Source organism: Porites lutea, chromosome 14, assembly GCF_958299795.1.
Source record: "Porites lutea chromosome 14, jaPorLute2.1, whole genome shotgun sequence".
In the NCBI taxonomy this organism is placed as follows: Eukaryota; Metazoa; Cnidaria; class Anthozoa; order Scleractinia; family Poritidae; genus Porites; species Porites lutea.
Window position 1 is genome coordinate 22153776 of NC_133214.1, and position 143065 is coordinate 22296840.

A 143065-nucleotide genomic window follows, 5' to 3' on the forward strand; every position below is an offset into this window, starting at 1 on the left:
GCGCTCCCTAGCAACAGTCCCACAAGTCATTGCGATAATTGACTTGGCCCAGTTCCCTTGGCGAATTATCCACAACGGAACGAAAATTAATATTAACATAATTATTATTAGTACACTAACATTATTCACGTGCATCCTTGAATGCCAATGGTTATGGAGGAAACAGATGATATAAAGTTGACTTACTCTAACCTAAAGCAACTACAAAGCTACAGGCTAATAGGTAAAAAAGGATGCCACTCACCGAGCCCAATTCTAATAAAAATTCAAAGAAATTTTCTTTGAAAAAACGTCTTGAAAATAATTCCATTATAAACTTGCAAATATCTATGAATAATAGTCTACTTCTGTAGCTCTTTCCTCTTCCACATTCTGAAAAAAAAAAGAATAAAACCTTATAATCAACAGATATTAGATATGTACATGGATCAAAAAAAAATTTAACAGTTTTAGTCTTTGAACTCAATATTTCAGTAAAGACAAATGTCCACTGCAGTCTACCAAAGTAATATTTTAGATTACCTAGAAAACATTAAGGGGGTGGGAAGGCACAGGAGAAAGGAAGGTTAAAGGTTTTTACACTCCCACCCCTCCCTCCTAATTACACCTGCTATGAAGTGCTACAGTAATATTGAGTTGACGCATGTACGGAAAAGTTGACAAGTGCTTCCTTGACGCGAATAAGACGCAAGTTATGACTACCGTGAAAAGTCAACTCAAAAGTGTAGATGTGAAGAAGTCAACAAAACAATGTACAATCGCCCCACGACACAACGTGTCAGGGAAGATTCACGCTATGAAGATACAGCTGACCAACCTTGTATTAGTCTACAACACAATTCTTGTCTTTGTTCATATCTTCTGTTATATCGGATGAACACACACAACGTGTGTGCTGCTGCCAATTTTACCGGTAAAACACGCTGGAGAAAAGGAGCAAAGGAAAATAATCAAACCACAGTCTTAGGTCAAAATTAATGTGATTGTCCACTGAAAACGGTCAATATACCAAACAAAAATTTCAAGAAATAATAATGTTACATTGTAACCAACAATAAACTGTAAAACACTTACATTTGAAGATAATAATCTGAAGAATAATGGAACAAACTTGTAGTAAATCTGATCTGAGGTCAGACATTTAGGAAAGCAGGAAAACTTTTCCAGTGATTCCACATGAAGACGCCAGTTGCTTGACGAGTCTACTGCTAGTTCACAGGCGATCAATGAAGGTATAAGGTTTGACAAATTATTAAGCTGAAACAAAACCACAACAGTTTATTGAAAATTCATTCTCATACACAGCTGTGAACCATGGTAAGCTGAACCATGCAACAAAAATCCGTTCACATCACTAAGAATGCTAGCCTGCGTAGCATGGCGGTTTTGGTTGGGCGCGCTAAGTAATAAAGGCGGGCGAGGGCAGAGAAACCGCGAGGAGATTGGGGCGGAAGCAACTTGAAAAACCGCCTGCACGGACGGGGGGCTTTTTTGAGTCGGTCCGTATGCCAGCGTACGGATCGTTCCGATTGGTTCGGAATGTTCGCCTGTCAATCAAATATTTTGGTAATCTCCCATGGGAGAGTTTCGAGGGACTGAACAAATCATCTCCGCAAAACAAAATCAAAATATCAAAGAAGCATTGACCGGAGCGTCGTCGATCTTGAATATTTGACGGGAAAACAGGGCAATTGTATTGAAGGACTTGAAGCCTAAAGAGGGGAGCCTTGAGGCCATTTACAGTCTTCTTCAAAGGAGAGATGTCATGGAAATTTTGTCAACAAGATTTGGCAAGAGCATGATCTTTACTGTCTTTGCTATGGCCAAAGAAGAAATATCCTCATCGAAAACCTGTATGATCACAATTTCCCCTCTAAAAAATACTATAGACGACCAGATTACTGAAATGTTGTCACTGAGCTGTAAAGCAATGGACCTTATGACGGAAACAGTAAATTTCAGTGCTTCGAGAAAGTTCACCTCAATTTTCTCTATTACTCGGTGTTACAGAATAACGCACTCCGGCGCAATACATCGAACGGTCTCCGCGATTGTGGTCGATGAATCGCATACAGTAGAAGAAAGACGCACAGCGTAATTCTCCATACTTTTTTGCTTGGTGTAGCTTAAGTTTAAGCTACAACTCAAATCTGAAGATCGCGCTATACGTAAAAATACAACATCCTGCAAACAACACTTAAAAAGCCGGGTCCAGCGTCAAAACATTCACGGACAAAGCAGTGACAAAGAAACTACAAACCAAGGCTCCTTGGTTTGTAGTTGTCCAGATCCAGGCATTTTAGTCGGAAAAGACCAAAGAAACTAAAATATTTATTTAGCCGTAATAAAAAGCTTTAGGCTTTAAGAGTGGTCAAAGAAATTAGTACTTTACAACTGCATCTGAGATCAACAAATTCTAATTAGCGAAAATAACATTAACCACAGGAAATAATTACTCAATACGGATTAAACATACCAACTTCATGACCTCTAAATAAATGTAAGACTTAGTGCAGCAGAAATAAGATCTACTCAGTCAAGTTTACAACGCAGTGTAGTCACCTATGCGCGAGATAGCCACAAAGAAAAAACCTGTGTTTGTTCAAGCAAACTCCAATTCCGGCCAAGGTCACGTTTTACACTATATCACGAGCTTTTGTGTCGTGTTTAGGCTGTCAACACTTTATTTCTGATTGACTGGGAAAACTGAAACCAAACAAGTTGTCAACAGGATGTCAAAATGAATTGAAGGGGGCGGCAGTTGAAAAGGCCACGAATCCGGGCAGGCGGTTTTTATTTTTCTCGCGGCTTCGCCGCTCGTTCTCGCGCGCTTCGCGCGCGAATTTCGCGGCTACGCCGCTCCTGCGCCCGGCTGGACAAAACCGCCATGCTACGCAGGCTATAAGAATGCTGGCAAGATAAAATTACTATGGAGAAAGTGCATGCTGTGGTCATAGTTTGTTAGATGACATAGATGATAATGATGATGATGATGAAGATGATAAGGTTGTTGATGATGATGATGGTGGAATAATGTAGATGATGGTGATGATGACAATGGCATTGATAATGATGATGATGATGATGGTGATGATGATGATGATGGTGATGATGACAATAGTGTTGATAATGATGATGATGGTGATGATGATGATGATGATGATGATGATGATGATGGTGATGATGATGATGATGATGATGATGATGATGATGAAAATGATGGTGAGGATGACAATGATATCGATAATGGTGAAGACAATATAGTACTTCATTACCTTGGTATCCGCCAGAGTTGAATGACCTCCACTAGCTAGACATTCTAAACTTTGTGGTAAATTTGGTATAAGACCTTCTAATACCTGAAAACAAAAACAAAACACATGGGCGAACCTTTGGTTAGTAATGACTAACAATGACAATGCTTACCATCATTTTACAAAACGAGCAGTTGAGTTGAGTACAACTCTGTAAGATTATGCTTCTGACTTGGTTGCTTGAAGCCAAAATCTACTGAAAGTCAACTGCAAATATGGGAATCCTGATTTCTGTGAAAGGAGAGAGCTTAGAACTAGTTACTCACCTCTATAGATTCATCCTTTAATAATAAACTTATATCTTGTTGAATTGTTCCAACATTTGTTCCTAAAAGTTTTGCCACCTAAAAAGCACAGTTAAAATAATGGAAATAAATATATAAAATTTTCACTACGCAAGGTTTCATCATGTAATTTATTATGTCCCACATGATGTACATGTAATACCATCACAGCAAAATATGACAGGGCATTATCCTCCACTAACAAGCACATAAATGACAGTCTTCACTAAATCTTATCCATGCTAAAAACATACACAAACCAGCAAGTACGTTTCTGTGCAGCTCAGGTTAGATCACAATAAACAAACAAACAAACTACACGACATAATTTTGTTCACACCTCATGAAATCCACACGCTATAGTTCTCCTGACTAGAGCATGGGGATCCTCTACAAGTGAGTGAAACGTGGCAGCGAGTTCAGCTTGAAATCCTGATGCACCACAAAACAATAGCATGGCCTACGAAAACAAAAGGGCAAAAATACAGAATACCACTGTGAGTACCGGTCAGTGAACTCTACTTAAACAAGTGTCAGAGGAGATGGGAAGGGGCTTTATCCATGGCACTCATTTTACTTAGTGGAACAGCATTACGCTAACAAGTGCGATATAATAGAAAACTGTATGTTCCTCAAACTAAAATAGAACCACATGTATATAATGCAGTAGGCTACTGAAAGTGCACGCTATGGGTTAGATCAATCACTTACTGGAAAGTTAAAAGCACAACATCTTCGACATTCTGCCTCAGGATCATCATCAATAGTCGCACCAGACAAAACAGAACTCTGAAAATAGCAAAGAGCAAAAGCTGCAAGAAGTCTACATGAGACAACAAAAAAATCAAAAGTACATTATAACATCACACAATCTTTAAGTTGTCACACTTTGGCAGAAATGTCCTTCTACCCTACCTTAAGGGCTAGTGTAACACTGCCCACTCGATTGTTTTTATTGGGATTGCCACAGAAGCACATCCTTTTGTAAAATTCCAAAAACCACTTCTTCTTAGTGTCATCAAGGTTAACTGTAATCAAGAAAGGTAACTTAGTCAGCAAGCACACAAAGAAGCACGTAAGCTGCAAGCCTACTACTCATAAGCTGAAAAGTCATTGCATAGATTGTACAGTGGAGCACTCCACTCAAGGATACAGGGCTGTGAATAAAATTTCAAGTTGCCGGGCTAGTGATACAAGTAGGCAGGGAATCCAACAGCTAGGGATTTTGTTTGGTTCTATTTTTCTTCTATTTTCCTATAAAAGTAGGCGGGGGTAACGTTCATTATAGCCGAGGAAACCCCCACCCCCAGCCGCTAATAAGAGCCCTGCAAGGACACCTCCTGTAAGGTGACACCCAGTCATGGATCCACTGATGTACACACACATGTCAATTTTAAATGCATTTAAGAGTAATTTTCCACTGGCTGAGTGTAACAAAATAAGTGGAAAATGTTTTTTCTCACACACCACTGGGAACTGGATATAGGTCACGTGACCGAAAGGGGTGTCCTCTTACTGAACGTTTGACCATATTTCAGTTTATTGACTTTGGCCAAAAAAGCAAGATAACAAGCCTCCTTAGATTTACCTGACAATCCATATGAAAGTTTTCCAAACAACTTTGCCACCATGAGAAGTGAATCTGAACACTGCTTAGGAATTTCATCACAGAATTTTTGAACCAACGGTATTATAACAGCAGTACAGGTATCTGTAAAGAAAAAAACAAAAATGAAACAGGTCAATTGTAAAAGGGAACCAGTGACACTTACATGCAACTCATTACAAAAGTGGATGCATGTTTACAACACACAGACCATAGTTTGTCATCACACAGGTTTGGTTTTTACTCTTTGAGAAGAAGAATACTGGGTGGAAAGCAGACAGTACAACTACATTGGTGAACCTCAACTAATTAATAATTACTGTTGGTGTAGACTAATATTGAAAACATTGATTTTTTTATCAATAATTATTATCAATAATATAACATTGATTCACAATGCAAGGAAAACAGGCACACAAAGGTTAAGAGTCGAAAGTTTGTACCACATAGATCTGTACATGTAGACAGGAGTCTATAGTATGGATATTAATATGGTATGGTTCAGCCACATTGGTTTGTATATTACAGGTTGTTAGTTTACTTCATTTCTCATCATTGGCCAGCTCACCATCATCAAGAAGACTCAGTAAGTTTGTGATGGTTTCCAGTCCTGCTAGTCTAACACTTGTCTCTTCATCATTTGTTAGCTCAACAAGCTCTGGGATTATTATACTTTGTGTACTTTCCAGCCTGTTAAAAAGAAATACAAATCAAATAAAAACAACATTTTCAATAAAAAACTAAAATAAAATAAAACTGTGTAAATTAGAAGGTCAGACTTTTTACAGGGTCTCTTTTCTAAATCCGATCAGGAAAGAAAACGACAAACAATAAGTGCCAAATGTAAGGGGCAGAGTTAATAATAATTTAATGATACTATTAAATACTTCTATGGCTTATTTTAACACAGGTATATGATCAAATGAGCACATAATAAAACTATAAAACAATTTAACTGTGTTGTCACATTATTGGTGATCAAAACTGCAGCTTAGCAAATCAAAATCTTACCCAAGAGCTCTTGCTATAGTTTCTAGCTGCTGACACATGCAAGCCCTGACTTCATAGTCCACGTCTTGACATAATGATGCCACCAGAGTCATTAGTTCCTTCTTTATCCTGCAGAGAAATCATAAAAATGCTATAATGGTGTACATGCATATATCTTCTAGTATTCTCATGGAATGCTTCTTCTTCTAAATTTTATAATTCTAAAAGAATTGCAATTACCTACCAACTGGTACTGAAATATAAATTTCTCTTTGACTGAGACATTTATTGGCCAACAGAGCTGTCCCTAAGAGCTGGGGGAGGGGGTAGGGATGTTGCCTGACTACATGCAACAGCTAGCACAGGATACCCACTAGATTAAAAGTCATCTACATACCAGTAAGTTTCAAACTTTGGAGCAATTTTTCCAAGGAGTTTGCAACTTGCAAGCCTACAGTTCACTGACTGTGACAGTTGTCCTTTGGAGATCGCGATTCCCAGGACCTGTCAAATGTTAATTCCAGTATACATATGTAATATGTTAAAAATACATTAATGATCATTATTGGCTTTCTGAATTGGAGCTTATTACAACCAAGTTAACATTTTTATCAAGACTAACTCCAAGACAGTTCAGGAAACATGTAACCAAAATAATGTAAACATGTCAAAGTTAGATGTGATCGATGGCTGGTTTGTGTAAATTTTGGTCCGATGACTGGATTTCACCCATCGGTTGCCATATGTAACAGCAATCACAATTTTTCTTTATTGAAAGCTAACCATGGAATCTAAGACAAACATCTCCAACATTTTACTATATGTTGGAATTAGCTACTTGCACCAAGGCAGACCAGAAAATACCTTACAGCATGCATCGACTGAATGGACTGACGCCATATTATTTCACCAACAGAACTGATTAGTCTAGCCAGTGAATTGTGACAAATAGGAAGCAATCCTTGTTTTACCTATTCTCTTATCATTAAGTTACTTTGCATTATTAACAATATTATTTAAGCAATTGTACAAGTATTGCAGACCTCTCTTTTAATGACATCTTTTGGAAGAAAATCAATTGAAGTCAGGAGAGTTTGAAGCCAGGCATTGGATACAACTGAAATTAAAGAAAGGATATTAAGCTGGGTTACAAATTTAACATGCATACTTCAAAGAACTAAGGAATAATTCATAAAGAGAGGCCATCATTGCAATGAGGCAGGTTTGGAACAAAGTTTTATGAACTTTGATGTCAAACATCACCAAGATTTATGGTTCGTCTACGAAGCTATATCAAGGCATTTCATCTGATACCCAGATACCCCAAAGTCGGTCTTATTTTTTTCCGACCCACTTCTTGGCATCTCGAACCAGATATAACAATACCTCATCTCATGTTTGATATACTAAGGAGTGGTGGCTGAGCAGTTAACATGTCAAACTTTTCATCTTGTAGATCTGGGTTAATATATGAGCATTGTTATAGTATTGTTTCTTTTAACTAAAACCTTGGCTTGACTCTTTTTACCTTCACCCAGGTGTAAAACCAGTACCAGCAACATACTACAGAGGTAACACTGTAAAGGACTAGCAGGTCCCATCCGATGGAGAGTACAGAAAACACTCTTAGGTGCTTCTTGCTAAGGTAACTACAGTACAAAAACCTCAAACTGGCTGTGTGAGCTCCATGACTAATAATGTCCTTTAACGATTATATCAACATGATTTATGAAATACTTTACAGACAAATAATTAAGGTACCTGTATCTCTGCTGTCCAGATTATGTAATATAATTGGTAAAAAAGATGAGGCAAACATATAGGCTTGTATTGTTCCATTTTCAATAATGCTTGAAAAAGACTTGGTAGCTTCCAGTTGGACATGAAGTGGAGCAATATATAGGTATTCCTAAAACACCACAATTTTCCAAGAGTTAAGAAGCAGTGTGGTTTTAAGGAATTATTGGAAACAGGAAAAAAGTGCATGTATTGTACATTCTCAATTAAATGCCCCAGCATTTAATTCAAACTGGGTCTTGAAGACCCAGGGTTCTTACAATTTACACAGGAAAACTGAAAACTCCACTTCGAAAGTCAAATGGTATGCATCATTCCACTTGGGATGCTTCAGAAAATATGGGCTGTGATTTGAGGAGAGGCAATTTTTCCACTCTTTTTCATCTGTTCAGTACATTTGGATATAGTTTGAGGCGGGTCATACTCCCACCATGTCAGATTTTATAATTTTATGTTTATGCACAAGATTTCCACACAGGTGGTTTCCCAGTGTTTGTTTGAATTTATAGTTTATTCTGGCCTGCTATTTCTAAAGAAAAGTTTTTGCTACAAATACAGTTACACGTAAAAGCTTCAAACAACTGTGAGGCTTAAGCCACAAGAAAAACATTAAATCTTTTGCACAATTATTATTCTATAAAGGCAACTTACCCTTAGAACAGGAAGTATCCTTCTATTGACATCACCACTGTTTTTCTCAAGTAATCTTGGTAAATTGTTTATTATACTTAGTTTTTGAATTTCCACTCCAGAACTGCAAAGATCAAAATTCATAATATGACCATCAAGATCACAGTAACTACAGCTGTTCATATTTTTTCTTTACCTCTAAGTATCTAAAACAGGCCATCACTTCCTGTATATTCAAGGAAACATGCACCAGATGACACAGTAAATGACCATGGCTAATACTAGAAACCCAGATGGCATTGCAAACATGTAACCCTAAACAAGACTGGCTTTCAGGTGAAAAAACCAATAATATCATTATCAATGCCTATTACGTCATGATGAAACTGCGAATAGTGTCTTATTTACAATGAAATACGAGATATTACATGGAGTGCTTACCATTTGTTTGGAAATTTTATTGAAAAATTTCTGTCAAATGGTACTGGTATTTTTTTTGGTGCTGAAAACACGAACAGGATTGAGTTGTACCATTTACAAAATACCGGTAAATTTTTCACTTTCTCTCGACATGAAGCCTAGCACTGGTAATCCAAACAAATGTTACAGAAAATTTTGGTCGTTTTGGTAAGAACAGGGAAAAGGAAATACCTCGAAAAGTATTACTTTTTCCAGAAAATTTCCACCTTCATGAACCGTTCCATTTGAATTCTTCCCGAAATTTCTGGGTTTTCCATACACATGGTAAGTGCTATGATGTAACAGAACAACATTTTTACATTGTACATCTGTTCTGGGAATTTGATAAATGTTCCCTGGTGTTAAACAAGATGTTACATTTTTTGAAAATATGCTTGCAATAAATATTTTATCAATTAATTTCAATAACAAGGATGTCTTTTCATATAAACTTATGTATATTCACAGACTACTAACTAAGAAATACAGTGGTCTTAGATATTAAATCTAGGCAACAAAGCATTTCCAGCAATAATCTAAACACATGATTACTGGTATTCACATGTGAATAGCAGGAGTAAGAAAGAAGCCATGGAAAAAATGTTGTGCACAAGTCCATGCAACACTGATTTTTTCCCACGCCACCTCTTTCCCAAATATTAGCACTGTTTTAATAAGTTTATTGTATCATTTTGCTTAGATACAATATTAAATTATGACCAAAAGTTAGGATGAATAGTTAATAGCAATGAGAGACAAACTATAAAATAATATTAATACAATAATAACAACTTCAAAATAATTTTATATGTATGCAAGATCTCTAAGTAAAATATCAGAGGTCAATATTTTCACAAAATGGTTCGGAACTGGCTGAGCTAAGAAAGAATAATTTGAATGGGCTGAAATTAAAAGCACTGCTTGACCTGACCTTTTATGGTCTAAAATAGCTAAACTTCCCCAGCCTCCTGCCTAAAGCCTTTTAATAAGACAAGCCAAGTTCTTTAATTATATGCATAAAGGAAGTTCTACAACACAACAACTGCATCCTATCTCTCTTCAAAACAACCCAAAATATATTTAAATATCATACCGATTTCAAAATGCAGAGAGCAGAAACACAGTCGATTTCTTTTGCATGTGAGTTGCTCAGCTGAATTTTAACCTGGGCCTCCTCAAAGTCACTAATCTCCACATTGTTTGTATTAAGCAAATACTACTTCACAACAGACATAGTCAGACGCCAAACAATTTCAGAAACTCTACAAATTTACACTTACATACCAAGTTAATTAATTCGTAGTGAACTTAACGGATCAGTCAAAAAGGTTGTAAAACGGGAAAAAATGAGACGGTGATACAAAAGCGATTAACGAAGGCTTTATGAGGCAACGTTTAGATTTTCAAAACGTTATGAGTACATAAATCTTGAATAAATACGAGAAGCAACTTCTGAAAAAGAAGTATAATACTGATGAAGTTAATAAAATCAAACAAAGTATTAAAAATCAGTTACTCCATGAGTCACAATAAATGGTCGTGACGGAAATATACAAACAAGAAATCTACACCAATTAAATTTCCGCCGTCTATCATAATTATTTAAACAATCTTACCAAAGGGTATGTATCTAACAAAAGCTCTGGCATTTCCAGAGAAATTTAATTACCAGGATTACTGTATATTAAAACATAATTATTTGAGGTTTTTTTCCATTCAGTTTGACTCACCTCAATAGTAACACTGCCCGCTCGATGTCATCTAGGTTCTCGTCAACTGTGAGTCTCTCGATTTCTTCTTGCGACTGTCGTAAGAAAGCAATATTTGCCAAACCGTTAGTACTTACCACATAACAAAGACCTATATCATACAGGTTTCTAGGAAAACTTTTAATATTGACCTTGAGTCCTCGTATGGAACGCTCGGAGCGTAACTCTTCTACATCTTCCTCTCCCAGGGGCCCACCAACTAACGCTCCAAGGCTGGCCATTTCAGGAATGATTTTGAAGGCAGCTCGACCAGTTCATACTGGAAAGCCTCCCAGCTCCACAGAATGTGTCTCTAAGTTTCATTTCGTATCACCCATAAGTAAAAATCCCTTAAATTGCTTAGTTAATCCATCTGTTTTTAGAATTCATTGACGATTCTTGGAGTAAACTTTCACACCGCCGTGTGTAACTTCCCGTCGTGCTACACGACGCGCTTGGACGAAGGAAAGTTCCGATTAAATATCGATTTGTTTACTTGCGAGCCGAATGTATGGCGATATTGTGGAAATATTCGAAAATAAACTTTATCTGATAAACTTGCAGCTTAATGCCTTGGTTATTTATGCATTTCTCTGAATTATTTGAGATTGTTTAGTTCATGATCAAGCACAATAACCTACAATAAAGAGAACGACAAGGTAGATTAATAATCAATTATTTATCGTTAATCAATTTCATAGTCCAACATGGCCGCCACAAGGCTTTCTGCAAGGCTGTTAAAAGTTCGTCCTGTGGTTGATTTAAGGCCTAGAAATTTTTCAAAGGTAAACTCAGAATATCTTTAAATATTTTTTAATGTGAAATTCACCAATAACTAATTTAGTTAAAGAAATCTGACGGACTGGGCGCAATTTTTTGGCCTTCTGTATTCCTAGACTCGTAGTTACTAAAACATGGAACGACCTAAAACCACCTAAAACCACCTAAAACCATCTAAAACCACCTAAAATCACCTACAACCACCTCAAAAAATTCAACAACCACCTACAACCATCTACAACCACCTCAAAAACATCTACAACCACTCGCAAACAATCTAAAACCATCAAAAACAAGGTATAAATGTCTGAAATAAGGCGAAACGACAACATGTCACGAACATGAAATACGAGAATCGAACAAAACATCCACTTCCCCCTAAAATCTTACTCTCCCTGGTCCCTTGTATCATCAACCATTGGCTTAAGTCACGAAATGAAATGCGAGATCATGGTAAGTATATTAAAAGACTTAAAGAACTTTACAAAATGAACTATCAAGTCACAAAAAATAATAAAATAAAATAACAAACTCGTAGTCAAAAGGCTGACTTGATTTGGCTTTTTCTGCCCTGGGTACCAGTGAGACGTTTTCGTTTATGTTTCATTTGTTTATGCAATGGCACAAGGTAGGGTTTCTCTCTCTCTCGGAGTCTGCTTCACTGCTGTTTTGTTCTGAGGTGGCAGATTACATTCCTAAGAACAATTTATTTTTTTTAGCATCTCATCCGTCAAACATGTTTATACATTCCAGGTGACTCCTTTAGATGAACCATAGTGTCTTTCACACCCGTTTCCTGTGTCATCACGTAAGGCTAAACTCCCTTGCGTCATGACACAGGAAACGGAGACTAGTAGGTGTAATCATTGTTAAAAATGTTATTTAAAAAAATCTATAATGCAATGGATTCAGAAGAAAACAAGTTAAGACAACCCGAAATTAATAAAAATGGGTTGAAAAATTTTAATAGTGAATGATTGTATTTAAAGTAATTTACCTGGATTTTTATATACCTTTATTATGTTTTGGAACCCAACTTTCACCCCGGCCCTCTTATTGGGAGTGATGGGATATGCGCGCTTCTTATTTTCGCTTTGCTCGTTGTAAATACGTCCCCACTATACTATCTGAGAGCCTGGCACAGGCTAGAGTAGCTGGAACTTTATGAGCTAAAACGGAACGAAAAATTTGGATCACATATTCGGGTCTTCCCTCCCCGCCAAGGGACGTTAGTGGTAAGAACGTTTTGATTCATTTTGCTGAAAACAATTATCAAATATCATTATATAATGTTTTCTAATTCTTGCCACTGTAAACGGGTTAATAGCTGTATAAAATCAGGCTCTACAAGTGAGACAAGTTCACACTAGACTAAAGGATTCTGCGGGACTACATACATTTGTGTGAAACTATTTTCAGACATTTATACCCTGTTTTAGGTTGTTTTAGATTGTTTCTGAGTGGTTGTAGATGTTTTTTGAGGTGGTTGTAGATGGTTGTAGGTGGTTGTTGAATTTTTTGAGGTGGTTGTAGGTGGTTTTAGGTGGTTGTATATGGTTTTAGGTGGTTTTAGGTCGTTCCATGTTTTAGTAACTACATTCCTAGACTACTGGCTAAAACCTCAGTGTTAAGCTTGTTTTGTTGAAGAATGCTAACTAAAAGCAGACAGTCGACATAAAATATTTTAAAAAAGTCCCTTTATAAACAGCTTTTACCTAAATTTGGTTTGATTCCGGGAACACATGTTTTCTTGAAATATGGATTTGTAAACATGAATTTTGTGAACCTTATCTAAATGGTCCAGCTGGGATATCCAAACTAAACATGTGCCCGATTTATAGAGAGATAGTTACAGCAAAACAAGAGAAGATTGATAAGAATCAGCAGCTGACCTCTGATTTCTGTAATATAGAAATGTCTGAAAATCAAACAACATCAACAAGGCCTTGAACCCGGGGGGGGGGGGGGGGGGGTTACTGCCATATATGGGCTATATAGGTATGTGCCACTTTGAGGGGTATAGTTTTCAAGCAGTTTACTCTAGGACAGGGTATATAAATCAGAGCGCTTAGGTCTAGAATAGGGTATCATTTTTCAGGAAACTGATCAGTTGGTTGAAGATTTTATCTGGACTAGGGATTGTGGTATAAGGTTTTGTTTTGGCTAGACTACTGTGCTAGTGACCTCAGTAGTTTCTAGAAAACAGCTACTCTAGGATAGGGGGGATTTGGGGAGTTTACTCTAGTATAGGGTAGCAAAATTCAGCTGAACTAGCTCTGGTATAGGTTAAGGGTTCCAGGGTCCCAGTGGCACATTCCCACCCAGAAATTCCTAAAGTACCCCCCCCCCCCAACAAAAACTAAAGGTCACTGTGTGTTGGTAAATAAACAACACTTGAAGTGTCTCCTAGCCCTTATCACAATCCAAAACAGTGGCAGATCTTGGGGGAGGGTGCAGGGGGTGCACACCCCCCCTCCCCCCGAGATGACCTGTGGTTTTCTAATACAGCTGGTATTCTGCAAAAAAAAAACTATGTGGTTTATTGGTGTTGAAGTAGAGCAAGAGACGAGTGCACTCCCTCCTAAAAAAAATCCCAGATCCTTCCCTGCAAAATAGAGTTTTAGCTTAAGGGGAAACTGCTTATCTCAGTTATTTATCAATAGAGTAGTGACCTGCACTATTGACCTGTGCCCTGTGAACTGTGTTTAGTACCTGCCAGGTCACAAGTGCAGGTTAGAGTACAGGTCATTGTGCTAAGGTAAACAAACAACACTAAAAGTGCCTCTTAGCCCTAATCGTAATCCAAAAGAGAGTCTTTGTTAGCTTAAGGCAAAATTTTTTCTCCGAGTTTTTTCACAAGAGCAGTAACCTGTACTTGTGACCAGCTGTGACCTCTGTTTTGTACCTGCCATTGTACAGGTCTCCAAATCTCCCGGGTAAAAAACAGCCTTTGAGCTTTTCTGTGCCTTAGTTTGAAATTAAGCCCATTTACCCCCCAAATTCAAAATTCTTTCAATGAAAAAGTATGGTTGCTGTGGCTTTTTTTTCACATATTTGATCATTATGTCATCACAACATTATTAAAAGATAATTTTGGTCTGTACCTCATGTTAGACTTGGTATAATTTGTAGAACCACATGCAGGTGTTATAATTTGGAGACTGGGTCAATTCGTATATATTGGCGGGGTGGGAAGGGGGTAATACAAGAGACAGAGTCTCTAAATTTTAGATCTCTAGAGCCTAGAAGTTGGCATCGTTGTAAAGGTCCTGTAATTTGAACCATTTGTCTACAGTCACACCCTCAACTGCTGCTACAAATTGAACCCCACATTAAAACTCTCATCTGAGATAATGTGGGTGCAAAAATTTATACCACTTAATTACAAGGCAGTAACTAATGAAATTTTGACATACTGTCTTTTCAACCTTATTAAATCATGCTTGTTTTTGTTGTAATTTTAGGAGTTGCGCCATGGTTTTGTAGGAATGGTTGGCAAGTAAGAATTTACGTTCCTTCATTCAATTGACCTAAAACAGTTCATGAAATTAGATATTATTGTCAGTGAATGGCTTCAGTTGACACTTTATCTTTTTTGGTTTTTATTAAACAGCACTCCTCTGATAAGATTTAACAAACTGAGTGAGCAAACAGGTAAGTAAGGAATTTAGCACACACTATAAACAAATAAATGGTGAGGTTAGTTTTTAAAAAACTGTGATTCTGCATTCGTTGAAGTTCAAAAATCTGGATTGATAAACTTAGTTGAATAAGTCAATTTATCATCTTAAAAACGTTTAAAAACTGACTTTTTGAGTACTAGCCACATTTATTATCCTAACAGTGCTAGCCTTTAGTCGGAGTGGGTCAAGGGTTTTTTGTGGGTTACTTGTGGTTTAACTCCAGGGGTGGCCATGGTCAGCCAGGGGTGTGGATACTTGGCCCAAGTTTGTAATAAAGGGTTTCACAAAGGGGATGAAACCCTCACTATGTCTAGGACAAAAAAATTAATGTATCCGCCCAGTATGGGGTAACAATCTCTTTTTCAGAACCCTGTTTAGTGCAATCATTGCTCACAGCTTTTGATTCTAGGTTGTGACATTACCGCAAAGGCAGAACACCTTAACCCTGGTGGCTCAGTGAAGGATCGTGCTGCTCTGTACCTTATTAAGGAGGCGGAAGAAAAAGGTTGGTATCAATTTTAAAAAGAAAATTGATACAGCTAATTCATAAAAGCTGCATTTTGATTGGTTGAGTTAGTAGTTTCAATAGCAAATCTGAAAGGTCTTTCATTTTACACTACAGTCAGGTCCATGTTACTCTAAACATGGATTGTAAATTTTAGTTGGGTTACCCTTAATTGGCATTTGAAGAACCAAGCCCTGAAAGGCTGTCTTTGTAAGCGGGCAAGGTGAAGTGAATGTTGTGTTCTGATTTGGCTATACCTGAGTGGGAATGATAGGCCTGTCTTACTTTGGTCCTGAAATAAAATTTTTTCTCAACCATATAATGAATCCACACAATTGTCATTTTTTCTGATGGCTGGGTATTGTCCTGGATTTCAATTTATTCAGTCCATAAAAACACCAAAAATAAGAACTTGGCCAATATCCAGCTATCTCAAATGAAGGAGATTGGTAAAATAACACACATAATATTTGCCTTCTAGTTCTGGCTCTGTTTTATTTTCAGGACTTATTAAACCTGGTGGGACAGTCATTGAAGGAACGGCTGGCAACACAGGTCTGTAAATTTTGAGTTTTTCATTTTTTTTATAATTCCTTAACCCTTAATGGATGTTTAACTGTTCAACTTAATTTCTTTAGGGATTGGACTTGCCCACATATGTCTTGCCAAAGGTTACAAATGTGTTATATTTATGCCAGACACACAATCACAGGTAAGAATTTTAATGAACAGTAAGGTTGCTCTGTACCTATGAATTAGATTGTGAAGTCCAGGTACATTTTTTGCACAAAAACTGCTAAGCAACTACCAAATCTTAGTGCTAAAGGGTTATTACTCATGGAAGAGCTGGCTGAATTAATAAACTAACCAAAGTTGCTCCATGAAGTGGATAAATAACGTGAGGGTTTCAGCAAATTTCTTTTGTTTTTGTTTTTAGGAAAAAATAGAAGTGCTTCAGACATTAGGTGCTGAGGTCCATGCTGTCCCTGCTGTGCCGTTTGATGATCAAATGAACTACAATCATCAGGTAATGACATTTCCACCCTAGCATTTCTAGCCTCCCACAAAGACATCCTTTTGGCTCGTCATGCAATCTCTAAGGAACCGCTAAGAACATCTGCGTGGGAGGCTATGGCATTTCACTAATGCAATGACCAGTAATGTTTCTGCCTTCTTTAATTTGGTAATATTAATAAAATAGCCAAGATCATAATAATAATTCTGACATGGATCTTTTCTAGTACACATCTAGCAGCCCTGTAAGGTTCATCCTTAAAAGTCTGCTATTGTACACACCCATTCTGGCTTAGGACTGTAAATTTATTGATGCACTTTATAGAAAAAGTCTGCTCTTGTTAAATCATCATCAAAATCATAAATTACAACAAGACGAAGACAAGTGGATTGAGATTATCACTTGCAAACATTTTATGATCAGTGGCACAAAGAAGGGCAAACTTTGGTTAAAATCTAAGTCGATTTTTATGTTTGTTTGTTTTTTACTTTTTTGAGGCAAGACGTTATGCTGAGAGCACTGAGAATGCAATCTGGACAAATCAGGTGATTCAACATAAACATAGTTTAGTAAATTCAGTCAACTTCCGATAACTTGAACCTTCTTATACGTTCATAACATGGTTTGAATTACTGAGGGTTTGAGTTACCGAGAGTAAAATTACGGTAAATGCATGAAGGAAATCCAGGGGAATTTAACTATTGGTTTGAGTTAGCGCAGTGTTCGAGTTAGAGAGGGTTCAAGTTATCGAGAGTCAACTGTACAATCAACCCTCTCTAAGTGGACACCTCTACCTGACAGTGTATAAACAGACTGTTAATTTGAAAATTGTAAAAGCAACACTGTTATTTTGAGAGTCTTAACCGATGTGTCGACAATGTTGCCTTCTTCAGGGTAAGACGGTTAAGACTCTTAAGATAACAGTGTCACTTTTACAATTTTCAAATTAACATTAAGTAAATACAGTCAACTCTTTCTAAGTCGGACACCTTTGGGGCCGGTACTAAGTGTCCGTCTAAGAGAGATGTCCGTCTTATAGAGAGTCAAATAAAGGGGTAAAGAAAGGCAGGGACTAACTTTAGGTGTCCGTTAAGAGAGAGTCGACTGTATGCTGCGCAGGATTTTCAATCTATGAGACAGACTGACCTCTCCAAAAAAGATGACAGGCAGACACTTGCTGCTGAAGCTGACAATGTTCATCTTGGTGAGAGTTGTTTGTCTTGTAGTCAAGAGAGCAACAATACTGGGTTAAGGTTGTCAAGAGAGAACTGTAGTGCATCAACAAGATACTATACTACATAAGGCCACACACTCTTGTAGCTCCTGTGTATGGTCACTTCTTTGATATATAAGTGAAGGACAGTATGACATTTTATGTCCAGTGATTAAAGCTCTTTATTTCCACTGGAATAAAGGGGAGATCCAGTGTGAGGCCTCCTGTTTTTGACCAAAATCATGCCTGTAGGTTTGAGGAGCAAAAGTATCCAAATAAAGGATCTGCCACTAGACTGGATTGCACTGAGTTATGACATGATCACTATTGATTTTAATTTCTTCCTCATCAGTTTGACAATATATCCAATAGAAGAGCACATTTTGAAACAACAGGACCAGAAATATGGCAGCAGACAGAGGGGAGAGTGGATGCTGTGACATTTTCTACGGGAACAGGGGGAACAATAGCAGGTAAACAACAAACACAGCGACCCCTCCTAATAACAACAGTGTTAAAGATAACAACCCTTTTCTTGCCTAAAAAAAAATCCCAGGTATTTACTTATTCAACTACAGTTGAAACTCTCTACAACGGCCACCTTGGGGACAGAAGAAAGTAGCCCTTGTAGAGAGGTTTAAACAAGAGTCAGTGAATGGACTGCACTGCTGTCAACTCTCCCGGATAATCCGGGAGAGTCCAGATTTTGGACCGTATCTCCCGGTCTCCAGCTTAGAGTCTGATATCGTCCGGATAATCGCCAAAGTTGCTATTTCTTGTAGACTCAACTTTCCGACCATAAAATTTCAAATATTTTGCGTTGTTTGAGCTAGTGTTAACATAGAACGTCTTGTCATAAATTCTAGTGTGCCACAGTGACTGTAATTTGAGCAATAATCTGATAATGTGGCTAAATATAAACTGTTTATGTGCTATATACGTCGATCGGAACCAACGAGCATTTTTGGCACAAATGACGTCATTTGTCGTGTGATATTACGTCATCTATCATTCCTTCCCTATAAATTCTCAATATTTGATGACGTGGGGGGTTGAAAGTCCTGGGACTGTGCGCCTAAAAATTGGCCGTTGTAGAGAGGTGGTCATTAGTGGAGATTTGACTATATCTCGTTAATACAAGCACCCAATTATCACTATCATCCGAAGTCCTGAGTCGTTATCTTCTTCACAATTTTACCTCATTAATACGACCAGCCGAATGCCTTGTGAGTGATCGATTAGTTGACAAGTGAGAGAAACTATCAGTCTGACACTAAAACAATAACGATGTGTATTTAAAGTCGTTAGAAGTCCGTAATTGAGCTTCCAAGTAATTAATATCCTGTCCAAGCAGATTGATAGTTAGAATTTGCAGGGCAAGGGCAGTACCTTCTTCCTGAGTTATTGTTAGACCCGGAATCAAGAGACGTCTTGCTCCACAGACTAGCACCTTTCCTTCCGAGTTACGCCTGCCATGGTTATCGCTCTCATTCCTTTGTTACACATTGGAAATATTACTCAATATTTTCATTTCAAAATGTTCCCCTTATTTTCTAAACTGTCAGGTCATTTTTCTTTTGTTGTTAGGTGTGGGATCATACCTTAAATCAAAGAACCCAAATATTAAGGTTGTTCTAGCAGATCCCGAGGTAATCCAGCAGTGCTGTTGTTGATGTAATACTTGCATCGTTTTATTTGAACAATGTTGAGTAATACAGCTCACTGGGAAATGTGTTACGTGAGCATGTAGAAATCCCATTAGGACTTTCGGAATCATGAATACACTTAAAATGAGAGAAGACATTGGTCAAGCATCACGGTTACCGCTAACGTGGTATCTTTGCCATTTGCTGTAAACGTGGTGCTTTTAGAAAATCTCTCTAACGTAACTCACGAGAAAAGCGATGATTTCATTGACTCAGGAAATCTTCCTGGACAAAAACTATACAGTACCTCTTCATCTTTGGCTTGCCAGTTTACTCAGCTACCAAGTTATTCTTTTTATATCTTCTAACGCCCTTAATTGAGACACTACCTAAATATTTTTTTTTGCACTGTTTTGACAATGCACCTTAAAGATTTTTATCATATGTTTTTATTCATAATAGGGGAGTGTTCTGTACAATTATTTCAAATATGGAGAGCTGAAAAGAAGTGATGGCAGCTCCATTACGGAAGGTAACCATTGTTGGAGTTGAGTCGTGGCTTCACCCTACCCTGGCTGTTTGATTATCGGAGAAGTAACAAAATTTAGGGGGTGTAATCCCTGAGGGTGGTGGGGTACGCCCTATCGTGGCCTATACGCTTGTCTTTGTCCTCTGTTTCCAAGCTCTCCGCTACAAAGGCGGGGTGGGAAAGGGAGGAGAGTGTTCATAGCTTCTGCTACCCCACTCCCCCCCCCCCCCCCCCCCTCCTCCGCTTGCAGTCGACTGGTTCGTGAGCAACCCGTCTTGGACTGACTGAGTCGCAAACACCTTTACTCACAAAGCAGGAAGAAATGTACCGTTCACTTCAATTTTCACCTTTATTTCAGGTATCGGTCAGGGTCGAGTCACAAGCAATTTACAAGGAGCTCCAATTGATAATGCTGTGTTTGTTTCTGATAGGGAAGCTGTAGAAATGGTAAAACTGTTATTTCTATTCCCGCGAACTTATGTTAAGCGTGTTCGTACGGTATAGAGAACGAATTGATATTTGGAAATGTTGCATTTTGGTGGAGAGTGGAAAACCGGAATACCGGGGGAAACTCTCGGAGAAAGGGCTAGAACCATTAACTTATTCATCCGGCCCACATATGTCACTGATCACCCTTGGATACGAACTAGGGCGGAGCGGCTAAAAGAGGTTGGAAGTGTGTGCTCTAACCACCAAGGTACCCACGCATGTACTTCCTTTTCAATTGGGAAATTACTGCAACAGCCCCAGTTTTGTTTCGCTGATGATATAAGTAACTTAAAGTTTAAAGAGGCCAAATGAAGTGAGAAAGTTTCTGTGAATTGAAGTACTTTTGTAAACGTACCTTACGTGTTATGTTTCTCCAAACAGAGTTCTTCTTTTCTTTCTGTTGAATACAGACATTCTTTTTACTTCATGAAGAGGGATTTTTCGTAGGAGCATCGTCTGGATTGAATGTTGCGGCTGCAGTCAAGGTATTCAATCACTGATTCTTCAACAATAATGAATAACAATTACAGAGAATTTTACAGAAAGAACAATACAGAACAAAGGAGGATAAGTGAACACGAGTGCGAGTGTTTCATCCGGATTTCTAACACGACACGAGAGTGATTAGCAATCCCGATATTGAGATGCATCTAGATTTTGGAATTGCCCCAATTCCACGCGCTTATGAACCAGAGCATCAGTTCATCAGCGCATGGTAGTTTGATTTTATAGTTTTATATACGTATTTTTTTTTCCCACAGGTTGCAGAGCTTCTAGGCCCTGGTCACGTGATTACCACATGCCTCTGTGACACGGGTCAGGTAGGTTGTAGGTGATTTCATCTCTTATTTTTAGTCACATCATCTTCTCGCCGTCTTAACTATTCCCTTTTGGTTCCTGGCAGAAATATTTCCGCCGTCTCTTCAATAGGAACTGGATGGAGTCTAAAGGTCAGTCAAGTTCCCCAAAAAAGTCGTTTCTATGCTGACTCGATTTTCTTCAATTCTTCAAGCATAACTTTGTAAGGATTTTAAAAAATCCTTTTTTAATTGCTTTTTTTCTTAATCCTGTTTTTCCGTGTGTTATTTCTTTATCTTCAACAGGCCTTATAGATGTTATTCCGGAAAAGTACCGCCATTCTTTACATTGATGATCAGTCAATTACCAGACGAACTTTAAAGATGTAAACGCAAATTGCTTGCTGCTAAGCGATCTCAATCATAAACAGAAGAGTAAAAACAGAATATGCAAATTAGCAACCACATGGACAGCGAAGGCCAACTTGATTTCTCCGTGATTTACCGTCCTGGTCAATGATAAAGTGATATCCACCTGAACACAACAATTGCGTGTACAACGAACACTAAAACTTTGCCAATGTTCCCGATCTTCGCCTCTCTGGATACGCGACATCTCTTCTTTGTATAAAATCTTTGTTTGATATCGTGGCCTTTCTGGGTTCATCTCTCTCAAATGAAGCTTCCACTGTCGAAACTTTACGGTCAATCTATTTCTAGGCGTTTTCCACGACAGCAATAGACAACTCATCCCAGCCTCGAAAATAGATAAGGACTTAGTCTTTACCTTTCAGGATTCTACGTTTTCACTTGTCATGCCAATAACGAGGCGGAAGTGGCAACTAATTAAGTTAGAGAACTTGACTTAAACAGAAGCTAGAAAACAAGCAAACCAATTCATCACTGTCTCCCTTATCCCGTTGGTTCTGTTGTCTCGAGCCCTGTGGTGACTTCAAGACTGAATTAGTACCCAATATAGAAATAAGTTCTGCAAATCAAACTTTAATTAAGAATGTCAGAGTTTGGGAAGTAGCAAAAAGCGTCATAGATAGGTATAAAAGTAGTACATTTTATTTAGTGCTTAGCGATATTCCAATTCGAACTTAAAATTAAGTGCTATTTAATTATCAAGACAAGAAAACTTAAGAGACATTTCTATTCTGAATCCTTGTACAACTGAAAATATTTTCGTCGCAAAGTTCAGTACAAGTCAAGTAACTGTTTTATAAACACAATCAAATGCAATAAATAGAGTTATATTTATTTAACTTCTGCTTGATGAATTACTGCTTGCAGTATAGTTGCACTAGCAACCCACGTGACCATGCATTACGTTCTCATCAAGGACTGTTTTTTCAAGTTTTTAAAAATATAAAATCTGATTCTGGACACTGGATTTAACAAAATTCAATGTCATTTATATCGCAATTTTTTAGGAACTGCACAAAAAATTTGCTACTAAGATAAAGCTTCCCGTGTGTAGATTTTTTTCTATCCCTGGTTCCATAAACTGTTGCAAATGTTGTATTCTTTGGAGTTGCTGTCATTCGAACAACCACTATAGGCAACGTAATCTCAAATAAATAATTTCTTAAGCTATTATCTGCATCTTTAATTTCCCAATATTTCTCTAACGTATTATTTATCTCTATTTTAACTTTTCTTTTGAATTTATCGCTTAAAAAACTTATTGTTTGTCTTGGAAAAAAATAAACTTTCCCAGGTTTTTCTTCTTATGGTAAATTATCGTATTATCATAAGAAGTTAGCTGAGAGAGCCTTTCAATTGTGTGTTTTAGTAAAAATATATTCTCTGTCGTTGCAAAAATTCTATATATCATCAAAAATTCATTACTGGTGAGTGAAACACTTCAATTTCAATGAATACTACGGAATAATCCTTTCGCATGACACTCGGTGAGTGTGCACTACGATATAGAAAGTGATGTTTACGTCTAAGTCTGTGGATAAAGAGTCTTCGAGTTCAAACGTCCGTGTTTGTGAATGAAATCTTGACTCTACCAAGCATGATTTTTAAGGTATTTACAAAAAATTATCAACTAAAAACAACTGAAAGATATTCTCGTATGGGGCTCTAATCCGCGTTGGATATTTACAGAATGACGGTCAAGGCACATGTAGGTAAGACTGACCAGCATCTAATTTCTCCTTAAAATAACAATACTTGGCCAGACGTAAAGGTTATGAGAAGAAAAGATATGATCACCAAGTAAAAACGGTTCAACATCAGTTCCATGGGAAATGTGTAGAGAAGAGTCTGGTGATCCTCAGAAGGTACACTAGTATTGCCTTCTTGGATAAATTGAAAGCATACATGTTTGACAGTAATGATGATCACTATCCTGATATCAGGGTTAAGGGTTTTGAGGACCTTTTGAAGTGCAGATGTGGAAAAGCGTTCTGATTCAATTCTGACTCGGTGCCACGCGCGATGTTTAATCGTGTACGGGTATGAAGCTAAGCAGGCTCTTTAATCAAGATCACTTCCAAGACCGGTCCATTTATCAGGGACCATAAGAAAGTATCTCTTCATGGCCTCAGTGAATCGTGTCCTGTACAACTCAGGTGACACCACAGTGGGCATCCTTCCTTGCCCTCCCAGAATCCCACTGGCCTTTACATACATTTCCAATTTCTTATCCCACGTGAAGGTTCGAATAAAATCTGCAAAAACGAAAACATAAAAAAACATCAGATGAAAATAGGCAGTTACACCAGAACACCCTTACTGAAAAGCTTCCATGTGATTGTGTACAATGGGCCATTTTACAGTTGTGCGCCCTGGTCTTTGAATAGAAGAAGGCTAGAGGCGACCTTGTTTTGTTATAAACTTTCCTGATCATGTTATTTGCATGCTAACAAGCCTATAAACGTAATCATTTACAAGTTTTATACAGGAAGGTTTGTAATAAAACAAGGTAACCTCCAGCCTCGCTTCTATTCAAAGGCCAGGGCACTTAGCACACGACTATGGTCTATTTTGAAATAATCCGTTCATTAATAGATTGTCATATTTACAATATTTAAATAAATAAATATTTAATAAATTAAACCAGCAATGATAATAACGATGACTTTATTTAACATTTTTAACACCCCAGTATGCGTTTGGAAATCGTGATTGACATGTTAAAATAAAAACTGATAAGGCTTTTAAGAGGACAACAATCAGTTTTTCCGCTCCGACTTACCAATAATTCCAATAATGAGTTCTGATCGGGCTTCGTCTATTCCAACTAAGAGAGAGTAATCCATGACCATCTGCTGGGCCAGGAACTCCGTGTCATTATGAATGGCGCGTGAAAGAATTGCTTTAGAGTGTGGCCGGAAAAATATCGGGCTCTCACGAATCACTAAAGATGAAGAAACACAAACTTCAAACAAAGGACTCAACAAACTCGTTGCCAGGTTCTCTTTCCTCAAAGAGCCCCAGGAACGAAACTTGTTTCGAACAATACTTATCAGGGGAGCTTTCCATTCATCCCCAAATTCCCGAAATTTCGGTTAGAAATCAAACTATGGAACGGACCATTTCGGTTCGGTCCAACCGCAATATCTGGGACCACCTTTGAAGGTGGTCTCCATTGAGACTGGCCAGGTCATTTCTGTCGATCGTACCGAAATGTCCCTTTCCATTTGACAAAATTGTTGTCCGCAGTACCGCTCCTCTGAGTCCTGCTGACAATTACAATAACCAAACGCGCGGATGGCTTGGGTCGGGTCTGTGCAACCAGAATGTACCGTTCCATCAGGCTCGTGAAATGTCCGAATTTTCAAAAGCGGAATTTTTGTTGAATGGAAATTGCCCCTGAATTTAAAGGTGCTCAGAGCAGCCACACAATCTGAGAGAGCGAAGCCTTCTACGCAGGCGTTTTTCATGCTTTGTCACGCATTCCTTCCCACGAACACGTGGAGGAAGAACGCGAGACGAAGATTTAAGAAAGTCTGGGTATGAGGCTAGATATTGCGTTACTTACTTTCAAGCAGGTTTTCGTCTAGAAGAACATCATTTTTCATCTCTGAAGTCTGAACGTAACGGCTACGCATGGATCCTTTTAAATCAAAAGTCTGGAAAGCAAGCACAAAAGTCAGAAGAAAAATGAGGAAATATATAGCGTATCAACCAATGTCAATGTGGCCGTTTTAATCCCATCCAAACCGAACTAACTCAGGAATAGAGTAGTTTCCCCTGGTTTAATTTTTGTAACATTGAAAGTCAGGGGGAGGGGTCAAACGATCTTCAATGCAAGCAACAATAGACAGTTTAGGCAAAGACAGTTAAGTTAACAATTATTACACTAAGAGCTGTAAGCCGACCGCCCATCCATACATAGCCTCTTTTTGTCCTGCACAGGACACCCAAGAGTTTACCTTGTCAATTTTGCGATCATAAAACAAGTTCTCCATGACCAGCACATCTTGTCTCAGGCTCGACTGAGGGTTCTTGAAACCTATTCTGTAAATACCCAAGATCTTTGCTAACAATGTCGGTCGCTAGTGACAAAACAATAAAAAGACGGCAAATCAGAACATTATAACAGAGAGTAAGAAGTCACTTATTTTCTACATAAATACTTCGCAAGTACAGTAATCGTCTTGGAAGCCCTCTACGCGGGGGACAATGGTTTGTTTTTAAAAACCCTGAACATCACCGACTTTGGTACTAAGACGTCACAGGAACTTCTTTGAGACAGCGGTTTGATAACCCCTACACCAGTGGAGGATCCAAACCTTCAGATAACGGGGTAGCCCGGTCATCCAGACCCTGAGATAAAAGGGGGAGGGGGGATCCGGCATCCAAAAAAAATACTTTTTCCGCCCTTCGGGCCTCAGTTTGGTAAAAAAATAAGGGGGGGCCCCAAGGCCCCTCCCCTGGATCCCCCACTGAAAACATCCCCGTCTTTGGTGCTGGGATCCCTCATATTTGATCCTATCCATTCCTTACCTTCTAGTTCTTGTGAAAAAGTTAAATGGTAAAGTTCAAATGCTTGCAAAAACGTTTTGAGCAACATGTCCATTAGATTGGGCATGAGGCCGTGTCGCTTTTCCAGAAAACTCCCCATGATCTTCAAAAAATTTGACAGGAGAAGACGAAGAGAGAATTTTGGAGCAAAAGGTTGCAAATTAAAACAAATGGGTTGGGGTGTAAGTGGGTAGGTATTTCAGGTATGGGCTTGGCATTTGTAATGACATCCGGTCACGTGATCACACACCTGCTCATCAAGCGCCTTATTGACATAGCGGAAGTAATGAGGAGCAAACTCCAGAAAACATTGTAACTCCTGTTTCGACATCTGCTTCATAACAAAACGGTCATCTGTAAATGAATACGATGAAAAAACAGTTTATAAAGACAACAGGTCTTGGCAACCTGAACATTCAGTGCAAAACCACATCATAAAAGTTTAAATGACCGCGGCACATCAGTCCTCATAGCGCTCGGACCTTGAAACTATAACAAGAAGAGACATGGGCCCAGTTGTTCGAAGGCCGATTAGCGCTTAATCCGGGGTTAAATTTAACCCGGGGTTCTTTCTCTTGTGTTCGAAAGCATTTTCTCGGATAATTTTCTCTGTTATTTTTAGAGCTTCCAATCGTCAACTTGTAAACAAAAAGAATTAAAACTGAAATGCTTTTTAAGCTTTCAAATCTGAATTCAAATCTCGCACTAACCCTGGGTTATCTTAACCCAGCTTTGAACAACTCGGCCATGGTGTTAGTTTACTTTGCTGTCATGGCTCTCGTTTTGATCATGCAACTTGCAACCTCAGTTAAACACAAAAAAAGTTTGACCAGGGTACGTGCTCTCAGCGTCTTATTTGTTCGTAGAAGCAGCTGTTACACCAGCGATTACTTTGACCGCATAACATTGTAGAACTGCTTAATGGAGACTCGTTATAGGAAACCGTACTCACCAAATGATTTGAAAAAAGCAGATCCTGACTTTCCTCCACGAGCTCCCCACGCCACTGAGTGTTGAAGCGAGCGAATGTATCTGAAACATCACAAAAGTTTGGGTATACAGTTGACTGTCTCTTCACCGACACCTCTATAAGACGGACACCTCTGTAAAACGGATACCTAAGGTTGGCCCCTGCTTTTCTTAGTCCCTTTATTTGACTCTCTATCAACTCTCTAAGATGGACACTGAGTGCCAGTTCCAAAGGGGTCCGTCTTAGAGAGACGGACGGAAACTGGGCCGAACTAACTTTCACAAAGACTTCTGGTACTGTGAAAGTTTTGAACCTAGGAGTCATTTCATTACTAGGTTGAGTATGATCGTCCGGCTGAACGTAGTCCTGAATAGGACTGTTGTTGTTGACAGTGACTGACGTTTCGACAACCTGTGTGGTAATCGTCTTCAGAGTCATAGTGAGTTGTATCACATCAGTTGATGGTATTTAACTCTGGTTATTGACCTGATTGGTCAATTAAGTCGCGATTCCAGAAACAATTGCGGGACACATTTAGGTTCCAGCCCCCTTCTCGTTTGTAAATTGGCGAATGGTTGCGCACCGTACGTATTGATCAGGTTTTGAACAGGGAAAAATACCGTGCAGCGTTTGAACTAACTTGGCGAAACAAAACGCGCACGGGTGCACTGCTGAAGACCGACTCAAACTGCATGACATATTGCATATCACACCCCTACTAAATGTCTTCCGGAGTATCCCCCCCCCCGGCCTTGGAATCGGAGGTCACGGAATTAGCGAGTACAGCAGTTTTCTAGTTCCCTGCTCATGTAATCTATCATGAAATGTACAGTTCATACTTCTCCTCTCCGTCAGCGAAGATTCTTTTCCTTAGCAGCCTAAATTGCTCAGCAAAGTAAATACTGCAGAAGAAACGGCAGGTGCTATCTGCAAACTCTAAAGGAAAACCAAACACACAAATTAACAAGAATCAGAGGAGAATGGGTTTAGGATTCTGTGGCATAATGTGTCTGAGTGAGTGCAAGAACGGCTCCTCATGCAATCAAGTAAAAATATGTATTTCATACGGTAGAGGATATAACAGATTGTAGGGAATGCTCTTTGTTCAAACCATCGTATAGCCTTTCCTCCCCAGGAAATCCAGGGCAAACAGAATGCAGGAGAAACAATCCCCTATTAAATAACAGTTGAATCAAGAAAAACCCTAAAACAAGAAATTATAACGTTAACGAGAAAACAGGCGCAAAAAGTTTAAACTGCAATTCTTACGATGTTTGAAGTGAAATTCAATTGGCGTCTTGGTGGCATCTTTTCTTTGAAAACCAAACTGCACAAGATCTACATGATAAAATATCAAGAGGTTAACCATGTGGTATTGTACAGAAGGCCTTGTGCTTTACGTTAATAAAATACCGTATCCACCCCCAACAGCAGCTCTTCTCGTGTTGATACATTAAAAAGTGTTTTCGAGAGCCATAATGGCTCTTAGTGTTTTGATATCGATTGAAACACTCCTTCTAGTGTTTGATATGTTAGTTCTCGGAGTTTGGATATCAGATCAAACACTCCTTTTCGTGTTTGAAAGATTATTTGAAATTTCGGTGTTCGGATATCAGATGCTTGATATAATAGGTAAGATAAAGTAAACAGTATCATAGCAATTTGCACTCCGCACCAGGGTAAGTTCTAAAGTTAACGATCGCAAGAACGATAAAGATATCACTCACCGATGTCATCCTGGAGTTGACTTTCTTGAGTTAAACTATTTTCTGTCTTCCTCGTATCATCTTTACCCGCAGCATGTTTAACTTTAGAGAATCTTACTCTATCCACTTTGCTGTGATGATCAGGTTCTAATTTAATCTCTACGCTATTGTTCATGAACTCGAGATTATCGGATGACTTCACATTTATGGTTTCGCCATCGTTTCCCGCCTCGTGAGCTGTCTCGGGATCGACTATATCAAGATGCACATAATCTGAAAATTTAATTGCAGAAAAAGAGAGTTTGTTTATGAGATCAAATTTCACACACAAGACAGTCGTGCAGCAACTTAAGACTCCTTTCTTTGGAAAAATCCTAGTTCCTTGTTGTTCACCCAACTTAGCCTGCTACGTGCTTTGTAACCTGTTTAGCCTGTTCCTTTATGTCTAACCGGTTTAGACTGTTCGTTCTGGTTTAACCAGCTGCTCTACTTCTACCTAGCTCCCCGTTGTTTACCCAACTTAGCCTACTACGTCCTTCGTAACCTGTTTAGCCTGTTCCTTCATGTCTAACCGGTTTAGACTGTTTGTTCTGGTTTAACCAGCTGCTATACTTTTACCTTCACCTGACTCAGGATTGGAGTTAACTCGGACAAATTTGTCAGAAGGAGCGTCTTGTTGTGTTCGTCCATTCACAGAAACCTCCACGGATTTACCAAATTCACTGAGAAGAGAATAAGGCCATTTGGTTAGCTACAACAAAACGCTCTTGAAAAGGAAAGTTAGTCCTGGATTGGTACTCTCAAGGGTGCGCGAGCAGCACCAACTTAAAATGCGGGGTGTTGAAATCTGGCGTAATAATTAACTATAAGAGATTATGGATGGTTTTGGTTAGAGGATATTACATTTGATTACAAATGACAAACTTGAAAAATTTTGGACACGGAACTGTGACGGACCTTCTTATGTTTGAAGGATCAACAGCCACTTAATCGAAAAAAAACGTTTAAAACATACGTAAAAAATTCATAGTTAGACTTGGTTCAGTTCAGCTTCTTTTATGAGTTCATTAATCTTTAAACCATATTTTACGCCAAACTCAACTATTGGATACTTGAAAAAATGTTTTTCTTCATAATAAAGCCGAATGTGGACGCGTTTATCCTTACTGCTCCTGGTGTCATCGCCAGGATTCGCACTGTGACCCCAGTACGCTTGGGATTGGCAACGCTGAATTATACTACACCCTCCCCCCCACCCCAACCGTACTTACGTTTTACTCATCTGCAGTTCTCGAGTCGCTTCATTCTTGATGTCTGACAGAGTCCGTTGAATCTGGTGGAGTCGTTCGTTATATTCTGTAGTGCTGCCAAAGACAAAATGTAACAGACATTTAATCTTGTAGGCAGACATTCTCTCTCTTCTGATGTAATCTCACAAAAACGTCAAAATTAAACTGTTCCAACTTGGCGCAAGGTCAATTAATTCAGAAAGAAACAGTACATCCGGGTATAATTCGCCAACAAAGAACCGAGAAAAAAACTGGGCCTAGGTAACTTTTGCATTGACTTCTGGGACTGTTACTTCGGGGACAGGAAATAAAAATTAACCAATAGCAGACCAGCGCGTCCCCTGTAACCATCCCAGAAACAATTGTGGGACACCTTTCGGCTCCAGTTCCCTTCTCGTTTCTTAAGCAGCGAATGCTTTTTAGTACCGTCCCTGTGTTAAACACTCACCTTAGTGTGTAAGCAATTATGGAACTGGTCTCCTTTTCGCTCACCACCACTAGAACTTTCTCCCCAGGGGGGAGGAGGTGGTGTTCATGGCTTGGACTGAAAAAAACAATCATAATGATGTTATTAACTGGAATAACTCTGGAAAACAAAATGTAGCAGTAAGCGAATGAGGGTATTCCAGTGAAATAACCAGCCGGGTATTTGATTTGTATACAGCTTTTTCGAGAACGGTTCTTGGAAAAAGTGCCTGCGACAATCCCGAAAGGTATTGTAGGTGGTTTTGATTTCACTGTTCTTCAACGAAATTTGAAAGAATGGCACGAGAGGCCATGGACGTATGTCTGGGAGTGCTAAAGGAAAGCAATAAAAGTAGATTCCACAGCTGCAGTAGTCAGGGACCGTGTATTGATCATATCCCATATTGCCTTTCGGGATTGTCGAGTGCTCATTTTGTCCGACAACCTTTCTCGAAATAGCTGTATCAGAACATCTACCGGCATAGTTCTTGCTTTACGCTGCGCGCGTGGTTTGCTGGGAAGGATGCACTGTCCATTCCTCTGCGTTTTCTATTTTTTTTTTGTTACTGTGGGGCCTGAGTACGAATCAGTTATGGCGTTGTCTACTCACAATGTTGAAGCAACTGGTTGGAAAACAGGAGAGGACATAAATGACGGCACCATTCTCTTCAGCTTAGCACGCTTGCTTACATTGGTTGAACCTTTAAAAACAAATTTAAAAACATGGTGAATGGTCGAGTTTATATTCAGCATCACATAAGACAAAAAACTCAATTCCCAGCTTTCCCGGATAAAGCGGCTGGTTTACACGTAGCGGAACAAAAAAGTTTAGTTTTATCAACCCAGTTGATAATGTAACTTTACCATCGTGAAGAGATCTAAACCGAAAGCTGTCCTTTCCACTTGAGTTCATGTTTACGCTTACGATGTATAGTACGAATTAACCAAAATTTGAACTTCACAATCTGTCTGCTGTTATAAAATATAATGCTCTCAAACGACACATACATGTTTGAGCTGTAAAGCTGTTAAAGGACTATTGATAAGCAATATACTGTATGTCCAAAATCTTTGGACATACAAATGTTTTGTGAAGGTTTTTCAAGGCTAAGCCTCGCATTTGACAAGTGACGGTTTCAAAACTTTTTAAAATTAGTTTACCATCTGCAAACACATCTGAGTCCGCATCCGTGAGAACTGTGGAAATTTAAAAGTATACAGATAAACAACAGGATAAAAAGAAGTTGACGAAAGTTCAATTTCTCAAAATTTCCAATTAAATACACAGTTTGTTAATCTTACTTGTTTTACCTTTTTTCACCGTTGTTTGCCACTGATTCACTGCCCAGGACTGGGAACGAGAGACAGCTAAAAAGAAAAAAATAAATGAATAAATAAACATAAAAATTAAAAGCTGAAATGACGGAGCTATTTTTGCAAGTACAACATGCTAATACCTTACAAACAATTCTTACACCCTAGTTAGATGCATATGAGCACGAGATAAGTATTTATAGTTTCATAATAACTGATGTGCTGGGAAACGTACAACACATACGCAGATTCTGTTAACACCAGTACTTAAATAGGCTCCCACGAAAACGTTCTTTTGGCTCATGACGCAATCCTCGGGAAGGAATGCGTGACGAAGTCCTGAGAACGTAAGTATTTAAACAATATATATGCTCATCAAAAAATCCTAAGATTCCAGAAATCACGTCTTGTTACCTACTTAAAATTTACATTCACAAGCAAGAGACAAGGTTTTTTTTTTCAGATCAAAAACAGGTTAACATGAAAAACAATGTTGAAAACCCATGACAAACGTCAAGGGGCACTGAAAATCAAAACTACTGAAGAAAGCATCAAAGAGCAGACTTGTGAATAAATTTGACATTTCTCATATTTCTAACGAGAGTGTGTCTAGCATCAAAAATCCAAATGGAGACCGGAGTTAAATAAATTTGCCCCAGCCGTACCCTTCTTATAGGAACTTGTCTTCTGTGGAGGCCCTACAGACCGGGTGCGAAACAAAACGGCTCCTTAAATGCAAAAATTGATAAAAAAAAAAATTGGTGAATTGAGTCCACAAATTCAGCAAATGGAGCACGAACGAAGACGTCAGATGAAAAAGATAAATTGGAAAGGATGGTTATCATATTAATCACTTTCCTTCATCATTAATTGACTGGCTGTTTGCTGTTATTCCATCAGCTCGTTAGATTTATGTTTAGCAATGTTTCCATTCATGCGCGGTGTAATATCGCTGTATAGATGTAAATCAACCAATCATTAACCATTGTTATCCAGTCCTTGCCCAAGTGGCTAGAGAGTAACCTAGATTAATTGTTAACCTAATGACCTAGATACATACTACATCATTAAACAGTGCGAGCATAAAGAGATTAACATATTAGCACCGTCAATGATAAATTTGGTAAAGTAACGAAGGAGTCAAGACGTACAAATAAAATAAAAACAGCGCTTCTTTATCAAGAGTTAAAAAGGTAAGACGAAGAAATAAGTTGACTGTTGAAGTAAAATATTAATGTATGAGGATGGCGCCATGGTAAAACATCATCTGCCATTAATGTAATAGGAAGCGCAAAAAAAGAAAATGGACAAACAACACTAAATCAAGTTAGAGGCGACAATTCCATAAGCGGAGACCCTCAGGAAACACAAAAAGTGTCAGTTACTGGAGTTGATACCTTAAGGGTAGTTGAAGAGGACGCCAAAGATGTGTAGAAAATGGTAAAACCCACAGGCAGAGGAATTGATTTGCTTATCACTCCTACTTTTTCTGGCGTTCTCGCTGACATCGCTATACTGGTTCCTAAAACTCCCCAAAATACCCTGGTGGCATGCCCAACCCTTAAACCGCTAACCCTCAGTTCTCAAGTGCAATGCACCAACCACTGCATGTAGAACTTTACCTTTACAGATTTCCCACCCATCGTTGTTTTTCTGAACTAAAAATTCTTTCAACTAGTGTAATATCAAACAATAACTGACTCACTCTTGGAAAATAACGATGGCAGCGTCTTTGCTTTCCGGAGCTCAGGTTCTTCGTTTGAGCCGCCATCCAGTTCATCAGCATCAGCCACAGTTTCGTTTTGGCGAGTTAAATCAACGCTGCCTTCACCGACACTTTCAAAGGTGGTTTCCATTAACATCTGGCAACACATACCAGCACACATTTTAGACGAATGAGATGTGTTAATCTGCGTAAGTTAAGCAACTGTGCTGCAATCCCTAATCCCTGAAAAGACTAGATCTCATACAATACCAGGGCCTTGATAGATGAAACAATTTGTCACTAATAACTACTGTTGAGTAAAAAACGTTATCAATAACGAAACGGCAAGTCTAGGAAGCAAGTTGCCAATAGAAAATTTGTAGAAAAAGTTTCGATAACAGTCAGGGCAGTTTGCTTTAACAACTCGTTTTTCCTAGTTTGTGATACGGTTATAGCCTAGTCCTTAGTTTTTGCATAACCTGTATTAAGGACTTATAGCTGACAATTCGTTAAAGGTATCAAACGCTAATAGTTATCCACATTCATTCTTTTGGTCTGTTGAGGTACTTTTGCCAACTACTTTGTCTGTATCTTCTACATCATTCTACATATATGTTATTAAGAAGTTATTTTTTACAAACCTGCGTCTCACGTTGCTTTACATGAGCACTTAACTCAGAGTCACTTCTACTTCGTTGCAGGTGGGCACCACCACTCACATCACTGACCACACCCAACAGATTGCTCTCAGCTGGCGAGACTGCAATCATTGAAGGGGATGAAACAATCCTTCGATGTCCAAGTGAAAAGGCATTTGCTTTTATCACAGTAGGAGCATCCTCTTGGGATTTTACAGCTGCTTCTTTTAATTTTGTTTCCGCTGAGGAGCAGAAATGATCCTGACTTACACTCTGCTGGCCTTTTGTGTCTCTGACATCATCCAAAATACTAGAATCTTGATTTTCTCCTTCAATGACGTACCAAGAAGACCTCTCCTCCTCTTTCGTCTTCACAATGTCCCGATCAGTGGTTTCCTTTGCACCATCCAACCTTAACTCAGGGGGCTCCTTCTCATCATCCATCTTTACCCCAGGGGAGTCCTTCTCACTATCCATCTTTACCCCGGGAGGTTCATTTGCACAATCCAAATTAACGCCAGTAGGATCCTTAGCACCATCCATCTTTACCTCAGGAGCATCCTTTGAGCCATCCATCTTTACCTCAGGAGGTCCCTTTGCATCACCTTCCTTAGGACCAGCAGACACCACTGCAATATCCACCCCAGCCCCATAAGGCTCCTTTTCACCATCCATTGTAACCCCAGAACATTCTTTATCTTTTTCAGTCACAAATGGCACTTCTTCACCGCAAGGCCCAGAGACAACAAAGGTTTTATAAGAGCCACCAGCATTTTTCTGAAGTTTTACCCTTGAAAAATGGTCACTTTTAAGACCTGGCAAGGAATAGCCACTGACCACTCCTCCGACAGGCAGAATTCCTTGTGTGGGGGAGTCAGAGGGTGTCGCCCCATTTATCGCTACATGTGTAATGGGTCGAAAACTGCTTGTAACTTGAAGTACTTCCATGTCTGAACCGCTAAATGCTTCACCTGCAGGTTCATTTGTGTCAGGGGTGGGGTAAGGAGATGCTGACCTTGATCCCCAGGGAGTAAGTGACGGGCTCCGATTTTCTGTAGAATTTATACTCACCCCTAATACCATGTCTGTGGATTTATTCAGTTGCTGCTGAAAGCAAAACGAAAAGAGAAAATTAATCTAAACATTACAGCCACAAAATGGGAGCGATATGGAAAATGGAGGGAAAGAACATTGCTCGCTTTTTTTTCCTCGCCATTTTTCTTTCCTCTCCTATATCTAAAAGAACCAAGCCATCTTTCGGTATGCCTTCAAAAAGGATAACAAAAGTCTACATTTTGATATTAAAAAAACAGTTTTTAACTTAGTTGTGACAAGAAAAAAGGAAGTCAGAACAAAAGAAAAGATGAGTTGATTACTATACCAATTCTACTTATCACCTGCTTGGAAGACATCGCAGAAAATATGCATGTTCAAGATTTAAAAAGAAGTTGTAAAAACCATTTCAAACAGAGAAAATCATTCGTCACCATTAAATTGACTTCAAACAAAATTATTTATTTAATTCTATAAAGCAAAAAAATCCACATACGTTAAGAGACTCCGTGGATTTTCCCTCAAGTTGCAGTGAAGAAGAAGAGAGTAACTTTCCTTCTTTGGTAGAAGAAGCTTTGCTGTTTTTCTTCTTTTCTGCTTGGACATATTCCTGTAGGCTTTTACAAATAATTCAGAGGTTTTCATATATATATAGAAAAATATAAAATGGCAGTTATCAAGTTAGAGTACAGGGAGTTAGAAAAAAGTTAAGTATACTGTGATAAAGAATGACTACCAGGTAAGCCTTTTTACATGCACCATTCAGCAGCCAGTTAGTCACTCTGTTAACAGAAAAGAAACTCTATTATTGAATGGCCAAATTATATTGAGTTGCCACTTGTCCTTTCCCGAAGGGTTGCCACTTCACAGAGCTTCAACTGTACATCAGTTGCTTTTCACATTTGAGAGATATCTATATCAAAGAAGTAGTATCACCTGTTATTCCAGCCCTCAACAACTTCGCAGAGAGTTTTCTTAAGACTGTTCAAGCTGTTTGCGATCACGTATTCCAACGCCTGCCTATCATCAGGACCTAAGGGCTCACAAGAGTTCTCAGTCTCCATGGCCAAAGGGTTTTGAGGAGTTTGCAGACTGTTTGCTTTCTTTTCCACAATTTCACACTGTTCTAAAAACCGAGAATGTTCGTCCTAGAATTGTTGAATAAGAACAAAGAGGAATATTATTAGAACAAAGATTATCAGCTTCTGAGGAAAGAAGAGAAAACAATAAAGATTCTGAAAACGTTTGCAATTAAAAAAGAAAACATGCAGTGACCTCATATAACTAACTGTCATTTTATATTTTCCACATAAGATTTCCTTAAAGCAGAGCCCTGTTAAAATTGACAATCTGTCTCCTCAGTAGGGCCATTTATACGAGGAAAAATAAGACGCGTCTTAAATGAGACGCGAACTGTACCACTTATACGAGCATGTCTTATCTAATAAGACGCGTCTTAGCTAAGCCGCGTCTTATTTTAGACGAAATGTGCCGTTTATACGGAAAGTTCGCGTCTTATTTTTCCTCGTATAAATGGCCCTACTGTCTCTCCACTTTTCATACCTGCTATAAGTAGACACCCCCTTCCCCTTTTTAATACTTGTCATGCAGGCTACGTTATAATTATGTTGATGTTTCTATCAATGATACTAACAACACAAAAGAACAATATATCTGAATATTAAGTTCTTACTCTCAGGGCCACATAAAACTGCTTCATTCTTGCTTGGTGATCAGGTTGGATGGAAAAATCCTTCAAGGACTCAAGGCGGTCATAAAATGCAGCAAACACTGTTTCTCCTCTGACAAAAAAATCCAGAGTTCACCATCACTTTACCTCTAAGCTCAAAGATAGTCACCACTGAATAACTAATAACACAGCACCTAAATGACATCAAAGTGACTGATAGCTATGTTGGTCTGATTTTTGCCATTAAATGATAAAATGTAAAGAAACACTGAAACACATGTGAAAGATCATTGATAATGTCATCTCCACCAATCAACATTTCGCATTGACTTTTTAAGTGCAGATATTCAAATTCCAGAGACGCAGTTCCAAGCTCTCCTTGCTCACAGGTTACTATTGAGTCTAAAAATGAATGTTTTACCTTGTTGCCATGGCCCTCAAATCATTTATCCAAAAGCTGGCATCTCTTGTCATATCTTTGACTGAGATCATGGGAGGAGGGATAGCTATTTCAAACAGTTTGATAGGTCGGTACCTGAAACCATCAAATAAGACAAATTTATTATTATCTAAGACTACAGATCTTTTATAAGGGGACATTTTTTATTTAAAAGTTTAAGACAACAGGTCTCAAAATACTGCATTTTACTCAAATTTTCTCCCCCAAAATTGTCTCTTTTTCAGCTGATCCAGCCCTCTGCCATTACCTCAATCTTACTCCTACTGCACCTCCAATTTTCAAGGTTGCTATTCTCACCCTAGGTCATCTCATTATTTATCACATCACTTAAGGTTTCTGGGTAACTGACCACCTACCCCTCCCATAGGTCACAATTTTGCACTAAACAAGAACTGTTAAAGTTGACTTTAAGGAAGGGGTACCTCCCATTTTCAGGGAAGTTATTCCGTTTCTCAGGGTTGATATTCTCCCCCTCCAGGCTTGTCAAAATGCGCCGACAACCAGCGCTATCACCGGCTACTTTAATTATTTAATTCCCACCTGGGAAACACATATCCCTAGTGATATCTGTTACCCTACCTGGGAAACACATATCCCTAGCGATATGTGTTCCCCCACCTAAGAAACACGTATCTCTAGTGATATGTGATATGTGTCCCCTACCTGGGAAACACATATCCCTAGTGATATGTGTTTCCCTACCTGGGAAACACATATCCCTAGCGATATGTGTTCCCCCACCTAAGAAACACGTATCTCTAGTGATATGTGATATGTGTCCCCTACCTGGGAAACACATATCCCTAGTGATAAGTGTTCCCCACCTGAAAAACACATATCCCTAGTGATATGTGTTCCCTCACCTGGGAAACACATATCCCTAGTGATATGTGTTTCCCATCTGAGAAACACATATCCCTAGTGATATGTGTTCCCCCACTTGGGAAACACATATCCCTAGTGATATGTGCTTCCCCACCTAAGAAACACATATCCCTACTGAAATGTGTTCCCCTACCTGCCAAACACATATCCCTAGTGAAATGTGTTCCCCTACCTGGCAAACAAATATCCCTAGTGATATGTGTTCCCCTACCTGGGAAACACATATCCCTAGTGATATGTGTTCCCCCACCTGGGAAACACATATCACTAGGGATATGTGTTCCCCTACCTGGGAAACACATATCCCTAGTGAAATGTGTTCCCCTACCTGGCAAACACATATCCCTAGTGATATGTGTTCCCCCACCTGGGAAACACATATCACTAGGGATATGTGTTCCCCCACCTGGGAAACACATATCACTAGGGATATGTGTTCCCCTACCTGGGAAACACATATCCCTAGTGATATGTGTTCCCCCATCTGGAAAACACATATCCCTAGTGATATGTGTTCCCCCACCTGGGAAACACATATCCCTGGTGATATGTGTTCCCCCACTTGGGAAACACATATCCCTAGTGATATGTGTTTCCCCACCTGGGAAACACATATCCCTAGTGATATGTGTTCCCCCACTTGGAAAACACATATCCCTAGTGATATGTGTTCCACAACCTGGGAAACACATATCCCTGGTGATATGTGTTCCCCCACTTGGGAAACACATATCCCTAGTGATATGTGTTCCCCACCTGAAAAACACATATCCCTAGTGATATGTGTTCCCTCACATGGGAAACACATATCCCTAGTGATATGTGTTTCCCATCTGAGAAACACATATCCCTAGTGATATGTGTTTCCCATCTGAGAAACACATATCCCTAGTGATATGTGTTCCCCCACTTGGGAAACACATATCCCTAGTGATATGTGCTTCCCCACCTGGGAAACACATATCCCTACTGAAATGTGTTCCCCTACCTGCCAAACACATATCCCTAGTGAAATGTGTTCCCCTACCTGGCAAACAAATATCCCTAGTGATATGTGTTCCCCTACCTGGGAAACACATATCCCTAGTGATATGTGTTCCCCCACCTGGGAAACACATATCACTAGGGATATGTGTTCCCCTACCTGGGAAACACATATCCCTAGTGAAATGTGTTCCCCTACCTGGCAAACACATATCCCTAGTGATATGTGTTCCCCCACCTGGGAAACACATATCACTAGGGATATGTGTTCCCCCACCTGGGAAACACATATCACTAGGGATATGTGTTCCCCTACCTGGGAAACACATATCCCTAGTGATATGTGTTCCCCCATCTGGAAAACACATATCCCTAGTGATATGTGTTCCCCCACCTGGGAAACACATATCCCTGGTGATATGTGTTCCCCCACTTGGGAAACACATATCCCTAGTGATATGTGTTTCCCCACCTGGGAAACACATATCCCTAGTGATATGTGTTCCCCCACTTGGAAAACACATATCCCTAGTGATATGTGTTCCACAACCTGGGAAACACATATCCCTGGTGATATGTGTTCCCCCACTTGGGAAACACATATCCCTAGTGATATGTGTTCCCCACCTGAAAAACACATATCCCTAGTGATATGTGTTCCCTCACCTGGGAAACACATATCCCTAGTGATATGTGTTTCCCATCTGAGAAACACATATCCCTAGTGATATGTGTTCCCCCACTTGGGAAACACATATCCCTAGTGATATGTGCTTCCCCACCTGGGAAACACATATCCCTACTGAAATGTGTTCCCCTACCTGCCAAACACATATCCCTAGTGAAATGTGTTCCCCTACCTGGCAAACAAATATCCCTAGTGATATGTGTTCCCCTACCTGGGAAACACATATCCCTAGTGATATGTGTTCCCCCACCTGGGAAACACATATCACTAGGGATATGTGTTCCCCTACCTGGGAAACACATATCCCTAGTGAAATGTGTTCCCCTACCTGGCAAACACATATCCCTAGTGATATGTGTTCCCCCACCTGGGAAACACATATCACTAGGGATATGTGTTCCCCCACCTGGGAAACACATATCACTAGGGATATGTGTTCCCCTACCTGGGAAACACATATCCCTAGTGATATGTGTTCCCCCATCTGGAAAACACATATCCCTAGTGATATGTGTTCCCCCACCTGGGAAACACATATCCCTGGTGATATGTGTTCCCCCACTTGGGAAACACATATCCCTAGTGATATGTGTTTCCCCACCTGGGAAACACATATCCCTAGTGATATGTGTTCCCCCACTTGGAAAACACATATCCCTAGTGATATGTGTTCCACAACCTGGGAAACACATATCCCTGGTGATATGTGTTCCCCCACTTGGGAAACACATATCCCTAGTGATAAGTGTTCACCCGCCTGGGAAACACATATCCCTAGTGATAAGTGTTTCTCCACCTAAGAAACACATATCCCTAGTGATATGTGTTCCCTCACCTGGAAAACACATATCCCTAGTGATATGTGTTTATCCCTAGTGATATGTGATCCCCCACCTGGGAAATACATATGCCTAGTGATATGTGTTTCCCCACCTGGGAAACACATATCCCTACTGATATGTGTTTCCCCACCTGGGAAACACATATCCCTACTGATATGTGTTCCCCCACCTGGGAAACACATATCCCTAGTGATATGTGTTCTCCCACTGGGGAAACACATATCCCTAGTGATATGTGTTTATCCCTAGTGATATGTGATCCCCCACCTGGGAAATACATATGCCTAGTGATATGTGTTTCCCCACCTGGGAAACACATATCCCTAGTGATATGTGTTTCCCCACCTGGGAAACACATATCCCTAGTGATATGTGTTCCCCCACCTGGGAAACACATATCCCTAGTGATATGTGTTCCCTCACCTAAGAAACACATATCCCTAGCGATATGTGTTTCCCAGGTGGGGAAACACATATCCCTAGTGTTATGTGTTCCCCACCTGGGAAACACATATCCCCAGTGATATGTGTTCCCCCACTTAGGAAACACATATCCCTAGTGATATGTGTTTCCCCACCTGGAAAACACATATCCCTAGTGATATGTGTTTATCCCTAGTGATATGTGATCCCCCACCTGGGAAATACATATGCCTAGTGATATGTGTTTCCCCACCTGGGAAACACATATCCCTAGTGATATGTGTTTCCCCACCTGGGAAACACATATCCCTAGTGATATGTGTTCCCCCACCTGGGAAACACATATCCCTAGTGATATGTGTTCCCCCAGTTGGGAAACACATATCCCTAGTGATATGTGTTTTCGCACCTGGGAAACACATATCCCTAGTGATATGTGTTCCCCCACTTGGGAAATACATATCCCTAGTGATATGTGTTCCCCCACTTGGGAAATACATATCCCTAGTGATATGTGTTCCCCCACCTGGGAAACACATACCGGTATCCCTAGTGATATGTAATCCCCCACCGGGAAAACACATATCCCTAATGATATGTGTTTATCCCTAGTGATATGTGATCCCCCACCTGGGAAACACATATGCCTAGTGATATGTGTTTCCCCACCTGGGAAACACATATCCCTAGTGATACGTGTTCCCCCACCTGGGAAACACATATCGCTAGTGATATGTGTCTCCCCACCTGGGAAACACATATCCCTAGTGATACGTGTTCCCCCACTTGGGAAACACATATGTGTTTCCCTACCTGGGAAACGCATATCCCTAGTGATATGTGTTCCCCCGCCTGGGAAACACATATCCCTAGTGATATGTGTTCCCCCATTCGGGAAACACATATCCCTAGTGATATGTGTTTCTTCACCTGGTAAACACATATCCCTAGTGATATGTGTTCCCCCACTGGGGAAACACATATACCTAGTGATATGTGTTTCCCCACCTGGGAAGCACATATCCCTAGTGATATGTGTTCCCCTACCTGGGAAACGCATATCCCTAGTGATATGTGTTACCCCACTTGGGAAACACATATCCCTAGTGATATGTGTTTCCACCTGGGAAACACATATCCCTAGTTATATGTGTTTCCCTAGCTGGGAAACACATATCCCTAGTGATATAGGTTCCTCCATCTGGGAAACACATGTGCCTAGTGATGTGTGTTCCCCTACCTGGGAAACATATATCCCTAGTGATATGTTCCTATGTCAACTCACTTTCTTTTTTCACACCATCTCTCATAACACCTCCTGTAGAGATCCTGCATCAGTTCCCTACCCTGTCCCTGTTGCATCCCATGTAGAGATTCATTTTCCTCCTCTCATCACCCTTGTTGTTAACACACCTCTGAAGCCACCCTGAAGCCTGTCACGTCCTTTTTCATCTCTTGCACAAACATTTTAATGATAAGCAGTCAAATGATGCCACATTGCAAAAGTGGTGTTTTAAAACCACACTACAGTGGCAGGAAAAGGTGATTGAAAATTACTGAGTTGGTGGAGGCAGAAATAAAACTAAAAAAGCAGAACAAGAAACCACAACTAACTTGAAGGAAGCGACCATATTGGCATAAGCAAAATACTGGTAATGATCTTTGTGTAGTGAGTGCCCACAGGGCTCCACACTTGCTCTGCGCTTGTAACTGCCAGCATAGAACCTTAACTCCAGATACTTAGCAAAGGAAAATGCCCACGCTTCCGGGGAGAGAGGAACAATGGGAGTAACCTAAAAAAAAAAATGAAAAAAAAATTTATGTCATTTCTTAGGATAAATGGTTAAAAAAATATGAATTGCCTATGGTTGAATCCCCTTGTCCCCTTGAGGCTTGTATCAAGGAAAATTGACAGAATAAGAGTAAGTGTTAATGTCAGAGCTTAAAGACTTAGGCCCATTTTTAACACGGCATTACTGCCATGATGAAGTGGGTGAATTAATTAAACTCAACTAAAAGACAGTAAATGAAGTAAAACAACATTTAAAACCAAGTTTGTTTCAGTGCCATGTACCACTAAAAGCTTTGTCACGCAACATGTATAAAGTAGTAGCATGACCTGGTTTCAAAAGTCGTACTACTGCTGAGTGAAACTCAATTTCATTAGAAAAATAACTAAGCAACTATTAAGAGTGAACAAAGATTCAATTCCCAGGATAGGAAAACTTATTATACACAAGCATTTGATTCCATTGTGGAATTTAATCGAGTGATGGAGAAACTAAACAACTGCTTTTTTTGAAAGGTGAACAGCACTCTCCTGAAACTAAATGGCATGACAGTTCTGCTTAAGTTGAGCAAGTTACACTTTACACTACAGGACCACAGCAAATAAAGCAAATTAAACTTGACAAACCTGTTTGCATTCCTTGCACCAACTCCAGGTGAGTATAGTGTGTTGGAATCCTGGGATAGGAGACTCCAGATTCCTCATGTGAATGTACACAGAGCCAGTGCCATGCGCAAAGTATCGCACATGGTCTACCATGGGAATATCACAATTTGGATTTGGACAGATGTACGATGGCCTAAAAAATAAGTTCCTGGGTCCATCAGTATACCATGGAATAAACTGAACTTAGGTATATAATAGTGGTTAAATTCAAACATTTTATTAGTATAAGTACCTAAAGCAGTATATTTCCAGAAAGCCACCAAGAGTGATATCATTTCGTCCATAAAACTCCATGAAGACAGCCCTGTAAAAAGTAACAACAGTTAAAATGGCTTTGTATCATTAAAACGTTAAGATGTTAACATGTAACTAGCTAGTATCAGGTAAATTTAAAATCTTTTTAAAACGTCAGGATACAGAGAGTCAGTCTGTAAATTACTCACCATGGACTTATGCAGGGGCGTGGTGAATTGTTTGACTCATTGGAGTAACTAATGAATAAAACAGCAATTCTTTGGTGAACATAAGGATCCAGGCAGTCCACTTGCTGCAAAACAAAATTTGGATCAAGTTTTGACTTTTTCATTTGTGATGACACAACATTAAGTATGTAGATCATGGCTGCTAAGTACATACCTCAAAACTTACTGGTAACGAGCATACAAACATTCACTCAATGAGTGTCTTCCGTTCCAAAAGATGATGGTCAATGATGATCAACAACATTTTTTTATTTGACATCAACAGAGGACTAACAAATTAATAAGGCCAATGAGTGTGATTTACCAGCAAAAAAATTTAAGTGCTGGCTGAGAAAAGGAAAAAAAAAACTATAGATGTAGGAATAGATCAAGTTCAGTGTCTTGGTATCATTTTAAAAAATTTGTTTGCAGAAGTCTTCATACAGAGTTTTAAATTCCATGAATTAGGTTTAAGGCTGTTACCATGGTTGAAGTGAACCTGCTATAATTTATGTAAGCAGATGGAACATGATATCCATGCGAGCATAGTCCTGAATAGGACTGTTGTTGGAAGTGACTGACATTTCGACAACCTGTGTGGCAGTCATCTTCAAAGTCAAAGTAAGTTGTATCACATCAGTTGATGGTCTTAAACTCTGATAGTTGACCTGATAGTTGCGATGTTATTGGTCATGAACAAAGCGTTATAGTTAAATGTAGCAGCCGTAAAGTAAATAGCCACACCCACCTTCCTGTTTAGGTGGAGCGGGCTGGTTGGTGCAGACTGATTCTGTTTTTCTTCCACTGCTTTGTTTGTTATTTTTGCAACATCTCTCTCAGCATGATAATTTTCTTGAGCATCCCTCCTGTCTCCCTTGGTCTGGTTTGCTGCTTTCTTAACCACACCATCAAGCCATCTACACCGAGCCCGTGATACTGTCTCACTGTTTCTGGCTAGTTGAATCTGTCCTCCTTGAGCACGAAAATCTGCAAGTAGCGCTTGGAATAAAGGATCCCCTCGATCCATTGTCAATGAAGCTGAAATTATTGGATGAGGCTCTACCATACAGACAAGTTTGCTTAGGCGTCGCTGATTAGGATTAGAGAATTCAAACTTTTCTAGATCCTCCTCTGTCAAGTGACTTGAGTTGTGTTCTACATCAATACGAGCTGACCAGTAAATATCTGGGGGCAGTGTGGATCTTAAAGCAAAGTTTCTACCTGCCTCTGTGAGCAAATATGGAAGAGGATAATCAAGAAATGGAGAACTTGATAAAACAGTGCTTTTTAATGCCGAAAGAAACACTTCTGATCCTTCACTAGAATCTTGTTGTAAAATGTCTGTTTTGTTCTTCTCTCCAGCAGTTGCTTCTGTCCCATTTGAGTCCCTGTCATTAAATTTAATTCTCTTTGCAAAATTGCGAGCTGCTATTTCTCTTTCCTCAATAAGTGTCTTTGCATCTGGGGGTAAACCAAACTCATCCATGAGGAAATGAAGCTCAAGTCTTAAACTGTAGGCGACATAAACCATATGTTGGAAGATTCGTTTCACTTTAGACAACACAAAACTATTTCCACCTCTGAGATTCACAGTGCAAGAGAGATCTGCTGGACAACCATCAAGAAACATCAGGGTCTTCGACTCTCCATTCTACATACAAAATAAAACATTGACACAGTGATTTTGTTTCAAATAGTTATGGTGAGCCCTGAGACTTGTGAAAAATCATGAGTCCCAGTCCAGATCCACTGAGTCCCAATTCAAAAACACAATAGGGCTATTTAGATGAGGAAAAATAAGACGCGTCTTACATAAGATGCGTCTTAAATAAGACGTGAACTGTACCATTTATACGAGCATGTCTTATCTAATAAGAAGCGTCTTAGCTCAGCCGCGTCTTATTTGAGACGAAATGTGCCGTTTATACGGAAAGTTCGCGTCTTATTTAAGACGCGTCTTATGTAACACGCGTCTTATTATATTTTTTCCTCGTATAAATGGCCCTAATGAGTCCTAAACTGAAAATGCTTGGTCCTTTATGCAACCAGACAGTTAATCTGAAGACGGACTCCAAAACTCTGTATTAAATTTTACTGAAATAAAAGTATACCCCTTCTATAGTAAAGCACAACAAAGACTAAAAGAAATTGTGTTGTTAAACAACAGCCACATGGACGGCTACAGAAATCATGCAAACAGGATATTCAACAAAAACATCTTCAGACCAATCTATTGATCTTTGCATCCTACAGGGCAAATGCAATGAATTATTTTGCGTCTTTGGGGGTTTTTATGCGTCAGGGACACAGGATGCAGAGGTAACAAAATCACTGTTGACATGTTAAAATATCTAGCATGAAGTACTATCAAGCAAACTAGGAACCATTTGATAAAGCTACAAGTAGTAGCACTGAGTAAAGGAGTTTTCAAACCTAAATTCTAAAAAAAGTTAAATGTTTCTAGAAAGGTAAAAATGGCATGCAATTTCAGTTCCAAAATAAAAGTGGGGATCACCGACTTGCTTTTGCTTCAGAACTGCATGAAGTTACAAGTGTCTTGACAGGTTATGGTTCTATCAATGGTAACTTGTAATGCCAAAAAAATTCAAGAACTTATGTACTAATATTTGGGCATTTGTTTCATACCCTTTTTTAAGAGCAAAATTATCCACAATAAATCATGAAAACCATTTTGAGCCACTTTAATTCATACGATGTTTTATTTTTAGTAAAGAGCATTATAGTGCCACCTTGAGTGTGTAGCTTTGAACCTTGAATGACTGGCATGACCCAAGTTGAGGTCGACTCAGCTGCTCCATGGAGTACAGCACATCTGCACGGGTACATCTAGCAATACGCTCAATCACTTTCTGCAAAATAAGCACTTGTTCAAAGAGTGGATGTTAACTGTATTATTAATCTTGGTAGAATTCTTCCATGTTTTCTAAGAAAAGCCTGTCAAATTTTTGCACGGCATCCATTGATTCGAGCTAAATTCAGCAATACACAGGAAAAAAATTCCAATAAAGTTCTCTAAGAACTCTCATGAAAATTTCATAGTAATCAAAAGGCATTACTTACTCTTTTAACATTGAGGACAAGTGTGACTCCATGTTTCAACAGCATATCCTGAGCCAGACGAGAAACAGTCTTTTCCACCAATAAAATGTTGGGTTTTAAAGAAACTACTCTGGCAACAAAGTTTTTGAGGAACTCATATTCTTGGCGAATAAGTGCATCAAGACAGGCAAGACGGTTTTCATTTCGCTGTGAAGAAACATTTGTATAATATTATTAAACTTGCAGATGAGTGTTGTCTACAAACTGCAGCTGTAAATATGATCACACCAAAAGTTCTAACAGGTAGAAATTTTACGAAATTTAGTGCTGTTTTTGTGTTCTTTCAAAGAGTATTAGTAGGGACGTGAAAGCTTTTGTAAATTAGTTTTAATGCTGTTTTTGATGCAAGCTAGATGAATCTGACTTGTGAAATGTGATGTATTGCCAGATCCAGCTCAATTATTCAAATGGAAGTGTTTAAGCTCTTGAAAGGATCTTACTTCAACCCTCTAAAACTATTGTCTTCTTAAGCCTTTTAGCCCCGATATCCACATATAAATTCTCCATACTGACCTTCATACATTTCCTCAAAATAGTTGAAAGAGTTTGATAACAGAGCAAAGCATTTTTCTTTGGTGATCATTTTATTAACTCTCATAATCATTTCTCTGGAACATATGGATATTGTTAGGAGAAAATTGATGTTGGTCACTATTGGGACTTAAAGGGTTAAAGGGAAATCAGATGCTGATCAGTTCTTGGGGTTTTAGGGTTTATAACCTGATATTACCTGATAGTCAATAGCGCAGCTCAGCACCAGTATCCTTGGGTGATGCAAAACACTTGACATCTTCTTGTTGGCAATGTTCTTAGTGAATACCACACCACTGATCATTTCACAGTCACTCTTGCTTCCACCTGGAATTTTTTTGAACTTCACATACTCACGAATGTCCATGTCATCATCTTTATGAACATCAGGGGTAACCTAAACAAATAAATGAATGAATGAATGAATGAACAAAGTTCATACTCGATCCTTTGAACTCTCCAAATTCCATGACTTTACATGACGTTTTCCATGACCTTTTCAAGTTTTCCAAGACCCCCGGATTTTGCTGTCAGTTTCAAAAATTTTAAAAACTTTCCTTGATTTAGGGTATTTTTCGACCTTAAACAATTCAATAGACAAAAACTCAAAATGCATGCCTTTTACTCCTCCCTATCTTACATTGTCCTTGCCTTGTCATCTGCAGTAACTAATTTATCATACAAAACTTTAATTTTCCATGACTTTCAAGGCCTGATAATTAAATTCCATGACTTTGCAGGCCTGGAAATGAAGTTCTTAAATTCCATGAATTTTCCAGGTTTTCCATGACCTGAACAAACCCTGATGAATGAATGCCACAATCACAAAACAAAAACATCGATTTTCAGTTTACACTCTCATCATAAACATTAATAGTCTTCACAGGTTGTGAGCACAGCCAATAAAAATGTACCATATTCAGGACTACGTTCACCCGGACGATCAAACTCAACCTACTTTTAAAAATGTACCAGTTACAATCAAACCCAGGAGTCCATAACACCAGAATGACCAACTATCATTATAACACCGGGTCCATAGCATGCCAGATTGTGATGCTACTTTTTATAGATTCACCATTCACCAAAAAACTCTCAACAATTTGGAACAGAGTAAGAAATCACTAAAAAAGAGAGATTTAAACTGATTGAAAAAAAAAACTGAGGAGTATAGGATCTAGACACCTCAGTCTAAAAAATCAAACTGCCAAGGACTAGGCAGATGAACTTATTAAATTTTCAGAGTTAAATTAATCAAGTTTACTACACTTTCTTGAGTATAAAATGTAACAAAGTACCTGCCCACTAATTTTCTTCACAAGTGGCAAAATAGTATCTTTCCAATCAACAGACAGGCCGGCATCCTTTAGCAACTGCTCCAACAGAGTGTTAAGGTGGTATGCATGTGCAGCCCTGAAAACAAAGACCCACAAAAATCTATGACACATTCTCCTCAGATACTCAAGTATATGACAAAATATTCTCAAGTCATAAAAACCCTAAAGTCATAAAAAAACTCTCAAAGAAAATTCTAAGCAGCTCAAAAGCCAGGAGTCCTGTCTATTGAGGACTGTTTTTATAGCTGATCTTGAAGGAACTATACCTGAAAACTTTTTTGAGTCAAAGATGTGAGATTTTTATTCATGAGAATACTAGGGGAGCTCTCCATCATGCCTATAAATATTATGTCCAAAGAGTTCTGAAGATGTTCTGACAAGTTCCACAGTGCTCTGTTCCATTACTTTTCCTCCTAAAATAGGAGATTTCTGGGAAAGTATCATCTCTCAAATGGACTTTTCTTTTCTTAAAATGAGTCAGTTAAGGTTGTAAAAACAAATTTTTATGCTAGGAATGAGAAACTGGTCTGCAGGGGTGAGCTGGTAAGAGATCAAAGCCTTTGATCTGCAGGTGTGAGAGTTAGCACATATGGGGCACAAGTACTGTTCAACTGCATGCTCAGTTAATACAAGTTGTATGTATTTGAAAGTATCAAAATTGAATGACTTTACTTTGGTGGATTGTCCAAGAAAATAAAACTGGCATCGTGGGAAGTAATTCACTCACCACAGTCGTTCCATGGCCAGTTTCTCCCCATTATCTTCCCTAAGTTCCTCCAGATCAGGACCAGAAGATGACCTATCAACTCCTATCTTTCGGGCCATCATAGCTCCACTGAAGATCTCATCAGGGGTATTGCTAGTACTAATGATTGCCACTGGTGGCCCCCCTTCATTAGTCTTCTTAGTGCTTGGCCTCAGGGGGGTGTGTGGGTATCCTTCATTGTACACATACTGTTCCAGTGGGGGTGGGGGTACATCTGTTATCAGTGACAATGTAGAGCTTGCTGCTTCACCATTTGCATCTGCTGCTGATACTCCAGGTTTTCCAGGCTGGAGTATAACAGAAAAAGTAATATCAAATGTACTGCTGTTACTATTCAACTTGAAACAATATTAACTTTCACAGCATCGACAAGAAAATGCCAAGCAAATTATCAACCTCACAAAAAATTAAAACTTGAGCCTCCAATCAACTGAAAAACAAAAATAGGAAAGGGGTGATACCCCGAGCCAGAAATACAGTCATGAGAAACTGGTCAGCATAGGCTTCATGACAGCAGTCAATTTTCAATGATAACAGCGTCATCTTAATAGGTTGTGTCATCTCATGGTTTCCCTGTAGTACAGGCAGCCACACAGACATTATGACAGTTGTGTGACAACCAAAACTTAGATGGACATGCAACACTGTTACTGTTGCCACAGTATACGATTGTCATTTCTCATGTTTTTAGGCTTGTCTCTACTACGTTTTACAAACAAAGTAATTTCTGACCTCTCCAAAATGCTGTAAATCCACCTTTAATAACAATTCACTGTCACCTTCCTCAGTTGCCACACCATTCATCAAATCTAGGTCCAGAAGCTTTGGTGCTTGAAGAAGAACAGAACAATAAAAGTGGCCAATAGTTGACAAGGCTAGCTGACACAGAACCATCCATACCCACCCCTTGTAGAGTGGTTTAAAAAAAAATTTCCAAGGGGAGGGGTTCTTAAAGGCCTAAATTTTTAAAAGAAATTATGAAACTAAACTGGAATCATTTCCTGGGTGAAGGTGGGGGAAGGGGGGTTACATCAAAACCCTCCATGGGGTACAGAGAACAAAATACAATGTGTTGCACATGCATTTCAGTTTAATGAAGCTCTCTCTCCTCGGTGTTTTAAGTCATTTTGTTGTGCCATCAATTCAATGCACACAATTCAGCCTTTCTTGGCCACAAATTCAATAACTGCAACTGAATTATCTTGTATTTTTGGGGGGTGATAGGATAAATTACCTGTTGTTTTATGGTTACTCAGTTTTCCAGAGACCTGAAAGGTAAAAATAAATGACAAGGAAAGAATGAGGATTAAACATGGCTCGAAAAGCAACTCATTTAACTAACACATACCAGTACATGACTTGTACTTTCCTTAGTGATGAACAAATATGAAACTAAGGCTCTAGTAAAACCAAAATCACCATGCTTACAATAAATCAGGTTTTTCAAGCAAATTATCTCCAAATTTTTCAAGATTCTGAATGTTCAAATTTGGCATAATCATTGCTATACATGTTATATATGAAATAAAACAATACACATTTAATAAATTGCACATGACTTGCATAATTCAGGTGAGCATGTGATATTGTCACATGTATATGTTACAGGTCAAAATTAAATTCAAGTTAAAATTTGATTCTCAACAATTTTCCTTTGCCTCCTAACCAGGGTTCATAAAAAAATTGCAGCCCTTTTTGAAGGACTTTTCAAGGACCACATTAGATTTTCAAGGACCACCTACTAAGAATATAATAATTTACTTCATGGACTGTACAAAAATGCACATTCTCAGTCTATTCTAATAAGACTTTAAGGCTTGAACTGTTTGTTTCTCCAACCTCTCTACATTTTTCAGTTCACCGGTCTGAAATTGATAGTTAATTATTGCATAAAACAAAGCACTTTAAGTAAATAACCTTTAATTCTCTGAGCTGTGATTTACATTCTGTCTTGAACAGCGATGTATAAGCGCTATATAAATTCCATTATTATTATTATTATTGGACAACAAAAAAGCATCAGAAAATTCTTTCCAGCTCACTACATTCAAATTTAAAGAAAATTCAAGGACTTTTCAAGGAAAAATGGAATTCAAGGACTTTTCAAGGACTTCCGCTAAAATGCAAGGACTTTTTAAGGACTTGCGCTAAAATTCAAGGACTTCCGCCAAAATTCAAGGACTTTTCAAGGACTTCCGCCAAAATTCAAGGACTTTTCAAGGACTTCCGCTAAAATTCAAGGACTTTTCAAGGACTTCCACTAAAATTCAAGGACTTTTCAAGACTGTCCGAACCCCACTAACGCTAATTATTCATGAGTTAGGGTTGGAAGACAAAGGAAATTCAGAATCAACCAAGGTTAAAAAAATTTAACCTGAAATTAAAACTGACCTGTAACATATACATGTTGTATATAAAATAAAATAATATACAGTGCATGTGTTACAGGTCAAAATTATATTCAGCTTAAAATTAATTTGATTTGACTCTTAATTCCCTTTGTCCCCTAGCCCTAATTCCTGAATAAAATTTTTATCGACATTGCTGTATGTAAAATAAAATAATATAATCACAAAATCAACTACAAATGATTTAAAAGCATGATCCATGCTTCACAAGAATGTGAACACGACCAGCTAAAACGCTTTAAGCAAGTTAGGTAATAAAGATTAGAGTTCAATGTATTTATTGTACTACTTTACACCCATACTGCCATATCGGTGATTTTACCTCTTGGGTATTGCTGGCCTCCAAGTCATCAGTCATAGGTTCAATTTCATGATGATCCAGCTGACGGAACCAATGAGGAACTGTTTCATCGTTATCATCATCAACGTGATCATTTTTCTCATAACTTTCATTCCACAAGCCACTTTTATCAGATGATTTGTCTGTATCTCCCCAGAAAGACCTCTTAGGTGTTGCTACTTCACGTGCAGTCTGTTATGAAATATACAATGTAAATGTTGTGGTTCCTTTTTTTATTTTTTATTTTTGGAATTTATATGTCTTTTATTATAAACTCATTTTCATACACTACTACACCCATAAACAAAAGACAATAACATTTAAACTAACAACAAAATTGAACCACAACAGTTTGACTTTAGAACCTAGTAGGCTAATCCCTTTCTCTACTATCTATTATGAAACTTTTTGACTTATTTCTAAGAACAAGGTAAGGTATTTTAAAGAGGGTAGCCATTTTTCCTCATGTAAGCAACCCCTTGATGCAATATTATTATTGTCTGATCTCTATGTTCGCTGTACTGTTATTGGTAAATCAGATTGCAAGAAAGACTTTGAGTGACATGTCACTGTCTGTTTCATAATGAAGAAATTAAGTGTAATTAATTCCCTTAGTCTATCAAGTAGATGTGACAGACTTGTTCCCAGAGGAGCCCTCATCTGGTTTGACTCTCATAAGTGACCACTTCCAGTGAGCAAAGACTGAATCTTGAGATTTTGGCTGATCACCCACTTATGGAAGGTTAAACTGTCTCAAAAATGGAAGCTGTTCCTCACCACTCCTGGTTGGTAGAGAATGTATTCATCTTTGAAGACAGCTCTGCCTTCACGAGTGTTCGGCACAGGCTCTAACCAACCAGAATCAAGTAAACCCTGTCCTATTGTCACTGCCTGATTCCTGTTGGGTGTTGGTAGAAAAGGAACAGATTAGAAACATGGCGTTGTACTTGCCAACTCAGATCTATCTAACATGCAGGAGATTATTATTTATGACTTAATAGGTGATCATGTAACAGCCATATATAAAGAAACTATACAGGGTATTAACTCAACGGCAGCTTTTGTGCAGAGGTTCAATACCACGATAGATATCAGGGAGCTTAAGCAACAACAACTGAAATGGCTATTAGAATGGCACTCAAAAAGTGAAGTCCCACTACTTCAAACTTTATCGCCCTTATTCCATCTCCTTTAATTTGTTAAATGTTAGCAATTTTTTCCGGAGTTGAATTCTAAAACACAGGATCAAAGGTCAGGAAAAGAAAACAAGTCGTTGTCTTGTGTTCACATCTTCAACAAAACGTGAAATGAGGCATTTTCACGTTGTAGTTGTGCCGTGATGGCAAAGAAATGTACAAAAAAGCATGATGCACGTGCAAATTTGTTGTTTTGTCTATCTAAACCTATTGCTTTTTTGCCGTTCTCATTGACATCGCCATCGTTGTTGCTTAAGCTCCTTAATTACCATTACTAATGAATCTATGGACTTTCTACTGTCAGTAGTAAGAGTAAAATTATCCGAGATAACGCAATATTTTGAGAAAGGTCCAGTAGTGGTACCGATAGCTTGTACTGTATAAGCAGTTCTACTACGATCTGAGAGAAAACTTATTTTGAGATTACCTTGTAGATGTTTTTTCATACGTAAGCAGCCAATCAACCAGCTCGCTGCCAACAAGACAATTCTGATATGTTCTCAAGCGAAAACGGTGGCTCTGAAGTTCCAATCCAGACTTGGGTGAGATCATTTGATTCCACAATTCACGAAAAGAATCCTTATTTGTAAAGAGTAACAAAATTTTATCACAAAAAAACAAAACAACACCAGGAAACATAACTAAAGAGCACCTCTAGTCTAGATTTCTGTGCAGAAAAGAGAAGTATGCAGTATCATTATCATCACCACCATTCAGGGTTGTCAAAAGTAACCGGCTGCCAGCGAAAATCACCACCTACTTGGTTAGTATTGGCCGGCTACTCTACTTGGCATTTCTTTACGGATGGCCTTTTTTAAATAAAATATCCGTGGACTGGTTGGTTACTTTAACAACTCAGCCATCTACTTCAAAACTTTCTGACAACCCTGCCATTATCATCATCACCACAAATTTTATTGTAATTCAGATTTTCAGAGCAACATGCATAAGATGTCTAATAGTTCCAATTGTTACTTATAATAATATTATTCAATATCATTATCAGCTTGTCCGTTTAAAACAATAATTATGACAAATCACCCATCACTGACTTGTTTCAACATGTCTGCTTCAGCTGCACATACTCCAAATGCATCAAATGGTCTCCGCCCTGGCATTGGTAAAGGCCGTTCCTTCTCACCATAAGAACTCAATGCAGTCAGGCTTGGACTATTGCTTAGTTTCCTGTGTGAAGGCTGAACATAGAAATTCTCCTCATCCTCAAAATCAAATGGATAGCTCCTAGGATTTGCCAGGTTCGTGTTGCCGCTGTTGTTGGTAGTGATATCAGTATCTGAGGTAAATGCGCTCAGATCAGCCTGTAGTTGTTCCAAGTTTCTAACCATCAAGTCAGCTGACTGTGTGTACCGCTGGACTACCTTGTGACAGTAAGTGCACACTCGCAAAAACCCTACCAATCAGAATATTATCATTAGTGTAAGCATGTATAAAACAGACCCTTGTGAGATGATAACTAAAAATTGGAAAGAAAATGTCAGATTTAAGGAAGGCAGAGCGGGTGAGAGGTTGAAGTGCTGGAATTGTAACCCAAAAGCTTAGAGTTCAAGTCCAACCCCTGACCGTAGCTAGATTTTTTCCCGATAGTTCCAAGTTCAAATCCTTCATGGCCATGCTTATAAAACACCCAATTGGTTCGCCTTGTACCTGCTGAGGTTCTTAGGCTTGTCTGTATTAACTGGTTTTCTCTGCACAATAATTTATATTTATTTTGTCTCTGACAAAAAGTAATGCTTGTCATTTATTTTAATATTTTTTTGTTCATTTTTCTTTACCTGCATACCCCATGATCTTCCCAGGAATTTCCAAGTAACAGCACCTGTAGCAAAATATTTGACCACAGAGGCGGCAATGGTGCCTGCGGCGGAAGGTGTTGAACTTTTCCCCACATTCATAACATTCCTTGCAGTTCTCATCTGGCATCCAATACTGCTTAAAATCACTCTTTTTGTATTCTTGTCGTAGCTGAAAAAAAAATCAAATCAACGACTATGGGTGATAAAATTATGTTTTCAAGCAATGGCCAATTATTGCTCTTGCATGGGTATTGAAAATAAAGGAGATGTACATCTTTGCAAGAACCATTGAAATCTGCAAAGAAAATTGGGCTTTCAGTGATTTATTGGGAAGAGATTATTTTAAAAGAGCTTTAACATATATGAACAATACAGGGCAATTTTACTTTGTGCAAAATTAAAGGTTATAAAATTATAATAAAAGTATGTGGTTAGCCCAATATTTTCCCCTTCCTAGAGGTAAAAAAAAAACAGAAATATTGAAAAATAGTTTGAGCATCTGAGGGAAAAGGAAAGGAAATATTTAGCAAAACAAAAAATTCTATTTGAATCTGAGGAGAAACTCTCCACAAAATTATGCGTCCAATACACTATGTTTAATACAAAGATGCACCTGGACATGAAGTTATATTCAAGAAGTTTTTCGAAGATTTGCTCAGTTAAGGGTCATAAAATGAATGACAGTGTGGTAAAAGTATCCATGAACAAATTTTATGTTACCTAAAATCTGAAATTTAAACAAAGAGATGCAAAAATTAAAACAGTTTACAGAGACACGGCATGCCAATGATGTAAAGGTAGCAGAACAGGGATATTAATTCTGAGCAGGCCAGATGGGTGCATTGTAAGATTTCTGTACAACCTCATATATTTATTATGCATGCAGCAATTTCAATACTTTTTGGCCCACTTGAAACGTAGATCTTTCCATTTAACAAATTTGATACCTATTTAGGTTAACCCAAATACTACAAGGTGGAGGGTTCATTTCGATGTCAAACCTAATTAGTCAGACGCAATTCATTTTCACGAAGCTCAATGGTCTAAGTGAAAATTATTTATACATTAGGTTGAGCACTACCCTGCGAGCAGAGGCCCTTCGATCTTCCTAGATAAGTCCACTTATCTAGGAAGATCGAAGGGCCTCTGCTCGCAGGGTAGTTGAGCACATGAGTGAGAAGATCAATGTTTGAAACAACGTCACTCCACAGTCAAAATTCCCAGATAAGCCACTCCATCTTAATTCATGGGCGCGATCCATTCAACCAAAGTTTCCCGAAATTTCGGTCCAAAACTCAATGGATCGGTTCGGTCCAACCGGAAAAGTTTCGAAAAAACAGGTCCACCTTTTTAGGTGGTCCTCTTTTCCCGGTCGGACCGGTCTGAATGTTGGTTGAATGGATCGCGCCCCATGGGTCGACCCAAATTAGACATGTTGGATTTAACTGATTCAAACGTCGATCTCTTCATGTATACTTAATTCAAGGGATTAAATTCGTTACAAGAAAAGATTGACGTTTGAACTGGGCCTTTCTCCCGAATAGTTTAACACGAATACAGTTGAAACATGTATGCATAATAAATGTATGGGGTTATAAGACAATCTTACCGGGGCCATTATTCCTGCTCATGAAACCAGTCAAAGCACAGAATTTGCCCCATCTCGCCCGCTTAATTGAGATCAATAAGTGGAATGTCCGTTGGGAATTTTCAACCCCAAACTAACCTGCCCTCGACCATCCGCAGCGGCGTTCAGGCGGCCCAAGACGGCATGAACGTTGCGGTAACCTGGAGAGTTACGCCTACTGCCGATCCCTACACTCCCCGGCGCGCTCGTCCTCCGTCTACCGATGAGAGGTGAGGCTGACCAGGAACGGGGCAGTTCAGGATTTTTTGTCGTCGACACTCGTTTCTGCAGCTGAGGTGAGCTTCTAGGACTAACTAATGGGCTCACAGGACGGTGTTTTTTTGTGCTATCAATTTTGACCTCCACTCGAGCCTCGGGTCTTTTTCTTTGAAATAATCGTGCCAAAGAAAAGCTCGATTGCGAAGTATCTGGACTGAGCGGACGAAACGACGTCAACCTAACATCATCTTCTGAATCCATCTGATTTTAGCCTGATTTACCGGAGCTCTAAGTGTTTTAACACGTTTTCCATTTTCCAGTAATAATAAGATGCGTTTCTAACATTTTAGGTAAAGAAATATAGGTGACAAAACACCTCCAGGACGAGAAATCTTCTACATATCGGATCTTTCTACCTTCTCTCATGAATACTCGAAAAAAGCACTGGACCGAGTCTGCAGACACGACCGCTATCGCAAAAGGGGAAAGTGCCTTCAAGTAATATCAATCAGAGTGTAACTTATTATAAAAAGATGGCGGCGACCAACCCAGCAGATTTAACGCAAATCCAGTTGCGTGAAAATTTAGAATTGCAGCTCTCTGAGGTTGAAATGCTTCGATCTATGTATCCAGAAGAAGAGGAGTTCAATTTGGATGAGCAAGCACTTCTAGATGTACAAGAATTTTGTTCTGGTAGGACAGATGAAAAACCACATAGTCTTCTTAACTTCACACTGACCATAAGCTTGCACGACTGTAATGGAGATGGTGGGAGAGAAAACTCTATAGATCTGTCTTGTTATTTCCCTCAAGAATATCCCAACAGTAAACCAGAGCTCTTTGTTAGATCGCAAAGTCTTAACAGAGAAACTCAGAGGGGGCTTAATGAGGAGTTAAACTCTCATATAACTGCAACAGTTGGCTCTGGAGAACTATGCACATTGCCAGCACTACAATGGATTCAGGAAAATGGGGAAATGTACATTGCTCGTAGCCAAGCTGAAATTAAATCTTCTACAACAATTACAAGCAAATCTCAAGAAAATGAGGTTAAAATAAAAAGAGATAGGATATTCTTACGAATGTGGTTATATATGCATCACATATATAGTAAAACAAAAAGGAAAGATATTCTTCAATGGGCCACTGACTATAACCTCACTGGTTTCTGTCTCCCGGGTAAGCCAGGGGTTGTTTGCTTGGAAGGTGATGAATACAATGTTGAAGAGTACTTCAGTCGTTTACGGAGGCTTAATTGGAAGAAAATTACTTGCAGACATCGAGAAAAGGGAGAAGAAAACAAGAGCATTGATGATCAGAGAAAGTTTCCTGGATTTGAAGAATTGTTCTTTGAAGTTCATGGCACAAGAGAAAACCATATGGATATGGGCCAGTTTCTTCATTATTTAGAACAACATAATTTAGGTTATATTTTTCAAATTTTATTTGGTATAGAAGGTAAATCTTCTTTTGACAAGTAAAAGTAACAATAAAGATACAGTATTATTTAAATACAAAATAACCAGTGTAAATATTTTATATTGGGAAATTTAATTAAAGATGGTAACTAAAATTTTGTTTTCTTTTCTTCTGAGAATGTACCATGAGTTTCCTTGACAGGATGCTTGTTAGCACCCAACCCCACCCCCATCCTCACTCCCAACCCTCCCCCACCACTACCACTGCTGCCAACACCTTTTCGTGAGAAAAATAACAGGAATTGTACCTAACAATATTAAGACAACAGGATGACTGTGGGAAAAAAATGATGTTGAGCATATCCAAAGGAGAATGCTGGCAGCTTATTCTACACCATGAAGTGTGTGATCATATGAAAAGGGGATGTTCCTTAGGCAGACGGGTCATTCCATCCTAAGCTACCTTCTGTACCAATCACACTAAACGACTATTGGGTCTATATTAGGCCATCAATTCCTTGTGTCACGCATGTCATATCAGTGTTGCCTGAGAATGAAAATTAGAGGTGTGCTCGGGGACTGGACACCACAGGAGAAACCATCATTGCTGCCGCTTTCGCTCCAGAGATCGAAGAATCAATCGGAAGGCTTCAAGCCTTAACCAAGCCACAGATATTGTGTAGAGTTCCTGGCAGTTGTACAGGTGGGCACAATTGTCATCTGTTATATATATAACACTTGCAAGGTTCTCCTTGTTTAAGAACGAAGAGCAAGATCAGTTTGACATATTTAAAGTTCGTCACAAAAACAAAATTTTCCTCTGCGTTCGGTCATGATGTCCGTTTCAGCTTGCTGCGTCGGAATGTCTTGTTCATTTTTTTTTACGTCCGCTGTGATCAGCCACTTTCATTTGTTTGATTCCAAAATGCAGTAAGAACCTCTCATGCATTGTTGTTAGGTAGTTTTGCTTTGTTTAAACATATGCGCAAGATTGCGATTTGTAGATTTTCAGTGAAGCTTCCGCTTGAGCATCTTCGATTCTCGGAGTCGAATTTTTGTTAATTTCTGCGCTCTTGCCTCAATCGAGTTGTGTGGGCGGAATTTATCAATCAGTAAGAACCGCTTATTTAACTTTTGCTGATTTTGAAGAGGTTTCTAACTTGTTAACGTACTCTATGGCTGTAAAGTTGAGCTAATATATTATCGATCGAGAGTGTATTGTGTTAGACCTACTGAGTGACTGTCCATTTTTAACAATTTAATACCTGAACATACCTGTGGTGAGTATTTTTTCAATCGCCTCTTTTTCTCCGGAGGAAGAAATTAGGCTCAACTGGAATTGAATTATCGCGATCAAGTCGCTAATATTCTTAACTTTTCATTTTTCCAGTGTGATGCTTTGCTCACATAGAGACATGGCTCGAGAACTTGTCAACGAATATAGTAATTAATTACACTTTGCTTGATTTTAAAATGAAAGTAAAATTGGTTATGAAGGGGAAAATGGAACATTTAAGCTAATTTTTGCACAACATAAATTGTTATTCATGTACACATACATAAGAATGCAGTTTTTAACAACGTGTGTGGTTCTAGAAAAGTGTATCTTGCAAGTTGTTCATTTCAGAATCAAAAATTCCGACCACTCTCTTCAAACCCTTACACATATATGTAAGTTTAACATATTAATGCGGATCAAACTTTAATTTATCGTTGATCTGTTCTTGAAGGTAAAAAAATCAGGATCATTTCCGCTAAAAAATAGATGTTTACTTGGCAGCTTTCATGCTTGTTCAATTCTGTCACTTTTCTGGTTTCCTACGTGGGTTTGGTGTTAGGCAAGTCATTTTATGTTTAACCAGCTGCTTTCCTTGTTTTTACTAACTTACTAGACAATTTTCTCTTTCATGTTATTTACTTCATGTAAATTTATTCATAATCATCAAGATTTGTGGTAACAAATATTGATCAAGAATTTATAATTGCCTTGCAGCATTTTACTTTGTATGATAATTGACTGTTTTTTTTACATTAAATATTGTCACTGTATAATCCCAACAAAATTATGTCTGAGGGTTGATCTTCGGCTGATTTTGTGGTTTCATATTCATGAAGGTAGCGTAAACATCTCATCAGTGGCATTCAATGTTCATCTGCAATATCTCACATTAAATAACAAGATATCGTGATTTGCATTGAACAATAATAGAGTACGCTCGCCTGATAAATACTGCAGCTGTTTCACTTGAATACTAGTACTCATAGAGCCATTGCATATCTTTTCTGTCACTTCCAGAAAATTACAAATTATCTTAAGTATTTTGAAGAATGTCTTTAAAGGTCTGAAAATTTCCAACCTTAAAGCAAAAAGAAAAATTTTCTTTTTAGTTAAAGAATCAGGTGATTCAAATTATACAGTTACAAAAAAAAGTTATGTGCAAATAATTAACAATTATTATTGGATGAGGTTGAGCAAAATATCATGATTTGTCAGTGGCGAGAGCGACGCTGACAAATCACAATATTTTGTGATAACCGAGGTCAGTAATTGTTTGATCATTTGATCACCGAGTTTGTTTTTTAAAGGAATATCTTCAGGAAGCAAAGCGATCGGCCATTTTCACACAAGAGCAATCACAAGATGGAGAGAAACGTGGTTTCATTTATGCATTCATGAACCGAATATTATTTGCAGCCAAACAAAGTTGGACGACATTGTGCATGAGCAGACCATTTTTTGTAGGCAGTTATTTGCAGGTCATGTGGTGGGCCAATAAAAAGGAAGAAAAATTTGCAACAAATGATTATTTAATTTTTTAGCCTGTGTGCAGATGTCTCCTTTTCCTACAGCAATTAAATTAAAAGGAAATACTACACAATTAAACCTCTCTACAGTAGCCACCTTGTGGATGGAAATAAGAGTAGCCTCAGAAGACATTCTTAAGCCTGGTTCTCATATGCTGGCGAAGTATGTGACATGGCTGCCGATACTGCCTGGGATACTACTCCGACATATGAGGACATTACACCGCCAGCAACAAGAAACATCGCAGGTCTTTACCACTTGCATTCCTGCGAAGTCAAACTTCAGTCAACTTCGGAGGCATGCCAACAGTGAAGACTGACATGGCCTCTGCTACCAGCACTTTCTGTTCTCACATTAGAACAGTGTCGCAGGCAGTACCGGCAGTTATGTCACAGGTAGCTTAGTGGCATATGAGAACCAGGCTTTACTTCAGAGTGAGCACAGGTCTGTCGGAGGCTGATCCTTTTTTGGTCACCACAGGACACCCAAGTAGAAATTGCAGATTACAATGGTATGATTGTAACATATTTCTCCTATTTTTTTCATGATCTTCACTGCAGGCTTGACAATGTCTGTATCATCTGTAAATGGTCCAAGCTCTGGATCAACTATTGTTAAAGTAGGCTGGCTTCAGAAACGAGGTAAGTAAACAGGTAAATTTGGCCAGGGTTATGGGAAGCATGCTGAACAACCCCAGCCTAATTCTCCAAAAGCACCTTTTAACCTTAGCAAGAGTCAGTCCCTTCACAGAGCACAGCCATTTTTCCACCATTTTTTCGCTGACCACCTTCCTCCTGATCATAATAGCCCTTTTTTTTATCCGATTCCCAGGGGAGTACATTAAGAATTGGAGACCTAGATATTTTCAGCTTTGGAGTGATGGTACTTTCATTGGGTACAAGGAGATTCCCAAGTCAAGAGAAACTGAACCTTTGAACAACTTCTCTGTTTCCAGTAAGTACACTGATAAATAACTTCAATACTAAACTTCAATAATTGAGTAAGTAACATTTATAACATCGGAAATCGCCAAAGTATCTTTATTATGTGCTAATGTTGATTTGCACATTTGTACATGTATACTGGATAATAACTCTTGCCAGTTCATCATCAAGTTGCCATGGTAATTGACCAATTCTAGGTTCTATTGCATTATTTCTCCCCTGACCCAGCAAAGCTTTGCTCTAGGAGCACTCATGTAGCCCTGCCCGGCACCTTTGTTATTATACACTCTACAGTGTGATATAATTTTGTGATCTAATGTATTTTTTTGTTATTTATTTTACCAGAGTGCCAAATTATGAGAACAGAAAAGCCGAAGTCAAATTCATTTATTATAAGGTATAGTGTGTGTTTATTTTGCAGTGGTTGAACCCTCTCAAGCTTTTGTAACAGGGGCGGATCTAGGGGGAGGGTGCAGGGGGTTGCACACCCCCCCCCCCCCTTAGATGACCTGCGGTTTTCTAATACAACTGGTATTCTGCAAAAAAAAAAACTATGTGGTTTATTGGTGTTGAAGTTGAGCAAGAGACAAGTGCACCCCCTCCAAAAAAAAAATCCTGGATCCGCCCCTGTGTACTCTAATATAAAACTGGTAACAGCAAGCTTTCTATTACCTATCTGAGATGTGTGATATGTATGAACTCATAACATGAGAAGAGCCACCTTTCTGTTACCTTGAAAAAAACAAACAAAACAAGTGGAAAGGAGACCAGGTTTATGGCTTAATGTCACCTCCCAAGATCATTGGCATTGAGACTAGATTACAATGCTGTGCTCTAAGGAACGTTGAAGGGAGCCCTGTGCTCTGAACCTGTGAAATCCAGGGTGCCCAGCATATGATTTGTATGCAAAAACTAAGATTTTCTGGTTACCGGAGAGCAAAAGTTAGGCGCTAGGGGACACCGGGACAGGGGCACAGCCTTGGATTATCACTTCACCCAGCATGAGCTTGTAGTCCAGCATTGGTTTGAGCACAGGCCTCCCACTCAGCAACCAGGGGTTAGCCTGCTGACTTAACTTGGTAGCAGTAAGTTTCCATGAACTTAGTGTTTGGTATTGTTAGTGATCAACATCAATTTTCTCCTAACAATATTAATACATAACCAAGAGAAAAGGTTATGAGAGTTAATCCAGTGATCACCAAAGAAAAACATTTTGATTTTTAACAAATTCTCTCAACAAAAATGTATGAAGATCTGTCTGGAGAATTTGTATGCAGGTATTGGAAAGAGAAATTGGATGATGGTGACCTTTTAGGGATAAAAGGTTACCATGGGTGAAATCTTGTGTAATTTACTATAAAAATAATACAACTTTCAGTACATAAAAAAATGTCTTGTGATGTTTTTCTTATCCACAGATGTTGGCAGTGGACTAACCTGATAGAGAGGACATTCCATTTAGACAACCTTGCTGAAAGGTTTGCTGTTCACTAAACTGCATCTGATTGCTTGTGGTTACAGTTTTTTTATTATTTTCTAAAGGTTTATGTCCAATTTTCCCCTTGCCTCTTCCCTTTTGAGTGCCTGGCATGGAGGAGGCTAAGGAAAGAGGCCCTGTGGTGGGTAGTAATGTCCTCTGGGGGGGTGGTAATGTATGTCCCTAGACTGATTTTCAAAACCTGTTGTTTTGCATTTTGAGAAGGTGGCCATGTCCCTGTTGGTATTTTACTATTGTATTTGGAATTTCAGTTTCAATACCATCTTCATGTCGCTGTTTCAAGGCCTGTGTTGCTTGTTGAAATGTTACCTTAGGGGCCTCAGGAAAGACCCGCTTGTCACATAGATTGGAATTGAATTGCAAGTCTTGGTTTTATTCAAAGCCTCTTAAGCTTTTAGCCTTAATATTATTTTGAAATGTTCATATGCACAGTAAATTTTGTTGTCAAATTTTTCAGAGAAGAATGGGTTTCTTCCATTCAAGAGGTAGCTGATAAATTGCGTGAAAGTGCAAAATATGAAAAAGAGGACTCAGTGACAGATGAAATCACCTTGAGAAGTCAAAAAATGGTTTGTTACTTAACTTTTTGTTTTAGAAGAAAACTGACTAACTGCCTCAATGTATGCTCTGTTTTACTGTGTCAGTTTGTTCTAATTAGCATTGTCCTTTAGCATTCCCCCAAAACATTCCAGTTTCAGAAAGCTCAGTGTTCTAAACAGGATTTACAAGTCTTCATAGCTAATAACATCACGGCTTAACTGACAGACGACCAATAACATCACGACATAATTGACCAATCAAATCAATAACCAGAGTATAATAACATCAACTGACGTGATACAACTCACTTTGACTCTGACGATGACTACAGAACAGGTTGTCGAAACATCAGTCACTGTCAACAATAACAGTCCTATTCAGGACTACGTTCACCCGGTCGATCAAACTCAACCTACTTTTGACAGGATTTTTAGTTGGGCAAACTTGAGGGCCCCCGATTGAAATATCAGGCCCACACTAAAGAGAAGTCATCTCTCATACTTATCAGCTGCATGTATTACTATTTTTCCTAAATTTTAAATATCTTTTTTTAGACCCTAGATGATTTCCATCTACTGAAAGTTCTTGGAAAAGGGACATTTGGTAAGGTCATGCTAGCAAAGTTTAAGACGACTGGTGAAGTTGTTGCGCTTAAGATTTTAAAGAAAGAAGTTATTGTTGCCAAGGTCAGTAAACACATTTTTTTTCAAGAACTCACAAGCAAGATGGAGTGGTAGTCACTTCTGATAGTCTCATTTACACAGGCAATTTCTTGTGATTTTCGTTGTGATTTGATATAGCCATAAACATTATCCAATAATATTTAAATCAAAATTTCATCCCACAGGATGAAGTTGCACATACATTAACAGAAAACAGAGTACTAAGAACAATGGTTCATCCTTTTCTCACGGTAAGTTGCTACATGTTTCATTTGGACCTAATCATTAACTTCAATAAAATATCAACAAATCAGAATTATAACGTCAACATTGTATGCGAGTATGGTATCACTGTGCATTGTCGTCAATTAGTCACCTCAAGTAAATTTTACCACATCAGAATTCATTAACTTTGTTGCCTTTGTGTTGTCACACAGGAGCTGAAGTACTCTTTTCAAACAAAAGAAAGACTAATATTTGTAATGGAATATGTCAATGGTGGTGAGGTTAGTAATAAACGTGCATTATCGTGCTGTTATTATTTAGTTGGTAATAAATAAAAACAAAACAAAGGGAAGTGGAGTGTAAAAAGAATGGGAAAAAAGGATGACAAATCTAGCTACAGCTGTAGCGGCCAGGGTGGGACTTGAACACAAGGCCAAAGGATTCCAAGGTGAATGCTCTACACATGGCCTCGCTGCCTCTTTAAGCTAAAAAAGGGAAATCAAAAACAGGAGGTGGGAAAGAAATATGAAGAGAACTTTGAATTGCTTAATGGCCGCAGGAATGTGAATGTAAATGCACATATAAATGATAGAATGTGGATTATCACTATACAGTGTATCTTCATTTTAATAGTACAGTATATATTCACTTTATTCTCTTTAGGTAGAAATAGAAAATTAATTCAAAGTGATAGCAGTTAAATCACAGCTTATATTGTTAATTTTGCTGTTTGCTATTTTGTTTCATCAGCTTTTTTTCCACCTATCTAAAGAACGTGTGTTCTCAGAGGACCGGTCAAGGTTTTATGCTTCTGAAATTGTTTTAGCCGTCAAGTATCTTCATGAGAAGAAAGTGATTTACAGAGATCTTAAGGTAAATTCCAACAGGTCAGATGTAAGTTCTTTTCCCTTATTCTTGGCTTGCAACCACTGTTTGAATTTAAAAGATGTTAAGTAGCATACTTTCATCATTCAGCTTTAAGATTTCTATGTTCCAGTAGATTAGTTTATAATTTTAGACTTTCTCTTTTTTGACAGCTTGAAAATTTGCTGCTTGACTCAGAGGGTCATATTAAAATTGCTGACTTTGGGCTTTGTAAAGAAGATGTTTCACATGGAGCAACAACAAAAACATTTTGTGGCACTCCTGAATACTTGGCACCTGAGGTTAGTTTTCCATATCTTCTCTCATGGCAACTGTATAAATAAGTAGTTTTTATAATCTGAAAATTTTGTTGATTACTTATGTCTGAAAATTAGGTGAAAACCTGACAAAATTTATACAAGTGATTGTCAAAGTACATGTACGTAAACATTGCTTGTAAAAGTAAGTTGAAGTTACCCAACAGATTATTGAACAGAAAATTTTCCTTAATTTATATGTTTTTATGAAGGTTGAAAGCCTAATAAGAATGGAATATATTTTAAATGAAGGACACGTTTTAAGTACAATCTAGTTTGCATAGCAGTTTTTTCCATTTCCTTTATTAGTTTAACCCCTTAAGTCCCAATAGTGACCAACATCAATTTTCTCCTAACGGTATCCATACAATGTCGAGAGATTAGGTTATGAGAATTTATTACATGATCACCAAAGAGAAATTGCTTTGATCTTTTCTCATTTTCTCTCAACTTATTCTTTAAAGAAATGTATAGAGATCAGTTTGGAGAATTTGCTTGTGGATATTGGGGCTTGAAGGGTAAAGCTAAACAGGGTACTCATGGCATTGGGCAAAAGGGGCAAAAAATTTAAGAGAAGTTGGAGGGACGAAGAAGGCACTGACACTTTTTTTCTAGTTTCAGAGGTGTTGGTGATCATGAGTGTCAACCATAGCAATCCTTGGTGTGAATTAGAGCCACGATCTTGGTTAAACCAAACGTCCTGTTTTTTTCAGGTTCTTGAGGATAGTGATTATGGGCCTGCTGTTGACTGGTGGGGAGTAGGTGTAGTCATGTACGAGATGTTATGTGGCCGACTTCCATTCTACAACAGGGATCATGAAGTTCTATTTGAACTGATTTTAACGGTCTGTAATAATTATCATGGCGGTTAACATGATCCACAAATTACCGGTATAGATGTTATTAATGATTAATTGTTTTAACCATTTATCATTGTGAAAGCCAATACTGCCTTTCGAAAAACTCTAGTCAATGGTAAATTAATTAACTTATTTGAAGCCATGTGAATAGTCAAGCTTGGAAGTTATTTGCATCATAAATAATAATTCAAACAAGTAAATACAGCATATCTGATTTTAAACTTGCCATTGAACAGCAAAATATCTAGAAAGATTCTTCTTAAAGCAAGTAAGAAACAAAGCAGCAAATGTTTTGCTTGTTCACAGTCGTATTGATTATGATGTCAGTTTTTTTATTATTATTATTATTTTTTTACTTAATTTTTATATATATTTGTTACAGGAAGATGTGAAATTCCCTTCAAGACTTACTAACCACGCAACGAGTATCCTTTCTGGACTTCTACAGAAAAACCCTTCCAAACGGTACATGCAAAAAATACTATCCACATCTCAATTCAACAATCAAATTTTCTTACAGGAAAGGTGTAAAATTAAAGTTGTATAAAGTATTTAGGAAGAAAACTAGTAAATTTTATTTTTCCTTAAAATTTTATACTGTATAAAGCTTGTTTCTCTGTAAATATACTTTGACAATTTTTGTAAGTAAAGGTTTCTCTTACATTAACTACCCCAACCCAAACAAAGTATAGTGGAATGTCATAGATGTGTGTTCACTTTGCTTTAAGATCATTTCTACTCTAAGGGTCATCCATACATCCATACATCCCTAAAAGGGTTTTCCAGTTACAAGACAACTTTGCCCCAAAAAAATTAATACGAATTAAAAGGAAAAAGAATAATAACAGGAATGTATGAAAAAGTTAAATACAAAAACAAAATAATGCATTGGGTAGGACTATTACAAATTCAATTATTGATGTAGCTTGACTATATGTTTTTCAAAAATGCTAACTGAATCAGTTGATTTAACACCAACGTTTTGCCCCTCGGTAGGAGAGGGACCACTGACTGACAGCTTGATGGCATCTCGGAATGTTTAGCTGACTACTTAATCTAGTACTTTTTTGCGTGAATTTCACTACATCAGATAAATTTCTCAGCCAAGAAGTTAGGGACAAGATTGTTTATACATTTAAACATCACTACAGTATTGTTCGTTAAAGTTTTCACTAACAGGTAGCCAGATAAGGAATTTAGTACCTTGTGAGATGTGATAGAACTTTTTGAGATCAAGTATGATTCGTGCTGCAAAGTTCTGGACTAGCTGTAGTTTCTTGATGTTGCACTTACTGGTATTTGACCAGACAGATAAGCCATAATAAAGTGTGCTGAAAACAAGTGAACTTAAGAGGAGAAGTATATCGAGTAAATGATTTGTTACAGTGAAAATATACATATCATAATCTTTACAGCCTTGGCGGAAGCACAGATGATGCTAAAGAGGTCATGAGACATCAATTCTTTTACAATGTCAACTGGGATGACATGCTTCACAAGAAGGTAAGAGGCAGACCTTCCAACTCTCACAGTTTGACTCAACTCACAGTCTCACGATATAGCTTCCAAGTGTCGTGGTGAATCTGAAAATCATAAAATTGCCAGACAATTCCGGTAGGAATCGCATAATTTAAAAAACCTGTCTTCGTGATGGACAAATTGTATCAATCTCATTTTGGGGGGAAACCTGAATCCAATTTGAACCTCATTCCTGTAAAATGTAGGTTCAGTAAGGTCTGGGGGAAAGCTCTCACTTTGCAAACCGCTGTCCTATCGACCTGGAGATTAAAACAGAATCTTCTCTTTGCTGCCAAAAGAGCAACAAGAGAGTACAACAGAAACCAGTTACAGGGTAAAAAATACCATGACAAATAAAAATATTCGGCCTTTTTGGTTTTATTTGACATATATTCTCCAGGTTTGAGGTGCCAATCTCCAGGTTTTTGGGAGCTTTTTTTCAAACACTTCAGGTTTGCATGGTTTAGGGGTTGGAAGGTCTGAAGAGGCAATATCGAATTTCACTGATAGTTGCTATAAGTATCTTAAGATGTCTTCATTTTCTTTGGGAAATCAAAACTAACAGCACAGGACTTAAACTTAACAGGGAATTAGGGCAATTTCCCTTGCTGATTTCTGTGTCAAATCTGCACTGTTAGGACAAGTTTGCAGGAAAACAAGCCTGGATTCAACAGAATCTTATAAAACTACATTGAACCACTGTGCAGCACAAATAAAAATTTTCATGTGAACGGTGATGCTAAGTTGAGGGATTTCTAAATGTGATGTTGATACCGCAGGTTAAGCCCCCTTTCAAGCCAGTGGTAAAGTCTGACACCGATGTTTCTAATTTTGATGAAGACTTCACCAGCGAACCAGTCAAACTGTCACCCCCTGAAGGTAAGGCAACCGATCATGAAAGATTAAGCTCCCAATATCCATATATTAATTCTCCATACTGATCTTCATACCTTTCTTTAAAGAATCAGTCAAGAGAATTTGACAAAAGATCAAAGCGTTTTCCCTTTAATGGTCATGATATTCTTTCTCATAATGATGCATAGATGTTGTTAGGAGAAAACTGATGTTGGTCACTCTTGGAAGAACAACTCTTCATGACCAGCTGTCTGTTGACTGCTGCCCAAATTATCAAAGATAATTGATCAGTTGTCAGGTGATTGGCAAACAATGGTTTTCTGAGTGTGCTTAATAATACCTAAACCAACTGTTGGTTAAACTTGGTGATCTGTAAATGTAGTGCACCTTAATACTTCCATCATTCTTTTTCTGCTACGGGATTACAGCTGTTTTTTACACACTTTGATCTTTTTTCGCTTGGTTTAAAAGTCATAATGACATTAACCTTTCGTGGCAAGCATGTGAAAGTGCGGCCCATTTTATGGCCATTTATGGCAAATATCAGTGTTTGAATCTGAGTCATGCAGTATTTTAGGCTTTTTGTTCTGCAATTGCATAAATTGACATCCGATCTGAGATTCATCTGTATAAACTGGTTTGCAGGTAACCTGGCTGAGATTGCTGAAGAGGATGAAGCTAATTTTAATCAGTTTTCATACACGCCTGAGAATGGAGAAAGCTTGAAGTCATAACAGAGACATTACACTTTGCAGTTAGCACAAAAACTTTGGTACAAGCAAGATTAGTTTGTTGCAGTACAGTACATGCCTTCCCTTTGTTGCTATAAAAAAGGCAGATGTGAGAATATGTTAAAAACAAAACAAAAAGAGTAAAAAACCAAAATCAAGGATGAAGCTTAGCAGAAAGGTTCTCAGTTTCTCAGTATCGATCACAGTTTTTCATTTCTTGAGTGTTAGATCCTATTTATACAGCATACCAATGACTGGCATAAATTTACTGTAGGTTTTTTCTTTTTCTGAGAGCTAACTCTCAAGGCATGAAAGAAGATATTTTTTGCTTTCTTTATAGCTAGATGCACTTTTTTCATGAAAAAAAAGTTTAAATCAGCCAGCAGTGGAGCTTCATAGTTAACATCAATGTTGCTACCCTGCTCCCTTTGTTTGAATTCTGGTTTAACGCTTGCTCACTTCAAACAATGGAAGGAGACTGTAGCCTGCATTCTTAAATCACAGTTTTGACGCTCTACATAGCAGTACAAGTCAGAAGAATAGGTTTCAGTTGGTTAAAAATTCCATGAATTTTCTATGAAAAATTTTATTAGACTATTATATTACTATGTCATTGTCACTTATCTATAATTAAGTAAAAATGGCCTGCACTGTTTTTTATAAATTATAAGAAAAAGTAATGATTAAAATATTACTTCATATTTAGGTAGTCAATGTAACATAGAGGAGTGTTTGTATTTACAAATTTGCAATGATTACAGACAGTAGGATGATTTAACTTGAAATTATTATTAATTTTCCTGTCACTTTTGTTAGTGTTAACAAATCACAAAACAAACACAGGCAACACAAGTGATTTATTTTTACTACATGTAGCTACCAGGAAATAAGAAGTTTTGGTTTCTGTTCTGATTTTTCAATAATAAATGGCATGATCCAATCCAGAAATAACTTTGACACTAGATGAAGAACTCTCTTATCACAGGTTAATAATTAACATTCCACATCACTGAATAATTACAATAATTGGGCTTGAACATCAATTTTAAAGTGACAGTTATTTAACTGGACTTTTAGCTTGAGTCATTAAACTGTCCAATAAAGTTGAGTTAGTGATTATAACTTGTGAAATGATCTTTCTAATATCCATGATTTATTTCAGGAATCAGCTCAAACTTTTTTATACAGTACTACTACAGTCTTGATGACAATAGTTGACTGTATTTTCTACAAAAAAATACCGTTCATGTAAATAATTTTTTGATTTACAAACTAGGAATTTTGTTGTTACGCTCTAGTTTTCATTAGTGTTTTTGAAGTAATAAAATGCAACAGTGTGATCAAAATTATGTTGTTGTTTTTTTAATATATTCAAATAAACAACTGCCTTGTAAAAAAGAGTCTTTTTACTGTAGGTGACAGCTCTTGTACAACCAGCCATTAATAATACTGCTTAATAAGGACACCCATATATAACAGACACTCTTCGTTTCTCCCAAAGAAAAGGTGATATATTTTCTCTAAAATTAACCCACTTAATGCAGACTCCAGACACTTTTCTATATCTCAAGTCACATAATTGCCGTTTTCACACTAGAGACAGATTATCCATCTGAGATGGTTTTATCCATTGGATAGTTCACGTCAGACAGATAATAAGTCTTAATGCAAAAATGTAACAGTTTCAATTTTGGATGACATCTGACTTTATAAATCTGTTTATCCACCAAGGAGGAGGCTGGAATGAGAATCTTTCAACAGATGGCTTAGGGTAGTTGTGATTCGAGCGACACTGAAAAACCAATTTATGTAAAGGATACATTCATACACCCATACATTACAAATAATTTGGAATGTATCAGCTACCGGAGTCAAAAAAGGCAGAACTACAGTTCTACATGTGTGTGTAATACTCCATTTTAGAGTAATTATTACTCGTCAATGGAGTATTACACACACAAGTAGAATATATTATTACAGTTCTGCCTTTTTTGACTTCAGTAGCTGATTCTTGATGTTTTTTAAGGCAATTATTTTGGAACCATGGGCTGGTCTTCCTGCCTATCTCTAAGAACCTTGGTGTCTCATCTACACAAGGAACTGAGGGATGCCTTAGGATTGTTCATATGATCTGTTTACTTGTTTGGTGTGTTTAAACTTGATAAGTCACCAAAACTTGCTGTTGCAGATCCACGTTTTGCTGCCTTTTGCTGAAAATAAAGTAAGTCAAAACATTGGGACCCCTCTCAATCTTACTTTCCACTGTATCTCGCCAAATATGAGCTTAGAAAGCAACTACTAGGAACATTGATTTTGTCAAAACTAGATTATGCTGATCTGGTTTTTTACGTTCTACGTTTTACTTCACTGTTTGCAACAAGTTCAGTTTACGGCCACAAGTTTTATACTCGGTCACTATGTTAAGAACTTTTGGGATGTACTTAAAATCGGATGGCTTCCAATCAATGAGAGAAGAGACTTGAATCTCATGACTTTGCATAACACTGAGACTTGGCCAGATTGTCTTAAAATAAAAAAAAGGAAGGAACTGTGCTCAAGCAATAAGATAAGTGGTACCGACCGAAAACGGCACTTTCCAAAATAATGCATCAAAGCTATTGAACAATCTACCAGAAACTATTAGAAACTGTAAAGATTGCAGAACCTTTTTAAGACTTTCAAGGAATTTTTTATGTAACAGAGTACAGAGTGATTAGTAAGTTTTAGTTTAATTTCAATTCTGTTAATCCTGCTTCTACTGTTAATTGTATATTGCATAATTTGTAAATAACTTAATTTGATTTACTTCTAATTGTAATTGATGTACTTTAACAGGAAAGAGCCACATAGTGGATCTGTTAACAGAACCATTATTATTATTATTATTACTGTACGGCTATTCTTTGACTTGTAATCAAACACTTAAAATGCCATCAAATGTTCAAGTCAGACTTACTTGCGAGTCATGGGGCTTCCATCCAATCATGTAATGCACAAAGAAAGTGGCTGGAATACCACCATCTTCCAGACCATACATCTCTGCAAAATGTGAGTAAGGACAATGAAAAAAATTAACTTTACAGTAATTTACATGTAATCTGCACCTGGGCACAGGAAAAAATTCAGACAATAATGAAAGAACTAATAACAGTTTTCTTAACCAATCAGTTTTACATGTATTGATTCACATAAAGGTGTAGAAATTTCGTACATTAAACAACCATTAAGAACAAAACACATAAGCATAAAAATGTACCATGGAAAATTCTTGTCAAATTTTAAAAGGATTAAATATACAAACGTATATTTTTTATTTGGCTCTGTGGGTAGCCTGTGAACAATGGTTTCTCTGCCACATGCTATGCTAAAATATCATTTTGCATAATAGCATGGTGTTTATCAAACAAACCACTCCTCAAGGTTAACTTTGAGTAGCTGATCACTGGTGACAGTGAATAAATACAGAAGACAAATACACAAGACAAATCCCAAGAAGTTTTATTACTCCTGTGGACCGTCAGGAGTAGAGAGACATGATAATGATGAGAATGACAATTACACACAGAAGGTCTTAAAAACTTCAGTTTAAATATACCCTGATATATTGAAGATGCAGCAAGAATGGTGTCCCTGTGCAATAGTGTCTTTCTTCTCCAGGCAGCATTATTTTCGCCCATTCCTTTAAGATCTTGCATTAGTTCAACCATTCCAGGATATCCTATTGTTATCTCATCAAAATCCTTACAAAAAACAGAGGCTTACAAATCAGACACAGAAAACTCACAGTTATCTCTCGTGACTAGACACGTGTATGTTTTGTAAATGAAATAATTGCCCAGAAAGACACAATATCATTTTATTATTTTCATTCCAGTTTGGGGTTCCATAAAAGGTTTCAATGTTCATAGTGAAGCTAAGTGCAGTGTAGGCTGCTTAACCCTTCTAACATTCAATTCATCTTAAACTTACAACAGTTGTTAGAGAGAATCCACTTCTGGTCAAAAGATTTCCAAGATCTCTGACTTCTGCAAATGGTGATATATGAGGAGCAAATCCCTGAAAGTTAATTTAGCAACAGTTTTTGTGACTAAAGTGTAGCAAGCATTAAAAGACACTAAGCTAAGACCATGCCAGAACAAAAAATTTCAACTACCACTTATCAGTCTAGTTGACATAATGATAGAATGTAAATGGCAAATGCAAGACTTGCAAAGACCCTTGCTTAAAAACCTGAGACCTTAGAGCAAAAACATTAAGTCTCAAGGATGAAAAAAAAACAAAAAAACAAACAGAAAAAGACTTGAAAAAGTGTTGAAACTTCAGTGTTTGACAGCATTACAAATGTATTTGCTTTTATAGGTGAGAATTAGGGCTACAAGAAAGTTTGTGATGTCTATCATAAATAGCCTGAATCTCATGTGCATTTCTGGACAACAGGCTTGGAATAACTCCAGCAAGAAAGATGAACATCAAACCAATTCCCAGTCTGTTATATTTACCACCCATTTACCAAAAATCTCCTAGGAGAAATATACCTTCAGAGCCTTTCCTCATAACACCCCATAAGCCATCCACGGCAACACTCAACTTTGTTGGAACTAGACTTCCCCTCCACCTCACATTCAAAAATAATATTTTCCACACCCAACCTCACCTTCTTATAAATGTACAAAAACTTACCCTCTATCTCCTTTAAAAAACTGACTTACAGTGTACCCCTTACTACCCCGCAGGATTGTGTTTGTACTGTACTTACCCCCTCCCTCTCAATTTCAGCCAACTGTAAGGCAGATCGGAGCTGATAAAGGGTTTCTCCTCCAAACATGGCTCCTATGAAAACACCATCCTCTTTTAGGCAGTGAATGATCTAATTTGATAAAAGTTTCATTAACATGTTTGACATTTGTCAGTATAAAAGATACTTGTTATATTTTATTTGCATGATGAAGTCATTTTACTACTATGACCAGAATTTTCGAGTTTTCCTTCCTTAATTGTGCAAACTAGGGCTTTTGATATTTAAACCTCACTGGGAGCACCAAGTTAAAATATGAAAGGAAAAACAAAAAGGATTTTGGTCATAGAAGTAAAACGATGCCTTTGTGCAAATGGCTGTTGGTGTTCTCAAGAAAGGTACCAATCCACAAATTAAACCTTCTAAGCCAAATAATTTGTAATAGCTTGTTTGGCGCATTTAGTAAATAAAATGGTTAATTTTAAAATAGAAAGGAAAATCAAAAAATTTCAAAATAATTTTTACCTAGAATTCAATTTAAAATGCTCCAATATTTTTTAACACCACTTTGATTCACTGGTTTGTTTTGTTCCTGCTGTTGTTCAGTGGTCAATAATTTTAGAAGTTGGTGAGAAAATGAATAAAGGAGTCAGGGATTAGAGATTTTCTTGTATTTTCAAGTATTGTGTATCTACCAAAGTTACCAGGACTCATTTTTAATGGTTTAGGCAAGATCCCCCATCAACCTGCATTTGCAACAAAAATTATTACAAATAAAAAAAGATATGATTTACAAGTTTCAAATCAACTAACCTGTCTAAATGTTCCTGGTAAATCATTAACCCAATGAAGGCTGCAGTGAGAAAGTAAAAATAATCATAATTTATAAAGCAGTTGCAGCATAATAAGAAGAAATATCCAGATTTGCAGTAAATAAAATTAATACTCAACCAAAAATTTAACAGCCCTCTGATAGAGTGCAAAATATGAACAATGCACCATTTTAAATAAAACTGCATTACTGTAACCATTTTCAAAGATACAACTTAACTTTGAAATCTGACATAAAAAATGGAACAATACTCATTGTATGGTGTTCTAAGAGCTAAAGGTCTTATTAAAAACACTAAGCTTAAAAGCAGACTTCCAGTAATTCTGCACATAATTAACATGATTATTCTGTCTCAGAAAAGTATTACAAAAATCCCTAGATACATATTGAGTTGGGGAGTCACCCAACAGGGATATAGTAAGGATTTTGCTGCCACTAAGAATGCTTCTCTTTAAAAGCACTTTTATTATAAGGAAAAAAAGTCAGTATTATCAGAAAAAAGTCATATTGGAAGCAACTTTATTCAACTTCTGACGAGCCGAACTCATCAAGGAGTTTTCTATTTGTTTCGAGTAAAAATTATTGTCCCTTTCCGAAAAACAAGTTGCACAAAGAGCACTTTAATGTTACTCAAATGTAAGTACACCATTATAGTTGTGGGCTTAGTGCTTACCCTTGCCTTCAAATGAATGTGAGGCTGAAATTGACTATGTTTTGATAAAAACCTCCTTTGTTTTCTAATGGAAATTATGCTTGAAAATACTAGTTAACATAACAACAACATGATAAACATGAGAAAGCAGGAAGCAAAGGTTGTATCAAAACATAGTCAAATCCAGCCTCGTTTAAATTCATCTATAGCTGTAAAGTGACCTATTTCACTTCCGAGAACACACCTTAAACTGCTGACAACAAGATCAAATGAATTTTGAGCAAATGGTAAAAATTCTTCATCTACCATAAGTCTAAGCGTCTGAACCTCACAGGGCTGGCACTGAGCCTAGCGAGAAAAAATATCATAATATTGTTTAAATCTTCAACAGCCTGAAAAAGCCTGTTGAGGTGATCTAATACAGAGCAATGCTGCAATACAGAGTAGTAACCAGTGAGCTGTTTACCATTTGTTTTACAACATAATCAGAATAGATAAACTTTTAAATCTGCTAACAGAAAGTAGGAGAATGACATGAGTGCTGTCATCTGTGAACCCTACGGCCTGCAGATTGCAAATAAGCACTAAAAAAGTCTTTTCGTTCAAAACAAATCTCTTTGCTAAAGAAGTAGTTTTTGTGTCAATGTAGATTGTAAAACCTTTTTAGTACTTAATGCAACTTTTGCAAACTTTCTCTCAGAGGATACCTGGCTATTGAAATTTTGTAAAAAAATATTTTCCCAGATTATTTGCTTGAAGACACCATTTACAGAAGTTACATATGTCTCTGAGGTGGGGACAGTCTATAACCCAGCCTCAGTTGCCATAAAATTAGGAAAGCCTAATCTCTGGATAATAGTAAAGAACTCAAACTAACCAGCATATTCTCTGCCATATCAGACACGACCAAAGTTCCAACTTGTTCCTGAAAACAAATAAGATAAAAAGAAAAGAGTTGGTCATCACAATTTTTCAATCATTTTCTTTACCCTCTATATGCTGGACATCACACCCTCAATGCATAAAATGGTACCACTTATTTCCATCTTAGTATGCAATCAGAGTAGTTTGTACTGGTATGTGTACATACATGTACCAACCTTTGTTAGGAATTTTGAGATGTGTCCTCGCCCACAACCAAGATCCAATGCCAGAGGGAAGAATCTGAAATAAGAAGGAGAAACGTAAAGATAGTATAGATCTAATCAAAAAATGTTCTTCATGGAAATTTCCATATTTTCTCCTTGGAAGGTTCTTTGTTTTGAAACCACACCCAGCCAATTTTGCAGTCCTTTCAGCACTTTGTTATGTCAGAGTTTCACTGTGCCCGAAAAGTCTTTGATTTTTGTGCCTATCAACTCTTTTAGAAAATAAAATCATTTAATAAACTGATTATTTCACCTAGCAATGTCTCCTATTCTGTCAACCATTCTCTCTGCAACCTACAACAGGAAAAAAGCAACAAATTATTAACATCACTTTCTTAACAGCCCTTATTACATAGTAATCTAGTGGTTATCACATTGAGTTTCAAATCCGTAGGTCTGGGTTTCAGACTGTTGTTGGTATTGTTTCCTTAAACAAGAAACGTAGCCCCACTTTCTCTCAACATAGGTATAAAAATGGGCACCAGCAACATACTGCTGATTAAACTGCAATCAGGCATTCTTCTTTTATTTTTGGGGGAAAGCACAACCTTTTCTTCTTGTCTCACCAAGAAAAAACGAAGAGGGACTGCCTGATCGCCAATTAACATCTAATGGACCAGCATAATTCCATTATGACGAGGAACTGCAAGACTCATTGGTGCTTCATGCTACTGAAACCATCATAAGCTGATGTCCCATGCATGTTATTAGCCCCAAACACTGCTTCACCTTGTTAGCTATTACCTGGAAAATTAATTCTAGGCCCTCCATGCAACAGGCCATTTCTGAGTTCCAAAAACTCTCTCTTTCAAAATGAGGCTAAGTGCAAAAACTTTCTTGTGAAAATTAGTTTTACAAGCATGAGATTAAAATATCAGTTTTATATCAATGGCTTTGCTCAAACGGGGGCTTAGCCTGGGTAATCAGTGCTATCAACTCTCCCGAATAATCCGGGAGACTCCAGATTTTGGACCGTATCTCCCAGTCTCCAGATTAGAGTATGAAATCTCGCGGATAATCGCCCAAGTTTGCCATATTTTCTGATAGACTCGACTTTTGCGTTGTTTGAGCTATTTTACTCTTAACAGTGCATCCAACGCTTCCTCATACAACTCCGTTGTGCCATTGTTACGTAAGCTTAAGCAACAGTGTGATTGGTGGGAAGTAAACCAATCAGGTCAAATGTTACAATGTTATTAACATCTTTTTCGCGCATTTTGTGTTATCGCAAACTCGTGATGATGGCGTCAACAAGTATTCTTTGCACAAATGACGCTATGTGTGCTGTGCGTTATGACGTCATCTATCATCCCTTCCCTATCACTTCTCAATATTTGAAAACGTCGGGGGTTGACAGCCCTGGGTAATGGCCTATTGAGCTTGGTTTTCCTGTGCATTAGCATTGTTCAGTCTTGCATGCATGATGAAAACTCCTTCTGTGTGCACAATTGTTATTCTTACCTCATCTTTGAGATAGTCGTATACGCCGACATTTTCAGCAAGTGCGGCCCTGTTTTTTTGCCTTCTCTTGGCGTTTCTATCAAACACATTCATTACTTCTTCATCTGTTCTCCTCGTACTATAGCATCTCCAAACACTTGGCTGCCTTAACAACGGAACAACCCTGCGATAAGACATTGTAAAGAGGACTTAAACGTGAGTAAAATCAAGAGAAATAAAGGCCATTTCGTTTATGAGAAGGCCCATGTTTTTTAAAAGTTCACTGTGCCGCCATGATGGACGGGATCAATTGAAAAGACTAAGACGAGTAGCTTTGTAACCATTCCAGGATACAAGTGGCTACTAAGCTTTGGCGGGAACGCGGGAAAATGGGAAAATTGTTATGAGGAAGGATAACATTGTTTGCAACAAGATTCCAGTTCTTTAGTCATGTTTGAGCAATGCGTTACTTCGCTTAGGAACTACATACGGGATCGCACAAATGGAAAATGTTTTCCTCCATGGACCTGGCTCTTCGTTAAGCTTGCGTCGCTTCTTTCACGCTATCCTTCTGGTATTACAAAAGCCATCATTTTAGCAGAGATTCAACAATCTTGGAATCAATTTAGTCAGTTTCAAGGACGTTTAGAAGGACAGAAAGCTCGTAAGGTCTCCGTCGATTCAGTGTTTGAAAGCCGACACATCGGATACGAGTCAATTCTGGAAGCCAAAGTTGAAAGTATTAATACAGTCCCGGGAACACACACAAATATTGCTATCTTACGGGACCCCAAAGGAAAGAATTCGCTTGGGATGTATATGCATCAAAAGCTCTACCAGTTACCAGCAACATTGATCAAAAAACACACTCTCCGATTCACTAGCTGTCGATTAATTCAAGGGAAAGGTCTGTCGTTTGCTGGTCATAAAGTTCACCTCCTACCATCGGAAAACGTGCTGATTCTTTGTGGGGAAGACGTCGACGACCTTGCACGCTTTGAAAAGTTTGGCAATTTCCAAAGCTTTGATAGAAGCCCTTATCCCCGTTATGGCTGTGATATAAAGGCTGAAGTTGCAGATTTGGGATTTGAAGAAACAATTCATTTTCCAAATGGAAAAACAAGCATCAAAAGATGTATTAAAGTAGTGGACTCAGAGGGAATTCATGTCAATTTCTGTTTGTGGGATGAGCAGCTTCCAATGGCTAACTTATTTCAAGAAGGTGATACTCTTGCAATTCAACAACCCTTTGTGGTCCCAAATCAAGATGAAATGTTTGTGTTGGAATATGGTCCTGCAACAGTTATTTTTTGTACATCACGTGACCCAGTCAGGGAACTGGTCCCAAGTCAGACAGCTAGTACTCAAGGGACCCCTGTGAGTGTAATTAAAGACAGTCAAGGGATGCTGGACTATTCCACATTTCCTGAACAAATTTTTTTTAATGATATAAGGTATGTGTCAACTGCTGGCCAACCAACATGAGAAAACAGCCAAAATTTGGTGATCCCGCCACTACTAGTTTCCCATGAAATGACATCTAAGAAACAAGCGCAGAAATTCCATTCTAATGACATGTCACTACCCAGTGCCAGATCCAGACCTCGAGATAAGGGGGCACCAGTCTTCCAGTCCCTGAGGTTACTGGCCAACTAGTATTTAGTTATCTTTTAGACAGCTATAGGTGGAGGGTGAGGGCTAGCTATGTTGATGTTGATCATTAAAAGCTGACAGACAAATAATCTCTCAATTTGTTATGTTGTGGGCTCTGCAGCTATGTACATGTACGGTACTTCTGCAACCAGTAAACCCCTCTTATTGTTTTACTGGTCCTGGTTTAAAAGTTATCAAGACCTTTCAGAAACTGTATCAGGGCTGTGCTCTAGCAGGGTCTGGTGGCCCCTTGCGCCTAACTTTTGCCCTAGGGCGACTAGAAAATCTCAGATTTTTCATACAAATCATATGCCGGGCACCCTAGATTTTACAGTTTCAGAGCACTGGGCTCCCTTCAATTTTCCTTAGAGCACAGCCTTGCTGTATAATTTACAAATTGAATTATGTGAGTTTTAAAATAATTTCCTGATCTTTTTGTAGGTCAAACATGACCCGGATTACAATTTTCTGCACCATAACTAATGTCGGTATAGTGGAAGCCTTCACTCAGTACAAAGTCTCTGGACACAAGTTTGTTCTCACTGCAAAAGATGATACAGGAAGCGAAACTATTACCATCTTTGATCACACCAGAGATTATTTTTATACACTATATGCAGGCCAAAGCATTGTGCTGGAGAATGTTCACACTTCTGGTATGCTTAAGGTTTTGTCATAATCGTATCAATGATAAGTCCAACATTTGGGGCAAGTAGGCAGGCCTGATATAAATTCGACATCTTTTACTGCTTTACCATGCTTGGGAGAAGACATTAAATTGTAAAGTGAGGAGGACATTCATTGAAGTAACTCATGCAAAATGTAGAAGATAATCTAGCCAGACTTGGCTAGATTATGATCAAATGGCACTTTGATCACTTATGTATTTTGTACAGGTGCGGTAAACTCACACCAAAACTGGAATCAAAGTCAAACATACTCTTCTTCTCCCTGTGACAGTGTTACAGACTGCTTTTATAAAATATACTTTGCTTAAGGTGCTATGAATATCAAGGCAAAATTTCTTCCTTTTAGTGCCTTTCATCTAATTTCTAATTATCATTGTTTTAGGGTCTAGTTCACTGAGCTCAGCTCTTGTCCTGGAAACAAGTTCTGGTGGAAGAATTTGGAATCTCAGCACAATGACAGGTTGGCTTTCTACTAAGTGTCTGTTATCTGCAGTCTCCATAAAAGATGCAATCAGCAGTGATAAGTGCATTTGTCAAGCTGTCATCACACAAGTCAACAGCACTAACAACAGTTATGTTGTTAGGGTTCACATGTCATGCCGCAGCAAAGTGGATTGTAACGCTGGTCATTTTTGTTGTCAGAGATGCAGCATTGATCATTTAAATGAGATGCTTAACAAACCTGGCCAGCTGGTAAGATTCTCATGATAATTATTATTTACCAAGGTGTCAATCATTATTTTACCATAACTGAGTGAGTTTTCACACAATGATTGGTTGAGAGCTATGTTCGATAAGAGTACAGGCCATGGCAAAGATGAGATGGCATTGTTTTTATCTTTCTTGTGAGTGCATGATTTTCCAAGAAACTTCAACAGAAATGGACGTCAAAACTGCTCATTTTGACATTATTTCTATGGCCGATAAGAGTACAGACCATGGAAAATTGATGTCAATTTACTAATTTTAACGTTATTATATTTTACTACTACAGAAATCCCCCTCAATGTACTGGAAGTGGCAGTATAACATGAGCCTTAAATTGCACGACTCAGACAGCAGCATGACAGCACATTTGACAGATCAAACAGCAGAACAGTTGCTACAGATGACAGCATCACAGTTTGCAGAACATGTCAAGGCCATGCAAGAACAAGTTCTTGAGTCTGTTTTAGCACAAGAATGTCTGTTTGGTCTTTCATTATTTAGAGGAAGACATCAGATTGATGCTGTTTGTGTCACAAATTAAAGTGTCTAATATCTTACCTGAAGACACTTTTAATCTAATTCCATTTATGATGCAAATGAAAGTGTATGTTTTTTTTTATAAGGTAAAATCTGTTCTGAGGTTGAACCTTCATTCAACCCAGTTTTATTCAGAATTTCCCAGGAGACAAAAGAAAATCTGTTGAACCCTGAGAATAGACTTTACACACAACATAAACAGAGCTCAATACTTACTGGACAAACTTAAATGTACAATTTCATTAAATTTAATTCAATAATACAAAAGCATATTCAAAGTAATATTATTGTGTAACCAAATGTCACAGAAATGCTGTGAACCCACTTTTAACTAATTCAAATCATGGGAAGAAACAAACTTGATTAAAAGTTCATGCACAGCCCAGTTTTCTTGGTCTTGGTTTAGTATTATTCCAGCGGACTTGATCAGCCTGTAAGAAGAGTGTGAGCCAAGTGCTGGTTGCAGGTCACATTGACTGAAATGCAGTTCTGAGCATCCAATCAATAGTTTTATCAGAGGTTATTAAATAACCTCTGATAAAACTAAATCTTTCAGTATAAATTTTATACTGAAAGATTTCATCGTATATTAAGTCGTTTCTCCCAAACTTTGTCCCAGTTTTAGGGAAGCTTGCAGAAGAGCTACTTAGTTTCCATTTACCAGTCTTTTGACTCTATATATCACTGGAAAATGTATTTTAAAAGCTCCAAGAATATGCTGATTGTCATTCACTACACTCTTGCTTTAACTTGCTTATTAATATATTCATCAGGTCAGAAAATGCCAAAGACTGAAAGTGTCCTTTGTCAGAAAACTTGTGGAACTCCGAAGCTGTTCCTTTAGCAACTTGTTCCTGTTCACTGAAGGGAATAAATGGATCATCTGTTGATCCAAACTGAACAATCCATTGAGTGTTTTGTTTTATTTGTTCCCATTCCCAGGGACGATTATAATACCCTGAAAATTTGTGACGAAAAAGACAAGTCATTAATAAATTTTGACTGGGCAACATTGTAATGTCTTCAGGATATGAACTTTGTGTCATTTTTTTCTTTGTGTCATTTTTTTCTTTGCACCCTGCTTTCCTGTATGTATTTCAATATTGTTTTTGTGTCTATAATTTCACTGACACAGTTTCAATCTCACTTCATGACATTTGCCACAATTTTACATTCTGCCCTGTGGCTGCTTCAAAGCCATGTTCCTTGAATTCACTCCAACAGCCTGAAGAGTATCATTATACCCCGACAAGATCTACAGCTTAACCCGTTAAGCCCCAGTATCCACATACAAATTCTCCAAACTGATCTCCATACATTTCCTTTAAGAATGAGTCAAGAGAATTTGATAAAAGATCATGGCATTTTTACTTGAGTGATCATTTTAATAATTCTCATAACTTATCTGTTGACAATGTATGGATATTGTTAGGAGAAAATTGATGTTGGTCACTATTGGGACTTAAAGGGTTAATGAAGACAATAGAGTTTCTACGATATTTTCTCACCACTAGCTTTCTCATTAGGATCATCCAAATCAGTGACACAAGGCGACACCAGGATCAATCCAAGGACAGAATGCTTCTCTGCATACCTGGAAAATTTACAACGACTAACTTTTAACCATGCACAGCAAAAGTTGTAGCTTCCTAATGATCAGAACAATAACCATCACTGTGTCAAGGAATATTTTTGAGGGACTTGCATTTGCTCCCTACACAACTTATGTTTTACCTCAGTGCAGCTTGAGCTCCAGAGCTATGCCCAACAATCACTGTGTGCTCATCACAATTAAGCTGTTTTTCCATGAATGGAATCCATATTTCTTCACGTGCCAACACTGTTTTATGATAATGGTTCTGTCAATTCTAAGCATGCACAACCTCCAGCAAGGGGGGGGGGACGGTTGGTGGTTCGAGTTTGGGCAGAGGGGGACGGGTAGTCCAGATTTCAAGTGACGGGGATGATCAAAGGATCTTTTGGGTGTGAAATTTTTGATTCCAGGAATTTTTTTAGGTAAGAAAATTTGGCAAGTATTTTTTGGGGTGGCTTGATTTAAGTTGGGATTTTTTAGGTATTCAAAACAATACGAAGAAACATTCAATGTCTAATGTTTTTATTTTTCGTGATATATCATTTAATACATTCTGGAAATTTTTAAGGCTTGGAAATTCGGCATGATATTTTTTGGGGTTACTTTTTGGTCCAGGGATTTTTGGCGGTTTTGTTGGAAGCCCTAAGGCTTTTTTGGGGTTTTGATTTTTGCCCCCATTTGATCATCCCTGTCACTTGAAATCCAAAGTACCCCCTTAGGGCACTATCCCCTTTCCCCATACCATATTAATGTATTTATACTACTACATGAGAAATTTCTGCAATTTGATTGGCTTAGAGCAGTGGTATTTCAGCTTAATTTCAAATACCTACATGTGAAAATTACAAACCTTCTGAAGGTAGTAGTATAAACAAATAATAGCATGATTTGTACGTGATATTTGGCATAAATAGCACTAGTGATATTTGAAAATTGTTTCAAATTTCACTCGCCTAACGGCTCGTGAAATTACGTATACTAATTTCGAAATATCACTCGTGGTATTTATGCCAAATATCACTACAAATCATGCTATTACCTATACATATTACAGGTTAATTTTGATTTTACCTAGATTGATTCTAACTTCCTTTGTCTCCTAGGCCTCATTGACAATTAACCTAGGTTAAAAAGTTTAAACCCGAAATCAAATTTAACCTGTAATATATATGTACTGTTTATACTATGTGTATCATATATTTTTCTTTTTAAGAGAACAGTGAAAATATATATATAAAAAACAAATGCCTCACCTCTGGGCAGACCTTTGATGACAAAGGCCCCAGCGCAGGGAGTGGCACCCTGATAAAAGCCAAAGGAACAAAGATGTGCACAACAGACCTTTTAAGCTTGTATGTTTTGTTTTCTCATTTCAGACCACATGATGATACACCTAGAGAACTGTTTCTTTCAGATGTCATCTTAAGCATGTGCATATGTATGTATAATTTATGAAAAGACAAAAGGCAAATTCCGTGGAGAACATCATATGGTCTGAATTGGGGTAAAAAAAGCTTATAAGGTCTATTGGAATTTCCTGGACCGTAAAGTGTCAAGCTTTACTGGCGCATAATTACTCAGAATTTAAAAAAATGCCATTTGTAACCTTAGTAGTGCATCTAGGAAGATTGGAAATTGATTTCAATGGGCCTTAAGTGCCGAGGCCCTCATTTTCTGCGGCTGCATGTTGCGCACACTAATATAATACCCTATACCCTTTTTACTAATGGGGAAGAGTTGGTCTGCGTGGGGAATTCCCCTTCTCTGTTTATTTCACTGACCAATTACCTGGATCAGGCATATTCCTCAGCAGACAGTCAATGTTTTTCTAGGAACAAAAGAGCAACAGTTAGTCCTTTAGCTTCTAGTAGTTTATTAACGAATAAAAACATAAGTTTGTAATCCAAATTCTTCAGGCAAGCTTACCTCCAAAAGTTTGTTTTTAAGCCATCCATACCAGTTGCTATGTTCAACATCGCCCCTACCATTTCCGGGAACGATTACAACCCGTTCTTTAGTCATGTGGATTAGGAATTTCCACTGAAAATCATGTAAAACGTCGTAAAACATAACATTGACAAGGCGTCTCTCTCTCGCCGGTGATTTCTACCGAGTGGGAGTGGGACTGTTTTACTTTGATCTCATACCCAGTTCTCCGGCGGTAAATCTTTATTAACTCATTCCTTATAGAACGCAATGATCCTAGGGCAATATCGAAAAGGGTGCTTCATTTTTTTAGTATTTCCTTCCCGAAAATAATCTTTAATGCATTACGTCACCTCCAAAAATAGCATTTTCATTTTCCTGTATCCCCCCGCAAAAAAGGCCAATATTGCCGCCCGCCATGATTGCTCTTCAGTCCCCCTTCTTTTGGGAAGATCCCAGTTGTCAAGGACGCCGCGACTTATTTTAAATTTTTTCTGGTATAAACGGTTAACGTTTTAGCAGTTTTCTAGATTAATTGTTTGGATAAACATAAAGGCATTAATCAAATCTCCCTTTTTAAACCTTCTTTTTATATTTAAAATATTAATCGGTAACACCTGTACAAAATGGTAATACTGAATAAACTTGTTGTTGTTGTTAATTCTTGTGAAAATAGAAGTGGATTAATTTACAGATCAATACTGCTCTAAAGGAACGGAGTAAGGTTTTTACTCGCTCTACAATGCCAACAATTATTGAATGAAACGAAGTATGTAAAGCAGCTAAGCTGTAATAATTCTTAAACAACTCCAAACCATGGGCTCCTGCCAAACCAGACTGTCCAAACTTAATAATTTATAGCTTAACACTGTCCCGGGGGGGGGGGGGGGGGGAACTCCGGATTTCAAGTGATGGGGATGATCGAATGGAGGCAAAAATCAAAACCCAAAAAAATCTCTAGGGCTTCCAACAAAACCCCCTAAAAAAAACCCTAGAATTTTCGAGCATTAAAAATTTCCAGAAAGCATTAAATTATATAACATGTACTTTATTTGCAGAACTAAGCATTCAGGATAAGTGGGCACTACCAAAAATCGTCAGATTGCTTTGAATACCCAAAAATCCCTACTTAAATCAAGCCACCCGAAAAAATACTTGCCAAGTTTTCTGGCCCAAACAAATCCCCGAATCAAAAATTTCAAACCTCAAAATATTCTTCGATAATCCGGCCCGTCACTTGAAATCCGGAGTACCCCCTGGGAACACTACATTTATACACTCGCTGTGGTTGATACTCCAATTCTTTTGTTACGAATATAAGCTCCTTGCTGTTAAGCGAGTTAAATATAGCCAATAATTTATATAACAAACTTGAACAAGGTCACCCAAATCAAGAACAACTTGAATAATTGTTTTCAATAAAATATCGAAATTCTTTGGAAATCTGAGTTTAACGAAAATTCTGATATGAGGGAATATATGAACCAATTATGGTAAACCACTTATTTTAAAAATACTGCACACTTGCATAAAATATTTCGTTTGAAGTTCATTTTTTGTGTGTGAAATTTTTACACTACTTATATCCGAGAATGCTGCGGAGAATACAGAAATATTATTTTGGGGACAAACATAAAAAGAAAAACGAAAGACAATGGCCAAGTCCTGGCCACTTTCAGATTATGATTTCATGCAAACACTTTAACGGTTAAACACAATATTTTTTCGCCGTAATCGATGATGCAGGATAAAGAACAAAGCTTTTATTCAATGGACTTAGTTAATTATTCTGATTTGGATCTTGAAAAGTACGGGAATATAACGACCCAAAACAATTAAGATTTTTACGACTCGGTCAGCATCGATACTTTTTCCCTTTGCTCTTCTTTCGTTTATCTTTTACGGACGAGAGCAAGTCTAAAAACTGTGTTTGAACATGTTCGTTGAAAAAATCTTGTTCTTTATCTTTCGTTTTAAACGTTTTAGCTTTAGACTTCACTTCTCCCTCTAAGTTTAATTGAGCATCTTCAAATTTCTGCATCGCCTCTTGAAAATCTCGATAGCTTCTGCTTTTTACAGCAGCTTCGGAAGTTTTCATCTTGTGCTTTTTGCTACGTTTATCCTCTTTCAGATCTATAACTTTTCCGTTATCGATTATAATAAGGCCGTCCTCAATTTTTATTTCTGATACGCCCTTAGAAATCTCTCTTTCCTTGCCCTGCATTTGGCTTTCAATAGCTGTTTTCTTTGGTCTTTCGATTACAAGGCCGACGCTTTCCGCCCGCAGTCGACGTGTACTTTCTTTCGGCGCAGACGAGGGCTTCGGCCTCGAAGGTATGTGTGACTGTGTAGGCCGACTGACAAGTGGCAGCGATTGAGCTTGGACCATAATTGATGACAACATAGGAATTTCAACGCGAAGAAAATCGTTCATCGGAGTACTTGGACAACTGTGTAATCGTTCACGAAAGAGTCGACTCCGAGGTTTTATTTCCCAACTTGGTTCGCCATCTGCGCTCTTAGAACCACGACATGGTGTCTGCAAAATCCTCGTTCCCCATCTCGAATTACTTGAAGAATCCAAACAAGGAGAATTCCTCCACTTTCCGGTTCTGGAATCTGGCTTTTCGGAAAAAATGTTATCGTTAGTTTCAGCGCCAATGGTGTCCTTAAGGTCATATTCACTCACAATCCCGTAAGGAAATACAGATCTTTGTCGCCCGTAGGGTAAATTTTCTGAGCTCGACCTTCTGGACCGGCCAATATCTTCTTGATCGGAATTAACAGTCTGGTTGGAAGTGTCTGAGGCGTTTGCCGGGCTGTAATGTGTTGAATAGAAGTTCCAATTCCTCGTTTTACTCGAAGAACGTGCCATGACTTTCTGGTTCTATCCGCAGAGATCGGACTTGAGTTTTTATAACACACAGAGGCAGAGAGCTTTTGTTATGGTTCCTTCTTTCCTGCAAATCATTCTTAACTGCTGCGATTCAAGCGCACGTCTTAATACTGTACACAAATTGTTTAACCAACCGCCTACCGATTTTCAGTTGAAAGATAAAACCCAACAGCTCAAAAACCGCTAGAAGCCACTTTGTAGCACAGTGGATGCACCTAAAATTGCATACGACGTCACCGAGTTTTCATAAGCCAGCAAGTCTCCAATCGACAACTACTTAAAAGAAAGGTAGAAAGCAACATATCTATTAGATATAACAGGTGGATAATTTATTCATCGCCGCTTTACTTTAATTCGTCTCAAGTTTCAAAATCCGTCGAGGACTTTCTAACTAAAAAGAAAGAAGATAAAAGAAACTAAAGATCTATAGTACCCTGTGCTGTAACTGTTCCAAATAATCAACACATCAAATTCGAATACAAATTTCCAAATTAAGACAATCTCAACTAAGCGACTCGATTTAATATTCACAGTGTAAGCTCCTATTGACGGGTGAAGATTGTGTGAGGCAGTGATATTCATTGCAATAACTTAGCGTATAAAGCAACCAATTAGTAAGAAACGTTTCAGCCATGATTGCGATTAGAGAAAGAAAACATCAAGAACCATGCGATAGAGGTATTTAGGGACCTCTTGTGGTGGATACCGGTTAATATTTCATAACTCAAGTAGTAAGTCACATATACTGTGCAATAATGACACGTACACTAAGATTATTAATCTTTTTTCAGCTTATATCAGTTTAAGTACGTTTCAAATAAAGGAAAAAAGCTTAACTTTCATACAGCTAGGATTGCGACTCTTTCTGACTTTTACCGTCGCTAATTCATTTTTTCAATATAATTATTTTTTTACACTCCTGTAAAAGAGCACGGTAATATTTGACGATGTTATTTGTACATTCACACCAAAACAACAAAAAGACAAAATGAACTTTTCAAATATCTTCAATTTGAAATTTTACTGACGTTTAATTGAGACGTTAAAATAATACAACCTTATCCGAGACGTTTTACAGGTTAAGGTTTTTTTCAGATACTACAGGGTTGGGCTAGCTTTTACAATTATCTCGTATCCTTACTTACAAGGAACTCTGTGAAATATGACCAAACTCTTTTCCGCTCTTTAAAAATTAAAATTCCTGTTTTAACCCTAACAGTTATTTTGATAAACAGATATATTTAATTAAATACCTAAAACATTGAGGCAAATTTCTCTAGTTTGACTGTCGCACCTTGGACTTGCTATCGAAAACTAGTTATGGTGCGTCTCGTTCTTTCTCTTATCTAAAGAAAATAGGCATAATTGAAATTTCGAAAAAACATTTTCCAGCTACACGGGGTACTCTATATAATACCTGTTAGTAATTCATAATATATTATCTCGCTTTTGAGTAAACACCGGGATATCCTACAAATAAGCTTTTTGCTCAGCCTCGTTTCCAGCTGAGCGTCCTCCAACGTCACTCGATCCTCGTATGACGTTGGATAACGTAAGATAACGAAAGAAAACCTGAGAACGAGGGTGCCTTTCAGCTGATATGACGTGTCGCATATGTGGAGGTGGATTCAATACCACGCAATGTAATATCTATCACAGGTCCCTTGTGGTACACAGTTCCATTGCTTTTCAAAACTACGGTTAGTTTCATTTTAAAGGTTCTTTATTGTTTTATGATGAATCTCTTGAAGAACTACACGACACTCCCGAAAACTTTTCCTCTCGTTCCCACAAGAATTAGACACCACGATACGTGAAGAAAATTACCACGTCGTGGGTAGTAATTCTCGATGTGAAGCGTCTCTCATTTACCGTGTACCTCGAATCTTCGTCCCATATTGCGCGTGCTGAGTTGAAGAAACAAGTGTTTCCCGACCGCTGGTCATGGGGAACGAAGACGCTGGCTACGAGGGTGGTCTACCACTTTCCATAACGACATGCCACCCTGAAAAATGAAGAAAACTTCATCGACGAGTCTCTAATCCAATGGCTTATTCCTGCTCTGCTGCAATCTTCTGAGCCTTAATCCTTGTCAGAATAATCAAAGCTCTTTTCTTAACGTTTAAATTTTCGTGAGTCGTGAGATCATCCAGCGCCTGATTGAGTCCGGCTATTTCTAAGTCCCGACGGAAATAATCTGCAAAGAAAAGCGTTTGTAAGTATCCACCTGTGTTAGTGTAACACCTAAAATCTTTTTCTCGAAAGCGCAGGTTCTCATTGGCTACTTCGATGTCACATGATAACTAAAGAGGGAAGAGATTCCCGCCAAAGAGTCAACAACTGCGTACATGACGTCAGAAGGTACCAGTGAAATAACCGCCAATATTAACCTCTAATTTTTTTTCAGACCCCTTCCTTACAACAACCCATGACTGATCTCTCAGATAACTGTTTAGTTTTGTTTCTCAACAATTTCTGAACAAAACTCGCTGTTTTCCTCGGATAAGTCATTTAATGTTCATTTTGCGTGGTCGAATTGAACGACAGCTACATGTACAGGCAGAATGGGATACATAATTGAATATCCAGTCCTTCCATTAGAAACTACGATAAATCCTCGGAAGGCCTTCGGTAATGTTCGGAATTAATGGCAACAACAAGGACTACCCCACCGACGCTAAACAAAAACTCTTTTCTTTGTTTCCTTTTCGGTGTAAAAGACGAGAAACTAAAATAATAGATATTATAAACACATAGTTATGTAAATATAACTGAAGGAATTGGAGGAATAAATTAAATAAAAATAAATAAAAATAAAAAATAAAATATTATAAACACAACAAACCTCTGAGCGAAAATGATTCCAAGACAGCCATCGCATTGTAACAGGTCTGGGGATTGACGCCTTGTTTTTTAATAATCTTAATGAGTGTTTGAATGATTCCACTTTCTCTGAATTTAGGATAGAAGTCGGCTGTTGAAAAAATAAACAAAGCAAAATCATAGCGATAACCATATCATTATCATATCAAACATATAGTACGTTCTAGTATCCAGGCGTCCTCCTTCTTTCACAGACGAGCGCCAAACGTACGCAAGAGCTTGGGCATGAAGACTCGTGTCTACTGCACCACAAGTCTTAGATTACAACTCATTCCCAATCTTACTTGTTTTAGCGCGAATTTGTGACTTAAGTTTTCTAGTCTAGTTTCTACTCGTTAACGATCGAGGACGATTCAACGACTGTTCATACGTAACTAAGTGGTACGTGTAGCGATGGAGTTTTAAACTGAGTTTGTAATTTCTTTGAGGGCTGAGCTTGATTACACAGGAGTCAGACAAGTTTTCAATACTTTCGTTTGAACTGGTGCAGAAGCCTATTACCCGCCCCTGACTGGTGGTAGAGTACGGCGTGAACTTTTCATATATTTTATTCAGGAATTGGTCTATTTCTTTGCCTGCGAACATGTCCTCCCTTAAATTTTTCTTTAAGTCTCTCTCCCAAGAAAGTTCTTCCCCTCCCTTCAAAATAAACGCCTGATAGCATGTCATAAATCCCTTGGGATTTCTTTCTTGTGAGGGTCGTCCAATACTCAGACAAATTTATGCGTGGCATTGCATTGTATTGTCTTCACATTACTACACTGTAAAAAAGCATAACAATGAAGAACGAAGCAACAGTGAAAACAAAGAGAAATTTAACAAAGCCATGCATAAAATTGTCGGAGTATTGGACAAGTATGTTTTTTTTCACAAATACAGTTACTTCCACAGCCTTGTACTTCCGGCTCCACACATCACATTCACACACACACACACACACACAAATGGAACTACAAATTCAACCTTTAACTGTGGACGAAATTATTGTCAAAGCTATCAAGGCTTCATTCTGCATGACGTCATGTTCCGACGATACCATGGCAACGATGGGCGCAAGTCCTCCGCATTTTATAATTTGTTCTGCGACTTCTGCACGTGACAACGAAGAGTAATGCGTCAGCATAAAAACAAGATATTAATCATTTAAATCTGATGATAATATTAATGATTTCTCATAAACGGTAAAACACAAACGGTATAAACATTCTGCGTTTACTAAACAATCAGGAAATACCCTATACTAGTCGACGTAAAATAAGACGAAGTAGATCAAACAGCCATTGGAAAATAGTCATTCTTTATTTTTTTGCCTGAGCTTCTGCTTCCATGAACATCCCCTCCCCCACCCTCACGAAACTTATTTTCCCTCTGTACTACAAATCTGTTACTAACCTGCAGTTTTTGACTCCTTGACAATCAATGCTAACATTCTGCTAGCCTCAGCTTTAACCCCTTCATGACCGCTGGACTCACAGCACCGAACTAACGTCTTTATGTGCTCGTTACTCGCAGCAATCCTGTTGGCTACAGCAGCTATGACGTAATACAGTAAAAATGATTACTGTGAAGAAAGACCTTGATTCCTGCACACGTTAACGAGGATGTTTCCCCCCCCCCCCCCCTCTTCAAAAGGTGCCCACAGATCTGATGATAAAAAGTTTTCACGAGAACGTTGCTCTAATGGAATTAAAAACTAAAGAACTGTAGTGCGTGTTCTAACGTTGCTTTAATAGTAAGTAGGTAATTTATTTATACACGTAACACCTAAGAGTTAACATTATAACACTCATTCAAACGTACAAGCGATATATAAGACTACACTGAAAACCTAAGTAAACTAACAGTGAAAACTTGAATCTTAAATGTAAAAAGAGCTTTCTGGATACAAAAAGGTTACCGGCACATTGGCGAAACGGGCACCAAAAATTGAGAAAAAAATTGAGTAACCTCTTTATCACACAACTCACTGCCTTAAATATGGTCACAATCATTCCTTCTTTAAAAGGTTGAGTGTATCAGTCATCATATATGAGGTGGTATATCAGGTACTGCTAAGGTTATAAAGTGTAAACTTACGTTGACCCATCAGGAGCATGCGCAGTGTACCAAGGACTTTGAACTGAACAAAGGGAGACTGGGTGGACAAAAGAGGAAGAATGACATCCAAACATCCACTCTCTACAAGCTTTACCTTGTTGACAGCTAAAAAAATTTAAAATCTGGAGTGAGATCAAAATTACTCTGGAGTGAATTCAAAATTAGCGACCTGAAAACGTGGTGCAAATTTTACTTTCGAGTTCTCTACAAGCTTCACCTTGTTGACAGCTATAAAAATAAAAAGCCTTTAGTGAAGTCAAAATTAGTCTTGAATTAATTCAAAGTTAGAGCCTTTTATGTTGTGCAAATTTCACTTTCGAGTAGTGCATGTGATTATTACTAAGCTCATGTGACTGTGTGACTAGTAGATGTACATAAGATGAACAGCTGCTTGAGCGCAAAAAATCTTGTTGCCAGTGCTTCTACTCTTTCAGCTCACGACAAGAGACACTGGAAATGAGGCTGATCATGTGTCAAACGTCCAACCCATTGATGACAACCAAACCAGTGCCAAAAGCACATTAAACCTTATGAAGCTAATGTCACTTATTGTGTACTTTTATCAGCAACATGGCCAACTCACCTGGCATGGAAAGATTCTTCAGTGCACTAAAAACGGCCTGTTGATGTCTACCAGGGTTCTGAGGACAGAGACAAAAATACCACTATTGTTGTCATTTCATTAGCATCCGAATTTATGTGGGAAAAGATTCAATTTATATTACTTTTGTCAGCGCAATGTTCAAAGTGGCAAAAGAGATATGGAGTTTAATAAATATGGCTTCTCTAGTGCCTCCTCCTGGAATCTTCTAAGATCACGGATAATAGTGCCACGCCCTTTCAAAATTTGGAGTTGACTTTCTTTTGCAGTCCAGGAAAGGAACAAGCACAAAAAGAAAGACAACAATTCAAAATAAGATAGATATACCACAGTTGTTTAATATTCCATCCCTGTTACCTCGCTGTTTGAAGTTCGTGCAAGTAGTTGCAGCAAATATTTATGAGCCCCCTGCTCCACAAGCTTGATACAGTTTTCATCTATGGAGAGACAAGAGTAGAGCTTAGTATGTCAAAATAACAGAACAGATGCCCTCTTAAGGGGAGGGGGGTAGGTACGTCCCTCATCTGAATTTCAAAACTTGTCATTTTGAGTACTGAAGAGGAAGTCATGTCTGTGTTGGTATAATTTTAGGGAGTGGCCATTAATTTCATGGGGGGAGAGCTGGCAAATTTGGGGGCAAGGGTTAAGATTTCTTGGGTACTGTTTTGTGGAAGGTCAAATTTCCTTTCACCCTGTTGGTATATGTCTTCACCACCGTCCCAGATTCAACCCTATGATCTTTGTGTCATTCATCACCATTGATAATGTCCTCTGATGCCCTTTCAAGGCTATGCTGTTTGTCCAAATTTTACCCTAACAGAGCTTCAACATACCCTGTTGGATAGAAAACCCTCATATACACTTAACTTATGGTGACATCCCCTGAATGATAATAGTGGTATAAGTAATATATCAAACATGAGATGCAGTGTTTCATCACCAGATGAAACACCGAGAAGAGAGTTGAAAATACGACCTGCAGCGGAGTATTTTTGACGAACTTAGAGGTGTTTCATCTGGTGATGAAACACTGTGTCGAATGTTTGATATTTCTTCTCAAACAAAATCATTTTTGAAGGAGAAATTAAGGATGCAAAAATGAGCAGTTTTTCATCTGATATCCAAACACTCATTAAACATTAATTTCCTTTGAATTTTCTTTATGAATTATTAATGAGTTTGAGAAGTTTGCTTCTTACCTGACCTACCAAAGTTTCCAAGAGCAAGACAACCAGAAATCTCAAGATGTTGATCTCCAGATGACAACCAAGATAAACATGTTTTTAAAACAGGACCATTGCCTTCACTGAACAACATTTTCATGCTTTCATCTGCATTGCAGAACAAAATACAAAATAATATTATTATTTTGTTACAGGTCAAAATTAAGTTCAGGTTAATATTTTTTAACCTAGTTTGTTTCTCAATTTTCTCTGTCTCTTAGACTTAATAATTCATTAATAAGGGCTACGGGACGTAGGAAATTGAGAGGAGACCTAGTTTACATAATTTCAACCTGGATTTAATTTTGACCTGTAGGATACCGGTAATTTGTTCTTTGAAAAGCCATTCAAAAACTGCTTTTCTCAAGGAGTCTTGCTAGGAAAAGGGAGAGTTGCAAATCACAGTCAGACATTGGACAAATCCCTTTAAAATCTGCAAACATCCAGCAAAATCCTACATGCAGTCAAACATAATAAACAAACAGATCAAATGTCAATGGCAATCATTTTGGAGCTGAAGACTAACTTGGTACTTAAAGGAAGTGAAATTCAATATATGGTACATCAAACACCTTGTCTGGTTTATGCCTGACTAAATGAATTCATTGGTAAATTTTGTTTGACATACATGTATGTCCTTTCTAAAAGACAAAGTTATTATTCACATCCCTGGCAGAGGGAGGCTTACAGATGGGAGGTACAACAGATTAAGAATACAAACAATCTTATAACCTTCAATAAGCAGCATTACAATGAAGTCAGCTGATGACTGCACTCTTTGCTGTAAATATTCATCCTTTTCATTTTGTAATGAAGATACAACATTTGCCAGATGTTCAGCAAACCCATGCTGAGCAAGTGCTTTCTTCACATTATCTGATGAGGAAAAAATAACAATAATTTTGCACAAAAGAATCAAACAGCATTATGATGTTCCATGGAAAGTTTGATCAGTGGAAATTTCGGGAGTTTACTGAAATACCCATTTTAAAAACATTTTGATTTTGGTTTCAGCCAACTGTCTCTAAGAAGGATACCTTTAAGTGTCCATGCGTCAAAGAGTGATGACTGTTTCATAGATAGTCAGCTAAAAGGGGTAAAAAAAGGCAGGGACCAACTCTAGGTGTTTGTTTTACCGAGGCATCTGTCTTATAGAAATGTCTGTAATTACTCACACACACAAATCACTAATTCAATCTTGCTTGTGGGTGTAACTATTAGCTGATCACTCAGGTCCGTTTTTCAATCCGAAAGAGAGTTGCAACAAAAAAAAACACATTTACCATCAATAATAATAGACGACAGAATCTCAAACACCAAGTCAATCAGTTCATTGTCATCTGATTCCTGTGCAACCTTCTTTAAAATGGCCACACCTTCACTCTCCAAAAAACTTGCCTTTCCCTTATCTGTGAAGGCAGGCAAATCATCTACTCAGCAACAACAACAACAATCTTTATTTGCGCTCACTTTTGCTTAAAAATAAATTACAAAAATGAAAATATTGAAAGTAAAATTAGAGTACTGGCTGCCTAGAATAACCAACGCTGCTAGCCGATCCAGCAGCTAGTTGACAACAGCATTAAATAGTAAAAAAGGCCTCCATCTTTTGGGCTACGAAAACTTTTATGTTCCTCTATTACTCTCTCTCACTTTAACCATTCCTATAGAAACAAAATACAATGGTCCTCATAAAATATACTGACAACAACATAAGTATCCAATCACAAAAGTTTAGGGAAATGAAATCAATCTTTTTAAGTACTTTTTGATTAAAATTAATTTGTCATAATTTTGGGAAAATAAATACAGAAAACAATTTTTTCTTCCTTTATAGCTCCTGTCCTCAAATATGCAATTAAATATTGTACTCCCTCTTAATAGAGTCCATATCTGTTCTGGAGGCCCTGTTAGGGTATTCTGACAAGCAACATTGCCTTGAAACAGTGGCATAGGATAGCAGAAATGGCGACAAACCACACAAAGATGGCTTGAAAATGTGGCAGCAACAGAGAAAAGCGCAAATACCATAAAACGACAGGTTTGAAATTCAGACTAAGGGCATATGTAACCCCCTAGGAGAGTTTCATTCTAAAATTGACTTATTTTTTACAGGGTCCTTCAAAACGTTATCATTTACCTGACAAGACCAGCACAGATAATGCTGACAAAGCCATCCTACAGAGACACGGATTGCAGTGAAGACTTTGCTTAACAAAGCCAAACAGAAATGAAACTGCTCCAAAAGATACTGCCTCATCAGCTAGAGCCTCTGTAAGAATAAAAACGAAGCATTAGGCATCAAAATATAATCTTGTGATCAGAGTGTTTGTGGGCAAGTGGTGAAAAATGGGACAGGAATAAGAGGAGAGTGGTGAATAGGGGTATGCAAATCCGCCGATTCGTTATGATTTATTAAGCAAATCCGCCGTTAAAATTTCACCTGAATCCAAAATCCGGGCAAAAATACTTCTATTACACGCAAAGTCCAAAATCCGGGCCCAAAAAAAGGACGAATCCACACTCCACTGCAATTGCAGGATCCAGAAACCCCTTAAAATCTCGCCTTGAATCCAAAATCCGGGCAAAAATATTTTCAAAATCTGCCAATCCGTTCGCCTATTCACTCCCCTCTAAGAGGGATATGAAAGAAAACCTGAAAAGGGGTGAAAAATGGGAAAAAGTGGCAAAAGCCCAAACCAACATGCTTACTGATGCCATCTCATCTATGAGCTCTACGATGACAATGAGCAAACTCTCACACTTTCAAAAAGCCTTTTTCTTACACTTTTCCATGATTTGAGGGAAGGAATCGGCCAGAAGGCCCAGGCATGAGCTAGAAATGCAAGTGTTCCCATAAAAGGATGGTAGCCATGACGTTACAGTTTGTACATAACCCTTGACAATATTTAACCTCTCCTTAAACTTGGATTGTTGGCCACCCTTTTTTTGTTCATTGGATATAGTTAACCATCTTTCCACACTTCCCAAAAATATCTGCAAAATAAAATATTGAAAACTGAATTTTTTTTCCATACCATCATCACTTGCCACATTCAGCATGGAGCCACAGGCAGCTAGCTCTACTCTGTTATCACTTTTTTCATCAAAGCTCTTCTCCAGAACTCCAAGAGTCTTTACAATCTTCTCAGCTCCTTTGTTCTCTAATAACACTGATTTTGCTTGCTCTACAACAAAAAATATCACTTGATTGCCACTGCACTTACACTGATATTCCACACTCATAAACCCTTGACCATCTGATGGTTTTGCAGAAATATAATGATATCATATCCCCAAGGAAAACAACATACACTTGAAGATAAAGTAATGGACTTCTGAGGCAAAACTGTACTGGGAGAGGTTGATGATCACAAATGTTTAGTGCTACATGTAATTTTTTGGGAAATTAACGTTCATGTGATAAAAATCTTTTCCGATGAAGGATGAAATTACTCACTGGGTTAACCTGAGTATGGATTTAACCGCAAAATGTACACTTACCATTTTCATAGCTGATATTTCCAATGGCTCTTAAAGCTTGCAAAACAACATTTGAATCCTCACTTTCAAGGAGGGATAAGATCGTAATAATAAGCCCTGCCTCTACACATGGAACTCTGCTCTCCTCTGAAATGAAATCACAAATTTCTACCCAAAGAGAAGTTATTTGTTGACATTTAGCATTAATAAGTGCTGTAAAATACTCTGTATGATTAATTATGGGGGATGAGGGAACACAAAAATTTGGGTCCGTCAGACAACACTAAGGGAGAAAAAAAGAGGGTAGCCTGATCGTATTTGAGCTGAGGGGTGAAAAAAAATAAGCCCTACTGTAAGCTGTCTATTAGGAAGCACTTGCTGCTTTCCAGTCAACTCTGCTGCAGATGAACAATGTAGGGACTCACACTTATTGTCCATGTTGAAGGTCAAACTTGATTTCAGGTTAATTTGAATTTAACTTAGGTTAAATCTCAATTTCCAATGTCTCCTAGCCCTAGAAGGCAAAGGAAATTGAGAATCAACCTAGGTTGAAAAATTTTAACCTGAGATCAAATTTGTATAGGTAATAGCATGATTTGTAGTGATATTTGGCATAAATACCACGAGTGATATTTTGAAATTGTTATACGTAATTTCACGAGCCATTAGGCGAGTGAAATTTGAGACAATTTTCAAATATTACTCGTGGTATTTATGCCAAATATCACGTACAAATCATGCTATTATTTGTTTATACTACTAGCCGCAAAAGGTTTGTAATTTTCACACGTAGGTATTTCAAATTAAGCTGAAATACCACTGCTCTAAGCCAATCAAATTGCAGTAATTTTCCATGTAGTAGTATAAACCCTGTAACATTGATCCATCTTATAGAGGTTTCTACCTAAAAGAGAGTTCAAAAATTGACCCACAAACAGCAGGGACCAACTTGAGCTTTTCATTTTAAAGAGACGCACATTAAAGAGAGTTGACCATAAACATTGATTTGACTGAGTTTCAACCTAAGCATGGATACAACATCAATATATTTGTTTGCAAATTATTTCCTTGGACACATTGCTTGAACTCATGATTATTGCCCTCTAAACCAATAGGCTCTTTGCAGCTATGGTCATTCACATGGTACAAAAACGCCATTCAGGAGAGCAAGAGAGCAAGTGACGCACTAAGACAAACAAAAGGCTTACATTATTCAAAAATGGTTATTTCCTGTTTTTCCTATCCCAGTGCATCTGTTGCTCTCCAGCATGGCAGTTTTGTGCCATGTGAGGGATCAGCTACAAGGGACTTTAGTACATGAATCTGCGCACCCTTGCACGTTCTTGCGCAACAAAAGAACTCGCCTACCCCCACAACTTTTTCTGACCTGCTTTTGCAAGCTCTGCAATCAGCATTAACACTTTAGCTTTGCTCTCAGGTACATCTATTTGCATCAACAACTGGATGGCCTCAAGAATTTTCTGGATTGTTGCTTCATCAAATTGTCCTAAAATAACGATACAAAAAGATAAAACAAATTTATATACCAACAACTCCTCTCAAAAGATCAACAACATGCAGCAGAGTATTGTGGGGTTTAACTAAAAAAAATGGGGATTCATAGAGCTTAGGGGCAGGGTGCCATGTCCTGTTGGGTCCAAATAAGAGAGTTCCCCTTTCCCCTGCGCCCCCCCCCACCCCCCACCCCCAGATTATAAAGGACGTTCAGTGTGATTTGAATGAAATAAATGAAAATATTATAATAAAAATAATAATAAAACAGAGGACATTCTTGGACTTGGTATCTAAGGAAGAAGAACATGGTTGCTTCCAGGAATGTTTACTCAGACATAACAACGTCATGTATAGTTCTCTATACAATAAAATAATGATCTGAGTTAAGTATGTTATTTCATCTCAATACTGAATTTTCACCACAAAAAACTATGTAAATGTTTAAGCTGAGATGAATAATCAGTAAGCCTCAAAATAAAGAAATAATACATAAAAGTAACTAAACGTTTACATTTTCGGTGACAAGTACGAGCACTTACCGAAAGTAAATAATCTTAGACTTACTTGATACCGCCCCACCCCGTATATTACTTATACCCCACCCCAAAGTGGCTACAAAGATTTAAGAACTCTACATTACCCCCCAACTTAAATTTCTCAACAGAACTGCTTGTCTCTAAATGTTGTCAAATTCAAGCATAAAAACTCCAAACTTCTGCTTATTATGGCAAAAATGGTAAAACAAAAACGTCATAGAAACAATGTCGAAAATTAGGTTTCCCTGAGCCAAATCAATCCCGGAATCAATTCTCGATTTTTATCACCTTTTTCGATTCAACCCACTAAATGCTTTTCTATGAAAAGGAATCAAAAGGAATATACTTTAAGGTCCTTGAAACTTTCAATAATTTGTCCTAAACAATTTTAAGTTTTATAGATAAGAAATTTAGGCTTACCTTCTTTTCTTTGCAGGGCAGTTATGATTGAATCAGCGCTTCCTAAGTCAACTTCTTTCGTCTGCTCGAAGTTGAGCTTCAACTTCTCGAATAATTCGGACAGTTCTTCCATATTTCGGCCTTTCCTATTTTTTAGCGTAAATTTTCCATATTCAGAGCTCAAATCAAATCAACATATAGTAATATTTAGTAAGCTATTTACAGAATATTTGTCACACAGATTGTTAGACGGCATACTCCGGCAATCAGAATTGTGAAAACTTGAGCCAGCAATCACGCACGGGCGAGTGCTGTATCCCGCTGTCACAGTGATATGTTTCCCCTGGTGTATCCCCATACACATATCCCTAGTGATATGTGTATCCCGGGTGGGGATACAATAAACACTGATGCTCATCCACGACACAATAAGGAAATATCTTCTCTTGCTAAAGGAAATGTCGTCGATATCATCTAACATAACTAGTAACACAACTAGGGTTAAGACAGGAATCAAACAACATGCAAAGGTAGAATATTGTGGAGCTCGCAGAAGGGATACACATATCACTGACCCGGCGCAGGGATATGTGTATCACCTGTTTTTTCTTCTCTTGCTAAAGGAAATTTCGTCCATATAATCTATCAGAACAACTAGTAATACAACTAGGTTTACAAGAATCAAACAACTTAAAAGGTGGATTATTATGGTGCCTGCACGGGGGGATACACATATCACTGGACCAGCGCAGAGATATGTGTATCACTATCCCCTCTCTATTTTTTGACTTTTCGAGTTATCCCTTGCTGAATCAAATTTTGTCAGTCATACTTATTTAACGCGACTAGTGACATATGAATTATAATCACGTTGGATAAGGAGAGGAGCGAGAACGAATCAGTTACATAAACATTTCGGCCTACGAAGAAGTAAACTCGCCAGAGACAGCTTTGCGATTATTTTGTTTCGAATCGTTGCTCTTTTGTCGATTATGTTGCTCGTAATCTTGAATCATTTGTAGTCCCTTTGACGATGATTTGCAAAATTCACAAAAACAACAGAAATAAAGCCGACACTTGTTTGGAGGGGTGGGGGGTAGGGGATACACATTTCACTGGCAGCCATATTGGAGGGATACACATATCACGGGGATACACATATCACTGTGACACCGGGCCGGAACTTAAGCAAAGACGACAGTCAGCAAAGACGTTTTTGAGCGACGAATCTCAACCGGAAGTGAGGCATTTTTTCTCTCAATATGCCTTGACGCTACTAAATGTATATCGTCAAGTCCTCTTAACAACTGCCCAAGAATGCAAAGAGTCCACTTCCGGTTGAAGTGCGTCGTTCAAAAACGTCTTTCCTTAAGGCAAACTTTCCCGGAGTTGAATTTAGAGAGAGAAAGAGAAATTTGTCGTCTTATGTTCACGTGGTCGATGAAACGTAAAATTTGGCAATTCACCCGGTGGTCGTGCAGTGACGGCAAAGAAATTAGTTTTGTGACGTTTTAGTTGCCGTGGCCGTAGTGACATCTTAACCTCCCTAATCACGCTAGCTACGCAGGCTACTTCGGGAGCAAGTTGAAATTCTGATCCTCCAACGCGAGACATTTAATAAGAAAAGTTCAATGGCAAGAATCTCCAGGCAAAGTCAGGGCCCGCGCAGAGGGAGGGGCTGGGGAAGGGCCAGGACCCCCTGACTTTTTGAAAATAAATAAATGGAATTAAGTACAGTCAGAAACCCATAAGGGGTTGAAACGTGTAACTCGCGTTCAATGCTCGTGAATATTCACTTTTACCATATTTGGAAACCTTAGTAACGGATATCCATTTTCAACAAAATGGCTGCTGCGCTATCACCATGCAGATGTTTTAAGACAAGAGTTCTGCATTTCAAGGTTAAAAATACATCGTTAAAAGACAAAAAATGGAAAGAGAAAGTTCAAAAGAATGCTCAGCTTTCTTTTTGTTGAGAAAGGGAAGCTTTTCATCAAGAAATTGTCTTTCGAGGAATTCAACCTTGTTTTCTTCACGGCGGAGCCCATGGTCTGTTTTGAAATGCAACCAAGTCAGCGAAGTTTTTGCTAAATTTTCAGGTACATTTTGCACTCTATGGCCAAGACAATTACGTTTTTGAAAGGGAATTTATGTATTTTTAAATGTTTCATAGACGTTTTATAAATTTTTCTCTTCGGCACTAAAGAAAAATTACAAAATGTGCCCTGATTTGAGATGGATTTTGTGTTGAATTTTGCCATGTGCTCAGCCGATTTCACTTGCGTGAACGGATCCACGATCCAGATAGTGTTTTCCGAATTGCTTTAAAGGATTAACTTTTTGGACTTTGAATTAAAAATTTTCAAGAAACGGCTTCTCTGTCTATTGTTTTGAGTTTGTTCATTCATAAAATTAGCTCAAAACACGATCGTGACAACAACATCCAAGTTTAATTTAAGCTTTTAAAATGCTTCTCACATTCATTACAAGAATCACTTTTTGCGAAGGTGTCAGGTACAGGTTTTGGACACTTTTCGATACGCAGCTAACGAATTTTATTAGAAAATATTTTTCACTGTTTATTCTAGACTTTTAACATAAGAATTTTAAAAGCCTATTTGCAGTATAAGTTTACTGTGCAGAGGGTCAACGAGGCATCGTTTTTTGAAGTGACAACTTCAAGAAGTTGCGTGGCCGAAAATGGGTTTCATAATGTTACGTTTGGCCCGGGTGGTAAGGCAATAATATCCTGCTCAGTGTTTTGGTAATATTCCTGGTTTCAACCTTTGAAAGCTTTCTCGGCTTTTGGGAGTTTTTCCCCCGTTTGTCGGCCATTTTTTTAAGCGGGCACGGGAACCTGAAGGAAAATTACGTCACGTTGTTTACAAAGTTTGATTGGTCAGTTATCTCTTTTTCTCGTTCCAAATATGGTACTTTCAAAAATGAATAATCACAAGCATCGGACAAAGCAAACATATGGGAGTTACACGTTTCGACCCCTTATGAGTTTCTGGTACAGTGCTACGGTGCAACCTTGATATAACGAAGAGCCGAGGGATTGGCAAAATATGTTTGTTGTAACGAGGTTTGTTAACTTATATCGAGGTTCTTTTTCATATTGCCTTATATTTTACTATTACTGGAGTTAAAAAAATAGTTTGTTAGACCGAGGACTTTGTTATAGAAGTTCTAGTTTCCATTGTAATATACATTATTATTCATTCAAAATATTTCTCCAATCCTGGTTGGCTAAAAGCACACGCATAATTCACCATAACCAGTTACTGATGCCCAAATTTGGAAGAATTTTGTGGTTAACGAGGAAATGACGTCAAAACTGCAACCCTCTACAGGTTGATGCACCGTCAACCGAGAAGACCTGGGGACGAGTGTCGGTCCCGCACTTTAAAAACTGCTCCGTGGGCCCCGAAAATAGTCTCCCTTGTACACGATGAGACAAAAAGGGCTGCCTGGGAATCCACGGGAAAAGGATCAAACAAAAAACATAGAGCTCTGAGTAGCATGTTACACAGACTACTCCAAAACAAAACAGATTTCTAAAGAATGATTACACTAAGGCTTCAAGTCGGAAGACGGAAAACCAATATTTTTACCCATAACAGACCGGGTCACAACCACTGAGAACTAAATATGTAGTTTCCTGTAATCTCCTTTTATTATTATTTTTTTAAAATTTTTTGCACTTAACTAACTAGTGAGCAGCACTTAGTGAACTGTAGCTGTAAAACTTGTTTACTCCCTACGCGTTTCGTCTAACTTGAACGTAGGCTTCTTCAGGGAGTTTTACATTCAACACTAAACGCCTTATGACTAAAAATAATGATGATTGCAAATATCGAAGGTTTGGCCCGATTTACGAAAGGGAACAGGCGCAGCTGTGAAATTTTTAAGCAAAGCGTGAGAAAATTTTGGGGCCGCGGATTTAGCTTAGGCGTACACTATGTCAAGTCAGAAGACATCCGGCCTCTTCTAGGCCTTCTAGGGGCTTTTTGGCTAAAATAGGAAACCCGATATTCCCTTCGGTTTTCCCATCTGATATTGTAGGTTAGTCTGTTTTGCCGCAACCAAGGATGGGTCAAGCGAGGGGAAGATTGTGAAACGCCGGATTCTGAGCATAAAACTAAGAAATAAAATTAAGTATCACTCAAGCTAAAATGATCAATGTAATTGTTTCTTGTTAAAAATGACTATAAATAGCCTTTTTAAATGAGGTTACACATGTTCCTTTCCAAAGGTTAATGGGCACAGAGTTCCAGAGCCTGGTCGCGGACACACTAAAAGTTTTCCTTCCGTCAGATTCACGAACTAACTAAGCCCTAACTAGCGAACACTTATTAACTTTAGCTTCGTCATAAAATGGAAGCCACCCTAATTTGTTAAAGAGATTTACGCTATTTGATCTTGTGTCAGCTCCCAAAATCCCTCGGGTAATAAAACTTCAAGAATCGTGCTGTAACTTTTTTAGGATCTGAATCAAACGAAGTTTGAGATGATGCGTTATAGTCTATTCACTATGAATATGGCTGTAAAAGCTGAAGAACTCGGCCTACAAAAAAAATAATCACACATAAAGAGACAGCAAGGCTATAACCTGCGATTTTTTTTTTAACTTACGCTTACATTATTAATGGTGAAAGGACTAACAGTCAGTTTACCTGCAAGAATTAGTACATAACTTTCTTCAAACAAAGATGGATCTTCACACTCAAGAATGTCTTCTGGTGGGTTTGATTACGAGTAAGGGTCTTCAAAGATGATTCGTTTACCGGAATGATTAATAAGCATTTTACATATTTCCGAGATGTCCATTCGTCTCCTCTGAAGCAGAAAATGCCATCAGTGTCAGTTCAAGCGCGTCTTCGTAACATGGAGGTGGAGTTGTAGGCGCGTGTTCTGTGCAAAATGCTTCGTTAAAATATGTTTCCCCAGCATTTGAGTCACTTTGTAGAGCAGTAAAATAATCAGGCAACTCTCTCCAAGAAAGATCTTCAGCGGCCTGGTTCATTTGCTGAGAACTATCCCAATTTGTTAAATTATCTAGAGAGTTTACAACAGACAGCAGACGATGTGACATGCGATGAGAAGCAAGTATTGGTGGTGAATTTTCCAAGACTTCCGCGGCAACTTCAGAAGTGAGAACCCGAGCTGGAGGAGTGTTTTGCCTTCCTCTGCTGAATATTATCGTCAACAATGTCTTCATTCCAATGGCGAATAACAGAAAGGCACCTACCAAATGTACCCACAGTAAAAGCGTGTTTCGAAATGCACAATCTGGACAAAACATCATAAATGCAATAGTAAAAGTTGCTGCACTTGCCATGAAACAGAACAGCGATAAGACTGCATATAAAAGCCTTCTTCCACACTTGGGCCATTTCCCAGCGACCACTGCTGCAATACATTCTAACATTGTCCAAAGATTCAGGGGGATGGGTATCCAGCTAAGGTTGAACCTTCTTTATGAAAATTTTAAAAGGAATGCGCTTGCCTTGCATTTTTTCTTCCCCACCGTGTGAGGTCAAGCGGAACTTACGAGTCATAGCCTGTTGAAACCCGGAATTTTTATGGCATAAACTGATGTAAACAACTGCGTTTTAGAATATTTGTCTTCAAGATCCTTTCATTAAGGACAGTTTTGAAAGGAACTTGATCGCACTTCTATTTTGTACCGGTGAAATTTAAGTATATTTCTAAGTCCTTTTTGCCTTCTTCTTCGATTGGCCGAGACAAGACGAAGTATTATATTTTGACGAAAAAGCTGATAGTCAGTTCCCTTGTTTTATGACTTCCTGTAATATCAGAATTATCATTACAATTACGTAGGCTGTGACCCTTAGGAAGGCTAACATCACACATCACACGTAATATTGTAAACCAACTGATCATGAAATATTGGCCTAATAAATAAAGTCAGCCCATTACCGCAGTCACGCGAGCCTTCTATTCAGTTTTGTTTCACATTTAACGATATTTCTCGTTAACGACACTTCTCGCTTTGACTCTGAAGGTGACTACCACACAGGTTGTCGAAACGTCAGTCACGGTGTCAACAGCAACAGTCCTATTCAGGACTACGTTCACCCGGACGATCAAACTCAACCTACTTTTGAAATTTCTCGTCATTTCATCACTTTGGTCCCTAGTTTGAACCGGCCTATTGTCAAGGATTTTTAGGCTGATGAAATTTAATGAATACAGTACTTGCTGCGTGATACTAAAACTGGCCGTTTTTATAATGAGGACGCATTATCCGTCCGGACGAACCTGGGCAAACATTTTGTAGTTCGTCTGGTTATGCGTCTCTAGTATAGTAAAAGACGGGCACAAGTTATGCTTCCAGGCGAACTACCTCCATAGTGCGTCTTTCAAGACGTATTTCAAACTGGAAACTTCGTACAGACACATAATGCGTCTTTTGTTCGTCTTTATACTTGAGACGCATAACCAGACGAACTACAGAATGTTTGCCCGAGTTCGTCCAGACGGATAATGCTAGCCTGCGTAGCAGGCGCTTGGAAGTAGTGTGCGAAAGAGAGAACGGGCGCGCGCGAGGGAGACACGCGACAACCTCGCGTCGTCATGCATTCCTGGCCAAGGACTTGGGCACTCTAATGTTTTGATTACGTCACCGCTCTGTAACCGCAAAGTTGTGAATATATTTCGTGTTTGCCCACTACTTCCAAGCGCCTGCTATGCAGGCTAGATAGTGCGTCCTCAGTATAAAAACGGCCACTGACAAAATACTGAAATCCTGCTCTTCATGTAATTTTTAGGATCTGAATAAACGAATTTTTGTATGAGATGATTAGACTAATATTCACCATAAATATGGCTGTCAATAAAGCAGCAGTACTCCCGCAAAAATATAAATATTTCCACACTGAAATGCTTTCTTGATTGATGTTGAAAAGACTAAGACTTTTACCTTCAAAGATCAGTAGATAATTTTCTTCAAACGAAGATCTACACATTCAAACATGTCTTCTGATGCGTTCAAGTCTGTCAAGTGTAGGTAAAAGTCTACAAAGATGATTCGTGTACCGAAATAACAACGTGAAGTAAGCTTTTTTAATGAAATTTTATAGCTCTCCAAGATGCGCATTCTCTTCATTTGAAGCAGGACGTGCAATCAATTTCATTTCAAGCGCTTCTTCATAACACGGAGCTGGAGTCATAGGCGCGTCTTCTGTGCAAAATGCTTCGTTGCAGTATGTGTCGCCTGCAGCACGTGTGTCACTCATGTTTTGTAGAGCAGTAAAATAGTCCGGCAAATCTCTCCAAGAAAGATCTTCAGTGACCTGGTTTTGCTGAGATCTATCGCAAGTTGCTAAACTGTGTAAAGAGTTTACAATGAACAGTAGACGAAGAGGCATTCGATGGGTATCAAGTGTCGCTGCTGAATTTTCCAAGACTTCCGTGGCAACTTCAGAAATGAGAACCCGAGCAGGTGGAGCATTTTGCCTTCCTCTGCTAAATATTACCGTCACATATGTCTTCATTCCAATGGCGAATAACAGAAAGGCAACTACCAAATGTACCCACAGTAAAAGCGTGTTTGGAAATGCACAATCTGGACAAAACATCATAAAGCCAATGATAAAAGCCGTCGCACTTGTAATGAGACAGAACAGAGATAACACTGTGTATAGTAGCTTTCTTCCACACTTGGGCCATTTTCCTGCGACCTCTGCGTCAATGCAAGCCTGCATTGTTCTCTAAGTTTTTGCGGGAACGGTACCCACAGCTATGCTTGAAGCTTCTTTGATGGCAATTTTGAAGAGAACGTATAACCAACGTACCCTTTAACTTTCGTACCGTGGGAAGTCAAGTGGAACTTAAAAGATTTTGCAAGCCCTAACCTGTAAAAAGCCTAAAATCCTTATGGTATAAATGTCAACAACAGCGTTCCCAGCTTTCTGTATGAGGATGTATTTGAACATTAAAAAACTGTAGGGAAAAGCTTATTTTCATCTCCTCTTTGCCTTCTTGTCCATGGCTAAGACAAATCATTCATTTTGATGAAGAAGCTGATTTCTAGCCCACATCGGTCTTGCTTAGTTTGTGTTTAAAGTAAAAGGAAAAGTTCTCTGATCTTATGACTTCCTGAAATATCACATTTAATTAGACTTTTACTGACATGTAACGGGATATCTCGTGAGTTTTGCCTGCACTATTTTTAAGTGCCGTTTTAAACAAACAAATCCTTCATCCTTCAAGAATCATTCTCTCGAAAGAAGCAAGCTGTACTCTAGTCAAAAATAGGCAGCAAGGCGCGGGAAGATTCCCACCCAAAGTAAGTGAGTAAGCATTATCAGGTCAGCGGATAAACATGATAAACGCCGAGAGGTTAGTTTAGTTTAGTGATCTAGAAATTTTTAGCCTTCCTCAGATAAAAGAAAATTCTAGGCAATATTTGCTTCTCCGAACAGATATTTTCCCGAAAACAGTAGTTGGGTGCCCCTTATCTGTGTTAGTATTGTCGTCTATACAATTTCACGGACGAGTCTTACTCGAGTGAAATGATCCGCGGAGACCCAGGTTTGACCTGTATTTCGGTAAAGCCAAAGAATTATTGAAGAAAGATCGAGTATTATAGCTATAGGTATTTATTACATTAGTTCTATAGATTGTGAAATAATCTGGACATTTCCCGTTTACAACTTTGAACATCATGCGAAGTTTCTTCACACGTGCTGTATATTAGAAGGAATTCCGTAGCTTGGCTTTAGGCCATCCTCTTATTTTTCTCCGTTTAGCGTCGTCCGACTGACCCAAATTTTTGTCATTTTCAGAAAAAAAAAAACAAAGAAGTAACGACGTAGTTAAACCATTTTTCACTTGAAATAATTTTTCTAATCTGAAAAATGAGTATAAAATATTGAACATAGGATAAGAGCGCTATAGAAATAAATAAATAAATAAATAAATAAAGTTATTATTATTAAAATAGTGTGGAAAAAAACATGAAAAACAACAGGAACATTTTTTACAGTATATCGTGCATTTCGTTAATCCAAATATGTAAATGTTAACTTTTAACGTCATCCCGGGGTACCAGGGCCTCCTATTCCGAGACTTCTTGTTTTGTTTTTGTTTTAGGTTTTTTTTTTTTCAATCCGACCGACCGACCCAACATCTGGAAACGCATTCGACGCTAAACGAAAAAAAAGGGGGAGATGGCCTCACACACAAAAACAAGCTCTATTTATGACTCATAATTTTATTCGAAACCTGTGTCAGCTCATAAGGGTTCCTTCTTGTCTCCAAATGGACTGAATTGATTTTGAAAAAAATCTTCAAGGCTTTTTTTATAACTTCTGATATCTTAATCAAATAAAACCCGGTTCTCACTTTTTTTTAAGTTATATTGAGTCTTCGGTTCTGCTTCGCAATCAAGTGTTTCCTTCACTTTCAATTTCTGGCAATGACGCATTTTTCCGTCGAGGGAACAAACGAGTTCGCCTCAGTTAATATTGTGATGGAGTTTAGGTTAATCTAATGAAATGCTTGGCGATACTATCACTGCTCTTGCACTGACAAAATAGTCATTATCAAACTTAAAGAATGGTGCTCTTACTGAGTCTAACTTTAAGGATCAGAATAAACGACTTTTTTGAATGAGATGATTAGAGTTATATTCACTATGAAATGGCGGTCAAGGCGGCTGCAAAACTCTCGCAAAAAAGGACAAACAAAGATAGTGGACTATAATCATACGATTTTACTCACTCACTTTACTGTTTGACTGTGAAAAAGATCAAGTTTTTCAAGTCAGCAAAACTCAGTACAACAACTTTCTTCAAACGAAGAACTATACTCCAAACAGTCTTCTGCTGGGTTCTAGTTCAAATCAAAAGTACAAGGAAGATTGTTTACTGAAATAATAGCGTGATATAGGTTTTTTCGTAGATTTGTCGCCTACCGGAATAATGATACTATCATAAACGTTCTCACAACTCTTCGAAATGCGCATCCTTCTCCTCATTTGAAACGGGTATTGCCATCAGTGTCATTTCAAGCGCTTCTTCGTAACATGGAGGTGGAGTTGTGGGCACGTATTCTGTGCAAAATGCTTCGTTGAAATGCGTTTCCCCAGCACGTGCGTCGTTACTGTTCTGTAGAACAGTGAAATAATCCGGCAAATCTCTCCAAGAACGATCTTCAGCGGCCTGGTTTTGCCGAGGTACTAGATTATGAAGTGGGTTTACAACAAACAGTAAACGACGAGGCATGCGATGAGTAGCACGAATGGCGGGTGAATCCTCCAAATCTCCCGTACGAGCGTCAGAAATGAGAACCCGAGATGGAGGAGTGTTTTGCCTTCCTCTGCTGAATATTATTGTCATCAATGTCTTTATTCCAAAGGCGAATAACAGAAAGGTACCTACCAGATGTACCCACAGTAAAAGCGTGTTTGGAGATGCACAATCTGGACAAAACATCATAAATCCAATGATAAAAGCCGCTGCACTTGCCATGAAACAGAACAGCGATAAGACTACATATAAAAGCCTTCTTCCACACTTGGGCCATTTCCATGACAGGTCTGCCTCAATATATTGTGACATTTTTTAAAGATTTAGTGGGAACGGTACCAAACTATAATTTGAAGCTTCTTATGACAGTTTGAAAGGAACATGATGGCCCTTTCATTTTCGTAACTGCGGTAACCTGAGATCAGGCCCACTTTTAGCGGTGCTTGTACATTCTCTCTAACGGCTACCGTTTCGTTTCGCCTTGCCCCCCGGAATGTAATTTTCAAAGCGAAACGAAAATAGAGCTTGATCTCAGGTTACACTCACCTTACCCTATTAGCCTAGGCCTGTTAAATGCCTGAATTTTTGTCAGCATAAATTTCAACGACAACGTTTTCGCCTCTTAGGATGAGAATAAATTCGAGCATAAGAGAATCGAAGGACTAAGTTTATTTTATCTCCTTTTTGGCTCCTTGGCTGTTGGCTAAGACAAGTATCGTGAGTTTCATTTTCATCACGGTACAGTATAGCTCCGGCGGGCCATAAGAAAGGCTCACCATATAGTTAGCCAAATGTTGGCCTAAAAAAAATTAGCCCATTGCCACACAGTGCCGATAGCTTCCCACGAAGGCTCTTGCCTTGTCCCTAGGCCTCATTATTGCGCGCGGCCTATGCGTTTCGGATCACGTGATCCGAGCGAGTGTTTGTTTCGTATTGAATCGCCACTGAAATGCACAACCTCGTCCCCAGGGCGTTTTTTCTTGGCTTCTTTCGCTGGGTAGCCCAACAATTCCATCTCCAGCAACTGGTCTTCGATAATACTTTTCAGTGGCGAAATGAAGAGAATCGCCGCATTACCATTTAGCTCGTAGTTCTTCGCGCGTACAATCATTTGGTTAATTAAACTCTTGCCGTATCCGGTCCGCAAAACCGCCAGAACATCTCTGTCGGCTAAAAGAGCCCTTACTGCTGATTCTTGCTCTGGTTTTAAAACAGTTTCTCTACGACTAGATAAATTCACATCTCTCAAAGCACTCTCTACGACATCCACGTCTACGGCTGCCATCTCGACTGTTTGTTGATTTGTGAAACGCGCATTTCAATACGTTACTCATTACGGCTCAGCCAATCCGGAATTTGCGGACGCCAGCGTCCGCAGATATGAACAAAAGGGGGTTCTTAGAGCAGGCGTCCCCTCCCCCTCTCCCCAATCCCCCTCCCCTTTTTCCCTTCCTCCCTATCCCCTACCCCCTACCCCTTTCGACGCCTGCTACGCAGGCTAGTGATAAATAAAAGAAACGGCAATCTCGTTTTCAGGGTTCCTCATCCTTCATCCCCCTTGAGTCCTGGGAACTAGGTTCTGAAAAGAGCAGTGGTTGTCATGCATCTATTGTTTTACAGATGAAAGAAAGTGTCATGAAAAGATTAAATTCTTTTAAAACCGGACCAGCTATTTTCTTTCTCAGTTTCTCTCAACGCGCATCAGAAATCCTGATGAACTCACGGTGGACTGTTTTGGTTTCCAAAGTGAACTCCGCTTGTTCTTCCTGTCTGTCAGGCTGTCAGGTGTTCACGCAATACTGGACAACTTTTGCGCAGGCGCGAAAATCACACCAGACAGATAGGGCTTCTGTTTACACATAAGAACGGTGATTAGCCTGCGAGCAAGCTCTCCATTTGGGGATATCGTGAAAAGTACACGCGCGAGAGGCACGCGAGAGGAGACGCTCGCTCGAGCGCGAAAAGAGCGTTCGCGCGCTGCTCGCTTCGCTCGCCCCAAATAGGAGAGCTTGCTCTCAGGCTAAACGGTGATATGCTGCGCCTCGCCGATCTCTTAAGAGGAGAGTCACATATCGGATTGGTGTTATTGGATAGCTTTTCCTGTCGGCACGAGAAGCTATCCAGTACCCGTGGGGGTGAGCATAGACTAAGCGTATGAAGGACCACAGACTACGAGTAGTCCCCACTTTTCCTCAGGGATAGTGGAGTGAGCGAAACGCGAGCGCGTGAAAATCACCCCACGCGAGACGAGAGACGTAGTGATTTTACTCTCTCTCACCGCGTCTCTTCTTTCTCGCATGGCGTTATTTTCACACGCGCTCGCATTTTGCGCGTTCTACTATCCCTGAGGAAAAATGGGGACTACCCGTAGTCTAGTAGGACCGTGGTACAAGAAACCGAAATTTGTCAAAGTAATGGGTTATTGACTTGATGTCTGCGGCAACTATCTGACATGTGCCAAGATACATAATACAAAGAGCCATAATGGTCCCATTCTGGCTCATGATACTGAATACCTTTTCCTCAAACAAAAGGTCATACACTGTTGCTAGATCGTACGTCGACACATGCCGTTCCAGAACGAGTCATTTCAAGCGCTTTCTCGTAACATGGTGGTGAAGTATCTCCTGAGATTTCAGCGTCCGCGAAAAGCTGAGCTCCGTTGCCATTTTGAAGAATACTATAATAATCCGGTAAATCCCCTCCATTGCTGTTTTGCATTGTGGTAAAATAATCTGGCAAATCTCTTGAAGAGGGTTGTACAAACGGTGAATAATGAGGTATGTGATTGTAGGGAATTACAGGAGCTGGCGATTTTTCCACGTCTTCGGCGGGAATTTCGGAGATGACAACGTCAGCATCATTTTCAGTGTTATCTCCTTCTCTACAGCCAAATATTACAAAATATAAGATAGTTATTCCAATGGCGGATAGACTTACAGCAGCAGGCCTTGAACAGTGAGAACAAAAAACAACAAATATTGCCGTAAAGGTTGCTGAACTTTCCGCGAAGCAAAGAAATGCGGCTACCACACCAATGACACACAAAACTCGTCTGGTAACCTTGGATACTCTCCAAATGGCTGGTCCTTCGTTGTATTCAGTCATTTTCACTGGAGTTAAAATGATTTTGTTTAGCCTTCGTCTAGCTGTTTCTGACGGAGGCAGATCAAATATGCTGTATTTATATAATGGTATCGGCTCCCTCGAACGTGCAGTTTTTTCGTAATCTTCTGATCCCCGGAAAACAAGGATCACTTCTAGGCCTTCTAGGGGCTCTTTGGCTAAAATAGGAAACCCGATATTCACTTCAGTTTTCCCATCTGATATTGGATGTTAGTTTTTTTTGCCGCAACCAAAAATACAAATCGTTAAAGAAAAAGAACTATAAGTTTATATATGAATAAGACTAAAAAGAGTAAAAACTATATTGCAATTATAAAATATCCTCACAATGAACATCTACAAACTATAATTACAATAAGAATACAACTAGGATGGGTCAAGCGAGGGGAAGATTGTGAAATGCCGGATTCTGAGCATAAAACTAAGAAATAAAATTAAGTATCACTCAAGCTAAAATGATCAACGCAATTAAAAATGACTATAAATAGCCTTTTTAAATGAGGTTACACATGTTCCTTTCCAAAGGTTAATGGGCACAGAGTTCCAGAGCCTGGTCGCGGACACACTAAAAGTTTTCGCTCCGTCAGATTCACGATTATATGGGGCAGTTTCCTTTTAGGTGCTTAAGAACTAGCGAACACTTATTAACTTTAGCTTCGTCATAAAATGGAAGCCGCCCTAATTTGTTAAAGAGATTTACGCTATTTGATCTTGTGTCAGCTCCCAAAATCCCTCGGGTAATAAAACTTCAAGAATGGTGCTGTAACTTTTTTAGGATCTGAATCATACGAAGTTTGAGATGATGAGTTATAGTCTATTCACTATTAATATGGCTGTCAAAGCTGAAGAACTCGGCCTACAAAAAAAATAATCACACATAAAGAGACAGCAAGGCTATAACCTGCGATTTTTTTTTTTAACTTACGCTTACATTATTAATGGTGAAAGGACTAACAGTCAGTTTACCTGCAAGAATTAGTACATAACTTTCTTCAAACAAAGATAGATCTTCACACTCAAGAATGTCTTCTGGTGGGTTTGATTACGAGTAAGGGTCTTCAAAGATGATTCGTTTACCGGAATAATTAATAAGCATTTTACACATTTCCGAGATGTCCATTCGTCTCCTCTGAAGCAGAAAATGCCATCAGTGTCAGTTCAAGCGCGTCTTCGTAACATGGAGGTGGAGTTGTAGGCGCGTATTCTGTGCAAAATGCTTCGTTAAAATATGTTTCCCCAACATTTGAGTCATTTTGTAGAGCAGTAAAATAATCAGGCAACTCTCTCCAAGAAAGATCTTCAGCGGCCTGGTTCATTTGCTGAGAACTATCCCAATTTGTTAAATTATCTAGAGAGTTTACAACAAACAATAGACGAAGAGGCATTCGATGGGTATCAAGTGTCGCTGTTGAATTTTCCAAGACTTCCGTGGCAACTTCAGAAGTGAGAACCCGAGATGGAGGAGTGTTTTGCCTTCCTCTGCTGAATATTATCGTCAACAATGTCTTCATTCCAATGGCGAATAACAGAAAGGCACCTACCAAATGTACCCACAGTAAAATCGTGTTTCGAAATGCACAATCTGGACAAAACATCATAAATGCAATAGTAAAAGCTGCTGCACTTGCCATGAAACAGAACAGCGATAAGACTGCATATAAAAGCCTTCTTCCACACTTGAGCCACTTCCCAGCGACCACTGCTGCAATACATTCTAACATTGTCCAAAGATTCAGGGGGATGGGTATCCAGCTAAGGTTGATGCTTCTTTATGAAAATTTTAAAAGGAATGTGTTTGCCTTGCCTTTTTTCTTTCCCACCGTATAAAGTCAAGCGGAACTTACAAGTCCTAGCCTGTTGAAACCCGGAATTTTTATGGCATAAACTGATATAAACAGCTGCGTTTCTAATGTTCTGTATTAGAATATTTGTCTTGAAGATCCTTTCATTAAGGAACAGTTTTGAAAGGAACTTGATCGCACTTCTATTTTGTACCGGTGAAATTTAAGTATATTTCTAAGTCCTTTTTGCCTTCTTCTTCGATTGGCTGAGACAAGACGAAGTATTATATTTTGACGAAAAAGCTGATAGTCAGTTCCCTTGTTTTATGACTTCCTGTAATATCAGAATTATCATTACAATTACGTAGGCTGTGACCCTTAGGAAGGCTAACATCACACATCACACGTAATATTGTAAACCAACTGATCATGAAATATTGGCCTAATAAATAAAGTCAGCCCATTACCGCAGTCACGCGAGCCTTCTATTCAGTTTTGTTTCACATTTAACGATATTTCTCGTTAACGACACTTCTCGCTTTGACTCTGAAGATGACTACCACACAGGTTGTCGAAACGTCAGTCACAGTGTCAACAGCAACAGTCCTATTCAGGACTACGTTCACCCGGACGATCAAACTCAACCTACTTTTGAAATTTCTCCTCATTTCACCACTTTGGTCCCTAGTTTGAACCGGCCTATTGTCAAGGATTTTTAGGCTGATGAAATTTAATGAATACTTGCTAAGTGATACTAAAACTGGCCGTTTTTATAATGAGGACGCATTATCCGTCCGGACGAACCTGGACAAACATTTTGTAGTTCGTCTGGTTATGCGTCTCTAGTATAGTAAAAGAAGGGCACAAGTAATGCTTCCAGGCGAACTACCTCCATAGTGCGTCGTTCAAGACGTATTTCAAACTGGAAACTTTGTACAGACACATAATGCGTCTTTTGCCTGTCTTTATACTCGAGACGCATAACCAGACGAACTACAGAATGTTTGCCCGAGTTCGTCCAGACGGATAATGCTAGCCTGCGTAGCAGGCGCTTGGAAGTAGTGGGCGAAAGAGAGAACGGGCGCGCGCGTGGGAGACACGCGACAACCTCGCGTCGTCATGCATTCCTGGCCAAGGACCTGGGCACTCTAATGTTTTGATTTCGTCACCGCTCTGTAACCGCAAAGTTGTGAATATATTTCGTGTTTGCCCACAACTTCCAAGCGCCTGCTATGCAGGCTAGATAGTGCGTCCTCTGTATAAAAACGGCCACTGACAAAATACTGAAATCCTGCTCTTCATGTAATTTTTAGGATCTGAATAAACGAATTTTTGTATGAGATGATTAGACTAATATTCACCATAAATATGGCTGTCAAAAAAGCAGCAGTACTCCCGCAGAAATATAAATATTTCCACACTGAGATGCTTTCTTGATTGATGTTGAAAAGACTAAGACTTTTACCTTCAAAGATCAGTAGATAATTTTCTTCAAACGAAGATTTACACATTCAAACATGTCTTCTGATGCGTTCAAGTCTGTCAAGTGTATGTAAAAGTCTACAAAGATGATTCGTGTACCGAAATAACAATGTGAAGTAAGCTTTTTTAATGAAATTTTAAAGCTCTCCAAGATGCGCATTCTCTTCATTTGAAGCAGGACGTGCAATCAATTTCATTTCAAGCGCTTCTTCATAACACGGAGCTGGAGTCATAGGCGCGTCTTCTGTGCAAAATGCTTCGTTGCAGTATGTGTCGCCTGCAGCACGTGTGTCACTCATGTTTCGTAGAGCAGTAAAATAGTCCGGCAAATCTCTCCAAGAAAGATCTTCAGTGACCTGGTTTTGCTGAGATCTATCGCAAGTTGCTAAACTGTGTAAAGAGTTTACAATGAACAGTAGACGAGGAGGCATTCGATGGGTATCAAGTGTCGCTGTTGAATTTTCCAAGACTTCCGAGGCAATTTCACAAATGAGAACCCGAGCAGGTGGAGTATTTTGCCTTCCTCTGCTAAATATTACCGTCACAAATGTCTTCATTCCAATGGCGAATAACAGAAAGGCAACTACCAAATGCACCCACAGTAAAAACATGTTTGGAAATGCACAATCTGGACAAAACATCATAAATCCAATGATAAAAGCCGTCGCACTTGTAATGAAACAGAACAGAGATAACGCTGTGTATAGTAGCTTTCTTCCACACTTGGGCCATTTTCCTGCGACCTCTGCGTCAATGCAAGCCTGCATTGTTCTCTAAGGTTTTGCGGGAACGGTACCCACGGCTATGCTTGAAGCTTCTTTGATGGCAATTTTGAAGAGAACGTGCCAACGTACCCTTTAACTTTCGTACCGTGGGAAGTCAAGTGGAACTTAAAAGATTTTGCAAGCCCTAACCTGTAAAAAGCCTAAAATCCTTATGGTACAAATGTCAACAACAGCGTTCCCAGCTTTCTGTTTGAGGATGTATTTGAACATTAAAAAACTGTAGGGAGAAGCTTATTTTCATCTCCTCTTTGCCTTCTTGTCCATGGCTAAGACAAATCATTCATTTTGATGAAGAAGCTGCTTTCTAGCCCACATCGGTCTTGCTTAGTTTGTGTTTAAAGTAAAAGGAAAAGTTCTCTGATCTTATGACTTCCTGAAATATCACATTTAATTAGACTTTTACTGACATGTAACGGGATATCTCGTGAGTTTTGCCTGCACTATTTTTAAGTGCGGTTTTAAACAAACAAATCCTTCATCCTTCAAGAATCATTCTCTCGAAAGAAGCAAGCTGTACTCTAGTCAAAAATAGGCAGCAAGGCGCGGGAAGATTCCCAGCCAAAGTAAGTGAGTAAGCATCATCTGGTCAGCGGATAAACATGATAAAAGCCGAGAGGTTAGTTTAGTTTAGTGATCTAGAAATTTTTAGCCTTCCTCAGATAAAAGAAAATTCTAGGCAATATTTGCTTCTCCGAACAGATATTTTCCCGAAAACAGTAGTTGGGTGCCCCTTGTCTGTGTTAGTATTGTCGTCTATACAATTTCACGGGCGAGTCTTACTCGAGTGAAATGATCCGCGGAGACCCAGGTTTGACCTGTATTTCGGTAAAGCCAAAGAATTATTGAAGAAAGATCGAGTATTATAGCTATAGGTATTTATTACATTAGTTCTATAGATTGTGAAATAATCTGGACATTTCCCGTTTACAACTTTGAACATCATGCGAAGTTTCTTCACACGTGCTGTATATTAGAAGGAATTCCGTAGCTTGGCTTTAGGCCATCCTCTTATTTTTCTCCGTTTAGCGTCGTCCGACTGACCCAAATTTTTGTCATTTTCAGAAAAAAAAAAACAAAGAAGTAACGACGTAGTTAAACCATTTTTCACTTGAAATAATTTTTCTAATCTGAAAAATGAGTATAAAATATTGAACATAGGATAAGAGCGCTATAGAAATAAATAAATAAAATAAATAAATAAAGTTATTATTATTAAAATAGTGTGGAAAAAAACATGAAAAACAACAGGAACATTTTTTACAGTATATCGTGCATTTCGTTAATCCAAATATGTAAATGTTAACTTTTAACGTCATCCCGGGGTACCAGGGCCTCCTATTCCGAGACTTCTTGTTTTGTTTTTGTTTTAGGTTTTTTTTTTTTCAATCCGACCGACCGACCCAACATCAGGAAACGCATTCGACGCTAAACGAAAAAAAAGGGGGAGATGGCCTCACACACAAAAACAAGCTCTATTTATGACTCATAATTTTACTCGAAACCTGTGTCAGCTCATAAGGGTTCCTTCTTGTCTCCAAATGGACTGAATTGATTTTGAAAAAAATCTTCAAGGCTTTTTTTATAACTTCTGATATCTTAATCAAATAAAACCCGGTTCTCACTTTTTTTTAAGTTATATTGAGTCTTCGGTTCTGCTTCGCAATCAAGTGTTTCCTTCACTTTCAATTTCTGGCAATGACGCATTTTTCCGTCGAGGGAACAAACGAGTTCGCCTCAGTTAATATTGTGATGGAGTTTAGGTTAATCTAATGAAATGCTTGGCGATACTATCACTGCTCTTGCACTGACAAAATAGTCATTATCAAACTTAAAGAATGGTGCTCTTACTGAGTCTAACTTTAAGGATCAGAATAAACGACTTTTTTGAATGAGATGATTAGAGTTATATTCACTATGAAATGGCGGTCAAGGCGGCTGCAAAACTCTCGCAAAAAAGGACAAACAAAGATAGTGGACTATAATCATACGATTTTACTCACTCACTTTACTGTTTGACTGTGAAAAAGATCAAGTTTTTCAAGTCAGCAAAACTCAGTACAACAACTTTCTTCAAACGAAGAACTACACTCCAAACAGTCTTCTGCTGGGTTCTAGTTCAAATCAAAAGTCAAGGAGGATTGTTTACTAAAATAATAGCGTGATATAGGTTTTTTCGTAGATTTGTCGCCTACCGGAATAATGATACTATCATATACGTTTTCACAACTCTTCGAAATGCGCATCCTTCTCCTCATTTGATACAGGTATTACCATCAGTGTCATTTCAAGCGCTTCTTCGTAACATGGAGGTGGAGTTGTGGGCACGTATTCTGTGCAAAATACATCGTTGAAATGCTTTTCCCCAGCACCTGCGTCATTACTGTTCTGTAGAGCAGTGAAATAATCCGGCAAATATCTCCAAGATAGATCTTCAGCGACCTGGTTTTGCCGAGGTACTAGATTACGTAGTGGGTTTACAACAAACAGTAAACGACGAGGCATGCGATGGGTAGCACTAATGGCGGGTGAATCCTCCAAATCTCCCGTACGAGCGTCAGAAATGAGAACCCGAGATGGAGGAGTGTTTTGCCTTCCTCTGCTGAATATTATTGTCATCAATGTCTTCATTCCAATGGCGAATAACAGAAAGGCACCTACCAAATGTACCCACAGTAAAAGCGTGTTTGGAGATGCACAATCTGGACATAACATCATAAATCCAATGATAAAAGCCGCTGCACTTGCCATGAAACAGAACAGCGATAAGACTGCATATAAAAGCCTTCTTCCACACTTGGGCCATTTCCATGACAGGTCTGCCTCAATATATTGTGACATTTTTTAAAGATTTAGTGGGAACGGTACCAAACTATAATTTGAAGCTTCTTATGACAGTTTGAAAGGAACATGATGGCCCTTTCATTTTCGTAACTGCGGTAACCTGAGATCAGGCCCACTTTTAGCGGTGCTCGTACATTCTCTCTAACGGCTACCGTTTCGTTTCGCCTTGCCCCCCGGAATGTAATTTTCAAAGCGAAACGAAAATAGAGCTTGATCTCAGGTTACACTTACCTTACCGTATTAGCCCAGGCCTGTTAAATGCCTGGATTTTTGTCAGCATAAATTTCAACGACAACGTTTTCGCCTCTTAGGATGAGAATAAAGTCGAGCATAAGAGAATCGAAGGACTAAGTTTATTTTATCTCCTTTTTGTCTCCTTGTCTATTGGCTACGACAATCGTGAGTTTCATTTTCATCACGGTACAGTGATGGCGGGCCATAAGAAAGGCTCAACATATAGTTAGCATAATGTTGGGCTAAAAAAAATTAGCCCATTGCCACACAGTGCCGATAGCTTCCCACCACGGCTCTTGCCTTGTCCCTAGGCCTCATTATTGCGCGCGGCCTATGCGTTTCGGATCACGTGATGCGAGCGAGTGTTTGTTTCGTATTGAATCGCTACTGAAATGCACAGCCTCGTCCCCAGGGCGTTTTTTCTTGGCTTTGGAGGTGGGGCGTCCCACCTCTAAAGCCAGGGAAAAACGCCCTGGGACAAGGCTGCGCATTTATTATCAGGTTGCAAGACCCTAAGAATGTCTCCGTTGGAGGCTATAGTACCGGTCTTCCATTCACTTTTGTTTCATTGACACATGGAACAGAATTTATTATCATTTGTGCCTATAACTTTTTAAAACTCGGTTATTCGGGTAATAAATCCTTCATATTATCCGTTACAATCACTCCCTAGAGAGAGAAGTCAACGAGTAAAACCCTGACAACACGATTCAAAGAAATGGTCAAAAATGGACAACAAGGGCGCATGCCACGTAGGAACTAAAAATAATATGTATTGCAGACTCTAGTACACAAAGTGCCTCAAGGCCGTAAATAAGGGGCCGGGCAATTTTCAAATTTTTTTCACCACAATAGCGATAGTCTACGTAGTGCAAAAGATAAGAAATACAAAACTTACATAAGTATGAACGAAGCAACGAGAATTATGGGAACTTCAAGGACGACAAGGGATTGTGGGATTGTAGGGTTGATGACTGGGTGATAAATAAAAGAAACGGCAATCTCGTTTTCAGGGTTCCTCATCCTTCATCCCCCTTAAGTCCTGGGAACTAGGTTCCGAAAAGAGCAGTGGTTGTCATGCATTTATTGTTTTACAGATGAAAGAAAGTATCATGAAAAGATTAAATTCTTTTAAAACCGGACCTGCTATTTTCTTTCTCAGTTTCTCTCAACAAGCATCAGACATCCTGATTAACTCACGGTGGACTGTTTTGGTTTCCAAAGTGAACTCCGCTTGTTCTTCCTGTCTGTCAGGTTGTCAGGTATTCACACAATACTGGACAACTTTTGCGCAGTCGCGAAAATCACACCAGACAGATAGGGCTTCTGTTTACACATAGGAACGGTGATTAGCCTGCGAGCAAGCTCTCCATTTGGGGATATCGTGAAAAGTACACGCGCGAGAGGCACGCGAGAGGAGACGCTCGCTCGCGCACGAAAAGAGCGTTCGCGCGCTGCTCGCTTCGCTCGCCCCAAATAGGAGAGCTTGCTCTCAGGCTAAACGGTGATATGCTGCGCCTCGCCGATCTCTTAAGAGGAGAGTCACATATCGGATAGGTGTTATTGGATAGCTTTTCCTGTCGGCACGAGAAGCTATCCAGTACCCGTGGGGGTGAGCATAGCCTAAGCGTATGTAGGACCACAGACTACGAGTGGTCCCCACTTTTCCTCAGGGATAGTGGAGTGAGCGAAACGCGAGCGCGCGTGAAAATCACCCCACGCGAGACGAGAGACGTAGTGATTTTACTCTCTCTCACCGCGTCTCTTCTTTCTCGCATGGCTTTATTTTCACACGCGCTCGCATTTTGCGCGTTCTACTATCCCTGAGGAAAAATGGGGACTACCCGTAGTCTAGTAGGACCGTGGTACAAGAAACCGAATTTTGTCAAAGTAATGGGTTATTGACTTGATGTCCGCGGCGGCTATCTGACATGTGTCAAGATACATAATACAAAGAGCCATAATGGTCCCATTCTGGCTCATGATACTGAATACCTTTTCCTCAAACAAAAGGTCATACACTGTTGCTAGATCGTACGTCGACACATGCCGTTCCAGAACGAGTCATTTCAAGCGTTTTCTCGTAACATGGTGGTGAAGTATCTCCTGAGATTTCAGCGTCCGCGAAAAGCTGAGCTCCGTTGCCATTTTGAAGAATACTATAATAATCCGGTAAATCCCCTCCATTGCTGTTTTGCATCGTGGTAAAATAATCGGGCAAATCTCTTGAAGAGGGTTGAACAAACGGTGAATAATGAGGTATGTGATTGTAAGGAATTACAGGAGCTGGTGATTTTTCCACGTCTTCGGCGGGAATTTCGGAGATGACAACGTCAGCATCATTTTCAGTGTTATCTCCTTCTCTACAGCCAAATATTACAAAATATAAGATAGTTATTCCAATGACGGATAGACTTACAGCAGCAAGGCCATTTAACCATACCAATAACGAGTTAGGCCTTGAACAGTGAGAACAAAAAACAACAAATATTGCCGTAAAGGTTGCTGAACTTCCCGCGAAGCAAAGAAATGCGGCTACCACACCAATGACATACAAAACTCGTCTGGTAACCTTGGATACTCTCCAAATGGCTTGCCCTTCGTTGTATTCAGTCATTCCCTTCGTTGTATTCAGTCATAAATGTAGATGTAATTTTCACTGGAGTTAAAATGATTTTGTTTAGCCTTCGTCTAGCTGTTTCTGACGAAGGCAGATCAAATATGCTGTATTTATATAATGGTATCGGTTCCCTCGAACGTGCGGTTTCCTTCGTAATCTTCTGATCCCCGGAAAACAAGGATCACTGTCACATTTGCCTACAAGGCGTTCGTCTCTACTGTCATTAACAGGATCCAGATGGTTTCCGAAAGCTCTACTAAACTTTCAACAAATTGTTGGGGTTGAAGAATATTTTACTGCAAAAACCCTTTTTCCGCGTTCAATTTTGTCACAACTCGGTCAAAAGCGTTCAACCTAGCCTGATAGTACGATTTTTCATGCTTTCTTTTCTGAATTTTTCTGGTGTTTTAGTTTTTCTTTTTTTAGTATAGCCTTCACCCTGCCTCTAGCCTGACATCGTAACCATGGTAACGATAGGTTCGCTGAAATTTTCAAAAAGATTAGAGGAAGAGCATGACGGAGATTATAACTGCAAGACGGCATCCCTTAATCTTAAAAATAGTGGGACCGTAACTCGCGACGTTTTCGACTTGCATAATTTTTATAAAAAGTTCTGTAGCTCAGCTATGGGTAACAAATAGAGGGAAAAGAAAATTGATGTTCTGATAGGCTAGGCATGATTGTCTGCATGGAACAGGATGTACCCTACAACCTTTCATGTATAGTGGCTTAGCAGTCTAGTTTTCATGCATGATTGGGGTCACGCAGGACTCCCAACACAGCCAACAGGAACCCCGTCACAACTTCCATTTTCAAATAACATCAAAAGTATAAATATAAATAGCGGAAAAAAGGAAATAATAATTGAAATAAAAGAGAGGATAAAGAGACATTGGGCGCGATCCATTCAACCAAAATTTCCGGGAATTTCGACCCAAAACTCAATGGATCGGTTCTGTCCAACCGAAAAAACTGGTCCACCTTTTGAGGTGGACCACTTTTCCCGGTCGGACCGGTCTGAATTTTGATTGAATGGATCGCGCCCATTATTATCCTGTCTTGCTGAAAAAAAAGTATAGGAATGATTAAATTTTGCTTGTAGTTAATAAGAGCACAAATATCTTTGACATCGCGTAGGTTGTAATGCCAAACGGTAAAATGAGGTTCACTAACTTAGTATGGAACGTGGAACGAGGTTTGCATTATACGGAACGGGAACTCCATTAATGGTCGACACGCGTCATATCCTGAATAATAAGAGGAAGTTAATTTCTTTTCAAATCGTGCCTAAGAGTTATCGAAAACATTTGTTTAACACCAAGAGAGAATGAGCTCTCTTGTTAAGCACTAAACACAGTCATAGTTGCTTTAAGTAAACATGCTTTAAAGTTCTCTTCAATGACCAATCATAGCCCTAGTGCAAACTGAGTCACGCCACAGCGGACCTTTTCACGTAAAACATAAACTGAACATTACCTTATTAAATTTAGACTTATGTGGGATGATATGCACCGTTAAAAACTACATTTCCATTTATTGTGTTAATTCTTGTTTAATCCAGGTACAATTCACATAGTAAATAGTTCACTCGACATCTGGTTCTCTCAGCGAGTACGGAAAAGCTGTGTATTCGACAGAAACCGTGTATGGGTTGCCTGTGGCACAGTTTGGAACATGTTCGCCAACCAACCACCGCATGGCAGGGCCCTTGGTCTGTTATTTTATAGTGTTTAAGATGTTCTCAGCTACTGAACCAACTCCGACATTGTGATGAATGGGAAGAAGACAACACTGAGCCGCTAAAAGATTTCCGGCTGCTGCCTCAAAGCTCTTTTTGTTTCTCTTTTCGTTAACCTCAGCTACCAAAAACGGTTGCTCGAGACACGATGACGTCTTCTTCCTCTTGTTGACCTCCTTCCAAAATCCGTCAGTCCACCAATTATACATAGAGGCACCGCTATAAGCCCAAGAACTGCTTCCAGGTTCCTTGAATCTACCTCTTCATTTGAAGAACGACAACCGGCGCAATTGTTTTGTAATAACACAAAGCTGAACGCTAGAATGACGATACTGCCTGCTATGCACAGAAATGCGAACAGTGGGATAGCAATAGACTTCAAATATAAACTTGCATCACTCGTTGAAAATATTAACTTCTCTTGGCCTTCTTGTTCCAAATGTTCTTTCATAATTCAAGATGTTGTTACTATTAATCACAATTTTGTGAAACCTTAGTATCCTTTGCTGGAATGATATTATAAGCCAGATAACGTTTTGTGTACTTACGGTTGTTGATACGCTTTTTCCTTGATTTTGTAAACGTAATTTTGTCAACAACACTGTTCCGACTCAGTGACATTATCGCATACATTTGTTCAGCGGTCAAACAACTAAACAAGCACGATATATACCTTATTTTTAGACAAACTAATAATGTCATTAAGTTTACCATACTATTCATTCGATGAATAAGTATGTTTTCCTCGTTTAGATTTAAAATACAATTAAGAAAAGTACGATTTGGGAAAAGGAAGGTATTTAGCACACAGCTTTGATGAACATTATAAATTTGACCTTACCTCTTTGAACTTCCTTGACGTCATTCTTTCAAACAACACGCGGATAAAAGCATGCAGTTCAAAGACGTATACTTGTCGAGGCTTTCATGTGTAAAGAAAGTTTCACAATCTGTGAAATTACCTGACGCGAGAAAGCACGTTTCATCTTTGAGGTAAGTAAAAATGCAAAAATTTGTGGAGCGCGTAAAGATAACTGGAAGTGGAGACATTTAATTGTTTTTCCCTTCTTCCCCTGAAAGCTACATGTTCAGTAAAAAATTGAAAGGCTCTAGGCTCTCTTCTCCCTCCTTGGTCTCCATAGACTGAAGTGATTTTCAAATAAAATTATCATTAAAGTGAGCAAATTCTTGAATGTTATTTATGGCTTCTGATATCTTATATCAAGAGACTCTTGCTTATATTCAGGACGGTTTTCTTTGGCGAAAATAGGAAACTCGATTCTCACTTTTTTTTTCCTATTGGCTCTCATTTTCAGTCTGTTTTGTAATCAAGTGTTTGGCCTCAATTTCCATTTAATGACGCATTTTCCGTTATGGAACCCTGAAATGGTTCGTGCATCTTAATGTTGTCACGGTTTTTACTAAGGTTAATCTAAATTTCAATAATTACCTCGTGATACTATCAAACAACGAACAAGATCACCATTATTAATACAAGAATCTTTCTCTTTGATTAACGTTCAGTATTTGGATGTTGAAATCTATCAGTAATGGGAGGAAGTAATTTTTTGCCTTAAGAACGTGCTCATGAGCTATTTCAAATGCGGCTGTCAGTATAGGTACAGTTATTTAAATAATGTGGTTAAGTACAACTGACTGCGCGTGAATGAGTATATTGTTTATGCCCGCTAAAAATACAAGTACCGATGTCACAGTGCTTTAAACGGGATGTAGTAAACGATTTGTCCTACAATATCAGCTATTCCCTTTGAAGCAAGACGTTACTGAGTGCCGTGCTAAATAATGCGAGAGTTTATTGATCAACAAACAGTGGAACCAGTCTTAGGATGGTCGAAGTGGAGAAGTATTATTTTACCTGCAATTTTTGCGTTCGGGTTTTTTTGCCTGCTTGGGGCGATTGTCTTGTTGGTTCTTATGTTCTCTTTTTCCATGCCTTGCCCTACAAATGATGATGATCCAAAGTCTTCCCAATGCAAGCGTTCATCGAAATCAAACAAACAAGGAGGAATTTTTGGAGGCGTTGCCGTTATACTGATTATTATTGGAGTGATCATAATAACTTTTGGTCGCAAAAGCATGAGAAGACTTAAGTCAGTTGAAGTTGTTGTCTCTGAGATTCCAGTACAGGACTTGGAAAAAACGCCGGCGGCTTCTTCACTTAATTACGGTCAGGCCCGTATTCCTCGCCACGAGCCCGCGTCGTTTGTTGCAGATTCTCATTCAATAGACCTGCCCGATTATTTCACTATTGTACAAAAAGATAGTGAAGACGTTTATCCATCTGTAGATGTAGCCTTTTGGACAGAAGATAGGGATGTTTCTGATGATGAAAACCCTCCACCATGTTACGAACAAGCGCTTAAAATCTCAGGATTGCTGACAACTACAAATGGTGAGGTCCAACTTGAACAAGGAAGATGTAAAGATACAAGACTGTAATAATGTAATAAAAAAATAATTATAATTTATTATACGTTGATGGAATATATTGATCAGTTGCTGAATTCATGCACATACCGAAGTATATTCGTTACTGTCTTGTCCTAGGCAAAGTATTTAAAAACTGATATCTGAACTCTTTTCGATTCTCGCTGTTTAATATGTGGGCATTGCGTCTCGTGTTTTTTAAAATTATGTAGTGACATTTGCCCAACAAAACCTGATTTAATTTTAAAAAAAAGAAAAAGAAACCGTAAAAAAAATTGGGACACAGTAATACTTCGCATTAATAGAAATAGTGTATTTCAAGTATTAGCCTAGGTTATTGAAATGAGAGGATATATTAACAATTTTAACAATTTTATGTACATATTAATTACTTCTCTAACCCATCTGGATAGCATCAACCGTTTTTAGCGTTATTAAATCATATACAGAGATCATCAAAGCTACAATAGGTTACGACGCTATTTTCATGATATTACCTGTGTTAATTTCTGATTACGAGCTTGATCTACACTGATTGGTTAAAAAACTCTTTTTAGTCAACAAACTTCATCGCCACATGACAAATGTAGAAGACTTCTCAGCGTTCGATAGGCTATCTTTAAAATGAAGAATTTGAACAGGGAACGATGAAAGGGCTGTAAGGGCTTTCTTCCCCGGGGACAAAAAAAACTGTCCGTAAAAATGAAGTGTCCGTATTAAGTGAGAGTCCGTAAAGTGGGGTTTCACTGTACAGTGAAACCTGTATTAAGCAGACACCCTCTATTAAGCGGACAGTAGCCGAAGTCCCCAAATTTATTTTCCTTATTTACTTTAAATGAAACCTTTATTAAGCGCACACCTCTATTAAGCGGACGCGGACACCTAAAAAGTACCTGAAATGGTCATTTCTATTGTTACCAACCTGTATTAAACGGATACTTGAAATTCAATTCCACCACCCAACAAGCCAGACACCGGAAATGCGAAAGATTGCCTCGAAGTACTACCCACAAATTTTTCGATTTTTACATTAAAAAACGTGACTTGACGAACTTATTAGTTTCTCAGTACAGTATTGTTTTCTATTTCGTTTTGTTTGTATAGCGCTTTTTTCACTCATCTGATTTCTGCAAATTTGAGTTGCAATCTGCGTTTAAGGTACTATGATCAATTGGTCCACTATGATAAAGAAATTCATGCAAACGTATATCGTCATAGTCGCTGAGAGTATTCTAAACGTTTCCACAGTTCATTTGAATGGCATTTGACACCTCATATGACGTTATCTATTGAAACCTGTATTAGGCGGACACCCTGTATTAAGCGGACACTACAGTATTCCTCGAGGGTGTCCGCTTAATACAGGTTTCACTGTATTCATTAGCACAGGAAGTGGCAAGTGGCAACAGCTCATAAGACGTGACCGGAAGTTTGCAGAGGGAAGTGCTTGTTTACTTTGCTGAAGTCTTAGCAATAGGTCTGGATATGACAATCGCGAACATTTTCTAGAAAACAGGCAATCTACTGAGAGGGTCGTGTGAATGAGATTGTTTTAACGAGTTTTATACCGGGGGGGGGGGTACTCCCTTATTTAACCCATACAGGTATGTGCCGCCCCTAAGCGTATGGTTTTTGGGCCTTTTTAGGCTGAAAGTGAAACAAATGAATAAGAACGAAGTAGAAACTGATGCGAATTCCAAACTAGAGCATCTGACGAAATTTTTTGTTGCGCTCTAATCCAAGAAATGATGACATAATTTTTGCTTGAAGGCCAGATCTGAAGAGGAGTGTGGAAAATTACATTTTTTGGTCTGGATTTAGAGAACCGGGCGATTAACCTCGTCCACAGGGCGCTCTTCCCTGGCTTCCTGGGGAAGAGGCCCGAGGGGGGAGGAACTCCGCATATGAAAGTGGTAGGGATGCTCGTCGTCTCGCTTAGGGGTGAAAATTTCGGATTTTGGTCTCATTTAGGATGTTCTGGGCAAAACGCCATCATATTTAGCCGTGAAGGTCTCGTTTAGGGTTGCACGCAAAAACATAAAAATATATGAATTTGATATCTATATTTTTAATTCGTTTTATTTATTCCAGTCATATAATCCAAGTTTTCTCGTTTGTCTGTGTTTTAACATGGCCTCTTTTAGGGATCCAAAAAAGCTTGGGCCTCGCCCAGATCGGTCTCGTTTAGGAATTTAATTCAAAATTCCCGACGAGCATCCCCACCCCTTTCATATGCGGAGTCCCCCCCGGGGGACGAGGTTGCCGGGCGACACACCCCCACAATAATTCCTAGGAGTACCCCCGGGGGTTTACAACGTGACAGGAAGTCGGTAAAGCTACTCAGCCTTGAAAAAAGGATGTGGAAAGTGCTAGACGATTTTTTTGCTCCTGAAATTTGATTGTAAAAATACTTCAGGTGTTGTGCGGACAGTTCAAGATATTTGACTATGGCAGAGATTAATGAAGAACCCATAGTCTGTACACGCTGGAGGAAGAGAGCCATTTTAGCGGGTTTTGTTTCTGGATTTTTTCTCGTTTTGGCGGGTACTGTTTTACTATCGGCGTTTTTTATTTTATCAGGTGGAAACAGACCTTGTCAACCACGTAACTCGCTTCAATGTCGCAGATCGTCAAACTCATTTGCAGTAGAGATTTGCGGAGTTGTCTCCGTTGTTCTTATTATTTCAGGAGTGTCTATAACAGTAGGATGTTACAAAACAATGCCAAGAAGTTTTCCTACCCCAACTGCTGTCTCCGTGATTCCCACCGAAGACTTGGAAAAATCATCCGCTCCAATACTTCCGTATAATCATATTCCTCTGCGTCTGGCAACCGCTATTTATAATGGTGACGCAGCGGCGTGTTCGACAGACTTGCCAGATTACTTTACCGCGGTTTTAAATATCAAGGATGTTTCACGGCAATCAAATGAAGGATTTTGGACAGAGGATATTGATGCGGATGATGAAAGTCCACCACCGTGTTACGAACAGGCTCTTAAAATGCCAGGGTTATCCAAATACGATTTCGAAGCACGCAGCAGTGAGGATAGAAGACTATAATGCTGTAATCTATACAAAACCTAATTTTGATCGTACATGGATCTGACTGTGCTAAGAATGCGTCTCGGCTCCTGATGCGTCATAATATGAGGTCATAGAACTGTAGAAACGCCATTTAGACGCCAAACATGTAAAATTAAAAAACCCTCAACCGCTTCCGTTTATTTTTTATGAAATATTTCAACTGTTGTAGCATAATTTATGTCTAATGTATTTTTATGAATTCATTAATTTCTGTAATACTTGTACTCCACAATTTTTATCGATCCAGTATTCTAAATGTAAAGTGGCAAAAAGCAAAATTCGACAGAAATTCCAATTTTCACTCTGTAAAATACTGCCAAATAAGTTTTCCCCAGGATTTTGTCCACAGAATAAAAAGTTGGAACCACCTCACTAGGACTCCACTGATTTACTTAGGGAGAGATCAGAAAATATTAATCTTGGAATTTTGAAATAGTCTAGCTTTAATTAAAGGTAGCGACTTGTTCGGTCTCCTAGAATTTAAATATTGTTACCCAACTAACAAAACTATGGTTCACAAATAACTCTTCTTTGCAACTTAGAATACGAAACGTAAGTTCGATTTAGACTTCGCTTAAAAAGCTGTCCCTTAATCCTTGGTAGGAGTCTTTAGCAATCTAACAAACACCGAGCTTAATCCACCCCCTCCCACCAAAAGAAAGAACGAAAAAGGGTCCAAAAACTTAAAAATAAATAACGCTTGTGAGCCATAGTTTAGTTATGTCGCAGTTCATCAAACGTACATTAAACCAAGAGCCAAATCCCAGTTTGGCTCTTGATTAAACTTGATAAAAACTTGTTTCAAACGTGATGATACAAATATATTTTGTTCCCATAGGAAAACCGACCACCTTGTTTCCATTGCTACCAATGAACTTACAAAAATAGTTACTTGGCTTAAAGCGACTAAATTATCCCTCTATTTGTCTAAAACGAACTTTATGATTTTTCATCCGAGGCAAAAGAAAATTAATGTTCGTCTACCTGTTAAGGTGGCTGAACACAGTTTAGGCAGTTTGTCAGTATGTCATTTGTCAAATCATGGCAAGAAAAAGGTTGCAACTCACAAGCTGAAACTTGACAATTGAAAAATATACTGATGAAAGATTTTGATTGACAGGTAAAATTTGACGTTTTCGCAGTTTCCATGGCAACATGAACGACTGAATACAACTTTAAATTTTCACTTTTGCTCAGTTTACATAAAATTCGCTCATTAGATTTTCCTATAAACTTACACACAGCTTATTATAATTAATCGTTACCATTTGAAACTTATTTGACCAAATTTTAACAGACGGGTTTTTAGATAATCAATAATATAATGGTACTGTCATTATTAAATGCGTCACATTCGTATGTCAAATTCCATTTTAAAGTTCTTATTATTTAAAATACGATAAAAGTAAAACTTCTGCCAAGTATCACAAAATTTTAATGAGTAAATTTTGTGAAATCGTCTTCTGTGTACCATTGCTTTTTCGCCGCCATGTTTGTTTGTCTAATTTAAAACACCCGCCGTCACGCGAGTTGCCGGTGACCGCTCGCAAAACTGTGTTCAGCCACCTTAAGTCGTGGAAACTACATTCTTAGGTATCATCATTGATCAGCACCTTTCCTCGAAATCTCATATTAGTTTTGTTTCTGAAAAGATCTCGAAAACTGTGGGAATTATTGCAAAAGCTCGCTTATATCTATCATCCAAATCGTTGCTGACCTTATATTACTCTCTAGTATATCCCTACCTAACATACTGTAATGTTGCTTGGTTCTCCACCTAATGCTCTTACCTAAACTCTATTTACCATTTGCAAAAGCGCATAGCGCGGCTTATATCAAAAGCTCCCTATCTAGCAAATACCGCCCCATTATTCAGCAAACATAACGTCCTTGACATATATAGCATTAATTCTTTTTCTGTTGCTACATTTATGTATTCCTATCACCATAATCTTTTGCCTAGTAGCTTTCGTAACCTCTTTTTAAGTAGTAACCAGGTTCACCATTATGAAAGTCGACTAGCCTCTCAGTATAAATCTCATTTTTGTAGAATGATTAATATTAAGTAGTTCAGTATCCTTTATCGAGGACCAATCTGGAATTCTTTGCTAGTTCATGTACACTAACCGGCTCCTTTTCCATATTTGTTTTTAAAAAAATCTGAAAAATTATCCGTCATTGATAGTCATTCTGTCGCTTAAGTTTATGTTTTCTGTACACGCTGCAATCAAGTAAGCCTTTGTAATATAGCTTAAGGAAGCCTATTAATATAACCTTCCAGCTTCTTTAGGTTTCCTTGTCACAACAACTTATTTTTATTTATTACAGATTCACTCCACTGCATAACAAGCAAATAATGAAATGAAATAAGCTAACACTACTTTAACAAACAAACAAACAAACAAACAAAAAAAAAGTTGTGGAGAAGGAGACAACCAAAAGCACCAATGCGCCACACTAGGGATGCCCCCACTAATTAACATATAAGAAAAATATGTACAAATAGAAATATAAATGTTCTAGTTATCCTTAATAAAGCTTAACACATTTCTTTTAAAAGTTGCAATACTGTTTGATTCTCTAATATGATTGGGTAAACCATTCCATTCATCTACAACACGGTTAAAAAAACTATATTTAAAACCATCAGTTCTACTAAAATTTGGAACAAGGTCCTGTGTGTCCTGTGTTTAACACCTCTTGTAACGTTTTATCATGATTTATGTGATGTGAGTGAGTAAAAAAACAAATAAATGAAATGAAATAAATGTGTTTAAACTTGACAAAAAAACCAGCTGCGCAAAGTTGCGGCTCCCGGCTTTTAAATCATCGCGAATAAAAATAAAATTGTTTGAGTCAGTAATCAATTGCTCGAATTACATATACTTCTGATCAGATAAGAATACTTTTTTGTTACATTGACTAAGTGTTTTTACTGTTCTGTGCGTTTCCATTTCTTTTCAAGTGAGCCCTAATTTACACCTGTACTTAAGTAACATTTTCTTGAGTTTAAGTAATTAAGTGAAAAAAACCCTTTCGGAATGGTAAAAAGTCTAATAATCATGCTCAGTTAGCTTTAGGTCGCTGAATCAATTCTCAGTCAAAAGTTTCATCTCTGTCAAACTTTTAGGGAAATTTGTAAAATTTAAGCAAAATACTTGAGAGCTAAGGTGGGCCCTACTTTCACTATGATTCGAAGTTTAATATATCAATAATACGCTGCTAACTTACTTAACCTTTCTGAAATCTACTAAAGGACTTTAAAATAACGAGAGTTTGAAAACTCTGAGACTTTTGCTCACCGTCGGGGCTATTTGCCAGAAATACTTGTACTCGGGTGCACAGCATTTACCACGAAAAGAAGATCATTATTTTCAGAAAATGCACTAAGGGAAAATCTTTAACTAACTGTTCCATACATTTTTGTCCCCGTTTCCACCGAGTGGTAAATGGTCTAAAGGAAATCACACAGATGAAACATAAACCTCCTCAGACGGCATTTGACCGTGGTGGAAATAGAGGTTTTCACTCATCTTTAAATACATGTAAGACTATTAAGAGATATAATGTCTAAAAACTGTTTTCTACTTGCACCCCTGCATCCAACTTCATTCTGGTGACTCAAACAATCAACCTATGCCAACGTTTTGAAAAACGCCTCAGACATTTGACAGGGGTGGAAGTGGAGGTTTTCGCTATAGTCCTGTGTGCTCATACCTTGGAAGATCATGATCAGTGCTCAATACATGCAACTGAGACTGTTGAGAAATATAATATAAAAAAACTGTTTCAGTTATATATGCACGCATGAAAATCCAACTTCAAATTAATCTGCTAACTCAAAGGATAAACACCACTCAACGTTTGACATTTGACAGTACATGCAAGACTGTTAAGATATATAATTTCTAAAAACTGAATTATATTTGCTCCCATGAAAATCCATGCGTGAAAATCCAACTTCAATGATTTAAAGAATCAACCAAAGTCAATGCAAGTTTGGCTGCCCTGAAGTCGTAATAATCCGGGGTTATGATCACGCCTACAGTCTTGTATCTTCATTATTTCCCTGCTGATGCTGATCTTCAAGCTCGGACCCGATTGATATCAAACCATACATTCTAAGAGCTTGCTCATAACATGGTGGCGGGTCATTTTCATCATCCGAGTTATCAATGTCTTCAGTCCAAAATCCTCGCTGTCCTAAGTGTGAAGAAACGTTCGGAACATTTGAAATCGCAATAAAGTAGTCAGGCAAATCTGTAGAACAAGCTTCAGCACATATCGGACGATGAGGAATATGATTATACGGAAGGATTGGAGCTGGAGATTTTTCCAAATCTTCCATGGGAATCTCGGACACAACAACATCTATTGAGTTGCTTTCAGGCCTGTGTCTTTTGTTGCAAGCTATGACTGCGGCTCCACTGACAACAAAAAATAAGATGAAGACACCTCCACAAATCTTTCCAACCAACGCGATATTTGATTGGCTACAATCATCTTTCTCTTCCGAATTGCAAGATTTAGCGGAAACTTTCGTCAAAGCAAGCAAAACTGAAAGCAATACAATACACATGGAGGCTACCACAAAAACTGCAACGCTAGTTTTTCCTCTTAAAAGAGTCGACCAGTTTGATACTCTTGGCTCTTCGTTGATATCATCAGCCATTATTCAAAGCATCACTCAAGTGTCTGAAGAAATACGAGATAAGAAAATTTGGTTCCATTTGCTACCACTCGCCATGCCATTTTCAACCAAGAAATGTTTGCAAGTACAATTGAGGCAATGGTCACGATCAAACCGCAGTATATCAGGTTTTTAGATAGACTGAAACAATAGGCTCAACGAGGTAGAACCATAACTAGCTGACCGAAAAGGAATTGGAAGAAGTTCTTACTTCTCAGTCTGTGGATCAAATCCTATTGTGTGACCATTCAAATTAAACCTCTTTGGCAGTTCTTCACTGTGCTTTATTTTTCTTTTTCATACAACAAAAAACCATTTTGTATTTTAACAGTTAGTTTTCGGCACACTTGAATAGAAGACAAAAGACAAAGGACAAAAGCCTAAAATTAAAACTGAATGACCTGAGATCACCTGATTTCGCAACAGTCCCCTAAGACGACCCGCGCCGCCGGTTCCAGGGAGACTCCAGATAAAAAAATAAGTTACCGAGTTAATAAACGTTATAAACTCAATTAAGTACCAAGAAAATATTCTTAATAGTTGACTTTTCGAGCACTAACCATCCTCTGCAGCAAATCTAGCCCTTGGTCGGTACCACTTTAGAAAATACCGTGTAGGGAGGAGCAGTTTTGATGAACTTAGACAAGTTTTTTGTTCAGGTTGTAGTTTGTTATGACTGTTTACTTCAAGGAGCTAATTAGCATATTAAAGCTAGCTCGAGTTCCCTACAGTGTCCACTATAAAGTTGACTGTACTTCAGGTGTTGTGCGGACAGTTCTAGATATTTAACTATGGCAGAGATTAATGAAGAACCCACAGTCTGTACACGCTGGAGGAAGAGAGCCATTTTAGCGGGTTTTACGGTTTCTGGATTTTTTCTGGTTTTGGCGGGTACTGTTTTACTATCAGCGGTTTTTATTTTATCAGCTGGAGACAGATCTTGTCAACAGCGTAACTCGCTTCACTGTTGCAGATTGTCAAACTCATTTACAGGAGAGACTTGCTGAGTTGTCTCCGTCGTTCCTTACTATTTCAGGAGAGTCTATAACAGTAAGATGTTACACTAAAAACAATGGGAAGAAGTTTTCCTACTCGAGCTACAGTCTCCGAGATTCCTACTGAAGACTTAGAAAAATCACCCGCTCTACGCTCCACGGCAATCAAATGAAGGAATTTGGACAGAAGATATTCATGCGGATGATGATCACCCCTTGTTACGAATAGGCTCTTAAAATGGCAGGGTTGTCCTAATACGATTTTGAAGCGCATAGCAGTGAGGAGCAATACTATAATGATGTAATCTAAATAGCCTGCGAGCAATCTCTTATTATATACTGCCAATAAGTTTACTCCAGGATTTTGGTCCACAGAATCAAAAGTTGGAATCACCTTACTAGACTCCACTCATTTACTTTGGGAGAGATCAGAAAATATCAATATTAGAATTTTGAAATACTCTTGCTTTAATAAAAGGTAGCGATTTGATCTGTCTGCAAGCAGTGTGAATATTGTTACACAACTGACAAAACTATCGTTCACAAATAACTCTTCTTTGCAACTTAGAATACGAAACATAAGTTCTTTTAGACTTCGCTTAAAAAGCTGTCCCTTAAATAGAAATAGAAATATCTCGCAGTTCATCAAACGTAAATTAAACCAAGAGCCATTTCCCATTATGGCTCTTGTTTAAACTTGACAAAAAAAACCCAGACGCAAGTTGCAGCTCCGGCTTTTAAATCATCGCAAATTAAAACGAAATTGTTTGAGAGAGTAACTGAATCTATTGCATGAATTACATACTTCTCAAATAGGAGTACTTTTTTTGTTACATTGACTAAGTTTTTGTACTGTTCTGTGCGTTTTCATTTCTTTGCAAGTGGTCCCTAATTCACAGGTAGGTAACATTTTCTTGAGTTTAAGTAATTCAGCAAAAACATTGTTTTGTGATGGCAAAAAGTCTAATCATTATGTTCAGTTAGCCGTTTAGGTCGCTGAATCAATTGACAGTCAAAGTTTCGTCTCTGTCAAAAGCCGTCGGCACTATTTGCCAGACATATACTTGTATTCCGGTGCATAGTGTTTACAACGAAAAGAAGCTCCTTATTTTTAGAAAATGCGGAGAGAAAATCTTTAACTAACTGTTCCATACATTTTTGCCCATGTTTCCACCGAGTGGTAAATGATCTAAACGCAATCAAACAGATGAAACAAAACTCCTCAAACGGCATTTGACCGTGGTGGAAGGAGAGGTTTTCACTCATGTTTCAATACATGTAAGACTGTTAAGAGATATAATGTCAAAAAACTGTTTTCTACTTGCACACCTGATCCAACTTCAATCTGGAGACTCAAACAATCAACCTATGCCAACGTTTTAAAAAACGCCTCGGACATTTGACAGTGGTGGAAGTAGAGGTTTTCACTATAGTCCTGTGTGCTCAAACCCTGCAGAAGATGCTCAACACATGCAACTGAGACTGATAAGAAATATAGTATATAAAAAATGTTAACATTATATATGCACACATGAAAATCCAACTTCAATTTGCTGAATCAAAGAATAAACCCAAGTCAACGTGAAGGGCCCAGACATTTCAAGAGAGTGGCGCAGAAGTAGAGGTTTTCGCTTAGTCCGTACGCTTAATACATGCAGGACTGTTAAGAGATATAATTTCTCAAAAACTGAATTATATTTGCACCCATGCAAATCCTTGAAAATCCAACTTCAATGATTCAAAGAATCAACCAAAGTCAATGCAAGTTTGGCTGCCCTGAAGTCGTAATAATCCGGGGTTATGATCGCGCCTACAGTCTTGTATCTTCATTATTTCCCTGCTGATGCTGATCTTCAAGCTCGGACCCGATTGATATCAAACCATACATTCTAAGAGCTTGCTCATAACATGGTGGCGGGTCATTTTCATCATCCGAGTTATCAATGTCTTCCGTCCAAAATCCTCGCTGTTCTAAGTGTGGAGAAACTTTCGAAACATTTGAAATCGCAATAAAGTAGTCAGGCAAATCTGTAGAACAAGCTTCAGCACATATCGGACGATGAGGAATATGATTATACGGAAGGATTGGAGCTGGAGATTTTTGCAAATCTTCCATGGGAATCTCGGAGACAACAACATCTATTGAGTTGCTTTCAGGCCTGTGTCTTTTGTTGCAAGCTATTACTGCAGCTCCGCTGACAACAAAAAATAAGATGAAGACACCTCCACAAATCTTTCCAACCAAAGCGATAGTTGACTGGCTACAATCATCTTTCTCTTCCGAATTGCAAGATTTAGCGGAGACTTTCATCAAAGCAAGCAAAATTGAAAGCAATACAATACATATACAGGCTACTACAAAAAATGTTACGCAAGTTTTTCCTCTTAAAAGAATCGACCATTTTGATACTCTTGGTTCTTCAATGGTATTATCAGCCATTATTCAAAACATCACTCAAGTGTCTCAAGAAATACGAGATAAGAAAATTTGGTTCCATTTCCTTCCACTCGCCATGCACATTTAAAACCAAGAGATGTTTGCAAGTACAATTAAGGCAATGGTCACGTTCAACCCCCATTAGGTAGACTGAAAACAAAAGGCGCAACGAGGTAGAACCAGAAGCTGACCAAAAAGGAATTGGAAGAAGTTCTAACTTTTGAGTCTGTGGATCAAATCCTATTGAGTGACCATTCAAATCAAACCTCTTTGTCAGTTCTTCACTGGGCTTTATTTTGTTTTTTCATACAACAAAAAACCATTTTGTATTTTAACAGTTAGTTTTCGGCACACTTGAATAGAAGACAAAGAACAAAGGACAAAAGCCTAAAATTAAAACTGAATGACCTGAGATCACCTGATTTCGCAACAGTCCCCTAAGACGACCCGCGCCGCCGGTTCCAGGGAGACTCCAGATAAAAAAATAAGTTACCGAGTTAATAAACGTTATAAACTCAATTAAGTACCAAGAAAATATTCCTAATAGTTGACTTTTCGAGCACTAACCATCCTCTGCAGCAAATCTAGCCCTTGGTCGGTACCACTTTAGAAAATACCGTGTAGGGAGGAGCAGTTTTGATGAACTTAGACAAGTTTTTTGTTCAGGTTGTAGTTTGTTATGACTGTTTACTTCAAGGAGCTAATTAGCATATTAAAGATGTTTCAAGAACTTTTCGTAACAGGCAAAGTTCTCGTATTATATAAGCGGTCGTATTTAGCCAGTTTTCTCTCTTTCGTTGGTAATCGATCTGTCACAAACTTCTCTTGAGTTTTGCTCGTAAATAAAGTTCAAGTTGTATTTAGAGACCTGAAGAGCTCTGGTACGAACCGAAACAGGTTACTCCCTTATATAAGCTATATAGGTATGTAATGCTCCTAAGGTTACGGTTTTTGGGCCTTTTTGGTCTGGAATCGGGTATGGTTTTCGAGAGAACTAGGGGAGTGTATGAACGTATTTATCGTTTCAATTCCAATGAATAAGAACGAAGTAGAAATATGCGAATTCGAAATGCATTTGAAGAAAATGGACACTGTAGGGACCTTGCGCTAGTGTTCTCATTAGCGAGAGTCCGTAATAGCGGAGCTCTCGCGCGCGAAGCGCGCAGCGGAGCACCATGGGTAAAAAAATGTGGTAAACTACCCATCCGAGAAAATTTGGTAATCACGTGACCGTACACCGACCGCCCGCCCGACCGTCCGTCCGCACCACAGACATACCAATGTAAAATGATTCAATTAACAGGTATGGCAACCCAAATGCAACTCAAGGTTTTATTTGGAAAGAAATCACATGGCCGCCCGGACTTTTAGAAAGAAAAAACAACAACAAAGTCGTGTCTTTTTCAACATTATTTTTGATGTTTACACTCACGTGGATAACAGAGAAACTGAGCTAGAGCTAGTTTCTGAGAACAAAAGAGAAGAATTTTGTAGGAAGAAAAACATGAAAATTCAAAGCGGCTGTGAGACAATGAGAAATGCTAGTGGCCAGCAAGGTGAAACTGAGGGGCACTGAAAAATAAAAGCGAACATCAACACAGGAGACAAAATATTGGGTAAGAATTCCTCCATAAAAATAATGTGCAACTAGGAAGTTTGACGTTTAGTCCTACAAAACAGCGTTGCAGTTGTGCAAAACAACGGCAAAGAAGGACGAAAAGCGTGTTGCACGTGCAAATTTTGCATGTTGTTCTGCTAATTAGAAAAAAAGGCGTGCTGCACGTGCAATTTGTTTTTTTGCTAATTAGATCTATTGATGCCGTTTCCATTGGTCTCCACGTTTAGCATTAGACGATTTAATTTTTTTTGTTTACAAGTTTTATTAA

At 38.5% G+C, this 143065-nt stretch overlaps 9 protein-coding genes across 13 annotated transcripts in view; 4 read left to right on the forward strand and 5 right to left on the reverse strand.

The window, feature by feature from the left end:
* LOC140924686 (serine/threonine-protein phosphatase 4 regulatory subunit 4-like) overlaps positions 1–11262 on the reverse strand; it is a 14827-nt gene extending 3565 nt beyond the window's left edge. The window contains exons 1-17 of the mRNA XM_073374708.1: positions 10981–11262; positions 10811–10884; positions 8643–8745; positions 7956–8103; positions 7238–7311; positions 6592–6698; positions 6216–6323; positions 5773–5894; positions 5187–5309; positions 4514–4626; positions 4310–4387; positions 3939–4058; positions 3581–3658; positions 3276–3359; positions 1075–1257; positions 818–923; positions 245–372 (exon numbers count right to left, since the gene is read on the reverse strand). Coding sequence (XP_073230809.1) covers positions 245–372; positions 818–923; positions 1075–1257; positions 3276–3359; positions 3581–3658; positions 3939–4058; positions 4310–4387; positions 4514–4626; positions 5187–5309; positions 5773–5894; positions 6216–6323; positions 6592–6698; positions 7238–7311; positions 7956–8103; positions 8643–8745; positions 10811–10884; positions 10981–11070 — 1839 coding nt within the window. The 5' untranslated portion in view covers positions 11071–11262. The remainder of the gene's footprint in view (positions 1–244; positions 373–817; positions 924–1074; positions 1258–3275; positions 3360–3580; positions 3659–3938; positions 4059–4309; positions 4388–4513; positions 4627–5186; positions 5310–5772; positions 5895–6215; positions 6324–6591; positions 6699–7237; positions 7312–7955; positions 8104–8642; positions 8746–10810; positions 10885–10980) is intronic.
* A 258-nt stretch (positions 11263–11520) lies between these two features.
* On the forward strand, positions 11521–22753 carry LOC140925259 (uncharacterized). The gene is made up of 16 exons (XM_073375250.1): positions 11521–11613; positions 15073–15107; positions 15222–15262; positions 15701–15796; positions 16301–16351; positions 16435–16508; positions 16734–16823; positions 17309–17356; positions 18377–18497; positions 19612–19673; positions 20133–20202; positions 20558–20646; positions 21099–21173; positions 21450–21509; positions 21593–21638; positions 21792–22753. Exons 1-16 carry the CDS (start codon positions 11536–11538, stop codon positions 21836–21838), a joined length of 1083 nt encoding a protein of 360 aa, XP_073231351.1. The 5' UTR covers positions 11521–11535; the 3' UTR covers positions 21839–22753.
* Positions 22754–23623: 870 nt separating this feature from the next.
* On the reverse strand, positions 23624–58277 carry LOC140925258 (1-phosphatidylinositol 3-phosphate 5-kinase-like). Of its 4 annotated transcripts, none has more exons than XM_073375247.1 (40): positions 57735–58277; positions 55988–56177; positions 55247–55605; positions 54622–54773; positions 53776–53896; positions 52981–53190; positions 51485–51518; positions 50983–51080; positions 50212–50537; positions 49446–49560; positions 48347–48544; positions 47578–47763; positions 47247–47366; positions 45245–46147; positions 44479–44582; positions 44268–44339; positions 43997–44168; positions 43195–43373; positions 37720–37833; positions 37302–37410; positions 36545–36756; positions 36105–36225; positions 34559–35659; positions 33918–34074; positions 32878–32940; positions 32210–32266; positions 32060–32095; positions 31509–31599; positions 30882–30977; positions 30416–30508; positions 29763–29866; positions 29166–29417; positions 28708–28776; positions 28278–28374; positions 27421–27500; positions 26719–26822; positions 25877–25999; positions 25483–25573; positions 24697–24858; positions 23624–24169 (listed from the first exon to the last, which is right to left on the reverse strand). In XM_073375247.1, exons 1-40 carry the CDS (start codon positions 58113–58115, stop codon positions 23976–23978), a joined length of 7446 nt encoding a protein of 2481 aa, XP_073231348.1. In that variant the 5' UTR covers positions 58116–58277; the 3' UTR covers positions 23624–23975. The 4 variants fall into 4 exon arrangements, with proteins under 4 accessions (XP_073231348.1, XP_073231349.1, XP_073231347.1 ...); XM_073375248.1 differs by having other exon boundaries at positions 29769–29866; positions 34559–35662; XM_073375246.1 differs by having other exon boundaries at positions 34559–35662.
* Positions 58278–58378: 101 nt separating this feature from the next.
* LOC140924520 (RWD domain-containing protein 2B-like) lies at positions 58379–59386 on the forward strand. The gene has a single exon (XM_073374539.1). It carries the CDS (start codon positions 58388–58390, stop codon positions 59333–59335), a length of 948 nt encoding a protein of 315 aa, XP_073230640.1. The 5' UTR covers positions 58379–58387; the 3' UTR covers positions 59336–59386.
* Positions 59387–59834: 448 nt separating this feature from the next.
* LOC140923891 (RAC-gamma serine/threonine-protein kinase-like) lies at positions 59835–72119 on the forward strand. Of its 2 annotated transcripts, XM_073373910.1 has the most exons (16): positions 59835–59975; positions 62639–62719; positions 62910–63032; positions 63368–63419; positions 64441–64500; positions 64978–65089; positions 65615–65746; positions 65908–65973; positions 66160–66228; positions 66698–66820; positions 66985–67113; positions 67842–67973; positions 68371–68453; positions 69404–69491; positions 70286–70385; positions 71007–72119. In XM_073373910.1, the coding sequence occupies exons 2-16, from the start codon at positions 62647–62649 to the stop codon at positions 71093–71095; spliced, it is 1431 nt and encodes a 476-aa protein (XP_073230011.1). In that variant the 5' UTR covers positions 59835–59975; positions 62639–62646; the 3' UTR covers positions 71096–72119. The 2 variants fall into 2 exon arrangements, with proteins under 2 accessions (XP_073230011.1, XP_073230012.1); XM_073373911.1 differs by lacking the exons at positions 68371–68453; positions 69404–69491.
* A 129-nt stretch (positions 72120–72248) lies between these two features.
* LOC140923892 (arginine-hydroxylase NDUFAF5, mitochondrial-like) lies at positions 72249–80205 on the reverse strand. The gene is made up of 11 exons (XM_073373912.1): positions 79921–80205; positions 78713–78753; positions 78412–78475; positions 78189–78236; positions 77556–77659; positions 76641–76680; positions 75849–75959; positions 75062–75148; positions 74688–74832; positions 74049–74131; positions 72249–73302 (listed from the first exon to the last, which is right to left on the reverse strand). The coding sequence occupies exons 1-11, from the start codon at positions 80095–80097 to the stop codon at positions 73228–73230; spliced, it is 975 nt and encodes a 324-aa protein (XP_073230013.1). The 5' UTR covers positions 80098–80205; the 3' UTR covers positions 72249–73227.
* Positions 80206–80292: 87 nt separating this feature from the next.
* On the forward strand, positions 80293–83495 carry LOC140924523 (uncharacterized). Its single transcript, XM_073374541.1, has 4 exons — positions 80293–81353; positions 81994–82208; positions 82624–82934; positions 83236–83495. The coding sequence occupies exons 1-4, from the start codon at positions 80350–80352 to the stop codon at positions 83488–83490; spliced, it is 1785 nt and encodes a 594-aa protein (XP_073230642.1). The 5' UTR covers positions 80293–80349; the 3' UTR covers positions 83491–83495.
* Positions 83496–84055: 560 nt separating this feature from the next.
* Positions 84056–87174, reverse strand: LOC140924439 (serine hydrolase RBBP9-like). The gene is made up of 5 exons (XM_073374471.1): positions 87007–87174; positions 86869–86908; positions 85221–85326; positions 84995–85080; positions 84056–84444 (listed from the first exon to the last, which is right to left on the reverse strand). Exons 1-5 carry the CDS (start codon positions 87148–87150, stop codon positions 84212–84214), a joined length of 609 nt encoding a protein of 202 aa, XP_073230572.1. The 5' UTR covers positions 87151–87174; the 3' UTR covers positions 84056–84211.
* A 4495-nt stretch (positions 87175–91669) lies between these two features.
* Positions 91670–102884, reverse strand: LOC140924587 (rap1 GTPase-GDP dissociation stimulator 1-like). The gene is made up of 15 exons (XM_073374603.1): positions 102661–102884; positions 101577–101696; positions 100211–100336; positions 99745–99894; positions 98847–98978; positions 97990–98115; positions 97439–97582; positions 96683–96814; positions 95841–95920; positions 95466–95523; positions 94862–94987; positions 94178–94318; positions 93749–93874; positions 92748–92876; positions 91670–92099 (listed from the first exon to the last, which is right to left on the reverse strand). Exons 1-15 carry the CDS (start codon positions 102770–102772, stop codon positions 91954–91956), a joined length of 1848 nt encoding a protein of 615 aa, XP_073230704.1. The 5' UTR covers positions 102773–102884; the 3' UTR covers positions 91670–91953.
* Between the last annotated feature and the right edge of the window lie 40181 nt (positions 102885–143065).

Coding starts and splice junctions, on each gene's coding strand:
- LOC140924587 (XM_073374603.1), bottom strand. CDS start 102,772: ATGGAAGAACTGTCCGAATTATTCGAGAAGTTGAAGCTCAACTTCGAG. Junction 95,524..95,840: donor CACGAACTTCAAACAGCGAG/GTAACAGGGATG, acceptor CTCTGTCCTCAG/AACCCTGGTAGACATCAACA. Junction 92,100..92,747: donor GGAATCATTTTCGCTCAGAG/GTTTGTTGTGTT, acceptor TTTTCTTTGCAG/ATTATTTCCGTCGGGACTTA.
- LOC140924520 (XM_073374539.1), top strand. CDS start 58,388: ATGGCGGCGACCAACCCAGCAGATTTAACGCAAATCCAGTTGCGTGAA.
- LOC140923892 (XM_073373912.1), bottom strand. CDS start 80,097: ATGTCTTATCGCAGGGTTGTTCCGTTGTTAAGGCAGCCAAGTGTTTGG. Junction 78,754..79,920: donor ACGACTATCTCAAAGATGAG/GTAAGAATAACA, acceptor TTCCTGTTGTAG/GTTGCAGAGAGAATGGTTGA. Junction 75,149..75,848: donor CTGAAATTGAGAGGGAGGGG/GTAAGTACAGTA, acceptor ATTAACTTTCAG/GGATTTGCTCCTCATATATC.
- LOC140925258 (XM_073375246.1), bottom strand. CDS start 58,115: ATGGATTCAGAAGATGATGTTAGGTTGACGTCGTTTCGTCCGCTCAGT. Junction 47,764..48,346: donor GCTGCGCTATTGACTATCAG/GTAATATCAGGT, acceptor GTTTCTTCACAG/CGAAATGAAAACCGTCTTGC. Junction 26,823..27,420: donor TGCTTTTTTCAAATCATTTG/GTGAGTACGGTT, acceptor ATTCATTTACAG/ATGACCGTTTTGTTATGAAG.
- LOC140925259 (XM_073375250.1), top strand. CDS start 11,536: ATGGCCGCCACAAGGCTTTCTGCAAGGCTGTTAAAAGTTCGTCCTGTG. Junction 17,357..18,376: donor ATGCAATCTGGACAAATCAG/GTGATTCAACAT, acceptor CTTCCTCATCAG/TTTGACAATATATCCAATAG. Junction 21,639..21,791: donor GAACTGGATGGAGTCTAAAG/GTCAGTCAAGTT, acceptor TATCTTCAACAG/GCCTTATAGATGTTATTCCG.
- LOC140923891 (XM_073373910.1), top strand. CDS start 62,647: ATGTCTGTATCATCTGTAAATGGTCCAAGCTCTGGATCAACTATTGTT. Junction 67,974..68,370: donor TATTTGAACTGATTTTAACG/GTCTGTAATAAT, acceptor TATTTGTTACAG/GAAGATGTGAAATTCCCTTC. Junction 68,454..69,403: donor CAGAAAAACCCTTCCAAACG/GTACATGCAAAA, acceptor TAATCTTTACAG/CCTTGGCGGAAGCACAGATG.
- LOC140924439 (XM_073374471.1), bottom strand. CDS start 87,150: ATGTTTTACGACGTTTTACATGATTTTCAGTGGAAATTCCTAATCCAC. Junction 86,909..87,006: donor TTAAAAACAAACTTTTGGAG/GTAAGCTTGCCT, acceptor TTTTGTTCCTAG/AAAAACATTGACTGTCTGCT. Junction 84,445..84,994: donor TCCTAATGAGAAAGCTAGTG/GTGAGAAAATAT, acceptor ACAAATTTTCAG/GGTATTATAATCGTCCCTGG.
- LOC140924523 (XM_073374541.1), top strand. CDS start 80,350: ATGTTTGAGCAATGCGTTACTTCGCTTAGGAACTACATACGGGATCGC. Junction 82,209..82,623: donor GGAGAATGTTCACACTTCTG/GTATGCTTAAGG, acceptor TCATTGTTTTAG/GGTCTAGTTCACTGAGCTCA. Junction 82,935..83,235: donor TTAACAAACCTGGCCAGCTG/GTAAGATTCTCA, acceptor TTACTACTACAG/AAATCCCCCTCAATGTACTG.